Source organism: Hakea prostrata, chromosome 10 (genome assembly GCF_041222555.1).
Source record: "Hakea prostrata isolate BN-2017 chromosome 10, UWA_Hpros_2, whole genome shotgun sequence".
Taxonomy (NCBI): Eukaryota; Viridiplantae; Streptophyta; class Magnoliopsida; order Proteales; family Proteaceae; genus Hakea; species Hakea prostrata.
In genome coordinates this window covers 50,243,470-50,348,086 of record NC_142609.1, presented here as the reverse complement: position 1 = coordinate 50,348,086, position 104,617 = coordinate 50,243,470, and the positions used below count along the sequence as shown (strand labels likewise).

Here is a 104,617-nt window from a genome sequence, read left to right as displayed (position 1 = left end):
ATGGCACAATCCTATGAAGGAATTACAGAGGATGTGAATCCATCACAATCCTCACTCCCTTTCCTGTAATTCACACAACCTCTACAATTCTGGGTTCACATCCTCTACAATTCCCACTCCCCCCCATTTCTATCCGGTTGCCCTCCTATTTTTAGGGTCAAGAATAGAACCCAATTAAGAATTGAATCTAATAAATCCCTAATTTATTCCCTAATTTTATCTCTTTTCTTTTCTTGGGGTTTAATTTTAAGGATCTATTAGATTCATTCTTAATTGGGTTCTACTTCTGACCATTGGATAATTAACTGCCACGTGTCGCAATCCTAGATAGGAATTACAGGGAATTGCAGGGGGTGTGAATTGTAGAGGATGTGAACCCTACAATTCTCACTCCCTTTCTTGTAATTCACATATAGAATTGTGAGACAATTGTCCAACGGCTACAATTTAAATCCAACTAAGAATTACCAAAAATAAAAAATAAAAATTAAACGAGGTTGCTTATGTGTTAATTATGCATGGTTGGACAATTTTGGGAATACACTAGTCCCCAAGACTCCCAACATTGTCCAGTGTCTCCGGTCGCTGCGTTTAAAGTGCTAAGCTTGATGTACACATTCACAGGGTTGCAGAAACCAATGTTGAGTGGATCTCCCAACTCTTCCCGTAAACCAAAGATGATGTTAACATTTTGGTAAGGACAGGGAATGAGGGAAAAGCAACAATAAAGATTTGTTGTTAACATTTTGGTATGGACAGGGAAAAGCAACAATAAAGGTTTTTAGTGTTTTTGGAATCATCTCTTAGCTAAAGTATCCTTTTCTGCTGTGTATATGACATATTTTATTGTTTTCATTTCAGTTGGTAACTCAGACAATCTGGATGTCTATATGTATCTGCAGCCACAACTGCTAGCTGCTCGATCCCGATACACCGAATCGTAAAACCGTTTTTCCTTTCCTCTAAAAATCTCTTTGCCCTTTTGTTTTGAGTGTGCCTAGCTGAGCTGAGCTCTATGTGGGAACGGAACGGAACGGAACGGAAGGAAGGACTAAGGAGATTAGAAGACACTACATGCATTTCCGCCTGAATGTTTGTTTCCATTGACGTATGCCGTATGCGTCCCTTGTTCCTTATTCCTTTTCTCCGGTCTTTCCATCCATCTGTATCTCAGGTTTTGTTCCTAAACCATCAATGCACTCTGTTTTCAATGCTTCAATACCATGATGATCTTGGTTAGGAGAGGCTGAGAGCTTTGCTTTTTACACATGAGATTCGACATGACATTGGGGACTGGATTCTCTGCATCGATCGTGTTTTCTCGTGTGAAAATCTGTTGGTGGGTCAGGATGCCTACATATTACATTAGGGTACCTCGTGGTTGTAAACTTATAATGATCGAGTTTTTATAATTTTATACGGATTGGGAGTATTGGATCGTGTCTTCTCTCTCTGCTGCTTTAAGAGCTATTACTAACTTAACTTAAATCTACCAGGTGTCCCAGGCAGTTGACCAAGACACTCATGCTATGCTGCTTACTGTGCTGGGTTGTCCTTTGAAACACTCAGTGCCACATTTGTGCATTCCTCGGCCCTCGCAAGTTAATTTCAGCTGTTTCAAGTCTTCAGACCAATAGAAATATATGGACGGAGAAAAATAACTACTGATAAGAAGAACGACCGTCAGTCAACCGTCAAGAATATTAATCAGTTGGACCCAAATCTTCCACATGACCGAACCTTGATGACATCTTCATTTGCAGAATTAGGCTTCGAATTCGATGGAGTCCCATTAAAAAAAGGAAACTCCCACGTCTTCAGAATGTTCGCTATAAAAAGGTAGGGCCTGTGTGGTTGGTTATCTGTAATTCATTCATACGGTTGTAAAGTATTCTTGGATTCAAGAAATTTAGGGATTTAAAATTTCTTTTGTTTTTTGTTTTTTTTTTGTATAGATTCTACTTAAAAGTATAAAATGGATGAAATTTGCAAATTCACATGGACAATCCGACAAAACTCTACTAACTTTGATCGAACTTTGATCGAACTTTGATAGATTTGAGGCTCGCCAAACAGTTAGAAGTTTTTGAACTTTGAATTTATAGATTTGAAATCAATATATTTGAAATTTCATTTCATTCCAAATCTTTGGATATCTGTAGCCATACAGGCCTTCAGAGAAACCTCTTTTGAGCTTGGATTGTAGGATTAGTAGCAGCTTCTCATCTCTCGTCTCCCACTACACTAGATGGAATGAATCTGGTGAGTGCCACATCAAATGGAGTCAACAAGTTAGGCATTCAGATGACTGACCAGGGAAGCTCAAAGGTTCTAAAACTCAGTGTTCAGGAACTAGAGAAAAAGAAATCTGGTGCTTGCCAGCCACTTGAGAATTTATCGGGTGATCATAGGGAGCAATTACTGAGCCTTCCAGTGTACTCTGCAGCTATGCCGTTCAACTCATGGGATCCATGCCCTTCAGGTCCTGTCAAGTCCTGATCTGGAGTTGAATTCCCAGTGATGCTGTGTCAGCAGTATTTCGTGGATTTACAATCCCCTGTTCCTTACTTGCGGCCACAGCAAATAGTCGCTCTCCTCTCAGTTGGCGGCGAGTGAAAGAAGAGCAATATCATATGATAGCATCAACAATATCTCTTTATGCAACAGCTTCGCAATCACGGATCAGAGGCTGACATTTCAAATTTTCAATGCAGGCAAATGTAAATACAGTATTTGGTCCAATAACTGGGAACGAGAGACAACCTTATTTTGAGAAACCTGTCTCCTAGTCCTATCCACTTGAACGATCTAATCAAGATGCCTTTTGGAACAATGCTGCAACTCAAGAGGAGATTTAATTCATCAGATCCATCTCTTATTAGCAATGGAATGGTTTATGCTGTCAGTGCACTCAGGGGTTTTGTGGGAAGGGTGATAGGTGTCCATTTGCTCATGGCCAAAAACAGTCACCCGCAAGCAGTTTGGGACGTTATTCTCCTGCTCTTGCGGACAAAGATATTGAAGCAGTCTCAGTCATGGACAAAGCGGTGAAACATAGTTTTCCTGAGAAGATTCTAACAAGATCGCATGGCTTAAATTCAATAAGAGAAATCAAGCCAGGGTCTGATGGAAGACATAAATCTCTGAACTATAGCGCCTCTGGGAGGAACACCTCAAATGGTCGTTTCCAGCATCACCACCACCCATCCATTCTAAGTATGGGATCCTTCCTGCTTGATGGCCAAAACGCACGAGGTTCATGCTCTGAACCCACAGATATCAGTAATAATAATCTGAGATTACCTTCCTACTGATGATGCTACCGGTAGAGTTTTCCTTACGGCTAAGGATCAGCATGGTTGCTGTCTCTTGCAAAGGAAATTTGCTGACGGCACTGGAGAAGATGTTTGAGATGATTGGCCACATTGTTGAACTAATGCCAGGTCCTTTCGGAAATACCTAGTCCAGAAGCTGCTTGAAGTGTGGGATGAAGATAAGAGAACACAGATCATTCACACAATTACGAAAACACCAGGTGACCTTGTTAGAATTCATGTGACACGCTCGGGTATGCATTTTTCTTCATCTTCTTGTGCTTTCTGTTCTTGGTATCCAGAATTTTAATTCTTACTATATATAGTTTGTATTAAGTTTCACTTCTTATTCCGAGTTATGCCCTGTGACACAGATCTCAGGCTGTACAGAAGGTTATGGAGACCCTCAAGATTCCTGAGCAGTATTCAATGGTTGTTTCCTCTATGAAGTCTGGTATCATGCCTTTGATAAAACATATGAATGGTAATCATGTTGCACAGCGTTGCTTGCGGTGCTTCATGCCTGAATATAGTGAGGCAAGAACAACTTCTTCCACCCCCCCACCCCCTGGTCCAGTCTTTCATTTATATTTTACCAATCTAATAAAGAGTTATTTGCATGAATGCATTTGTGGTGGTTTTTGCTCAGGTTTGTGGTTGGAATTGTATTTATAAAGGTGATTTAAGTGTGATTTATATATGATTGAGAAACTGCTCGTATTAGGTATAACTTGCTTAATGTTATTTTCTGCTCCATCATGTCTTGTTAAGACAGCATATACTTTGTTAAAAGATATCAATATCTTTTAGAAACTTTTTCCATCTTCATTCTTTGGTTTAGGCGTGAAAATTTATTAAAAAGAGAGATCCCTGTATTGAATCCTTGAAGAGCGAGGTTGTACAACATTATAACTCAAACTATAACCTACAGAGGAATTCAGTTTCAAGTCTCTTCTATTTTTCATTAGAATTCTTTACAGGTCAGTACTGAAGAACATCTTTTCCTAAGCCTTAAAGAGCCACTGTATACATAGGGTCAGCATGATTGCAGAGGCCATTAGATTCCTTGGGATCAAAGTCCTCTCCCCTTCAAAAACCTTTGCTTCCACACCTCACCTTTGAACACAAAACTAACTCAAAAAATGTGATGCTATTAACCATGCAACTTGCCACCCCCCATGCATCAAAAGCAAATGACAGTGCATTAGCAGGAGGTAAAGATTCAGCGGTATTCAGACATGATAGCCAAATATTTAGTTGGCAAATTGATGTAGAACCGGGACACATTGGAACCAGCCAAGGAATGAACCATCTAGGCCCAATTTGAACCAGCATTGGAGGCCAACTCAAACCGTCCAGCTGCTCCAACTATAAGGTCCCCTTACTTCGTACTTTTGACCATTTGTCCTGGACAGCTACAATAGGACTTAATTGGAATATTTCATTAAGGTTTGTGGGGCCCAAGATCTTTTTACATAAAGATTTTTTTTTCTTACGAGATCTAGGAGAAGTGGTGAAAAAGGATATGTATTGAAGGAACTAGAAGAGCTAGGGGTAGACCTAAGATAATCTTAGGAGAAGTGGTGAAAAAGGATATGTATAGCTTAGGCCTTGTATCTAGCATGGCCTCGAACAGAATTGATTGGAGGGCAAGAATCCATGTAGCTGACCCCTTTTAGTAGGGACAAGGCTTATTGTTGTTGTTGTATTTAGGATCTTAGTTTAGTTTCTATTTCAGTTATTTGTGCATGTGGCTGAATTATAAAGTCTAGTAGTTTCTAAACTTAATTAGTTTCTGTTTTCCATTAGATTCTATCGTCACTAGTTAGTAGGTTATTAGTTTCTAGTTTCAGTCTACTAAGTTTTTATTTATTGTAAAGCTTTAGCCAAGCTATAAATAGGCCCTTACATTGCAATACCAAAGGAGATTTCTGGAGATATTTTTTTGTGGCCTTCTAGCCTCAGTTATGGAGCAATATCCATGTTCAACAGCTGAGATAGCTGTGGGTCAGAGATCTAGGGCTGAGAAATCCCATCCCCCTAAGGCCCTAACCCCCTTCTTCTTTTATCTTTATCCTTTTATACTCTTCTTTTTTATTATGTTAAAAAAAAGTTTGAATTACTAAATTTTGTCTTCATTATTGTATTAGTCATGGTTGCAGTTGATCTCCTATTGGTTTATTCAGTTTGAGGTTGACTCTTGCATTACAAATCTCTGAAGATTACTTGATAGGACACCAATATTGAGGGGCACAAACCGTAGTGGTAGAATGTAAGGGGTTATAGGAGATCAAGTCCAGTAATTGAAAGTAGTTTGTTAGGATTGTTTGGGGGCTATATAAAGGGGGAAGAGTGTGATTATCAGTAGGAGGACTGAAATAGTGTTTGTGAAGGGCAAGCCTGCTTGCGGTTGCGGGGATGGGAAGACCCTTGGTTGAGATATGTCGAGTGGTATTTTAGATTTGGGAGAGTTCTGTAACAGAGTTCTATTGTTGAGTTTATAATATTGACGATTACATTTACTTTTCAGATCTTGTTTATGCCATTTGAATGCTCTATGTGTTGTTTGAGAGAATTAATTTAAGGCATGATTCAAGGGTCCTCACAACTGGTATCAAAGCACACCTACGACCCACGGGAGGAGATATGGAGGCGAGATTATCCATGTTTTTTTGGTGAAGGGAGTGCTTAGGATGTTAGCCTCCAAGTAACAACAATGTGCCTGTTCCTTGGGAATTCTACAAGGTGTTTAGGGAGAATAGAAGCTAGCATAAGACGGATGCCCTTATAGATGGCCTTCCAAATCGCATCAATAGAGCGATATTTGGAGTCTTATATGAAAGTTAAACTCTAACCAGCAATGCGAGATACAGGCAGTGAAGACGAGCATGCTGTTAGTGTCAACGATCATAGAGCCACCAAATCTAAAAATAATCCAGCCCACTTAAGGTCAAAAGGTTGAGGCCATATGCTGTGACATCAAATGGAGGACATGGGAGGGAGCCAGATGGGTCTGGTAAGGGTTAAGAGAAGAAGAGGTCGGGGATGGTTATAGGATTGAAATTGCAAAGCATGCAGAGGTTGAGCCTGAGATATGGCGATGGATGAGGAACTAGGTGGGGACACAATAGGTCAGAGCACTCCAGACAGTAAAGGATTTTCTGGGAATATAATTTTTGAACCAGATAAGTTTATCCAAAGTAAACTTAGGGGAGGGGCTCTAGTGAAATGCTAGGCAGGGGAGGTGGAGAAGATTCCATTCCAAGATGGAGAGGGTATCAGGATAGGAAGGTTATGAAGGGTGGGGAGGGAGGAGAAGTTGGAAAAAAGCCTAGGGAGGAATAATGCGGACCAAATTCTAGGGTTTAGCTTTTAGGGATGTTATCCTAGAATTGGGCTTACTCTAGGATCCTCTCTCAGGGAACCAGCAGTCTTCTAGTACTATAGCCTGTAGGTACCTTTAATTGAAGAATTCTTGACAGAACTAGGGTTTGCAAAGTTTAGGGTTAAGCCTACAAGGTTTCTGCTAGGCCTAGAATTGAAGGAAATTGGGTTTTAGGGGTTACTAATATGCTGTAACTGTAGTTCCAGACCTGGGAATGAACTTAGGCTTGGGTTTCAGAGGTTTTGGAGGTTAGGATGAAGGGTATTAGGGTTCAGCTACTGCTATTAGTTAGTTTCATGTCAATCCTAATTGGTTTAGGTTTTTATTTGAAGTATCCTACAGGAATTAGGACTGCTAAATAAATCAACTAGAGTTAGTGGGAGGTAGAATGGGAGTGGGAGATGGTAACCCTAAATGGGTTTGATGTTTCATTGAGGTTTAGGAGGGTTAGAGGCTTTGTAAAATTAGGGTTTGGAGGTTGAAGATGAATTGCAATATTTTTCAATGAAGAAGATGAAGTGCAGAATTTCTAGATCCTAATGAATGAAGGTCTTGTCATGAAACTAATGGTAGGATGGAAAGAGGTGTGTTATGTGATCCTCCTACTAGGAGGAAAAGGAAAGGTAGGGGAGTGGGAAAAACTAGGCTCAAAGGGACCCAAACATAGACACCATGAAATGGGAAAAATTACCAAATACTGGACGAATTTACTAGGGTTGCTGGTAAACCCCTGGGGCCCTCATTTGGTGGTCCTAGACTTGATTTACATCAATTGTCCCCTCTTTAAAGCATTCATCTCCTAATGAATGTGCCTATCATATGATTCTAGACCAACTCTTTGGAGATGTTTAGTGTGAACTTATCCTTATATCTTGTAGTGGGGGGGGGGGGGGAGTAGCATATTTGTTGTTGCTAGCACCATACTAGGCAAAACTCTATCAAAGTTGGGATAGTAGGAATAAAATCTTCAAGCCTGGGGACCTTCCTTTCAATGAACCAAGGGGGCATGATGAAGTCAACGCGTTTAATCTCAAAGTCATTATCTTTGCCCATATAGTCTTCTTCTTCCACCATTTTTGTATATACTATTGTCTTGTCTATGCCTTTGTGAACTCTTGTAGTGCCTTCTCCATATGTGAGTCCTTCTAGAGTAACTTGCACTTCAAAGGGTTAGGTGAGTGCTCTCAATTACTTCTTTTATTGTGATGGCCTTGCTTGCATGGTCTTACCTACTGTGGGTCCTCCAAGAAACCCTTTGATAGTAAGTTGAAGGTAAATCTTTGAGACAACGAGAAGAAATGAGATTCAGTACATTGTTATAGCGAGAGATGGGCCGGAAATGAGAGAGGGTGGAGGCTTTTGACAACCTTAGGAAAAAAGTAAAGGAAATTTTGGCTGATATGGTGGAGTTAGCTAGTGTTGAGGAAGAATCTTTAGAGGACATGAACGAGATCCTCCTGGATGAGGTTTCAATAGGATGAGAAAAAGCTCATGTTAAAGCCATTTGGCCCAGGAGCTTTGTTGGCTTAATGGGGAGCGGATGGCCAGAATCTCTTGGTGGTGGAGATGGCTAAGGGAACAAGGAGAGGGAGGAATGAATTTGTCTAGGAGGTTAAAGGAAGTCCATAGGTGGGAGAAGTGGAATCTGGAAGGGAATGGAGGTAGGAGAGGGCTTCATCTTTTATACCGGTGGAGGAGTGGGGGCCATCGGGGCCGCCGGGGGGGGGATTGAGTTTTTGATTTCTTTGGGGTGTGGTGGAGACCCTTTTGGTTGCCGTTGCCTTTCCTTGGCTTTTGGTGGGTGTTCTCTTGGGGCGGGGGGTGGTGGCGCTTCTCCTCCGCGGGATGTGGGGGTTGGGGCTGTTTGGATTAGGGAGGCTCAAATCAAAAGGATTCAATGTTATAGAAGCGGAGGTGTTCCAGCCTTAAGGGAAGGCTTGATGTTACATAGTTTACTTGTGAAAGCCACGAGGGGGGATGGGAGAAATAGTGCACCAGCTTGATCCAAGTAGCATGGACCTCGGGATGGAAGAGAGGTTGGGAGGTCCACATATTAAAGAACTTGAAAGGTTTAGGATTAAAGGAGGAGTAGGGTTGAATAGTGAGATGGCTTGGACAATGGTTGGATATCTCATGGGGAGGAACGAGGCCTGAGAAGATGGGAAGGAAGAGAACTAGGCGTCATTGGTCATCAACTGGTTGAGGTTGGACATAGCACAATTAGGGCCCACTTGGCTATTGTGCCAAGTAAGAGGAGATCCACCACCAAAGATCGTTGACCCCAATGGAGTCCAAGAGGTCGTTGAAGGAGTTTAGAGCTTGGAGATTGATGGAATTGTAGACTTGTTTTTAGTGGGAAAAATGGAGGAAAAATGGAGCATGTCGAACTCACCAACAAGGCCCCAAGGGAGAGGGCCAATGGAGGAGGAGATGGAGCCGAGGGACACCTAGAGGGGCATGCGATCAAGGGCCCTACTAAAGGCACAAACAAAGGTAAGGAAGAAGGGGGAATTTTAATTGGAAAAGGTAATTTTGATGTGCAAGAGTTGAGGGGAGGGTTAAAAATTGTTGGATTCTATTAGGAGTCTAATAAGAGTTTGTATAGGAGTTAAGTTAGAGTTTGTATTCATATAGAATTCTATTCCTTGTAATATTCTACTTTCCACTTAATTATAAATAAGGGCTTGAGATCTGGATCATGCCATTCTACTCATCGTTTCTTTCCTGGCTCGAAACTCTGAAGTACATCCTGGATCTGGTTTTCTTGGGGGGTGTCTTTGTCCCTTTCGGTGCGTCCCCTATGCGCGTGGCTGCGGGCTTCTCTGGTGTGATTCGGCTCCCGCTCCACCTTTGGGGATCAGGGGCTCCTTGGATCTTTTGGACATTTAAACCGTTCCTCGGGCATCCTTTCTGGTGCGTGGTGCTCCTCCGTTGGTCGGTCTTCTTCATCTTCGGGCTATCTCAGAGTGCCGATTCTTCCTTTCGGCCACCCCTTTTGGGCGCCGTTCCGCACTAGTCGTGTTTTGCTGGAGTCGGAGTTCTTTGAAATTCACCATCTTCTCGTGCCTTGTCTGCGGGATCTTCCGGTGGCTTGGCGGTTTTATCTATTTGTCCACATCGGCTTCATTTTTTGTTTTAAGATAAATCCATGTACGGTGACATCATGTACGTACCTGGCGTGTAGCCCTCGGGGCCCCCCTCGGTTGTTAACATGGTATTTTTTCTATTTGGGGGTATGTGGCAGTCGCTTTGCGGGCTTCCTCATCCTCTTCGGCTTCGGTATTTTCTTGGTTCCGGGGGGGTGCCTAGCCTCGGTGCCAGTGGGTCGTTTCCGATGGCTGATTGGATGTGTCGCGGGTAGATCCTTCTTGGCTCGGCTGTCCATTGTCTGTTTACCCGTCCATCTCCTTCCCCGTTACCGGATCCTGGCCTGTGGGTGTCCTTTACATTTGTCTGTGTAGGCTGCGATGAGGCGTTGTGAGGGGCTGTCTTTGCGCGGGGATGGGTGTTGATGGTCCCTTTTCCGTGGAGTAGGAGCCATCGGCATTCGAACTTTATCCTTTCCGGGTTGGGAATATTGTAGGAGGATAACCGTCTATGATCTGTGGCTCCGGTATCGTAATCCAGGGTGCTGGCTTGGAGCTTGTGTTTTACCAGGTGGAGTTGGTTTAATTAGTAGAGGCGGTGGTAGGGCTGTCCGGCGTGGTTGCGATCGTCGCGGTTCTCCTCTGTGAGAGCCAACATCTCGAGGGGTCTGTGGACTGTCTCGAGATATGGCTTTCGTTTTCCTTTTTTGTGCTCTTTTTTCTCAATCGCGGGCTTTCCATGGTTTCCAACAATTTTCCTTAGTATGATAGGGTTTGTGCGGTGCTCACCTTGACAATCTCCTTGCCGGATCGTTTGTGCGGCCTGCTGTTTCTCCATAGAGTATGGCTGGCTTCGCGACTTTCCTCACCCGAACAAGAGCATAGTTGTTCGTGTAGGGGGACGGCTTAGACTTGTACTGATCGTCGTCTCCCGTTCACCGGTCTATCTCGAATCTTATCTGTGCTTCTTATAGTCGCCACATCCTCTGGTTGTGGGGTGTAATCCCCTTGATCCAACTCTTGCCAAGAGATCGCACTCGGCATATGTGGGCCCGTCGGTTCCTTTTGGGTAGTCTCGTGGCTTCTTTCGTGCTCGTCTCGTGCATCTTCCCCAGCTGTCCATATGTTTCGGTAGTAGCCTTCCGTTTGGGCGCGGTGTCGAGTAATGATATCCCGGGCTTTTGGAATCTGGAATTCAGAGAATGACATAATAAGAGAGTCTTCGAGATCCATTTTTCCGGGAGCCTGTGGTGGGTTTGGTGTGGTGCCGTTGTATCCAACGTCCTCTTCCGGCATAGTTGTAGCGGATCGTGACCAAATCTATTTGTCCCATCAATCTTCCGAAGAGGATGAAAATTTGGGTAATGTTCGGTCCGGTGGGGCGGTGTACCATCGATGTTGCCATGTTGAATTGTCTGGTTCTTGGTCACCTTGTGCTACGTCGCCATGCAATGCCAACATGATATGATCAAATCTCCTTTTCCCTCTTCTTCTTTTTTTTTTTTTGACCAAGAAAATTCTGGTCTGGTCTAATAGAACCAAGACAAAACGATATGGTTCGGTCTGTCTATTTTGGACAATGAACCAAGAATTGACCAACATGAACTAAAGAACCAAATCGGAAGTTCTATTCCTTGTAATATTCTACTTTCCACTTAATTATAAATAAAGGGCTTGAGTCATGGTCTAGCCATTCTACTCTCGTTTCTTTCCTGGAGGGTTGAGAGCTTTACAGCCCCAGAGAAACCAAATGTGACCATTACTTCAATGGTCGTAATTGGTGAAGAGGGACCAAGCAGGACTATTGATCGTGTCTCTAACCAATCAAAAATAAAATCCTATACTAATCTAGCAAGCAGAAAGTACGGGGTCGAACTATGGGGAGCTAAAAGGCTAAGTTACTAAGATTGAATTCAACAAAACTGAATTTAAACTAAATCTATTACTTAATTCAAAAACTTAAACTATGAATATGTGAATATCTTTGGGATTTCGAATCCCCAATGCTTTTCCCTAACCGATATAACTCTACACTTCAAAGCAAATTAAGGATGGTCTTCCTAGGTATGCCCTATCTTCGCAAGACTATCGTCCATTCTTAGAAGCTTGGCACGCTTAGTTTGCTGAGTTATAAAACATCTTTGGCCAGACTCAAACACAATCAACTAGAAGAGATAGAACAATCAAATTAATGAAATAAGCATGGTTCATCTACATTCCAAAGAAAAGGAACTAGCTACTCATTATCACAAAGTTCATAAGAAAAATAAAGATGAAACATAGGGAGAGAGAGATGTGGTCTTCTTCTTCAGCAATGAGAGAGATGAGAGCCGCGTTCGCCGTCCTGTTCTCTTCTCTGTGGCTGGCTTCTCTTTTATGTCTCCCGCACACAATGAATCCCCTCTCTTTACCCGTCGATTTGACCTTTATTCTTTCGGATTTTGGAAAAACTCAAAACTGGAAAGTTGTAGATATTTTCAATATCATTCCATAGCATCTTGAATCACCGAAATTCAAGCTCATACGAGAGAGATATGCCCAAAATACTGAAGGTAGTCTATTTACCCGATTTTCAGATTTATTACCAATTTTGTTCCTTAGACCTCCACCTGTTTCCAATTTGACTAAGATCTCACTTTTCATGATTTATTGGGCAGCAAGATTGAATGGCATGATTTAAAATCCACCAATATCTAATATATTTGCCAACTTTACTCCATATTATCTCTAATATCCAAAATCACCTTATTCCTGAAAAATACACAAAAATACTCAATTGGCTCTCTTCAATTAAATAAGTATGGGGAATTAAATCAAAAAATAATGGTAAATGCATGCTTATCAAATACCCCCACACTTAAGTGTTTCCTAGTCCTCGAGCAAAACGAAACAATAAATGCAATACGTGAAATAAATAAAGAAAAACCTAACTCACTTTCGTAGGAATCACGGTTGCACTTAGCATGTGCAACAAGCCTTTGAACCCCTAGGTTACCCTAGTGGACAAGTTGTGTCTCGTGAGTGTTTGCAGAGAATATACACACAAAATTCTTAAGTGCTCTTCTAATTATTCTGGCAATAGTAAGAGTAAAAAGATAGATTTCCAAGACAAAGACACTCCACTAAAGATTGAAGGGAATATAGGCACCCCCACACTTAAGCTCTTTACACCCTCTCTTGAGTCTAGCTCTAGGCAAACAATTCAATCGAGAAGTCTCTTCTTATCTTCAGTCTACTAGTTCACCCTCAGATAAGACTAAACTAGGTACCAAATAATACCAAGAACTCAAGATCTAAGCAATATTGACCTTCTTAGACATTTCACCTTTATAAGCACATTAATTCACTTCTTTCTTTAATGGTCACAATTCTAGTCCGTGCAATGTCTTGCCTCTTAAGCTTTCTAGATGGCCTATGTAACGAGTGTTGGGTCAGCCGCTCTCAAGCCAGATGGCCTTAAGGGACTAGGTGTAGAATACCCCTCGAACTTACTTACTCAAGCCAACTAGGCTACAGGCCAAGACTGGACCAAAGACACCCCAACTGTTTGATGCGAAGCACGATGTTGGTGACACTGAGACCCGGTTACTAAAAAGGAGGTCTAACCTTTAAACTTCAGCATTTTTTTTATTTTTTTTTCTCTTCTCATTATACTTCAATTCGCTTCATATTTAAATAGTCTAAAATTGGTCTCAACTTGTCACCATAAGCACAAGGCAATACAAGACAACTAGATGGTCAAACCTTTTGGACTACCTGGAGTTCCTATTTTCCGATTCAACCTCAGTCTCAAAATGTAAAACCCATTACTATTCTCTTAAGAGGGTGTTCATTACATCAGATAGGATTTCTAAAACACTTAAACTCTCATTTTGTATCTAAGCAAGGAATTAAAACATTTATCTTACCAAAGCCAGAAAAAATTGGACACTTTTTATCTTTGTGACAATGCTCTACCAACTATCAACAAGTCTTACTCGAGTTGACACCCCCCCACACTTAAATTATGCAATGACCTCAGTGCATGCAAGATATATAAAAAAAACATGATTGAATCAAATAGAGGAAAGAGTGTACCCGATGTTTGAAATCATGATAGAGCACGCAACAGTAAAACCTAACAACAAACAAAGAAAAGAGAAGAAAAAGAACAAGAAATAACATCTAAATAAATGGGTTGCCTCCCATAAGGCGCTAAGTTTAGAGTCTTTAGCCAGACTTAGCGAGATGCAACCAATGGAGGTGGAGGCTCAAATCTAAATGTGAATGGTGACTGCTCCAAAGAAGTGGAAGAGTCCAACAATGTGTTGACTTCCTCAATATTTAGGTTAGATTCCCCAAATGGCAAGTAATACTGCAGGGGATCATCAATAAACATGTTTGGAGTATAATCAGCCACTACCTCATCAATAAAGTTAATCGCAAAGCACTCTTCATCCCTATTTGAGCTTAAGGATGCATTGAAGATGTTGACTCTAAGTTTCTTATTGCCAAATGATATGTCCATGACACCCGATTTACAATTGATGCAAGCATTCGCAGTGGCTAAAAAGGACCGTCCAAGAATGACTAGTGGTAACTTATTGGTAGTTGTATTGTCCATATCTAGGATAAAAAAATCAACAGGAAAATATAGATCCTCAACCTTTACCAAAACGTTTTCAAGTAGCCCACGAGGTCGTTTGATTGAGCGGTCTGCCAATTGTAGACTCACATTAGTGGATTTCAAATCTCCTAGACCAAACCTATCATAAATTGAACCGGGTAAAATATTCACACTGGCTCCCAAATCAAACAATGCTTTACTTGTGGATAAATCTCCAATGACACATAAAATTAAAGGTGTATCAGGATCTTTAAGTTTAGGGGGTAGTTGGTTGGAAATTACCGAGCTGACTTGTTCAATTAGGTGCACAGTTTTAGGTGTTTGAGTTTTCAACTTACGCTTTTGGGTGCACAAATCTTTTAGAAACTTAGCATAAGCTGGGACTTGCTTGATTGCATCTAATAGTGGGAGATTGATACGAACTTGTTGGAATAAATCAATCATCTCTTGCATCTTAGCATTCTTTCTAGAATCTGGAATTGAGGACTCAAGAGCTTCGGGGAAGGGGGCTTTGGGAGTGTAAGATTTAGGAGTAGGACCCTCTACAATCGGAATGTGCAACCCCTTACGAGGAAATTGATGGGAAATACTCACATGTGGTGTTTCTTTACTAGGCTTGTGTGCATCATCGCCAGTCTTATGGGTCAAATCAACCTCCTCTCGACTCTCAAGATCAATGGGCAATGGCTTGGGAGTAGGCAAAGGTGCATAATATTCCTTCCCACTATGTGTCACAATAGAGACTGCTTGGACTTGTTCTTTCCTAGACCCAATTTGATGATTAGGGTTACCTATTTGGTTGACTAGGTAACTGACCAACCTCCCTCCTACTGATAGCATCAGCTAGTTGACCAAGTTGGGTTTCCAATTTGTTAATGAACTGAGAATGAGAATGCAACACTTGAGTGTTTTGCTCTAATCCACTAAGTGCTTTTAGTACCTTATCCTCAAATGATGAATTATGTGAGGGTTGTGGAGATGATGGTTACTCATTTCTATAGGCATTTTGGTGCATATTAAATGGAGGTGGCCTATAAGGTATTTGATTAGAGGGATTGGGCATTGAGTTTCGCCATGAAAAATTGGGGTGGTTTCGCCATCCTAGGTTGTAGGTATTGGAATATGGATCATTGCCCAATTTAGAGACTCCTTGGGCCAAATGTGCATGCTCCTTAACAAACTCAGGGTATTGTGTAGCCAAACAGCAATCAGTGGCATGATGGGATAGGCTAGAACATAAAACACATGCTTCAATTTGACTAGGTGGAGAGAAACTTGTAGGAAGTGGAGATGCGGTTTGTTGTCCTAATGACAAGAGATGGTCCAATTTCTTTGATAGCAAGTCAACCTTAGTGCTTATCTCAATGGTAGGATTGATCTCATAGAGACCGCTCCTCTTTGGTTGCCCAATGGATGGAATCTCAGTCCTAGTTGCTGAAGCATGGTGTTGGGAGTTTTCACTAAGGGTCTCAAAAAGTTCCCATGCTTCATTCTCTTTCTTGTGCATGAAAGTCCCACCACAAGAAGAATCAACCATTTGCCTATGTCGGTCTCTAAGGCCATCATAAAAGCATTGAACCAATTGCCATTTAGGAATAACATGATGGGGCACTTTCTAAGTAATTCTTTTAGTCTTTCCCAAGCCTCATGAAATTGTTCTCCTTCTTGTTGGGAGAAACTCGTTATCGCTTTCCTAATGCTATTGGTACGGCCAATGGGGAAGAACTTTTTAAGGAACTCCTGTTGCATGTTTACCCAAGTGGAAATTTTAACATTGTCCAAAAAATGAAGCCAATGCTTAGCTTTATCTTTAAGGGAGAATGGGAAAAGAAGTAACCTTAAAGCATCAACTGAGAGGTTTTGAATTTTAACCGTGGATGACACCTCTAAAAACTCATCTAAGTGATTATAAGGCTCTTCATTGGCAAGTCCATAAAAAGATGGTAGCATTTGAATCACACTAGATTTGATCTCATATTGAGCCGCCTCTATGTCAGGCAACTTAATACAAGAAACCGGAGTATATATCGTAGGAATGAAGTGCTCACTCAAGGGCCTCATTGGAGGCTCATAGTTTGCCATGGTTCTTTGCCTTCTAAGGTTGGCCAAAGTCTCTTCTAACTCTAAGTCAAGTGAAGTCAACTAAGGGTTTAGGGACCAACGACCATGCATACACACAGAAGAATGAAAAAAAGAATAAGCTAAATAAGTAAAATTAAAAGAAAATAACTATGGCAAAAGGGAGAGTTTAGGACGGACCTGAAGTGCAATCCACGTGATCTTTCGAACAAAAGTTACACATGTGGGATCTGAGGGATGGGGATTTTTAAAAATTAACCTAAACAACCCAATCTAATGCAAATATTACAATTGAAAAGTCCTAAATACAATTATATCTAAGAAATAAAAGATAACAACCTAAACTAATTATCGAATCGCTACTCTTGCAGTTACCTACAAAACAAAAGAAAAAGAGATTAGTTAAATAAGCAAAGAAAAATTAAAAATTAAAAACACTAAAATTATTCTAAAAATTATGCCTAATTGACAAAAATCAATCCTAGCAACCGTGCTTTGGTTCCCCGGCAACGGCGCCAAAATTTGATCGTGTCGCTAACCAATCAAAAATAAAATCCTATACTAATCTAGCAAGCAGAAAGTAAGGGGTCGAACTATGGGGAACTAAAAGGCTAAGTTACTAAGATTGAATTCAACAAAACTAAATTTAAACTAAATCTATTACTTAATGCAAAAACTTAAACTATGAGTATGTGAAGATCTTTGGGATTTTGAATCCCCAATGCTTTTCCCTAACCGATATAACTTTACACTTCAAAGCAAATTAAGGATGGTCTTCCTAGGTATGCCCTATCTTCGCAAGACTATCGTCCTTCGCAGAAGCTTGGCACGCTTAGTTTGCTGAGTTATAAAACATCTTTGGCCAGACTCAAACACAATCAACTAGAAGAGATAGAACAATCAAATTAATGAAATAAGCATGGTTCATCAACATCTCAAAGAAAAGGAACTAGCTACTCATTATCACAAAGTTCATAAGAAAAATAAAGATGAAACATAGGGGGAGAGAGAGAGAGAGAGATGTGGTCTTCTTCTTCAGCAATAAGAGAGATGAGAGCCGCGTTCGCCGTCCTGTTCTCTTCTCTGTGGCTAGCTTCTCTTTTATGTCTCCCGCACATAATGAATCCCCTCTCTTTACCCGTCGATTTGACCTTTATTCTTTCGGATTTTGGAAAAACTCAAAACTGGAAAGTTGTAGATATTTTCAATATCGTTCCATAGCATCTTGAATCACTGAAATTCAAGCTCATACGAGAGAGATATGCCCAAAATACTGAAGGTAGGTCTGTTTACCAGATTTTCAGATTTATTACCAATTTTGTTCCTTAGACCTCCACCTGTTTCCAATTTGACTAAGATCTCACTTTTCATGATTTCTTGGGCAGCAAGATTGAATGCCATGATTTAAAATCCACCAATATCTAATATATTTGCCAACTTTACTCCATATTATCTCTAATATCCAAAATCACCTTATTCCTGAAAAATACACAAAAATACTCAATTAGCTCTCTTCAATTAAATAAGTATGGGGAATTAAATCAAATAAATAATGGTAAATGCATGCTTATCAACTATGGAGGTGGCAATGCAGTGGACAAGGTCCTTGGTGACATGGTCTCAAGGATGGCACAAAAGGAGGACTTGGAAGATCTGATGAGAGCTTTTACTTCCGCCTGTTTGGCAGTGGAATTGAGCCCTCGGATGTTTCAGATTAGTCCTGCTAATCATGGGTATCCTGGAGTGGATACAACAAGGGAGAGATACTAGGAGGGCAAGAGCGGGAGTAGGCAATCAGATCCCAATGGCGTTGAGGAGGTTGGGACTGGGGTATTTGCAATAATAATTAAATAAGTTATACTTTGTTGATTAATCCATTTAATGGTTACAACTTTGAGAAATCAAACTAAATTTTATGTTTACTTAGGTGCTGGGAGAAAGTTGATTATCTTTTTTATCCCTTCCATGACTTCAGAACCTGTGCTTACTATTTGTTTAGATTGAACACCTTGCACATCCTGAAGGGATCTCATTGCTTAGCTGGATTTCTGGATGGCAGTCCCTCATAAATCCAAAACAGCATACTACTACATGGAATCCTTTCTTTCCTGTGAGGCGTAGCATCAGGAAACAGAATTTGTTGTTTACCGAACGGATATGCAAAATTTTTTATTTCTTAGTAATTGAATGAGGTCCAAGGTATAAATGGTTCATGTGGTACTTTTGGAGAGGAGTTTTCTTGCCAAATAATTCAATGGAGAATAGAATTTCTTGACGCCTATGGTGTTGGATGGTCATAATATATGTAGCCTTATCCTGCTTCGCAGAGAGTTTGTCTCCCAGCTCGAAGCCATAACCAATGGAGCAATCTTACCATTTTGCTGAGGTTTGCCCTCTGATTAATCCTGGAGAACTCGTAAAGCAATACTTAGAAGGTCAAGTTCCACACGGTGTGATGAAATAACTTATGGAACTAGGACTACTAGGATACAACACATAAACTGTGTCAGAGAATAAACTTTAATGAATTAAATCAGTGCTGGAAGAAGGAGAAGAAGAGGAAGAAGATGAGAGAGGCCTGTGATTCTATCAAAGTAAAACTAGAATTGCAGGCTTCCTTTATTTATTTATTTATAGATATTAAGAGCTAAGCATACAACTTGAGAGACAAGTAAGTTGTCCTCTAAAAAGGAAATAAAAAGGTACAACTTGTGGACGGAAACTTCTAGTCTTCTAACTCCTAAAATCTGGCCAAAATAGAAACTACAGAATATAAAAGTTCTGAAATTTGTAACTAACAGAAAAATAGAAAGTATGCTCCCTAAAACTCCCAAACCTTGTGCACCAAGGTTCCTCCACCAAAGATAGAAAGTAATGCAATCACATCAAAAAATAAAATCACCACCAAAGCAAGCTTGTGCACCAAGGCAGCAGCCTTGGTGCTTCTGCGCATTCTTCAACAAACTGTTTAGTTCAGTTGTATATATGGACTTTATCCCCTGATGTGTGCTGACATGCCACTAATAAAAACTGTCAATATGTGTGCAGGAGTTGGTCGTAATCAGCCTTGAGTATTGCTTTACAAGTTCTCCACTATGATCGATGTGCAAAATTGGGAAATTTTCATGCCCCTATTGTATACTAAAAGCTGAATGTACAACTTCAGGCAATCAGTATTTAGTTTTGAATCCATATCATTCAATAGGGAAGGGTACCTGTATCAAAATTATGCAACATTACATGAAGGTCCTTATAAGTAAAATTCTAAAATCTCAAATGCATTAGGTTAAAGAGATGCTGCTTCCTAGTGAAATGTTGCAAATATTTAAATTAATTTACAAATTGCTCATTTTGTTTGAATACCTGTCTATTATCTTTTTTTTCTTGTGAATACTCCAATTGCTAATATAATTGATTGAATTTACACCTGGGCTAGTAATTGAAAGTGGTTGGTCCTAGCTTTATAGATGTGATATTAATCATATACACAAGGTTCAATATCTCGCCCTCAAGAGCAATCTCTCCCTTGAGAAAAGCCCATATCGTGCTCGACTTTGTGAGATATTGTAAATCTCGAGAGGCCATCTTGGGGGGTTTTAAGGGTAAGTTATGGGCTCAAAGTTGGTATCTAGCCTATCTTAGGCCTTAGATTTGTGAGAAAACAACCCTATGTAAGTTCTAATTTGACGCTTAATTTGAAACCAAAATGCTGATGGAATGAACATGCTAGGTTTTAAAACATGAATATAGAACCATTGGGACCATGGTGCAAATTTTGGTAGAAAGCTAAGTTTCGACCTAGGCAACAATCCAAAAAATAAGTTTAATAACACACAATCATAGATCATAGTCCTAGACTAAACATATATTAATTTCAAAGCAATACAAGATCATTTAAGGCATGAACAAAAAACTAAAAAAATGGGAAGTTTGGAACTGTTGGCTATGGCTCATGCTTCACATTTTGTTGCCAACAAAGTTTCCTTTGTAGCTGTTTGGCTTAAGAAGTGTTTGAAGGCAAAAGAGGAGCAAAAGAGATGTTTGAAGGCAAAGGGGTTGTGGAAATTAGGTGAAAATGGGATAAAAATCAACAAAAACCAAAGAAAAACAAGTTGGAGTATTGAAACCTATGAAATTTCAGTTGAAACCTATGAAATGGTTGAAATTTGTGAAATTTCAGTCAAAACTTGGTAACGATACCAAATATTGGGAGTTTCATTTCAATTTGAGATTTTGGTCAAAATTTTGCATTTTTGACTGAAAATTATTCCATGATTAGGACATATAAATGAAAATCAAGTGATAAGCATCAAATTACTTAAATTATTTAGAATTCTATCTATATAAGTACAATAAAACATCAACATTCTTGACTCTCAAGAATACAGTTAGTACTACCTTCATAAGTGTTGTAATGTGAGGAATTGCTCCTCTAAAAGTATATTATTCACAAGACCCCAATAGGGTATTTATAGTTACAACCTAGTTAAGTCCTATACTAAGTAGGAAAAGGAAATATAGAAATAAAACTCTAAACTTATGAGGAAACATAATCCTATTCTAATTAGGAAACCTCAGTCCATGTTTTTAACACTCCCCCTCAAGTTTGAGTATAGATATTTATTATGCCTAACTTGCTCATAATGTAATTGAATATCTTCGTGCTCAAGCTCTTTGTGAGCACATCAGCCCGTTGCTCGTTTGAAGTAACAAAGGTGATATGGATCAGCCCAGCCTCAAGCTTCTCTTTGATGAAATGTCTGTCAATCTCCACATGCTTAGTCCTATCATGCTGTACTGGGTTATGAGCTATGCTGATTACTGACTTACTATCTGAGTATAACTGTATAGGAACTTCCAAATCTGTCCCAACCTCTTGAAGCAGCCCTTTAAGCCATAGTACCTCACAAATGCCTTAAGCAATCGCCCTAAACTCGACCTCGGCATTGGACCGCGCAACTACAGCCTGTTTCTTACTTCTCCAAGTCACAAGGTTACCTCCCACATATACACAATACCCAGAGGTAGACCTCCTATCATTTGGACATCCTGCCCAATCTGCATCTGTATATGCCTCAATCTTCAAATGTCCATGAGCTGAAATTAAAATTCCTTTTCCTGGAGTAGTCTTCAAGTATCTAAAGATCCGATATATTGCATCCAAATGTGAGGAATATGGATCATGCATATACTGGCTAACAAGACTAACTGCGAATGTGATGTCAGGTCTAGTGTGAGATAGATAGATCAACTTTCCCACTAATTTTTTATACCTTATCTTGTCAACTGGTTCTTCTTCCTTTGCCTTCAAGTGTGGGTTAGGCTCAATAGGAGTCTCAGCAGGCTTACATCCTAGCATTCCAGTTTCCTCAAGAAGATCCAATGTATACTTCCTCTGGGATAGAGATACACTACTAGTAGAATATGCCAACTCTAAACCTAGGAAATATCTTGGTTTTCCCATATCTTTGATCTCAAATTCAGTTCCCAAAAAAGTCTTTAATGCTGAAATCTCATCCTCACTACTGCTTGTGATCACAATATCATCCACATATCTAAAAGTATAGTAGTGTGGCAACCATCTCTTTTAATAAACAAAGTGTGGTCTGTATTGCTCTGCTTATAGCCATTAGATATCATTGCCTTATAGAACCTTCCAAACTACACTCTTGGAGATTGCTTCAACCCATATAAAGCCCTCTTTAACTTGCACACTTTCCTATAAGCCTCTATAGTAGAATAACCAGCTGGTATATCCATATATACCTCTTATTGGAGTTCTCCATGCAAAAAGGCATTCTTCACATCTAATTGTTGTAAACTCCACCCTTTATTAATTGCACATGAAATAATAGTACGAATTGTGTTCATCTTGGCAACAGGGGCAAATGTCTCCTGGTAGTCAACGCCATAAGTCTGAGTGAAACCTTTGGCCACCAATCTTGCCTTGTACCTTTCAACAGTCCCATCTACCTTGTACTTGATCACAAACACCTATTTGCACCCAACAATCTGCTTTCCTATGGGCAAAGTCACCAAGTCCCACGTTTTGTTTTTTTCCAGATCTTGCATTTCCTCATCCATAGCTTCTTTCCAGTTTGAGTGAGATAATGCCTCCTGCCAAGTGTTAGGAATAGAAGTAGAGGACAAAGAGGAAATAAAACTTTGAAATTCTGGAGATAGAGACTGATATGAAACATAATTGGATATAGGATGTTTGGTGCAAGTTTGAGGCTGCTTTCTTAATGCAATTGGTAAGTTTAAAGTAGGATTAGAAGAAAGGTCAAAGACAGACTCACCTGGAGGAACGGATTGTTCAGGGCCAGGAACCAAAGCTTTTAACTGGCTTGGTTAAGATGGGGTCACTTGTTGCTTTTTTTGGTAGGTCTTCAGAGGTATAGTCTCCCCCTGTATATCATCCACCAGCTGTTCTTGTCCGGTCATTTCATCTTCCAAAGGAGGATCATCTATAGGAATCTTATGAGAAATATCGAAAGGAGGAATCAACATTGGAACCTCTTCACTAAAACTCTCCTCCTGAAGAGGTGTAGGGGAAAAAAAGGGAATTTCTTCCTGGAACACAACATCCATAGAGACGAAAAAACGACGAGAACTAGGGTGATAACACTTATACCCTTTCTGTGTAGGAGGATAACCCAAGAAAATGCACTTTAACCCACGAGGATCTAACTTTCCATGAACATGGTGGTTCCGGACAAAGGCAACACATCCAAAAACCTTAGGCGAGACTGTAAAGACTGTTGTACCTAAAAGAACCTCAAGGGGACAGTGTTGGTTTAAGACTCGGGAAGGCATTCGGTTAATTACATATGCCGCAGTAAGAACGGCTTCACCCCAAAACCGAAGATGCACATGCATAGAAAACATGAGGGAACGTGCTACCTCAAGTAGATGTCTATTCTTGCGTTTGGCAACCCCATTTTGAGGTGGAGTGTCGATGCAACTAGTTTGGTGTATGATGCCATAGTTTGCTAAGTAGGAAGGGAATGCGCCACCCAAGTACTCAGTTCCGTTATCCATACGAAGGATTTTGACTGTCACCCCAAACTGAGTCCTAATCATATTATGAAAATTTTGGAAGCACGAGAAAACGTCACTTTTTTTGTGAAGTAAGTAAACCCATGTGGTCCTAGTACAACAGTCGATAAAGGTAACAAACCATCTATGACCAGATACAGACACGGTCCAAGAAGGACCCCACACATCAGAGTGAATGACTAAAAAAGGAATTTTACTACGATTATCTGAAATAGGGTAAACATGCCTGGTCTATTTGGCCAAAATACATGCCTCACAATAAAAACATTTAAATTGCACCTTTTAATTAGATCAGAAAATAATTTGGACAAAATAGGTAAAGGAACGTGGCCAAGACGATTATGCCATTGTAATAAGGTAAAAAGTGCAGGGGAGGTGGAACTAGAGACCGTAGAAAGAGTTGATGGGGACCCATCCATTAAGTAGAGCCCCCCTTTCTATCTACCACTGCCAATCGTAAGCCCTGTTTCCAGGTCCTGAAACACACAATGAGAAGGAAAGAAAGTTATTTTGCAGTTCATATCACGAGTAAGGCTACTAATAGATAAAATATTAGCCGAAAACTTAGGAACATGCATGACATTAGATAAGGTAAGAGAAGGTGAACAGATAATAGATCCTTTTCCAGAGATAGGGGAAAGAGACCCATTAGCCGTTTGAACATCTTGAGCAATAGGGACAGATGAATAAGTATGAAACAAAGTAGATGAGCCTGTCATATGGTCGGTTGCCCCAGAGTCGATTACCCAGGAGGGATAAGTCAAATTGACATTGTGACAACCAAAAATACCTGTGGGGATTTGTGAATCAACAGAGGGATCAATGACAGAGGCTATACTCATACTGGAAGTTTGTACTGGAGAAGATGAGTCAAGTCTGGACATTAATTGGCGAAGGTGTTGGAGCTCATCTGAGGAAAGAGGTGTTGGAGTACTCAGGGTGTCAAAACTGGCTTGATTTGCAGTTCCATTTCTACCTCCTCCACGGGAATTTGCTGGACATCCATGCAACTTCCAACACTTGTCCTTTGTATGACGCTCTTTTCCACAATACTCGCACTTTACTGGAGGGCAAAAATTACCAGAACTAGATTTATTATTGCCATAACCAGCCACCAATGCAGATTTATCAGATGTTTGAGTGTGTACCATAGCTGTCCTTCGACTGTCCTCGGTATCTACCATGGCATAGGCTTGAGCCAGAGAAGGGAAAGTCTCTCTCGAAAGGATTTGTACGCGAATTTGATCAAATTCTATATTCAATCCTGCCAAAAAATCATAAACTCTCTGTTTATCTTCCTATTGTTGATAAGCGATAGCATCTTCAGCATTCTTCGGTGTAAACTTCCCATAGAAATCTAAAGTCTGGTAATATCCCCGAAGAGTGTTATAGTACTGAGAAAAAGGAAGGTCCTTCTGCTATAATTGATTGATTTTCCGTCTAATTTCAAAGCACTGTGCATCATTGTCAACTCTGGAGTATGTATCTTTAGTAACTTTCCAAATAGTTGCCGCATCAGGAAGGAGGAGATAACTCTCTACTATGCTAGATTCAATGGAGTTTATGAGAAAACTCATGACCAAGCATTCATCTGTATACCACTTGGAAAGTTGCAGACCAGGTGTGGAAGGTTTTGTAAAAGTTCCATCAAGATGGCAAGTAAGACCACGAGCACCAAAAGCTAGGGAAACTGAACGAGACCATCTAAAATAATTTGTCCCATTTAAGTTTCACAGTGGTTATCTGAAGCGGAGAAAACTCACGATCCTTATGAATGGAAGACATGGGAGACTCTTCAGATGTACCAAATAAAGGAGATACGGGATCAACCATAATTGCAAGGAGAAATTTAAAAAGTCCCTAAACTTTTTCAAAATTTACGAAAAAGTCCCCTAAACTTGTTGCAAATTGCAAAAAAATCCCTAAACATTTTCAGAATTACGAAAAAGTCCTTGAAATATTTTCAAAATTACTCCCACTAATTCACGTGAAAAGTCTCCTCAAGTTACCTCCAATTGATATATTGTTGAATCAAAGTACACCAAGAAATTTTCAAGAAAGACTGGAAGGACACAACCGGTCCGCTTAAATACCAGGCTCCTTAGACAAAATTTTCCTAGACATGCACTTAATCACCCAATATACAGTTCCAGGATACCCGAAAAGAAAACAAACACGTGAATAACGACTTCAAAATTTTTTTTTACAGCACCTCTGTAGGATGAAAACAAAACCTTGCTCTAATACCATGTTGTAATGTGAGGAATTGCTCCTCTAAAAGTATATTATTCACAAGACCCCAATATGGTATTTATAGTTACAACCTAGTTAAATCCTATACTAAGTAGGAAAAGGAAATATAGAAATAAAACTCTAGACTTATGAGGAAACATAATCCTATTCTAATTAGGAAACCTCAGTCCATGTTTTCAACAATAAGTTCATAAATCATAATTTTATAAGTTTATGACAGAAGAAGGTGAGATCAAAATAATCAAGGCCCAGCTTCACCAGCACCACGCCCACGTATTGCAGGTCCTTCACCATGTCATTCAGCCAACTTGATGAAGTGGTCAAGAACATCATCCCTCTCAAAATTAGGGACAATAGGGGACCCAAGTGTATACCTATAGGTTCCAACAAGTATTGCTAACCTCATTTTGCCTGCGATGAGGACTTTACCACAGTAGATATAACTGATGGTCTATTGTCGTGGATCCATTACAACTGATGTTCTATCACCGTGGATCCATGGGGACTCTGTGTTGCCAAGCAATATCATTATTCTTTATGGTTTAACAACCTACAATCAAGAGTGTTGCAAGTGAAGATCTTGCAAAAATTAGGTGAAAAATGCGGCCAAAATCACCCTATGGAGCTTGCTGTAGAGATAGGAGGCAAGAGGAGAGAGAGTTGAGACAAGACTGTATCTCGCCTTGACTCGATAGAGTTGGTACAAAAATGCCTAGGTTGGACCAAGATCTCAACTCAATCAAGATCTCGCTCGAGTTTAAGGACTTTTCTGGTATCAACCTATATTTCGTCTCACCAGACCAAAATAGTGAGATCTTGAGATCTTGGAGAGATCTCGGGTGAGATTTCGGCAAGATCTCTTATCATGCCTATGCCTTCATGTTGTGTCATATTTTCATGTTCAAAAGGGTACCATAGGTGAAATGAAGAAAATTGGTAGTGTATCATGCATTTTGTTCGAAGCACAAGTGCCTCTATGTGTCAAATGCATGAACTTATGTAGACATGAAACTTTTGTCATCAAAATGCTACTATTTACCCTTTTAAATGAAAGAATTTTGTTAGGGTGGTTATACCAAATGATGCCCTCAAGGAAGTAATATGAAACATCAAATATAGAAGGTGCTACCATAACATTAATACATTTTACTATTTGGAGGTGTTATTTTGAGAAAGAATAAGGTGAGGAATGAGGGAGAGGATGGAAGCCACGATTTAGTTGTGGAGGCTCATCTTTCTTGTGAGCACTCCTCAAAGTAACTTTTCTATTTATAGGCTAATTTACAAGTCTATTCTATATAGGAAAGCATAAACCTATTTCACTTGGTATAAAACTCTTAATTCCTACCACTCTTTCCTATCGAGAGTTAGCGCAAAGTACTAACTCTCGATGGATCAATCCCTTCCTAAATTGCCCTTTTCTTACACTCCCCCTCAAGCTGGAGGATATATATTACTCATGCCCAGCTTGTTACAAATATAGGTAACCCTTGTATTCCCTAGAGCTTTGGTGAACAAATCTGCAAGTTGTTCTCCAGTCCTCACATGCTTGGGGGATATTATGCCTTGCAGTAACTTCTCACGAACAAAGTGGCAATCTACTTCAATATGCTTGGTATGTTCATGAAAGACTGGATTTGATGCTATATGAACCGCAACTTGATTATCACACCATAACTTCATTGGTGTGTCATCAATAATTCCTAATTCCTGGAGTAATTGTTTTATCCATACCATCTCGCATGTTACCTATGCCATAACACGATACTCAGATTCTGCACTTGATCTTTGCTACCACAGTTTGTTTCTTACTCTTCCATGATACAAGATTTCCTTCAATGAATGTGCAGTAGCCTGTAGTCGATCTTCTATCAATAGGTGATCCAGCCTAATCAGCATCAGAGAATCCTTCTACATTTCTATGTCCATGATTAGTGTAAAGAAGCCCGTGTCTTGGTGCTTTCTTAAGATACCTCAAAATTCGTATAACTGCATCCCAGTGTGATGTTCGTGGGGCAGACAAAAATTGACTCACAACACTGACAGGAAAGGCAATGTCAGGTCTAGTCACAGTCAGATAATTCAGCTTCCCAACAAGCCTTCTGTACTTCTCTGGATCATCAAGAATGGTTCCATCTTCTGGCATTAACTTTAAGTTATATTCCATGGGAGTGTCTATGGGTTTCGATCCCAACATTCCTATTTCAGAAAGCAAATCCAATACATACTTTCGTTGAGATAAGAAGATGCCCTTTATTGATTGGGCAACTTCAACTCCTAGAAAATACTTTAACTTGCCCAAGTCTTTGGTCTGAAATTTCTCTTGTAAGTAGGTCTTTAACCTATCAATTCCTGAAGTGTCATCTCTTGTAATGACAATATCATCAACATAAACTACAAGAAAGATTTTGCCTACATCAGAGTTTTTAAAGAATACAGAGTGATCACTTTCACAACGAGTCATCCCAAATTCTATTACAATAGTAGTGAATCGTCCAAACCATGCTCAAGGTGACTGCTTGAGACCATATAATGATTTGCGGAGGCGACAAACCTTATTCTTCTCCCCCTGAGCAACAAACCCAGGTGGTTGCTCCATATACACTTCTTCATGTAGATCTCCATAAAGGAAGGCATTCTTCACATCCAACTGAAACAAGGGCCACTTGTATGTAGCAGCAAGAGAGATTAAAATACGGATGGAAGTAAGCTTGGCAACAGGTGAAAAAGTATCAACATAATCTATGCCATAAACTTGAGCATTGCCCTTGGCAACGAGACGAGCTTTCAGGCGAGCTAACGAACCATCAGGATTAACTTTCACAGTGAATATCCACCTACAACCAATAGCTGTCTTTCCTGAGGGTAAAGGCATAAGATCCCAAGTTTGATTGTCTTCTAAGGCTTGTAATTCTTCGTTCATTGCACTGACCCACTCAGGATTAGACAAGGCTTCAAGAACATTCTTAGGAATAGGATAATTCTCGATAGTAGATAAAGCAGTAGAGAACCCAGGTGATAAATTAGAATATGAAATAAAGTTAGAGATGGGATACTGAACACAAGAACGAGTACCCTTCCGAAGAGCAATGGGAATATCAAGGTCAGATTCGGCAGGAACGTCCGCAGGATCAACAGACGAAGTCGGCACAGAGGTAGAGACCGTAGGTGTAGAGTGGGAAGCTGATGGTTTTTGCCAACGCATGTACACTTTGGTGATGTCTAGCACAGGTAGAGGGGATGGTATTGTACCCTGTGGAGACACACCTTGAAAAATACATAGTTCATCATTTAGGTTAGTTAAACTATGAGATTCAGTGGAAAAAGGAGTTGACTCCCAAAATGACACATCTGCAGTAACAAAATATCTTCGTAAGTCAGAAGAATAACAACGATATCCCTTTTGAGTGCGAGAGTACCCCATAAAAATACACTTAAGTGCACGAGGATCAAGTTTAGAAATCCCTGGGCGATGATTACGAATGTAACACACACAACCAAATACGCGAGGAGGCAAAGTAAATAAGGGAGATGAAGGAAATAAGAGAGAATGAGGAATGCCACCTTTTACGACAGATGAAGGCATCCTGTTAATAAGATAACAAGCAGTTGAAACTGCATCAGCCCAAAAGGATTTAGGAACCTTCATCTCAAATAAGAGAGAACGGGTGACCTCCAATAAGTGTCTATTTTTTCTTTCTGCAACCCCATTTTGTTGAGGAGTATCGACACAGGAGGATTGGTGAAGAGTCCCATTAGAAGCCATAAATTTACAAAACGGATTAGAGAAATATTCTTTGGCATTATCACTACGAAAAGTACAAATAGGAACACCAAATTGAGTACGAATTTCAATAACAAAATTGCAAAATATGTCAAATAATTCTGAACGATTTTTCATTAAATAAAGCCAAGTGACTCTTGAAAAATCATCCACAAATGTAACAAAGTATCTGTAACATGAAGTAGAACTAATAGGACAGGGTCCCCACACATCAGAATGAACTAGAGAGAAAGGGTGGTCTGATCTGGTGTTTATACGAGGAGGAAAACTCACACAATGAAGTTTTCCAAATTGACAAGACTCACAATCCAACTTTGAAAGAGAATGAAAACTTTTATCTACCAATTTTAGGGTTTCCAGAGAGGGATGCCCCAACCTACAATGTATTTGATGGGGGATGGAAATACTAAAACAAGCAGTAGAGGATATCTCCTCGAATAGATACAACCCCCGAGACATACGGCCTCTACCAAGCATCTTCTTCGTCGTAAGATCCTGAAATAAACAATATCCAGGAAAGAATTTCACTAAATAGTTATTAGTGGAAGTAAATTTATGAACAAATAATAGGTTAAATAGCAAATTAGGTACGTAAAGAACTGAGGGTAGGGTAATGGATGGAGTGAGTTGAATTGTACCCACTCCTTTAACATTGATATGAGAGCCATCAGCAAGTGTAACCAAAGAGGATGATGGAACAAAAGAGGAAAATATACCTGTAGCCCCGGTCATATGATCAGAAGCTCCTGAATCAATAATCCATGGGCGAGATGTGGTTGAAAGGCAAGCAGTAGCATTACCTGTCTGAACAAGGGTGGCAGTGGTTGATTGTGGTGAGTGGCCTGAAACTGAGTGAAACGAATATAATCTTCCTCAGTCATCTTTACAGTCTTACCCTCAGGATGAACTTTAGTAGTTGTAGACGCTAATTCAGAAGTGATAATTGCATTCGCCATGTGTGGGGGCTTTCCATGAAGCTTCCAACAATATCATTGAATATGTCCTGGACGACCACAATGATGACGAGTCTTAACTTGTCCTGGACTGTCAGTAGAGTTGTGTGACCCTGGATATTTGCCAGTATTATTTCCTCGAGTTCGTCCTATATTCTGTCCACCATAAGTGCCTCAAGAAACTGTTGCCAAAGCTGAATTTCTGTAGAGTTATTGGTACTCTCCCTTGCAACACGAAGAACTCTTGAAAATGTGTCAGCTAACGTGGGTACATGATCACTACCAAGAATCTGTGCTATAACTGCCTCAAACTCCTTTCCAAGACCTCCCAATAAACCCATAACAACTAATTGCTCTCTTTGATTTTGCATAGTTTTGACATCAGAGGAGATAGGCAGAATAGAGTTAAGTTCTTCATACATTCTTTTAAAATCTGCAAAATATTGGGTAATATCTCTACCTTTTCTATCTACTCGATAAAATTCCTGGGACAATTCGTAGATTCTAGCCAGATTATTTTTGACCAGAATACAACACATTCAAATACTCCCATAATTCCTTCACAATTTGTAAGTGAGTCACCAAATCTATAATATTAACGGCCAAAGAATTAAACATCTGCCCAAGTATTCGTGCATCAACAATTGCCCAAGTATCATCATCTATGGGTACAGTCTTAGTCAAATGATCTATCTGTCCCCGTCCAGTAAGAACAATTTTAACTATAGCCCTCCATTGGTGGAAATTTGATCCACCCTCCAATTTCTTCTCAGTTAACCGATGAGAGGATGAAGAAATAATTTCAGTCATAGTATTTTTACTTGAAGTTTCTCCCATATCAAACAATTTTAAAATCAAATCCCAGAAATCAAATCAGAAATCAAAATCAGAATTATTCCCAGATTAATCCCAAATTCAGATTAATCTTATAAACATAAATAAACCAACTTGGACCACTTTAACCAACTTAAAACCAAACCAAAGCAGAAAACTTATCTCAGGTCTTTCAACACGATCGATCTCTCCTTAAAACCACCGAAACTCAAGACCAAACCTGAAAGCTAATCGCAGGTCTTCTCCTAAGAAGCAGAACTGAAAGGAACCACGATCGATCTCTCTCACTCTTTCTCGAAGTCTCGAAGTCTCAACACAATCAAAAAAAACCAGAAACGATTGCTGCTTCTTCACAATCGATTGCTTCTTCTCCTATGAAGCAGAACCGATAGCAGCCACACAGACAGATTCAAAACTGAATAAATAAATAAAAAACCAGAAACGATTGCTGCTTCTCGATTGCTTCTTCTCCAGGTATAGTTTCTTTCCTTTCTATAGAATCGAAAGGAATAAGAGGACCTACAGCCCTGATACCATGTTATTTTGAGAAAGAATAAGGTGAGGAATGAGGGAGAGGATGGAAGCCACGATTTAGTTGTGGAGGCTCATCTTTCTTGTGAGCACTCCTCAAAGTAACTTTTCTATTTATAGGCTAATTTACAAGTCTATTCTATATAGGAAAGCATAAACTTATTTCAATTGGTATAAAACTCTTAATTCCTACCACTCTTTCCTATCGAGAGTTAGCGCAAAGTACTAACTCTCGATGGATCAATCCCTTCCTAAATTGCCCTTTTCTAACAGGAGGAATTAGTACCTACATGCCTAGACTATTCACATCTAGTAGCTTAGGAAAATAAAGGTGTTTGACATTTCAACCCATGAGGCACTATGCTGGTTTTGTATTGCCTATTAGTTGCACTTTTTTCTAATGGTCCTGTCTTCTCCTGTCAGAAATGTTTGTTTTGGATCTCTTTGATTCCTCCTACCCCTTCCCTTTTCTCATATGTTCCTTCAGAGAACTCTTTTCATTTATCTATCAAAAGAAGTTTTGAAAAGGAACATTTGAAAAGTATGAAGTGTGAAATTAGACTAAAAAAAAAAAAAAAAAAAAAACAAAGTTTTTTTTACAAAAAACCCCCCCCCCCCTTAAAAAAAAAAAAAACAATACACTTTTCAAACAAAACTTTTTTCCCTAAAAATAAGCTTAGGGCTGTCATAGGTATTGAGTCTTTATCCCATGGCTGTAGCTTCAATTGGTGAGTACAAAAGGAGTGAGGAGGCCCTTAGGACCCCCCTGTTTCTTTCTCTTATGTGATTTTCTCCTTCTTGTTACATGAATTTCTAACGAGATCAAATCCTCCTATTAGCAATTTAACCTATTTCTTCTCTAAAACTAGAACTTGAATCATCCACATCCCTAATTCTTCTTTTGACCTTCTAAATTCGACAGCCCTAAATTTCTGTCTTTTTATTTTTAAGGACAAGAAGGTGATCTCTCAGAGGAATCGAGATACCTTTAGTCTAGTGAGTTTGAATAAACCTAGGACACTATGGTATACTTATACTTATTTGATATGTTTCTTTGAGTGATGTGCCATTCTGGCCTTCTGGGAAGGTTTCTAGGTTGGGGCTCACGCGTGCAGGTATATCACCGGTCGCACAACCCATTTTGCCAGTATGACTTGTGGATGTTAGTGTTTGGGACACAGGTGGTCTATGTATCTGAGATACATAGCGAAGAGATCAATATATATGTATATCTGGGATATACATGTGTGTTTGGGACACATTGAGAGATTAACACTTGCCCTTGTGCAAGTGGGAGATGTGGGAATTTATTAATATAATTAATAAATTAAACTCCCAAGGGCAATTCTGGAAACTCACAATTAGGGCGGTTACAGAATATAGGTTATATATTTGTAACCACCGCATCACTTGAAAGTACACGATAGAAGTGAGTGATTTTCATTCGTACGAGATTTCTTCCAGAAAAGAGGCGGCTCCATCTCTCTCTCCCTTTCTCTAAGAAACGAAGGAAGGAGAAACTCATTGGAGGTTTCCTTTGCTTTAGATCACTCATCCATCCTTTTTCCACACGGCATTTGGGTTGTGGAAATTATTCCCTTTCCTAGTGATTGTGGAATCACCCCGGTAGAGTTTTGGTGGTGGAACGAGAACGTGGATTTAGATTTACTTCCGCTGCAAATACTTCATATTTGGGAAAGCGAATCCAGGTAAGGATCTTTCCCCTATCATATAGATTTGAATATATATGGAGTATTACCAACACAAGGGATAAGCTTGGTGTTGGAAAATTTTGATCCCAGTTCTGAGACAGCTCAAGATGCAGAATTAGTTTCACTTCTTTTTAGAGCACTCACTAGAAATGATGACACGATTCCTACTTTGGTACAGTTCATTATAGAAGCATGGTCTTGGCTAGCCAATATATTTCCATGTGGACTGTATCCTTTAAAGTCACCTCTCTTTAGGCATGTGAAAAATTAAATAGATTTGTCAGGGAGGTCGAATAATTGAATACCATACCCCTCCACTGACTGCTGAAGCCGAGAACCATGTCAACAACTCTGTAGAGATGATGGATCATTAGAAAATATAATTATGAACCTCTGAATTTAAATAAATAAAATAAAATAAAATAAAAAGAAGAAAGAAAGAAAAGAATCGTGCACGAATTTCTGAGGACAAACATAAATTATGATATACTATACCTCATTTTACCTAGTTTAGAAATTAAAATGGATATATAGGATACGATTAGGGTCAGAACTTTATTCTTTCAGGATATAGTTCTTAAGAAAGGTCCCATTTTGCAGATCTGTTGGCCCTCTTACAATGACTGAATAAAATTTCTAGGAAATTTGTGGAACAGAATGCGGATTCACTGATCCCCATTTTGTCTTATGACTTAATTAATATAAATAAATAAAAAGAAAGAAAGAAAAGGCTAGACGGAGAAGGAACTTTAAATACATAGAAGAGTTGGAAGCAGAAAAGCTCAACACAAGCTTATCAACAATCAGTTATGGATTTGTCAAGTTAAGCCAACTTGCCAAGCTTGAAGTTAAACTTTATGCATGAAGGAGTTTTATACATTGATTAAGCTTTAGTATTGAGTTCAGAAGTTGAAAAACATTTGCTGGTATGTATTTTGGTGGTTTTAATTTTTAAATTTTTTCCTTTGGATGTCATAGAATGTGTTGATATTTTGGATCGAGTGTGAATTTCTATATTTTCAATATGGTTCAGGATGAGAACATCTTCTGATCAATTATTTTGCTAAACTGTTCTGATGGTTGGACATGTGTATGTCCATTTTCAAGTTTTTCCTCATGATTTGCTCCACAGTAACAAATTGATGTTCAGCTTGTGTTCTCAGCTTGCTATTCTCTTATTTAAATCATATTTTGAGTTTTGTTTCCCAGTTTCTCTGTAAAGCTGCAATCTCTCACTGTGTTGAGCTAGCCACAGACCACCATGGGTGCTGTGTGCTTCAAAAGTACCTTGGCCTTTCTGATGGTGAACATATACGGCATTTGATCTGCGAGATCACTTCTAATGCTCTTCTTCTTGCCCAAGATCAAATCTTGCCAGACCCTTATGGGAATTATGTTATTCAAGAAGCACTCAATGAGTCTAAGGTAGGACTTCCCTGGACTCTCTTCTCTCTCTCTCTCCCTCGCTCGCTCGATATATATATACACATGTAGCAACTAGCAACTCATATGGTTCCTAATTTTCCTTTGGAGTAGGAAGCTCTTCATGATGCACTGCCTAGAGGCTATCAAGCCCTTTCTTCCAGCATTACGGACAAGTCCATACGGAAAGAAAGTCCTCTCAAGCAACAGCCTGAAGAAGTAACTAATATATATATTTATTTAAGTCTTCAATCAAGTCATTGCATCTTGTACTATTGCTTGAATTTGGCGATTTCTTGGAGCGGTGCTGCCAAATGCTTAGTTCAGGGTTCCAGATGACTGTAAAATTGTGTGTTAAGGATTAAAGAAGAAATCTTTGAGCTAGCTTTTTGGAATTGGTTCCACAGCTGGGAGAGAAACTCAATAAAAAAGAATGGTTGAGATGCCTTGTACAGCCCATCTGAACAGATCAAGATGAATTTTGCGTTCTTTTGTTTGCCTTCAATCAAAGAAGTGTTGCTGTGAATGCAATTTTGCAACATAGGTCTTCATGTTTGTGACAAGAAGTTATTTGTCAAAGTATGTTGATTGATGTAGTATCTTCTAGATTCTACTTGTAATGCTCATGCTGTATTTATGATTAACATGCCAGATTGTATCAGAACAATTTTTGTAGTTGGAGTTAACATTGGATGAAGCTTGGTATGAGCCTGCCTTTAAGATGTAATGTGTGCTAGGTAGAATTTAATGAGGTATTCTCATCTAGGGATCTCCAATCGAGAATTTTGATTTGGGAAAGACAATGATCAGATTAGCTTCTTCCATGTCGGACACAAGGCTTGCAAAACTTGAGGTGCTATTATAGTGATTAAGGATTATATTCATAACTTTCATTCTGGCATCGTTCATGGAGTTTCTGACGTGAGACGGCTACTTGTGGTTACTCTCTTCAGCCCCCCTTTTTTTTGTTAAGAGTGGAAGAGGAGTGCTGCTAACCAATTTTCCTTGGAGCATGCATTTGATAGAAAGGAGAAGTGTCTTCTGCAGTTACGTAGAATGTTGAAAGGAGCAGCTGAGAGTTTCTTGTTTATAATTTAGGCCCCGAGTTAGGGCAGATCAGGAGTGGGCTTAACTAAGAGGCGTTCAGGGCTGAGATTGCGTTCTTAAATGCCTGATTCAGCTCGTCTCTGTTGCAGCCCTAGATGGATGACTGGTGGTTTTATCATGGCAGTGCAGGTTACCCTGCACTGTTTGGGAATCTGATGCTTGCTTTGGCATTGACCTAGTTTCAAAATTTAAATCTGCAACTAGTTAATCACAATAAAGCAACTTGTACTGTTGTACCATAGCGTGCCTTTCCAATTGTATCCCAAAAGGATCCCAGCCTCTCAGGAGCCTCACATGTGGGGGTTTGGCTCCTTCCCTTGGAGGGACTCTCCCAATGAGTCCTAATGAATTATAAGATTTAATTATATGAAATATCAAAATTCAATGGACAACGTTGGATTAGAATACTTCTGCATGACAATCTCTCCTCACTCATTGAGTATTTTGTTGTGAGATATCCTCCAAAGAAATGATCCAAACCTCCAAAAAAAGTTGTTCTTATCCACAAAGATCAGTGGTCAACATTTCTCTAATTTATTGGGGGAGCTGAGCCTGACCATTTAGTGGAGTAATAAATTCCCTCCCGATGGATAAATTCCCCATATCTCCTCCAATATTTCTATAGTTGTAAAAACTCTGGTCTCTTCTCCTTGAGACCTTTTGTTGTAAACTCATTTTGAAGTTTGAACATTTAGAAAATTAAGCTTTTCATTTATTATTATTATTTTTTTTTTTTAATTAAGATTTGGTCGGACCAATTTTCATGCACTTTTTCGTTATTATTATTATTATTATTTTTTTGGTACTGGTGCTTTTTTAATACTGAAAATTGCCGTCCACAGGTCGAACCCATGACCTCTCCACTAAGAAGTATGGATCTTTATCACCCAACTAACCCTGCATTGGCCTTTTTATTATTATTATAGAGTAGAAACTGACAGTGTCTCACCCTTCCACGGACCCATAATGCCCATCTAACTTCAACTGTGCATTTATATATACTAAGAAACGTAAAAAATTAAAGGAAAAAAAAGGGGGTAATTTTCATTTGGGAGGTTTGGTCATTGTCATTTTTAATCCAAAAAAACTAAGACTTTACATCTGCCTCCCCTGTGCTATAGAAAAAATCAATTTAAGGAAAATTATCATTTCAATGACCAATTTGCCCTTATTCATTTTTTTTGAGTAATTTTCATCTGCATCCCTGCGGTTTGGTTTATGTCATTTTTAGTCCAAAAAAATTGAGACTTCGCATATCTGCTTCTCCTGTGCCATAGAAAAAGTTAATTTAATGACAAATTATCACTTTTATGACCAATTTGCCTTTTTTTTTTTTAATTAAATTTTTTTACATATACACCTTACTTGCCATGAAACTCGACTCTCCTTTTAGTCCTAAATGATAGAAAAGTCTTAAAATTCAAATAAATTTTAAAATATGACAAAAATACATGTATATGTTAAAATCATTCAAGTACCCCATAGCTTAAACCCTATTTGCAAAGTAAAATTTTATCCGAGATGGATGAAGAGATTCCCCCTTCACCCATTTTCTTCATTTTCCATTGACTCAACTCAACCAAGGAGAAAACACTTGTCTCCATTTTAGGTTAATTTTTGCAAATAGGGTTTAAGCTAAGGGGTAATTGAGTCATTTTAACATATAAATGTATTTTGGTCATATTTTAAAATTTATTTAAATTCTTGGACTTTTCTATAATTTTTAGACTAAAAGGGAGAGTCATGAGTTTCATAGCAGGTGGGGAGTGTGTACGTAAAAAAATTAAATAAAAAAAAAAAAAAGAAGGGCAAATTGGTTATAAAAGTGATAATTTATCTTTAAATTGATATTTTCTATAATAAATGAGAAGCAAATGCAAAGTCTTAGATTTTTTGGACTAAAAATGACATAAACCAAATCTCAGGGGATCCAAATGAAATTTGCCAAAAAAAAAAAAGAATAAGAACAAATTGGTCATAAAAATGATAATTTTTCATTAAATTGACTTTTTCTATAGTACAGGGAAGTATATGCAAAGTCTCAATTTTTTGGGACTAAAAATGACCAAACTTCAGGATCTACATGAAACTCCTGCATTATACATAATATACTACCATGTCTGACGCAGCATGTCTGTGAAATTATGCCCCATATGTAAATAACTGGTACCCACTACCCATTAGTCAGTTTCACTTTCACAGTTCATCGAGGAACGGCCAAAGAACAGGGTTCGCCATCACGGAGAGAGAACTTTCAAATTGAAACACGATATCAAGTTGGTGGGGCCCTTGATGATTTAACACATTGCATCGAACGATCAATGGGGATCGCTGCCATATGGATTAGTGAGTATCGTAACACAGGATTGCACTGATTTCTCGCGATGACGTAGAATTCGAAAAGACCAATTAGCGGTGAAATCTAAACAAATTCGAAACCAACATAAGGTTACGATAGTCATTTTTGTGCGTACATGATTTAAAATCGTATATCCGTAGCCATTTACAAGGCCACATTTGCATGCAAAATTTTTGGTTTTCTTTAAAAATGGTTTATTTTCCCCTCAATTTACTGATTTTTTTTTTTAAAGAAAAAGAAGAGAAAACTGAGGATCTCCGACACCAGATAAAGAGAAGTGCGCAGAGGACATAGCCATTTTAACTCCCAAATCTTCACCTAAATCCATCTTCTCACCATCTCACCTCCCAAGAAAACCTAAACATGTTTCCAATCTCCACCAAATCCAGCTAAGCTTTCTGATATCCTTGGACGGAGTTTCAGTTCTACAAAGTCGAATCTAATAGGACCGTAAATCGTTGGAGACTAGCATTGTTGATCTAGAAACGATGGTCCTGCAGAAAGTTTCAATTTAAAAGATTCCATCGTCGATTTTCTTCGATTGGGCTGCGGCTCTTGGATGATCTGTGAGTGTTTTCTTTTCTTTTCTTTACTGATTACTTGATCGTTAGACTTCGCTTCTTGATGATCGGTCTTCAAATGTCTCCTGCTGCTGAGGATCATTTAATAAAAACTTAAAACTTTGATTTTGATTTGGTCTTACTGTTAAAGGTGTTTGATGGTGATGGATTCTGTTTCAAATGATGTTGAAATTGGAAAGACAGACGTTTCTCTGGATTCTATTCGATTATCTTGGTAAAGAAGAAAGTTGGAATCTACACACATGGATTTCAATTTATTTTTACTTGGTTTCACGATTTAAATTGCTTCGGCTTGTCGTCTAAGACACTTTTTAATCTGAAATTTATTTTCTGGATTAGTGAGAAATTCTCGGCATGGCAAAATGTTTTTATGGTTTCGGTCATCTTATCCGTTTTTAAAGTTTTTTTTCTTTCCACCCCACCCAATTCCCTCTTTAAGACTAATCAAATATTAAAAAAAAAGAAAGAAACTTGATATAAGCAAATGCCTGCAGATGGATACATCTTCTTTTAACCTGCATTCGATTCCTCTAAGATCGTGCTAGAAAAGTGGATATTGAAGCTTCTACATTGGGATATTTGATTTCTGCAAAAATGCTGGTCTCTATGGTTGAATTGCTTGCTTAGTAAGCTGTTTTCGTATTTTAACTTTTCCTTTTCCCTTATTTTTGCAATTATTGAACCTTTGGTTATTTTAGTCCAATTTATATTTTTCATTGGGTTGCAATCTGATTCTTTACTAGTATTGTCAGCAATTTCTGCTTCTAGGACGGAGCACCATGCAAAAATAAGGAGCCGACCATCTTCAGAGAATTTTTTCATGCCCTAATAATTCTTTGAAGTAGTTGGGAGTGTTCTGCTTCGTTTTATGTTTTTTCTTGTCATGGATCATGATTTGCTTTCCTGCTATTGCTTTGTGCTTTCAGAAGTTCTGCAGGGATTCATTGAATTGATGTGGATGTGAGTTGCATGGAGAAAGGATGCCAGAGCTGCGAAGTGGAGCCCGACAAGCTCGATTGAGGTCTAAGCGGCTTGATGATCTTCAGCCTTCTCCCCAACTTCTTAATCAAGCACAAAATTTGGTCCTGCCTACTCAAAATAGAACTGGAAGGAGAGTTGGTGGTGGAAGAGGAAGGGGTTGCAATGCCACAGCAGTAGCAAAAGGACCATCAGCAGCAACACCAGCAAGACCAGCAGCTGCTGGTCGAGGGAGAGGTATCAAGCTGATAGAGTTGGACCCAGAGATTCCTAGTGAGGTTTTCCCAGAAGGCGCAGCTGTTGGAGCAGCTGAACCAGCTTTCAAGAGGGCAGAGGGTGTTGCAGACAAAGAATTAATTATGGAGGGTGGAAGTGCGGAGAAACTGATGGGAGTTGAGGAGGATGCCAGCACAGCTCCAGTCCCTGAAAGGGTATGCACCCGTTTACCCTTTATTCCAGTTCAAATTAGTTGATCCTGAAGAATGACTGGCTATTTGAATAAACCTGATGTCAGCAGCTGGCCATTTAGTAGTGTGTTTTACTGCCCTTAGTTCTTGTAATTCTACTCTCTTACCTTTATCTCATCTTAGTACGTCTTTGGTATAGTACTACACATTTTCCATTATCTACTCCTCTGCCACATTTTTATCACTTAGCGGAGTTTTCTGTATATTCAAATGGGTCTTCCCTTTTCTCTCTCTCTCGGCCCCTCTCCCCCACCCCAAAAAAAAAACCTTTTCTTTGCTTAGTATTTTCTGTTTACAGTTTTTAAGTGCATATGGGCTGTGGTGCTGGAAATAGACAGACTGCTCAGACTTGTTTCTTTCCATCTACTGCTTCATTAATTGCAATGCAGAAGCTCCTTTTTCTGTCCAAATGGTTATGTTCCTGGCCAATATTGACTCCCATAGCATTCCTTCTGTTGATTCTGTAATCCCTTGGTTGCTCAGGTATTTTTTCCCCTAAAATAATAAGACCACTCTATCCCTTACTGCCTGCAGGTACAAGTAGGTAATTCCCCAGTGTATAAAATAGAAAGGAAATTGGGTAAAGGTGGTTTTGGTCAAGTTTATGTCGGAAGAAGAATGAATGGTGGCATAGAACGAACGGGAGCAGATGCGTTGGAGGTACACTCATCACCATAAGCTCATCTTCAAAGCTTTCCAGTTTACAATGCCTTAATTTATTTCTTAATAGGTGGCGTTGAAATTTGAGCACCGTAGCAGTAAAGGTTGTAATTATGGCCCACCCTATGAGTGGCAAGTTTACAGGTAACTGTCTTATTGTTCTCTAAATCTATCTGTTATGTTGTCCCAAGCTTGATCACTGATTTTGCTTTCTGGTCAAGTAGCACCCTGAATGGGTGTTATGGAATACCCTCAGTTCACTACAAGGGTCGCCAGGGAGACTACTACATTCTGGTGAGTTTTGACTTTGGATTCCTTTATGTAAGGGTTCTAAATTCTTTGTTTTGTTTCTGACTGAAATTAAACAAATCATTCAGGTGATGGATATGCTCGGGCCAAGTCTTTGGGATGTTTGGAACTCTGTAGGACAGTCGTAAGAAACAGAGCCTCTCTTTGTTTGTGCGTGTGTGTGTGTGTGTGTGTGTGTTCTTGCACTGTTGCTTATGGGTTGCTGGCTGGGTGTAATCTCTTACAGTATTTTCCATATTCAATATTTACAACAGGATGTCACCTAATATGGTGGCTTGCATTGCTGTGGAATCAATATCAATTCTTGAAAAACTTCACTTGAAGGGGTACTTCCTGATTTCTTTTTACTTCTTATTTTTTAGTTTTATCTCTTAAGTATTGTCAGTTGATTGCGTTCTTCCATTTCATGAACTTATCAATTAGTTGTACATTGCTTAAATAAGGTACGTGCATGGGGATGTAAAGCCAGAAAATTTCTTACTTGGTCAACCAGGGTCTGCCGATGAAAAGAAGCTCTTTCTTATTGATCTTGGCTTGGGTATGTTCTTCCTGCTCTGCAACCATCTGTCACTTGGATATTAATCCTAGAATACTTCGAAGCTAAAACAATGTCCATTAAATTTTGAAATCTTTTATGTCAACTTGGTATAGATGTTTTAGTTAATTTGGAATTGTTATTTTGAGAAAGAATAAGGTGAGGAATGGGGGAGAGGAGAGGAGAGGATGGAAGCCACGATTTAGTTGTGGAGGCTCTTCTGTCATGTGAGCACTCCTCAAAGTAACTTTTCTATATATAGGCTAATTTACAAGTCTATCCTATATAGGAAAGCATAAACCTATTTCAATTGGTATAAAACTCTTAATTCCTACCACTCTTTCCTATCGAGAGTTAGTGCAAAGTACTAACTCTCGATGGATCAATCCCTTCCTAAATTGCCCTTTTCTAACAAGAATAAATTCCATTTTATTGCTAAGTTTTGCTAGTGTCATTAATTTGTACATGGTATCAGCATCAAGATGGAAGGACGCATCATCAGGTCAACACGTTGACTATGACCAGAGGCCTGACATCTTCAGGTTTGTAATTTTCTGACCTTCGACGAACATATGTATCCTCAGGGGCTGTTTCCAGACTTAAGCCCTTGACCATTTGGTCACAATGGAGCCAGCTTACCATAGCACCAAGGCCCATCCACTTTGCTTTCATATTCTAATTAATAATATTCTTCTTTGACAGGGGAACAATTAGATATGCTAGTGTACATGCACATTTAGGTCGGACAGGGAGTCGAAGGGATGACCTGGAGTCACTTGCTTACACATTGATATTTCTAATAAAAGGAAGGTTACCATGGCAGGGTTATCAGGTAATCCAGCTCTTTATTGTCCATTACAACTAGCAATTATTCTTTACATATTTAGTATATGCTTCATCTAATATTCATCTGTTGTCCGGCTTCTTAACCTGTAGGGAGACAATAAGAGTTTCCTTGTTTGCAAAAAAAAGATGGCTACTTCTCCTGAGCTTCTCTGTTGCTTTTGTCCTGCTCCATTCAAACAGTTCCTTGAGGTTGTGACAAATATGAAGTTTGATGAGGAACCAAATTATGCTAAGCTTATTTCTCTCTTTGAAAGCCTGATAGAACCATCCAGCCTGAGACCAATTAGAATTGATGGAGCATTAAAGGTTATGAGGTTTCTGAAGCATTTTAGAGATGATTCAAGTGCTTAATCATCAGTAGTACAAATACTCATCCCTTCCCCCCTTTTCTTTTTATGACTTGTCCTCTAATTCATTCGCATAAATAGGTTGGCCAGAAGCGTGGAAGATTGCTTGTAAATCTGGAAGATGAGCAACCTAAGAAGAAAGTGCGGTTAGGAAGCCCTGCTACCCAGTGGATTTCAGTTTATAATGCACGGCGACCCATGAAACAAAGGTAAACTAATACGTAACTTGGCATAATTGATGTGGTGTACCTGTTTTCATGGCATCCGTTTTGCAGCTTTGTTGTGCAGTGTATCATTTAATCTTTGATGACAGTTCTCAAGGCTGTCTTTGGAATGTTGACTGGCCCTCACCGATTTTGTTTGGCTAAAACACTGAAGCCACTGCGATGCAAGGCAACTAACTTAAAAGTTGTTATTTGGTGTAGAAATAGTTTCTTTGTGGTTGCTATGGTTGAGTTATGAGGCAATCAAAGCAATTATCTGTCCTTTTCAAGAAACTATTCACCTTGTCTCCTGAGTTATCTTACCTTACTTGATTCATGAAATTCTGTTGCCTGACTTATACTTGGTCGCTTGGAAATTCTATATACACTGTCATTTGGCATAAATGAGCAAAGGCAAGAATTTAGTGGAGCATCATTCTATGAAAGCAACCATGCATCTCCACCACATCATGGTTAGAAGCAGGCACTGGTTCCACATGCAGACTAGCGGTGTATTTAGGTTGGGCTATGAAGTAGTTTGAAAGATAGGAAACTGACAATCAATAACTTGTGTAGTAGAAAGAGAAGTTTAAACAATACATACTAGTATGAAAATTCTATGCTGCATACTATAAGAGTCCAAACAGAAAGAGGGGGAAAAAGAAGGTGAAATAATGGTTAAAAGCAGAGATGTGGAGGAAAAGGCAATTATATAGAATAGTAAAGGAGTCGATCAATATCTTTTAGACAAAATAGATACCATATAGCTAGCTTTGAAATGATACTCGCTGAACTAGATTTAAGAAAAGAGCTACATGTTATTATTAATCCATTTGGATTGGATACGTGCAGTTGGATTAACGCGGGAGGGGAGGAGAAATTTCTTCTTGTGCTATTTTGAAATAGCACATATGCTGATAGTGAACTCTTGAGGAGAATAGAAATCCATACAACAATTTGAGTTATGAGCTCTTGGTGAGGTTATGTTAAAGTATTTGTTGAGAAGAAATTTGGGGAAGAAGATAGAAATAAAGGTTAAGATTGAAGCTAGAAGAATAGTGAGTGAGGGGCACTATACTGTTGTCATATTTTAAATTGTACAGGGTGGTGAGAAGAGTTGTATATGGGACTTAGAATGGGGGAGATTGATTGTAGACTGGAAACAGTGTTAAATGCATGGAGAGTCCAGATCTAAGACCGATGTACAGTTAAATGAAATAGTGATGGGGCATTTTAGAAATGATCAAATGGGTTTCTATATTGAGTGAAGGGCTTGGGAAAGCCCTAAACGTTCATGAGATCACAGAAACAATAGGTGTTTGTTGAATTAAATCATTTAAAGCCTCTCTAATATTCATTAGCAGCATGACACCATTAAGCTATATGGTTGCAGGAATGAAGTGAATATTCTTCCTGATTGCTGCAGGTATCACTACAATGTGGCAGATACAAGGCTTCGTCAACATGTGGAGAAGGGTAATGAGGATGGATTATACATCAGTTGTGTGGCATCTGCAGCAAATCTTTGGGCCCTTATCATGGATGCTGGAACAGGTTTCTGTTCTCAGGTTTATGAATTGTCTGCTGTCTTCTTACATAAGGTTGGTTGACAAAGGTGGTAGTTATTATGTTTTTATTTGAGTTGTGCATGTTCATGATCTGCTGCTGATCACTTTGGTTTGAATATGGATACTTTCCAGGATTGGATAATGGAACAGTGGGAAAAGAATTATTATATCAGTTCAATAGCTGGTGCAGCAAATGGGAGCTCATTGGTTGTTATGTCTAAAGGTCAGTAGCTAATCCCGGCATGCAGGCTTTTATTTTTTTCTTTCCTATGTGAAAAAAGTCACAACAATGTCACATGGTCATTCTTGCTGTAGGACTAGCATTCACTTGTGTGAAAGCTATTTAAGTAGTCTAGCTTCAAAGCTTATGTAGTTTTCTGGAAGAAATACACGTAGGTGGCTAAAGGAGAAAAGACAAAAACAATAATGCAGATAACTGATAAAGGACTTGGATAGTCTAGCTTTAGAGCTCATGTTATCTTGTTTATGAAATACCCAAAGGTAGCTAAAAGAGAAAAACCAAGCATAATAATGAGGATAACATGAATGTGTTATGATACTCATCATCACCTTTATATTAACAGTTCAGCAGCGAAGAGGCTGAGTGTGATATAACATTCACATGTCATTATAAAATATAAATGCTGCCTATTTTGTTACTTTTTAATTTTTCGTATTGTGAATTGTCATAACTGAATGCTGTGTCTGCATATGAAACATGGAATATTTAGCTTCATTTTAGCTATCCTGCATAGTTTTGTTGAGTGCGGGAAATTTAGAAATACATTGGTACATCAGGAGATGAACAGTGTTCCTAATTTAATCATAGTTGATAAACCCAGACACAATGTCAACTTGCCATGTTTGATTTGAAGCCCAGGTTCTTTACGGAAAAAGGGTCAGTCTGTGTAGGAGGGTCCAGTTTGTGGAGCAAAAGTATGGTGGGAAATATTTCTTAATCTTAACAACCTTTAGATCTGGAAATGGCCATTGGGTAGCTATTTTATAGGGGAGGATAAGAATTGAGATACCTGATATAAGAAGCAAACCCGTAGAATGTGGTCAGAAAACATTCTCTGACCCTGAGGTTCCTCTGCTACCTGTCAGCAATAGTATTCTTCTCTAACCCCTGTCCATCCGGCATGGGCTTTGATTAGAGTCTGTACATAGGTCACACTGCATGGGCTCGTGATCCTGGTTGTGCCTTCTGTTCATGTGGTAGTTCCTGGGAGTGTGATGGACTGGAAAGATAAAGTCATTGCAGTTTGGGAATATTGTTTTTTTCCTTTTAAGTCAGCTAGCCATCTAGAAAGTCAGTTTCCACTTCAAAATTTTGACTTCTGGAAGTGAGATACTTATATGTCAGCAGTTACTCGATGGTCTGCTCTGCTAATTTTTGCTAATTTTCCATCCATAAAATCATTTGTCACATCAGATTTGGTATTACGTTTATGGTCATTCATTTCTTGAAGGTTTTATGGTCTCTCTTGAGCAAAATTTTTGTTGGAAGCTGCAAGGAAATACATATCCATAACTATTTCATTTAGTCAATGACTCATTCATCCTAATCGATCATAGATTCCATTCTTCATTTTCCTTTTCTTAATAGAATTAAATGGCAAAGGTATTATTCCGTTGCTTACAAGGTGTTCTGTAAATGTTATAGGGACACCTTACACCCAACAGTCCTATAAAGTGAGTGAATCTTTCCCCTTCAAGTGGATTAATAAGAAATGGAAAGAAGGTTTCCATGTAACCTCCATGACTACTGCTGGCAGTCGCTGGGGTGTAGTAATGTCAAGGAATGCTGGTTACTCAGACCAGGTATGTTGGCCTTACTGATTGGTTGCTAATTTTATCTTGGGAACTCCTTACTTGGTTCAGGGTTCAAAAACTTCATTGACCGCCCTTTTATAACTAACTGCTTTTTGTTCTCTGTTTCTGGGCTTTATGTACAAGGTTGTGGAGCTTGATTTTTTGTACCCAAGCGAAGGAATACACCGGAGATGGGAGAGTGGTTACAGGATTACCTCCACTGCTGCCACTCCTGATCAAGCTGCCTTCATCTTAAGCATACCAAAACGTAAAGTGGTGGACGAGACACAAGAAACTTTGCGTACCTCAGCCTTTCCAAGCACCCATGTAAAGGTTAGTGTCTACATGTTATATAGCTTCAGGTTTAACACTAAATTATTGGTTCTTCATCGACTAATGAGTTGAAATGCAGGTGAGAAAAGGCATGGTTTCATGAATTTGATATCTTGGCAATTTTGCAGATCTATGTGCGATTATTGTTACTAATATTTGGCTATTTGTTTTTTTCATTAAAAACAGGAAAAATGGTCCAAGAATCTCTATATTGCATCAATTTGTAATGGTCGTACGGTTTGTTAATGTCAGCGGGGGTTTATAGTCGCTAATTTTCCGGAGAAATGTAGAAGGTAACAAATCTTAAAAGTTGAGAGAGCTAGTTGCCCGATGTGAATGATAATCGCTTGTGTCTAGTACCACCAAACTCTACTACGCCCTTGTAAAAATGGGAAAAGGAAAACAAAAACAACCAAAAATGGAATTCCCGAGCATGTGGCCTGAATCAACTAGAGCCACCGAAGACAGAGTTATTTGTTGGGAAAACACGAGTATATGCTATGCTATATAGTAATTTGATGATCGAACGAAAGTGATTCCACGGAATTGGCAGGGTACTAAATTTATTTTCTTAGTAAACTAGCCGTGATCTAAGTTGTGCTTGTTGCTACTAGTGTGATATCATGCAAAGGGCTGTTCTGTTGCATTGCTCTCGAATAAGTTTGGGATTTCACGGTTCACACCTGAATTATTGTTGTAGTTCATAGGTAGTCATATTCGCACGTATGTAATTAATAATGACCTTTCGGCATTGTATGGTTGTTGTCTTTGTCATCGTTTCCCATTTTCCTTTTTATATGATACTCTTAAATCAGTACTGGATCCTGATTCCTGACCAAATAATAACAACCACCACCCCTGGATATGACGCGTTGTGTTATCTGCATGCTTGGTAACTCGGCTGCGTTCAAACTTGTCGGTTTCTCAACCCAATCCAGGCCTTCTTGCACAATTATTTCCAGATGGGTAGAACTTTCTTGGTTGCTTTCAGTTCAGGTGTATGCACTTCCCCGATCCTCTTTGCAACCGGTTTCTCACTCTTCTTATTTCATCACAATTTGCTCCGTCACCTTCAAGCTACAGGCTTTCTTTCCTGATGAATTGAGGGAATTCTGCTTTAGGCGAGTGTCAATTTGCTTTGCATCTTCTTGGACGTTCAGATTGCGCGCAATGGTCTTTATATCCTGTTACAGCCTTGGATCGAACATATTCCTCAATTTAGTTGACCGGCACTATTCTGAATGTTCGAACTGAAGGGGAAAAAAATGAGAAAAAAGGGGGTGGGAAAGTCCTATGATAGACGCGTTGGATCTCATTTCCTAATACTATCCTTAAAACTTTTTTTGGTCAAAAATGTTAAATGGTTTGATAACTTTTGTTCAAAATAAATTATGAATGAAAAATGAGTAAGTTTGGTATGTCAAAAAAATTGAAAATTAATAATGAATTTAGAGAACAGATGATATTAGTGTTCCGGAGTAAGTAAGAAAAATGTGAAAGTTTTTGTAAAAAGAATATATGTTTATTATTGAACTTAATTTGTATTTGAATTTTAAGTGGATTGTACAAAATTAAATAAGATGATTTATCTTTTAATTTTTTAAATAAATATAGGATTTAAAATAGATACTAAATGCATTAAAAAAATGTTAAAAAATGCGAATGAAAACAAGACTGATATGAAAGGTTTGAGATAAATCATTCTGTTAAAATTGAGACCGAACAATTGTTGCCCATTACATTAGCTAGACCCGGATGTGATTTCAGTTAAAATTTCTTCTGAAAATCAAACAAATGGACCACATTGAACATGGTAGGTTGGTAGTCTACTATAGGATTTTATATGGATCCCCACTATTCATAGTAAGTTGAGCATGTAGGGTAGGGTTTCTGCAGAATGGCTATGTAAGATCCCTGCCCCCCCCCCCCCACCACCACAAAATAACATATTTCATGTCACATATTTTTTTAAATTGGAATTCCGTAGAAATTTGTTTTTTGGGAGAAAGATTCCTAAGAATTTTAGTACAATACCACATACTAACTTCTAGTCATGTAGTTCCAAGTTCCAACATGTTGCCACTGGTATATATATTATTAAGTAGGAAATAGCACTTATGCTTGAGAAATTGCCTATTTCTTGCACTATCTTTAGGAGTATCTCACATACAAGTGAACTCTGATTGCCTACCAGTCGTTTTGGCTCTCCAAGGATTTAGTTCTTCTTTAAATTGGTTTAGTTTTAGCTTAGTTTCTAAAATTTTTAAGATTATCATAGACTTTAATATGGTTCTGTCTAATTTTGTTCATAGGACTAGCAATATTTTTACTGATTTTCTTGCTGGGGGGCACGTTGTCTTTCCCTCTCTCGATCTTGGTGGAATATCCCACCTTTATTCATGGTTGATGTATCTTTGTTGGCGTCCAGATTTTCTGGCTTACATTCTTTTTCTTAATGTTATGACTTTTATTTGTTGACAAAAAAAAAAAAGAGTGGGAAATAGCAATGCAGTGCATCTTCAAGGGTAAATTGGATTAGACAAGGGATTATAGCTGAAATTTTTCCTAATAAATGAAATTTCTCACTGTTAAGTCTGTTAGATTTAGATACCCCCGTGAACGGCTCTAGTTAATCCCGCAGGCGGCGATCAGACAGATACCTGGACCCCAGAGACAGACAAAAATCCCCACAAAGTGAAAGGAGGGACTGGGAGGTAGAGGCTTTTCATTTGGTTGGATTGGACTTGGGACTTGGGAGTGTGAAGAGGGAGAGGAATGCCTGAAGAATGCAGGTATACCTCTCGTTTTGCCCCCCGAGCTTCAGCGTCATCAAGGCAAAAAGGCAAAGGCAAAGGCAAAGGCAAAGGCAAAGGCAACCCTCCTGGTGACCGCGGTGGGCCTACTCCCACTGGGGTGCTTCAACTTCGTCTCCCGAGCGAGGAGGAGCCATTTTCATTTTCTTGGTGTTCGACCTCGGTCTCCATCTCCAGTGGTGGCTTCTTCTTCTTCTGCTGCTTCTGCTGCACTCAATGGCCGTCAGGACCACTACCAAGTGCTTGGCGTTCCTGCCACTGCTTCTTCCGCCGATATCAAGAAGGCTTACCGTCTTCTCGCTCGAAAGGTTTGTTAAGTATTTGAAAAATTCGTCTCCGTCCCAGTTCCTTCCATATGTCAATCTCTCGATTGATATACTTAAAATATGTATAGATAGATCAAAATTTGAATTCTATATATGCCTTAAGGGTTTCGATGAGTTTCGCCTGAGTGTTGTTATCACGGTTTTATTATCTGTTGATTATCTCTGTCTAATTTATACGATTGCTTTGTTGCTCTCTGAACTAAATATTGACATTCGTTGTAGTGTTTTGTGTTGTCGGAACTTCGATTATGCACCTTAGAAATATGTTGCTGAAGATGATGTGTTATTGAAAAGTTGTTAGGTTCCTCACTGAGGACTTGACCTTATTGGCTCGAATTTTATTTGGCGTGAGCGAGTTGTGTCCTCTGATAGAGTCCTAGAATAATTTCTGCATTGCTTTTTTCTTTTGTTTCCTTGACATCTTCTGTGACTTTCCGCAGACTTGATTTCAGATTAATGGACTAATCAGCATACCTTCTTTTCTGTTCCCTTCTCTTCTTTTGGATGTCTGTAGTGCAAATTCTGTTGCAAGTTTTGCCTTTTCTGTGTTAGAGGATAAAGTCCCATGAAAGTGATGTTTGAATCAATTAGTAGAAAACTTTGTAAAGCTTACAAAACTTTTGCAATATTTATTTGGTTTAGCGTATTTTTCAGAGAAAATATTGAAAAGCCTTGAAATATTTTTAGTTGTAATAATGATGACTAATACAGCTAGCACAACTCCTGTAGAAATCTGTGATCATGCAGTACTATGCTTTTTCTTCATGAACAACTCATTCCTTTGGAAAGCAATGCCTTTTAGATGGATTTTTTAAGCGGGGAGTAAGTCAGATATCATTTTGTTACAGAAGTTCTATACTGTTGTAACTTTTAAGGCAGGTTTAGATTTTAGTTTCCATATTGAGGGCTTCCATATTGGGAGTAGATTTAGAATCTTTTATTTTCTCTTGTAATGTTTCCACGCTTGGAGATTTGATTTATTCCAACTTTCAAAGGTTGTTAGTATAAATAAAGCTCTTGCTATGTCCTTCAGACAAGCCAGAAATTCCGTAAGTCTTTCAACATGGTGTTAAAGCCAACTCTGATCCAAGAACCCTAAAAAAATTTTGAGCATCACCACCACTTGACCCACTTTCTCTCCTCTGTTCCGCCACATTCCAAACTAGAAAAACACATCGCCTCCTTGCCTTAAGGTGGCTTAAAACAAGTGACACATCTTCCTCTTGGTTTTAGGACCCCCCGCCACCTGGCTCTTCTCCCTCGCCTATTGTAAGTTGTAACATTACCTAGCAACATTGCTAGCATTTTGCATCTCCGTTAGAGTTACTGCCAACTTAAAAAAATCCTTGCGATATGCCTAGTAGGTTTGCTTATCACACTTGTCTAGGCCCATCGTGTCTCACCTCCAGCATCCATAAGCACCATCGATCCTTGTTTTTGGCCCTTCTCTAACCTACTACTTCCCTAGAAGAGTCACACCAACCAGGCAACCCATCTAGGGTCATCGATCACCCTTACTGGCAAGTCCACATCTTAGCAGTATAGCACTAGCCTTTATGCCCATAGTTGATCCTTATGATGGCCATTAGAGGTGTGCCCCTCCTTGTTCGACTCCTCTAGAGCCATCACTCCCTACCCTTTGTGTTCTAAAATTGTTTTTTTGGTTCCAAAAATTTTCTTATGCCTTGTCTGTGGTGGTGATCTTTTTTTCCTACCAATCCTAATTTTCCCTTAATATAATATATGACCTTTTTTTGTTTCCTATGATGGCTGATCCAGTTACCCCTGCCTCTTCTAATACATCTAGTTTTGAGGATCTTCGTGATTTTTCTCCCTTTTAGATGACTATTGTGAAACTTAATGAGATCAATTATCTTCGCTGGTCTCGATTTGTTTCTCTTACAATTGGTGCTCGTGACCTAACTGACCATCTCTATGGAACTTCAATTAAATCGTCTTCCCCTGATATTACTCAAGATTAGTGGGAGACAAATGAGTGTTAGGTTATGAGATTTCTCCTTCATTCCATTGAACCAAGTATTACAAAGAGTTACTTCTCTTTTTTATGCTGCTCCAATATGGAAGGTTGCCAAAGAGACATACTCAAAAGTTGGTAATGAGGTACAATGCTTTGAGATCTGAAGAAAAATTCATCAGTTGCAACAGAAGGTGTTTACCCTGTCTTAGTACTACAGCACTCTTTGGAGCAATTATTATATTCTTGACTTCTATGGCCGTTCTACTCCATCCTATGCCATGGATGTAGTTGCCAATCAGAAGTGGGAAGACAAGCTTAGAGTGTATGATTTCTTGGCAGGGCTGCATATGGATTATGATCAAGTTCGTGCAGGTTCTTTCACAAGAACCCTTCCTTTGGAGCAAGCCTATGTTATGGTTGACACTAGGGCTGCAACAAAGTCGGGCTGGGCCAGGTTTTTCCAATCCCATTCCCAGCCTTATGTGCTTTTGGCTAAGCCCATTCCCGCCCTGACCTTAATTCATGGCCTAGAATTCTTGTTCTTGACCCTAAGCCCTACAAGCCCAAGTCAAGCCCATTCCGCCGTAATTATTCCTGATTAGGCCAAGTTGAGACAGTGGGCCCTGATCCTGATTGGCCCTAACCCCTATCCCTAATTGGCCCCAACCCCGATTGGCCCTGACTTGTGTCCTTGATTAACCCTAACCCATGTCCATGATTGGCCCTAACCTGTGGCCCTGACCCTCTCCTTGATTGGGCTGCGACAGTTAGCCCTAGCCCTGATTGGCCCTAATCCCTATCCTTAATAGGGTCGGGCAAGGGCCCAGAAATTGAAATTAAAACCCAAGCCCCAACCCCACTCGGCCCGCCCTGACTAATATTTAAGAAACAAAATGAAAAATTTGCCATGTATTGGAATTGAACCCAAGGCCTCTTAGATGAGAAATAATGTTCTTACCAACCTTGCATTGATGTTATAATTATATTTTCAGTAAAACTTAGTCAAACTAGACTAACATAAGGGTGATCATTTTTGTGACTCAAGCCTGTCCTTCAGGTTGAAAACATCAGGTTGATATCAGGCCAGGCTGGGGCCAAGCTGGGTCTACAAGGTTTTATTGACACCCCTACTGTTTGTTATCAAATTTGAATCATATAATAATTGATTTGCATAATCCAACTACTCTTAATTTTGAATCTAACTTCTTGTTCACTTTGAACGATCTAATATATAAAAATATTGGTCTATTATAAACATATTATATAAAAAGCGACTAACAAATACAATATGATGTTAATGTTTGGAGTTCTACATTTTTCATTATTCCAACTTTAAAATATGCCTAATCAATATATAAGATATTAAAGAAGAAGGGAAAAAAAACCCTTAAATTTCTACCCAAAAAAATCTTAAAGGAGTGCAAAAAGGAGTTTTCTATATATACATACATTGTTTAGATAAATTATTAGTGGCATTTGGTGATTTGTCTTTCTATATCACTTTCACCACAAAACAAATCAAAATAGAGTTTTTTGCAAGGCACTCACTTAAGTGGGCTAAATTGCACAGCGTCCACTTTGCACTTTTTATAAAATTGCAAGTTACCCACAGTTTAACTTTTCGTTAGTTTGAAACTAAAATGACCATTTTGCCCATAATGTGTTGGTAAATATGATTTTTGTCTTTTATATTTAAGGATTTTAAGTTTTTAAATTTACAAAAAGAAGCCTCTGACTCCTCTCACTTAATACCCAACCCCTAGTTGGGTCCCTTCACCCATCTTCTTCCTATGTCTCACTGGAAACCCCACCACCGCCCGCCACTACCGTTATCGGAAAGCATTGACTGGCAAGAAATTTACAACCTCCTTGGTCGAAAATCCCTCTGTATTGCTAGGAATCTCCCCCGAGAGATGGAAATCCATAAATTTCTCGCTTATTTACTCTTCTGTCTATGGGTGTCGATAGTTCTTAGTTCTTATATTTCCTTTCTTTCTTTAGGTATTTGGGTTAGGGTTGTTGAATCAACAACAATAAGCCTTTTTTCCAACTAAATGGAGTCGGCTACATGGATTATTGCCCTCCAATCAATTCTGTGAGGCCATGCTAGATACAAGGTTTAAGTTATGCATATCTTTTCTCACCACTTCTCTAAGGTTATTTTAGGTTTGCCTCTAGCTTTCCTAGTTCATTCAATTTGGATTATATCACTTCTCCGTACAGGGGCATTTATAGGCCTCCATTGAATGTGGTCATGCCACCTCAAACGACTTTCTCGTATCTTATCAATTATGGAAGCGACTCCTAGACCACCTCTAATATAATCATCCATTATCTTATCCTTCCTTGTTTTGCCACTTATCCATCTTAGCATCTTCATTTCTGTTACACTGAGTTTATCTACATCATAGTTGGTCAAACAATGGTTTTATAGAATTTTCCTTTAAGCTTCAAAGGAATACGTCGATCACACAAGACCCCGACGCATCTCTCTACTTCATCAACCCTATTTTGATTATTTGGGAAACATCATCATCTATGACCTCTTTATTTATGATTGAACCAACGTACATGAAACAATCACTCTAAGGAATTTTCTTGTCGTCAAGTTTCACCACCTCATTGTTTGCCCAATCATGACTAAAGTTACAAACTAGATATTATGTTTTCTTCTACTTAGTTAAAGCCTCTTGATTTCAAAGTTGTTCTCTATGATTCTAACTTAGTATTAATTCATACTTGAGTCTCATCTATCAACACAATATCATCAGCAAAAAACATACACCAAAGAACCTCGTCTTGAATGTCTTTAGTTAATTCATCTATTATAAGTGCCAATAGATATGGGCTTAAAGTTTATCCTTGATGTAGCCCAACTATAATTGAGAATTCACTACTTTGTCCCCCGATTATTATTATACTTGTCACTAAACCATCATTCATATCCTTAACCATTTCCATATATTTACGTGCGACCCTTATTTTCTTTATTACTTGCCAAATGAACGTTCTATGAACTCAATCATAAGGTTTTCTAGGTCAATAAATACCATATGAAGGTCTTTCATACACTTTTTACAAATCTCCTAATTAGTTAAATAGTCTTTGTCGCAGATCTTCTCGGCATAAACCCAAATTGGTTCTCCGTAATTGAGGTTAAGTGTCTCAAATAGATTTCAATTATTTTCTCCCATAAGTTCATGATATGACTCATCAATTTAATGCTTTTATAGTTATTACCGCTTTAAGTATCTTCTTTATTTTTGTTAATTGGAACCATGATGTTTCTTCTCCATTCATCTGGCATTTTTCCTATGTTAATAATTTTATTAAATAATTTAGTCAACAAAGCTAGCTTATGGGTTCCTCAGTTCTTCCATACTTTTATTGGGATTTCATCAGGGCCTTGTGTCTTTTCTAGTTTCATTCTCCTTAGTGCTTCTTTTATTTCAGCATCATGCACCATACTAATTGTGTTGGCGCTCCACCTCAAAATGGGGTTGCCGAACGCAAAAATAGACATCTTCTTAAGGTAGCACGTTCCCTAAGGTTTACTATCCATGTGCTTCCTTGATTTTAGGGTGATGCGGTCCTTACAACAATTTATTTTGATTTTAGGGTGATGCGGTCCCCCTTGAAGTTTTTTAGGGAAAACAACCTATATTGTACCACTAAAGTCTTTTGGTTGTGTTGCCTTTGCCCGAAACCACCATCTTTGTGGTTGGTTGGATCTACGTAGGTTAAGGTGCATCTTCTTGGGTTATCCTCCGACCAAGAAAGGGTATAAGTGTTATCATCCTGGTTCTGGCCGTTTCTTTGTGTTTATGGATGTTGTGTTCTAGTAACAGGTTCCTTTCTTTGTTCTTACACCTGTTCAAAGGGGTCTTAGTGAAGAGGTTCTAGTATTGATTCTTCCTTTGGATATTTTTCCAGAGATTCCTGTTGATGATCCTCCTTTAGGAGTGACCGGACAAGAACAGCTGGTGGATGATGTCCTAAAGACTTGTCAAAGAAAGCCACGAGAACCCCTTCGATGCCAAGACAGTTGAAAGCTTTGGCTCCTAGTCCTAAAGTGCCAATTCCTCGAGGTGAGTTCATTTCTTACCCTTCTTCTAATCCTACTTTGGACTTACCGATTGCATTAGGAAAACAACCACAAACTTGTACGTGGAAATTGGTATCTTTGCCTCGAGGAAAGCGAATTGTTTTGTGCAAATGAGTGTTTGTAATAAAGCATAAACCCAATGGATCTGTGGAGAGGTACACGGGAAGGTTGGTTGCCAATAGCTTCATGCAAAGTTATAGGATTGACAACTAGGAGACATTTGCCCCAATTGCCAAGATGAACACAGTTCAAGCTGCCCTTTTATGTGGTGTAAATAAGGGATGGAGCCTGTAACAGTTAGATGTGAAAAATGTTTTCCTATATGGAGAACTTAAGGAGAAGGTGTATATGGATGTGTCACCTGGATATTCTACTACTAAAACTGGTGGAAAAGTGCGCAAGTTGAAGAGAGCATTATATGAGCTGAATAAATCTCTGAGAGCATGGTTGAGAGATTCCATCATTCCATAGAGCCAAGATTTCTAATGGCTACAAGCAAAGTAACGCGGACCACACTTTGTTCATTAAAAGAGATGATCTCACGCTATTGTACTTCTAGTATATGTGAATGATATTGTGATCAACAACAACAGTGAAGATGAAATTTCAGCTTTAAAGACTTTTTGGGAAACTGAATTTGAGATTAAAGATTTGGGAAGACTCAAATATTTCCTAGGGCTGGATTGGGATATTTGGCCAATGGTGTGTCTCTCGAAGGAAGTGTACCTAGATCTACTTAAGGAAACTGGGATGTTAGGATGTAAGCCTACTAAAACTCTTATTACCTACCCTTGAAGGCAAAAGGAAGAGAACTAGTTAACAAGATGAGTTATCAGATGGTAGGGAAGTTGATATGTCTGTCTCATACCAGACCAGACATCGCATTTGCTATCAATCTTGTTAAGCCATTCTATGCATGATCCTTACTCCTCACACTTGAATGCAGTGTATCATATCTTAAGGCACTTGAAGGCCATTGCAGGAAAAGGAATGTTAATTTCAGCTCATGGACACTTAAAGATTGAGGCATATACAGATGCAAACCTGGCAAGGTGTCTGGATGATAGGAGATCTACGTTTAGATATTGTATGTATGTAGGAGGTAATTTGATGGCTTGGCAAAGCAAGAAGTTGGTTGTGGTTGCAAGGTCTAGTGTCGAGGCTGAATTTAGGGTAATTGCTCAAGGCATTTGTGAGGTACTATGGCTAAGAGGGTTGCTTTAGGTTATTAGGTCTGAGTCAGAGATTCCTATACAATTGTACTCAAATAGTAAGTCAACGAACAACATGGCTCACAATCCAATGCAGTATGGCAAGACAAAGCATGTGGAAATTCACTGATATTTTATCAAAAGAGAAGATTTGAGGCTGGATTGATTCATATCACCTTTGTTTCCTCAAATAATCAACTGGCTGATGTGCTTTCAAAGAGTTTAAGCACTAAGTTGTTCAATAGTATCATTAGCAAGTTGCGCTTGATAAATACTTATGCTCCAACTTGAGGGGGAGTGTTGAAGGGCAAATCTAGATTTACTTTCCATATTGGGGGTAGATTTGTTAGGATCTTTTAGAATATTTATTTTCTCTTATAATATTCCCACATCGTAAGATTTTATTTGTTCTACTTTTGGAAAGTTATTAGTATAAATAAAGCTCCAACTATGTCCTCTACAAGTCTTTCAACATTTACCTTGTGTCTTTTCATTTTCTAACCACCATAGTTGTCAAAGCGTCCGCCTAGGCAGCAAGGCAGTTTTTTAACCGCCTTGTTTTGAACCGCTTTGTTAACATGCAGTTTTTTCCCGCTTTTTCACCCAATACTACCACTGTCGCCTTGTGCACCTTATTGCCGCCTAGATGCCAAAATGATCGCCTTTTTGACATTTTGTACATAATAATAGTTTTCCAAATTTTATTCTACAAAGCCATATACAAATTTAATAATTAGTCATTTCGGAATCGAGAATCAATGAATCATTAAATGGATAAGGCACTTATTTGGCATCACACTATCATATAGGTAAGCAAAAATGGAAAATTACTACTTTCAATTTCACACTTATAATTTATAGTCATATGTTACATAATAGAAATTTTAACAGAAATGCCTACATTTTTTAAAACCGAAACAAAATTTCAATTATTTCATAAAAGTTATAGGCTTCTAGGCTTCTACCAAAATTTCGACCATTTGGAAGTTTTGACCGAAATTTCAACCATTTCAACATTCAAACTTTTTTTCCTCAGTTTTTGTTGATTTCTATCCCATTTTCACCTAATTTCTACAACTCTTTTGCCTTCAAGCACCGCTTTTGCACATCTTTTGCCTCCAAACACCTCCTAAGCCACAACAACTGGAATCTCTGGCAAAAATAGAATGTGAGGCATGAGTCATCCCTAACAGCACCAAACTTCCCTTTTTTTATTTTTGTTTTGTTTATGCCTTAACTAATCTTGTATTGCCTTGAAATTAATATATGTTTAGCCTAAGACTATGATTTATGATTGTGTTTTGTTAAACTTATTTTTTTATTATTTGCTACCTTTTTTTTCATTTTCTGATTTTAATAATTATTTCTAAATTATGTATTTTTTTATATATGGGCGTCAACTGAATATATGTTGGACACCCTCACTTAATCTAGTTGGTTTGGTCATTTTATTTTGTTGACTTGATTTATATGTGATACGGGAAAAATATCGTTGAACTGGGTCCATTCTTGGTTCAACCCTTGACCCCGATCGGGGACGAACCGACCGACTTAGGTTCGTACGAACCGGGTTGGAAGATGGCGTGCTAAGGAAGAAACCTTACACGATCAGCAGGCAAACACGAGTCCGAGATTCTCGGGATGGATAACCCGTCAGGCGACGGTTATCAGCACTTACGGGAGCAGACAATCGTGCAAATTTGGATAACTGCCACACCCGCAACAAACAATCATGTGATCAAGGGAAGTTGTCCATCTCCCCACTAACAGGTTTAACCGTCAAGATCTGATAGTCACCAGAATAAGACTCGATCAAGTTCAACGATGAGATTAGAAGGTACACACCATATAAATCATAACCTACATACAAAGAAGGTAACTAAATCGTATTCCCAGTAATCGTATTCATACTTTAGCTCTGCAACTAGCCAGAGCCTTTGTGATCAGTTCATTAACTGACTTAGCCATCGGAGTTGGCTCCCAACTCCCACGGTCGGGCCACATCTGACAATTGTTTTGCAGTTCATCCATCAGTGATCTAAGGGCTAAGCAGATTTTGGACGCATCATTTGGCGCCATCTGTGGGAATCGCTTCAGAAAGTCATGATTATCAGGTCAGCAGCAGCAGCTATGGCCGCACAGCGAGAGCCTGGCATTCGACTTCCAGAAGGGAACACTCCAGAAGATATCCCTAAAGGAAGTCGTGCTCGTGAAGTACGTGAAGATGAGGGATTGGGCGGTAACGAACGCTTGAACCCCCCAAATCCTTTCCAACAGCAGTTGGATCAAAACACCAGTTTTTGGAGATGAACCAGACGCTTCGTATGCTGGTCAGGCAAGTGGTGGCTCCCCAGGCTCCTGACCAACAGGAGGCTAGAAGGCGTGCGGGAGAAGCAGAGACTCTTGTACCACCACTACTGAAGGCATTCCCCACAAGGGGGATAGGCAACCGCCAGGTGGCCAAAATTATGGCCTGAACATGCCAGGGGATTCCCGAGAGCGGAGAACTGGGGAACTACCCAAAAGGAACAATCGGCGTGAACAACCACAAACGTTGGGGATGAGAAAGCTATCGAACTGGTGGGGGACGTTTGGTCCACATCGGTCAAGAGCTTGTTGATATCAATCAGAGGGTTGGTACTGCTCTCCCGAGAGAGGATGGCCGATGACATCTATTTGGTTATCAGAACCCTTTTGTTGAGGCAATAGCTGGATTTGTGTTTCCTCACAATTTTTTGCTCCCAACTTTCTATTCATTCGACGGTTCGGGAGATCCCATCGCCCATATTAGTTATTACCAGCAGACTATGGCTGTAGTGGGTAATTCTAACGAAATCCTTTGCAGGGTGTTAGGTTCCTCTTTGATCGGAGTGGCACAAAAATGGTTTTCGAATCTTCCTTCGGGAAGAATTGTCGATTTCGAGGAATTAGAGCAGAAGTTTATCGGTTGTTTCCAAAGTGGAATCCAGATAAAAAAAAACAGAGGAGACTCTGTTCACCATAAAGCAAGGGAAGAATGAGTCAATTCGGAGAACGCTGCCTCCAAAGGTCATATCCAAACCTGGAGAGTGTAACATGGAGAAGTGCTGCCGTTTTCATAAGGATTATGGGCATTGCACCAATGATTATAGGCACCTGAAGGCCGACATCGAAAGATTGATCTCTCAGGGGCATCTTCCTAGTTTCATCAAAGGGCGACAAATGGAGCCAAGAGTTGCTGTCGAAAAGAGGGATCGTTCGGAAAGTCGAGAAAGACGGGTTGAGGTTCCCAAGTCAAAAAAGGGATAAGAAGTGATCAATGCTAGTCAATCTCTTATTCTGATTATATTTGGGGGTCCCGAACCGGAGTCCCTCCAAAAGCTGAAGGCCAAATCCAAGTTCGTTGGAACTGGAGAGGCGCAAAAACGGAAGAGACCGAATGGTGAAAGTTCGATCACCTTCGATGATGAGGACGAAAGAGGTATTTGTACACCACATGATGATGCCATAGTAATCAAGGTGGAGATTGTACGACGCGAGATGCATAGAGTACTGGTTGATACCGGCTCTTCCGCGGATCTGTTGTCTTACGAAGCTTATCAGAAACTAAAGATCGAGAAGGACTTGATGGAGCCATCATCCACGCACTTATATGGATTTGCTAGGTCGTTGGCCATAGCTGAAGGATCAGTTCAACTGGACCTTTCGGTTTGAAATTTCCCCAAGGAAACTACCATTCCAGTGAATTTCCTGGTGGTTTGGGAGCTTCCGGCTTATAATGTCGGCAAGCCGTCCCTAACAAAGCTAGGTGCGGTAGTCTCAACGAAGCATATGAAGATCAAATTCCCAACTGATAAGGGAATCAGTCAGGTATCTTTTGATCAATGAGTCTCCTGGCAATGCTATGTGGCCTATCTAAAGGACAAGGATGGCCCAAAGAAGGCCACAGCATTACCGATTGAGATATGTGACAATTGGGATGAGGAAGAGATGCAAAGACTTGAGCCAATAGAGAAATTGGAACGAATCCAGTTGGATCCCAATGATGAAAAAAGAATGACTCATATTGGATCCGAACAACTGAAGGAGTTCAAGTCAGAATTGAAGTTTTTCCTTCGGGAAAACAAAGATGTATTCGCATGGTCTGCTGAAGACATACCTGGAATAGATCGACAAGTAGCAGAGCACAAGCTTTGGATAGATCCGAAGGCCAAACCAACGATCCAGAGGAGAAGAAACTTTTCAATAGAAAAGCACAAGGCTATCAAAAGTGAAGTTGAGAAGTTAAAGAATTCAGGGTTCATTTAGCCTATTGAATGCTGGACCTGGTTGGCCAACGGAAAATGGAGGATGTGTACTGATTACACGGACCTCAATAAATCTTGTCCAAAAGACTGCTATCCATTGCCTCGGATAGATCTTTTGATAGATGCCACAGCAGGATATGAAACTCCTAGTTTCATGGATGCTTATTCGGTGTACAACCAAATTCTCATGATTCGTGAAGATGAAAAGTTCACCACTTTCATGACCGATCGTGAAAGTTTCTACTACAAGGTCATGCCGTTCGGCCTAAAGAATGCAGGAGCAACTTATCAGCGGGCAGTGAACAAGATTTTCAAGGATTTGATCAGGAAGAATATGGAGGCATACGTGGATGACATGTTGGTCAAGAGCGTGGCGCTTTTGGGGCATATTGCTGATCTAGCAGAGGTATTTTCGGTGCTATGGAAATACCAAATGAAGCTGAACTCGGAGAAGTGCACATTCGGCGTATCCTCGGGAAAGCTCTTGGGTTGCATGGTATCTCAAAGAGGTATAGAGGCTAACCTAGCCAAAATACAAGCTTTGGTTAACATGGAACCTCCAAAGACCGTTTGGGATGTACAATGCTTAACCAAGAGAGTAGCTGCATTAAACCGCTTTATCTCACAATCGGGAGAGAAGTGTCTCCCTTTCTTCAAAGCTTTGAAGGACCTGAGGGGAAGTAAAGAAGCCCGATGGACTGACGAATGCCAAAAGGCGTTCGAGAACTTGAAAGAGACTCTCGCTAAGCCACGTCTCTTATCCCGACCAGAGAAGGGAGAAACCTTACAAATCTATCTAGCGACGTCTTGCTCAGCCGACAGTGCAGTCCTCGTTCAAGAGAGGGAAAGAAAGCAATGGCCAATCTATTAAGTAAGCCATGTGCTCCTTGACACAGAAATGTTGTACTCCCAGATCGAGAAACAAGCTTTGGCCCTTATGATGGCAGTCAGGAAGCTAAGGCCATATTTCTAGGCACATCCGATAGAGGTATTAACTACTTTTCCTTTAAAAAAAGTTCTTAAGTCTGATTTGTATGGAAGAATGGTGGCATGGTCGGTTGAGCTTGGTGAACTCCAAGTAAATTTCAAGTCCCGTACGGCAATTAAGGCTCAGGCACTGGCGGATTTTGTCGTGGAAACCACGACTCCAATGGAAGGAGAAACCGAACCGAGTATCCCAACCATGTGGGAGGTATACGTTGGCGGTTCGAGCAATAAGCATGGGGCTGGAGCGGGAGTATTACTCAGGAGCCCAGCAGGTTTTATCATTCGATATGCCTTGAGGTTCGCCTTTGAAGCAAGCAAAAACGAAGCAGAATATGAGGCTTTGATAGTTGGACTCCGTTTGGCTAAGGCCCTGGCAATAGCTGATGTCACTATCTTCAATGACTCACAGCTGATTGTAAATCAAGTACAAGGGGAGTACGGCGTTAAAGGACCTCGATTGCAGAAATACCAAGAAATTGTGCGAACATTGCAAAAAGAATTCAAAGATCTGAAAGTATGCCAAATCCCGAGGAAGGAGAATACAATGGCGGACAAACTCTCAAGATTGGCTAACGCCAAGGAAAAGACGCTCGAGCCTTCAGTCTATATAGAAGAACTAAAACTCCCGAGCAATCAGGAGAAAGAAATATCCTACATCAAAACTAAGTGTTGCTGGATGGACTCGATTGTGGAATACCTTCGGAACGACAAATTGCCTGAAGACGCAAAAGAGGCCAGGATGGTTCAGGTACGAGCATCAGGATTCATTATGAAAATGGAAGGTTATACCGAAGGTCTTATGCTGGACCACTACTCAGATGTCTGGGGACAGAAGGATCAAGAATCGCTTTGGCGGAAATTCATAAGGGGATTTGTGGAGCGCACATGGGCAGTCAAGCCCTGGCTCACAAAATCCTAATGCTTGGGCTATGCTTGCCAAAAATTCAAAAAGCCGCAATAGATTATGTTCGCCGCTGTAGCAATTGTCAAATCCATACAACAGTATCAAAAAGGCCCGTAGAAACCCTAACTTCTATTCTTGATCCTATACCATTTGCGATGTGGGGAATTGACATTATGGGTAAATTCACTAAGGCATTTGGCGGACAGGAATATCTTATTGTGGCAATCAACTATTTCACAAAGTGGGTAAAGGCACACCCTCTGGCGGCAATCACTGAGAAGAAGGTGGAGAGGTTCGTGCTAGAATCTATAATTTATAGGTTCAGGATCCCAAAATCATTGTTACCGATCACGGTACACAATTCGACAATCCACAGTTCGAGCAGTTCTGCAACACATACCAGATCGAACACCGAATGTCGTCATTGGCGTATCCACTGAGCAATGGCTAAGTGGAAGTCACGAACCGAATGCTGCTGGACGGAATAAAGAAAAGACTCGAGTCTAACAAAGCTTTGTGGGTCGAAGAATTGCAAAACGTTCTTTGGGCGTACCGAACCATGGTTCGAACTCCCACTGGAGAAACTCCCTTCAAATTGGCGTATGGATCTGAAGCATTAGCACCCATGGAAATAATGGCAGGAACACTACGAGAAAGAGAGTTCAAGGAAAAGGTGAATGAACAGGGACTGCTAGACAACCTTGATTTGTTAAACGAAGTTCAGACAAGAGCAATTGCCCGAACTCAACAATATCAACGGAGGATAGCATCGCCCTATAACTCTCGAGTAAATCATTGCCAATATCGATCGGGAGATCTAGTTTTAAGGAACACTTTGGCTTCGGATCCGCGCCACAAAAAAGTTAGATCCTTCATGGGAAGGACTGTATATGATAGTCAAGCCAGTCGGTTCGGGTGCATACAAGTTAAAGCATATAGCCACAGAGTGTGAACTAGATCGGTCGTGGAACGCAAGGCACTTGAAGAAGTACTATCCGTAAGGATTTAACTTTTTCGTTTCTGATGTAGAGTCTTCTGCTTAATCAATGCAATTTACAGTTTCAACAACAAATCTTTTGATTGGGGGCTACATATCAGTAATTGAACGTTGAATCAAAAGGCTTCAGTTTAAAACCCGAGTGAGACCTTCGAGCGCTTAAAACAATTCTCTGGAATCTTTAAGTAAAGGCTTCGGTTTAAAACCCGAGTGAGACCTTCGAACGCCTATAAAAATTCTATGGAATTTAAAAAGGTAAAAGGCTTCGATTTAAAACTCGAGTGAGACCTTCGAACGCCTACAAAAATTCTACAGAATTTTTAAAGGTAAAAGGCATCGGCTTAAAACCCGAGTGGGACCTTTTGAAAGCTTAAAGAATTTTCAAGGAAATTCTTAAGTATGCTAATTACAGGGCATTGCCCGAATCAGACCTCAGAAAGCTTAGAAGAATTCTCAGGAATCTCTATGTAAAGGCATTGGCTTAAAACCCGAGTGGGACCTTCTAAAGCTTAGAAGAATTCTCAGGAATCTCTAAGTGAAGGCATCGGCTTAAAACCCAACTGGGAACTTCAAAAGCTTAGAAGAATTCTCCGGAATCTCTAAGTAAAGGCATCAGATTAAAACCTAAGTGGGACCTTCGAAAGCTTAGAGGAATTCTTAGGAATCCTTGAGTAGAGGCTTCGGTTACGACCGAATAAAATTTCTTACAACGACAGTTCCGACCAACTCAAAGGAAAAATTCTAAGGAATTTTACAAAAGAAGGCTCCGGTGAGAAACCCGAACTAGATCTCCAAGCACCGAGAAAATGGAAGGATAAAGTTAATTCTTTATTTCTGTAGTGACCAAAAGGGGCCAACCTTTACAGTATCAAAAAGCTTTCCTTAGAAAAGATACATATGAGATAGCAGATGTCAAGGCCAGTTTCTTCATTCGGTAAAAAACGGTAAATTCTGAGTATCATCATCAATGATTGCGAAGAGTTCCGTAAGCTTCCATTTGTCGAAGTAGAGTTGGGAAGAAAAATCGAAGCAGCTTCCTTTTGTCGAAGGAGAGTCAGGAAGAAAAACCAAAGCAAGATCCCTCGTCCTCGTTGATTGCGAAGAGTTTCGTAAGCTCCCACCTATAAAAGGTCAGGAACTCCACAATTCCATACCCTTCGTCTAGCTTTTCCGGGAAGATTGCGAAGAGTTCCGTAAGCTTCCCCCAAGTAAAAGCAAGAAGAACGAAGAACGAGAGGAATGACGAACTCTATGCTTCGTCCTCTTTGCCCTTTTCGACCGATGCGGAAGCTTGATCCGTAGCCAGGTTGACATTCGGGGCAGGCTCTTCATAGAACACATCTCTAAAGGGGGTAGAGGAGGAGAGTCATCAAGATATAGCATTATATCCGGATCCGGAGTAGGCAGGTCCACCAAGTCTTCAACCCAGTCGGGAGGAGGGAGTTGCAGCTCTTCAAATACTTCGGGATGGCAGTGCATCTGGTGAGCCGTATCAATGTTCAGATTCCTCTTCAGGATTGACTTCCAAACTTCATTTTGGCCCTCTCGGTAAGCCTGCAAATGATAGTTATCCAACATAGCATCAAAAGGCTTACTATGCAAATATTTGAAGACGCAAGCCCTCCGGACTTCGACGGGAATATGTTCGGGTTTAGAAGGAGCTGCCTGCCTTTGGAGTTCGATGTTCTTCGCTCCAGATTCCTTAAGCTTTCCCGAGAGCCTCTTAACTTCTCGCTCTAGGCTACGGATGCTCCCCTTAGCAACGTCCCAAAGCCTGTCCCGAAGGCGTTCAATCTCAGCGTCTTGGGCTTTGGCTTCCTCCCAAAGCTTGGAAAGATCGGAATGCAATCGCCCGATCCAAAAAGCTGACTCCACTTGTTTGTGGAAGTTATCAGCAGTACTCCTACAACATTACGAGAATTATTCAAAGAATATATTCCAGAAAGAAAGAAGACGAAAAGACAAGACTCACATTACTAATGAGTTCATGAAGGCTTCGTCGAGAATAGCGTTGAAGGCTCTGCTATTGGCAAGCATCTGGGCGAAGGTGCACCATTCCAATGCCTTTTCAAAGTTGTTGGTCACAAAGTCAGACCTCTTCAATGACCAAGAGGGCTTGTACCCTTCATCATCGGAACGAGGGCATTTTTTCTTAGAAGCAACACCCTCGGCTTCTTGGAAAACTTCCCAATCCTCCATCAGCGGGGTAGGGACCTCCATGACCAAGGGAGACTTGGAGGAAGATGCCAACGAGGCGGCAGCTGGTGCTTTTGGGATCTAAACATTGGAAGAGGGAACCACGTCTACCTCTTCGGTCCGAACGACCTTTTTCTCTGCCAAAGTAGTCTTCTTGGCAGCCCTTGCTCGAATGGCTTCCAGGTTGAACCTTGGAGGCACTGAAAAGAAAGAACAAGCACTCTTTTCAAAATACAGGATTAAAAACCCTAAGAGTCTACAAGGCAGTCAAAAAGGAAACCAAAATAAAGTGTTGATCTTCTCCTAAGAACACTCAGAAAGACTCTTCAGCGTCAGAAGAAGAGATTCCGATGAACTTTCAAGGATTCTAGAGCCTGTTACCTCAAGTAACGAAGCGACGGAACCAATGCTTTGGAGTTTCTCAAAGAGAAGAAATCAGAAATCAAAACAAAAGAATGAGAAGGAGAAACTTACTTGTTCGAAGTTCTTCGGCAAATCTTCAGCCAGAAATACGGAAGCTAAGAGAATGGCAAGGAAGGAACTTTCAGACTTCAAGCACTGTTGCATTCACAAAGGACGAAAATAAAGTTCGAAGTGTGTCGAAGGGGTTTAAATAACCTCAGGAAGTGATGCGAAGAGGTATGACTCAGACAAATCAAGGGCCAAGGAAGAGCAACGGTTAGAGTACCGATCATCGGATCCAAGATCAACGGCTACGATCAATGACTTCTTAGGATTTGACATAAAGGAGTCAGAGCCGTCGCAAGCTTCCACGTGGAACATTAAACCCCAATTACAAAGGAGCGCAGCTCGAGGAACAAACCGTCGCCCAAGTGCAATAAATATGAAGGAACGTTATAATTTCTTGGGAAGGTTAACCCATAAATAAATACGGAAAACGTTTGGTCTTTTCCGGAAGGATTGAGCCGAACGCAGTACTTGGGAAGGGCAACTCAAGTGGGGCTTCGGGTGATACCAAATAAGACCCTTAGATGAAGCATCGGTTTTCACCGAATGAGACTTCCAAAAGATGAGGCATTGGTTTTCATCAAATGAGACTTCCTTTAGACAAAGCATCAGTTTTCACCGAGTGAGACTTCCGAAGGACAAAGCCTAGGCTTGTCCCGAACGCCAGTTTCAGTCAAGATTCGGCAAAGCTCCAAAGGAAACATAGGCAATATCCGAATGAGTCATCGATGGATAAAGCTTTTGCATTCTGGACACCGAAAGGGAATGCCATGAATCAACTATGGCTAGAAGTATGAAATTCTCAAGACAAGGTCCTTTCATTGATTCAGGAAGTGGCAATAAGGGGCCAACCCATACCAAAAAAAAAGAAGAGAAGATATAACTTTCATTCTGGAGTTGATTTGACAGGCATGGTTGAGGGACTCGTGGCTGAGGCTTGTCCGATCGGCTGAGGCTCCCGAAGCTTCTGATTTTCGTCGACCGCTTCAGTATCGGGAAGAGGCGGAGAATCACTAAGATATAAATTAAGATCCGGATCTTCCTGAGCCCACTTGGGAAGAGGCATTTCAAGCTTCTCAAAAACTTCAGAATGACAAACCTCCTTGAAGGTAGTAGTGTCAAAAAAAGGATCAGCCGGAAGAATGGCCTTCCACACATCATTCTGCCCCTCCCGATAGGCTTGAGTGTTGTAGGGGACAATCAAGTCGCTGAAAGGAACATTGTTCAGATATTTACGACCACAGGCTTTCCGAAGATCTTGAGAAAGATGTTCGGGCTTGGAGGGGATGACCATCTTCTGAAAATCCTTTTCTTTGGCCAGGACATCGACCCTCCAGCCATATTCAGCAGAGATCTCTTCATGCTTCTTCAGCTCACGGGTTAAGGCTCCAATCCAGCTATTGGCCAAGTCAAGATCCTTCTTGAGGCGACCAACAGTGGTGTTCTCCTCTTCCAGCGCAGCAGCTTCCTTCTTCAATCGGACAATGTCTAAGTGTGCCAACCTCAACTGTTCATCATAATATTGAAGTTGGGAACCGCTGCAACCCACTCGGTTTAGAGCCTCAATTTGTTGGTGAAAATTCTCCACGGCAGTCCTAAGAAGATTGAGAATTGTCAAAAAATTCTGAAGGACGCCATAATCGAGAAATCATTAAACCAGGAAAGGCAATTAGCTGGTAGAAATGCGGACGAGTGCATTGTCACTGAGGGACTCGAAGGTTTGACGATCGGCCGGCATAAGGCAAAGTGAACTCCATTCGAAGGCCTTCTCAGGATCTTGCGTGACCCGATCGGATACGTTCAGAGTCCATTGGGGAACGAAGATCTCCTCCAATCCTTGGGTCTTCCGCTGCTTCTTCGGGACAGCGGCATCGGTCGAGTCATGTTTCCTTTTGGATCGGATAAGAGGAGGGACAACTTCTTCTTCATCGATCAGCTTTTTGCCTCTCCCCGAGCCTTCACCCGTAGGTCTCAATAATCTTCGCCTGTGGACTTCAGGGAAGGGGCGGCAGAGGCAGCTTTTTCGAAGGCAACTTTTTCAGCCTGAGTTATTGGGCGAGGCGGCCTCTTTTTCGCAGCCTCAACTCCCTTGATTGCATTTGCCCGGATGGCTTCTGGATTAACCCTTGGAGGCACTGCAAAAAAGCTAGATTTAGATAACTCGATAAATAAACATAATGATCAGGAGAAGCACAAAGTTTAGAAAGCTCACGATTAGCCAACCTCCAATACTGAAGGACAGCTGTATATTCCATCTCCAAACCGTGAATCTCTTGGTTCCACGGAATTGACTTGATCTTTTTGGCAGCAGCTTGTTCGGCGTCGTTCAACGGAAAAACGCGATTAGCTTCGGTATAAGATTCAAGCTGGTTCCAACCAATCAGGAAGTTAAAATCTTTTTGGGGCGCTCGGCAGAAAAATACCGATTGCACCACCTTTTGTGGTTAGAAGGACAAGTACCCCTGGCTAGGATACTGCCTGACCATCCAAGCTCAGTCTTGTTACGCTTGGAGAGGAAAACCCATCCCGGAGGGTTGGATTGAGACAGAGCATTAAAATGTACAAAAAGAACAAGAGAAGGTTCAATGCTAAGTTCGAAGCATAAACCAAGAAAGTTGACGATATGACACTAGCTGTTGGGGAGGAGCATTCCGGGACAAATCTCCCAATGGTTCAAAACTGCAGAAAACAAAGGATTGAATAAGAGAAACCAAACTCCACTTACCAGAGTATCCAGATACAGCGAAAATTCATTAGGGGGATTCGAATTGGCCCTTTCGTCGGAATTGGGAATTCAAAGAAAATACTCGGGAAGAAAATCGAAGTGTTCAGTTGCCGAAGCCAATTCAGCGTTGGTATATTCAGAGACAAAAGAACTTGGGCCTTCTTTAGGTCTGTTGGGTTCCCGAGGGGCCTTGGCGGCCGCTTTTGAAGTCTTAAATGGTCTGGAATTGGGGGCAAGGTTGGAACCTCCATTTCCTTCTTTTGGCTCACTTCTTCAAACTCACGCCAAACCTCAGTTAATTTCTGCTCTTCATTACCCAATTGTTCAACGGAGACGGAGACAGTGGCCTCGTCACCAGAATCGCCCTAACCGGCGTTACGTTCAGAGGAACCCTTGTTAGGGCGCAGAGAAGACGACGAGGAGTGTCAAGTTGCAGACGAGAATGAAATTTGGAAAAGGCAACGAATGGTTTTTAAATAAGCCAGTCAGTAAGTACGTGTACTATCATGATCAGTTCAAATCAACGATCGTGATCAAAAGACGTTTTGAAAAAGCGTAAATGAATCGAATCAGAGTTGACGTTTTGAGGAACCGTCATTTCAAGTTAAAAATAATGATGGTTTCGGCTGTAACAAACACGTGGTGACTCCTGCGCATAAAAGCTGGACGTTTGAGTAACTCGAGAAAAACAATGACGCAGCAGCAATAAATGCGACTTGACATTCAAGAGAACAAGCAGTCGTTTGGATTCCTTGTTCGATGTTCATGTTCAGTTTAAATCAAACCAAGCCCTCGGCGTTTCCGAACGCTTGTTCTTGGCTTCTCGTGATATGGGAAAAATATCATTGAACCGGGTCCATTCTTGGTTCAATCCTTGACCCCGATCGGGGACGAACCGACCGACTTAGGTTCGTACGAACCGGGTCGGAAGATGGCGTGCTAAGGAAGAAACCTTACACGATCAGTAGGCAAGCACGAGTCCAAGATTCTCGGGATGGATAACCCGTCAGGCGACGATTATCAGCACTCAGGAGAGCAGACAATCGTGCAAATTTGGATAACTGCCACACCCGCAGCAAACGATCGTGTGATCAAGGGAAGTTGTCCATCACCCCACTAACAGGTCTAACCGTCAAGATCTGACGGTCGCCAGAAGAAGACTCGATCGAGTTCAACGGACGAGATTAGAAGGTACACACTATATAAATCATAACCTACGTACGAAGAAGGTAACTGAATCATATTCCCAATAATCGTATTCATACTTTAGTACTGCAATTAGCCAGAGCCTTTGTGATCAGTTCATTAACTGACTTAGCCATCAGAGGTGGACTCCCGACTCCCACGGTCGGGCCTCATCTGACGATTGTTTTCCAGGTCATCCATCAGTGATCTAAAGGCTGAGCAGATTTTGGACGCATCAATATATAACCATTCTATCAAGCAATTCATGTATGTTGACGATTCTATGCATGTATACAATACAATTTGTACTTGTTAGAATCAGTCATTTGTTAGTGATGCGTCCAAAATCTGCTCAGCCCTTGGATCTTCTCGTGATGACCTGCAAAACGAAAACGTCAGATGTGGCCCGACTGCGGGGGTCAGGAGTCCACCTCCGAAGGCTAAGTCAGTTGATGAACTTAATCACAAACGGCTCTGCTAAAAGCACAGAGCTAAGGAATGAAGAACTGGGAAAGATGATCTAGATCGTGAGCCCCTGATAGTTTACGTCTACCAGTGTGTATATGAATCTGAGTCCCTCACCTCGTATGGCAGTGAGGTTTATATAGAGTGTACCTTCGAATCTCCTTCGTTGGATGCACTTGAGCCTTCTTCGGATAGTCGTTGGATCTTAACAGTTAGATCCGTTGAGCAATAGACTTCTACTAGTAGAGGACTCCTGAGATAACCTCTAGGTTATATGAAGATTATTCCTTCGATAATGATTAGCCGCAGCCGTCAATTTGAGTCTGCCATCATTAGTGTAATTAACCTAATCCATAAGTTGGATTAGGGCGTGCTTGTGGCTGAATAAGTTTTCTTCCTCAGCAAGCTATCTTCTGGATCCGGTTCGCTCGAGAGCGAGTCGATTCCCTCTGTCTCGACCAGGGTCGAGGGTCGAACCAAGTATGAACCCGGTTCGATCATATTTTCTCCATATCACGAGCCCCCCAGACCAAACGTTCGGTCGATCCCGAGGGTTTGGTTTTTAACTGGGTTCTTCGTGAGGCAATAGTCTCTGCGTGCTCCATTAAATGTCATATCACATTTAATGCGGTGGTCACTTTTCCTCGAGCGTTGTGAGGGTAATGCCACGTGTCTCCTTGTAGTCGATCTGTCGTGGCTCACGTAACCCAAGCGACGGTTTCCGAACGCCTGTTCCGGATTCGTGAGTTCAAACTTTCGAAACGTCTTATAATCTCGATCGTTCGGATTCCCGAACACTCGTGCTGGTGTTTTAAAAGCGGTTCGTTGTCTTCGTAGGTTTCATTCTTCTTGTCTGGAATTTGAACCTTTGTCGTCTGCTTCGCGCCTTCCTGCTCTCAAGCTTTTGCCTCACTGAATTAGTAAGGTTACTGGTCTTTTTTCTTTTTGTACCTTACTGCAACAAGTAATGGCGGAAGATAGGGTTTCTCTGGTACCCAGTGTTAGTAATAGTAGTGGTAATGAAGCTTTTGCTTCCCCTTCTTCCGAACAGTCGGATAGTGATAACAAAACCCTAACTATCCTCTGGCGCGAATTTGCTGAAGTTTCTCAAAAAAGTTTAGAGAGAAAAACCAAAACTCCTTCCGTCCTTCCTGAGTCTAGATCTTCCAAGACTTCCAGGGTAACTGCCGAGTCTTTTAGGCAGCCTCGAACTTCCAGGTCCGATGGCGGACCTGGCTCTGTTCCCTCCATTTTTAAGGAGGAAACCCTTCTTTCAGCAATCCAAGATTTTGATTTTCCTTCCTCTTATCAGATTAGGGCTCCCCATCCTGATGAGAGGGTCGATTCAACCCTTTCGGGTGAGTTTTCTCTGTACATAGATGCACTGGAAAGCGGGGTTCGCTTTCCCTTTTTTAATCCTTTGTTCTCAGCCGTTCTGAATCACTGGGACATTTGTCCCGGAATGCTCCTTCCCAATAGCTGGCGTCTCATCGTCGGCTTCTTGGGTTTGTGTTTTGAACTTGGCATTACGCCATCTCTTTCTCTCTTTGTGCATTTTCATGTTCTTTCTATCTCCCATCCTCCCGGCTTGGTTTTTCTGTCCAACGCAATAAGGCTGAACTTGATTGGAGGGGCAGCATCCTCGTCAAAGGAACTTGCCCTTCTAACCACAAAAGATGGCGCGAACGATATTTTTTCTGTCGAGCGCCTCCATCAGATCTTAACTTCCCGACCGTCTGGAGGCGGTGTACTTCTTCTTCTGACAATAACCGGGGCCTTCCCTTATCCAAAGAAGACGAGGCGGCCATCAGGAAGATCAAATCCATTCCATGGTATCAAGAGATACATGGACTTGAGGTGGAGTATAACTCCATTCTTCAGTACTAGGGCTTGGCTCATTGTGAGCTTCTAACCATCATCCTTTAATTTTACTGAAGTGATACGTCTTTAATTCTGACTCTTGCTCTTCTTTGCAGTGCCTCCAAGAATGAACCTCGAGAACCTGCGAGTGAAGGCCGCTAGGGCCTTTGTGACAGCCGAGCAACGATCGCCTAGAGCCTCGACCGTTGATCAAGAGGCTTCTGTTCCCACTCCTGACCCCTCTTATAGGGGTATCAGGAATATCAGGCCCGTGGCTGATGCTTCGGGTAAAGGGAAGAAGCCGATGGTGGAGAGGACTAATGTCTCCTCCTCCGCCCGAACCAAAAGGAGGCATGATACAATTGATGCTTCCTCCCATAAAAAATCCAAAAATTCTACGGATTGTGAGGAGGTCTTCACCCCCGAGTGGACCCTAAAGTTGACCGACAGGGTGACACAGGATCCTAAGAAAGTTGCAGAATGGAGCTCCCTCAGTCTTGTTCCTTCCAATCGTCAGGAATTTGAAACCCCGGACGACGTTGCCCTTGTTAGTCAATCCACAAGGTACCGGTCTTCTTGCTTAATTTTTCATAATTTCTTATCACTTCTTCTGATAATTTCTGCCTTCCCAGGAATGTTGTGTTGAGCTTTTATCAACACATGGAAGCATTGAGTCGGGTTGGCCGCAACAGCTCCTTGCTGCAAACCTGTGAAGAGAATTTGGCCAAAGCCAATTTTGAGATAGACCGGTTTACTGTAGCTGCCGAGGAGCTGCAAAGAAAGCACGAGGAAGAAGTGAACTCCCTCAAGGAGGCCCTTAATTCTTCAAAGGCTCGTGCCATTGCTGCCCAGCGCGAAGCCAAGAAGCAAAAAGAAGCTGCCACGTTGTTCGGTGACAGACTTGAAATTCAATGTGCGGAGAACGAGAGATATCTGAAGTGGGCGGTCCCTAGCAAGCCCGAGCACATCAAGCCAGAGCTTCGGAAAGATTGTGTTCGGAAGTACTTGAACAGCGTACCTTTTCTCCGAACTGCTAGGTGCCTACAACATCCAAGCTTATCGTTTGGGGCAGAATGACGTTTGGGAAAGAATTCTCGCATCAATCCCCTCCTTCGATACTGCTCCCTTTCGTGAGGTGTGCCACAAAGAGGTCTTCGGAAAATTAGGCATAGATCTCCCAGACTAGGCTCAGGAAGAAAATGATCATTTTCCAGCTGACCCACAATATGAGGCATATCTTGCTGACGAGCCGGCGCTTCCAGAGGAAAAATCACAAGCCGAGTCACAAGCTGCTGCTGAAGGGGGTTCTGTCAACGTCAATCTAGAGGAAGGCTCTTCTCAGGATCCTAAGAAAAGTCCCCCTGCCCAGGGCTCCTCGGGCAACAATGAAGAAGAGGCTTAGGGAGTTATGTTTTTTTTTTGTAAAGATTGACCTCCTTGCTAATGAATAGACACTTCTTTTTCATGTTGGCCTTACTATTTCCTCGCTTCCTATCGAAATCTTGTCTTGAATATCAAAATATAAATGATAAAACTTATCACTTAACTTCACATTCTTCGACGAATAATAATCTTGTAAAGATATTATGAAGATACGTTTTGGAAAGATGCATTAATCTTCCCCACTCCTTCATTTACTGCAAAGTCCACACGTTTCCCTTCTGGTATTCGCGAAGTCCAAACGTTTCCTTGCCTTGGTATACCATTCACTGTTTCCAATGAATCGGTAATACATCCATTATCACAATGGCGGTGCGACGGTTGGAGGTATTCTTGCATCGGGTGCTTGCTTCCACATGTTTCCATGTGGCCTCCCTCTGACTGTTGATCTTGCTTGTTGTGGATTTCGAAGCGTCATTTCGATCTGGGTCATTGGTTGTCTTTAGCTCTCAACCGTCGTCTTAATACCTGAGGCTATTTAAAGCCTTCGTGGGTACTCTCCATCTATCCTGCTATCTGCAAGTTAGATTTGCTAAAGCGACATTCCGTCCTACTGCTTGCTTCCGTATTCCTCGTATTCCAACAATAACTCTATCAACTTCTGAACAAGTGAGTTTTTTGAGTACTCATCTCTTTCCCCTTTCCCCCTGAGTAAACTGCACAGTAGTAGTACTTGGGGTTTAGTTAATCGGGTTTTTTATAGCTGATAGAGAACTAGGGTTTTCCCTCTTTTCTTTCGTTGTTGGGCTTTTGTACTGATACGGCTTTTTCTGTGTATACAGTGGCTCCCAGGATTGACCCGAATTTTATCAGAGCGAAAATCTTGTAAGAAAAGTGTTCCATCGGCGGTGGTTGGGGCCAGTAAGGTGGTTTCAGCTAGTGAATCCTCCAAGCATAAGGCGACTGCTGTTGGTGAATCTTCAAGTCAGATTCCCACAGTTTCTATTGATGCCGCCCCTACGCCTCTTCTACCTGAAGTGATCGCTCGTTCTTCCCAGGAAGATCTTGATCACTCCGTTGTTGATGGCGCTGCTGACGCCCCTGCTGCAGAGACTGTTCATGCACCCCCGAAGGAGATTCTTCGGGCATCTGAGGCAACTATGTTGGCGTCTGATGAAGGTGTGGTCCCAGCAGGTGCTGCTCCTATTTCCAATTCCAGTGCTTGTTTGGCATCCTCCTCCTCTCCTTTGGAGTTGGAGGATTTTGCCACCAGGAGGCGCCGTCGGGTGACCAGTGATGCAGCTCATCCTTCTCTTGATGTAGCTCATCCTTCTCATCCTTCGCCCGAATTAGTGTCAAACGAGTTTGACAGAGCGTTGGAATGGTGTGCTGCTACTCGAATGACTTCTGAGAGCGCAATTCTTTCCAAACTTCCAGATGAAGTCTTTATAAAGTCAATGATGATGTAAGTCTTTCTTCATTATCTTTTGATTCTGAATATTACTCTTCTGCTCCTTTTAACTCGGACGTTGTTTGCAGGAGTCTTACTGGTAACTTCCAAAACCAAGTGGAATCAGTCTCTAGGCTTAATAGGTTGAGCAATAAAGTTTCCAGGCTTCGGGAAATCTCTGAAGCTAAAGATGCTGAGATTGCTCGCCTTAGGAAACTAGCTTGGGAGGTTGTAGGAGAAAAGAATTCGGTGATCGATCGTCTTCGGTCAGACTTGGATGATGTCAGGGAGAAGATTCGGCAACTGGAGCGAGGAGTTGGAAAGTCAGGAGCCAAAGGATCTGAAACGTTACCTCAAAGGCAAGCTGTTGTTCCTTTGCCCGAATCCCTTCCAACTGATGTTCGCAGAGCCTGCGTTTTCAAGTATTTACACAGTAAGCCCTTTGTTGATATGCTGAATGCTTATAACTTGCAGGGCGTATCGGGATGGTGAGAACGAAGTATGGGAATCAATATTAAGGAAGGATCTTCATTTTGATACGACTCCCTACAGTGTTGTTTGCCATCCTGAAGTATTTACCAACCTGGGCCTTCCTCCTCCTGACTGGACCAAAAATAAGATTGATCCTCCGCCTTCCGATTCAGATATTATGCATTATCTGGAAGATTCTCCTGTTTATTCTCCCCTGGAAGGAGTCAATTATGACGAGCTTGCCTTGAATGCAAGTTTGGTCGAGGACCATACTTCTCCTGGACAAGCTGGACAAAGAGTATGAAATTGCGGAGGATTTTATACATGCTGAAATGTTTTTGTAATCCTCATTTCTCCTCTTCTTTTCCTTGAATCCATACCAATGGTTGACTCATGTGTTTGTTCTAGCAAAGTTGTGCCGATCTTGTATGACTTCTTAATAATCATCAACGATGACGTTCTTTTTTGACCGAAGGTTGTATCCAGCTCTGTAATCTTATGTTTTGATATTGAGTCTGGCCTCTTTTGGTCTTTTGAAGAAATAAGAAGTTAACTTCATCTTGAACTTTGCTAGTCATTTGAATCGTTGTTGCACTAGGTCTTAGTTGTTTAGAACAATGCCTTTACTTAAAGATTTCCGGAGAAATACAATAAGTCTGAGAAGGAACTCACTCGGGTTTTAAACCGATGCCTTGTAGAAGGAACTCACTCGGGTTTTAAACCGATGCCTTTACTTAAGGATTTCCGGAGAAATACAATAAGTCTGATAAGGAACTCACTCGGGTTTTAAACCGATGCCTTGTAGAAGGAACTCACTCGGGTTTTAAACCGATGCCTTGTAGTTGGATCTTGTTCTTGAATGTGGTGTATGATGCCCCCCAATCAAAAGATAATTTGTTGAAAGCCAATAATTGCATTGATTGAGTTGAAAATGTTTACATCACGAACAAAATTGAAATCATCATCAAGGATAAAAAATTTTGAGATGCCTAGCATTCCACGAATGATTCAACTCTCTTTGGGTGTTGATGTTCTTCAGCCTGTAAGCTCCTGACCGACCGGTTTTACAACCATATAAGGTCCTTCCCATGAAGGGTCCAATTTTCTTTGGTGACGTGGGTCGAAAGCTAAGGTGTTTCTCAACACCAAATCTCCGGCTAAGTATCGAAGATTCTTCACTCGAGTATTATAATGAGACGCTATCCTTCTTTGATAATGTTGAGTTCGTGCTATTGCCTTTGCCCGAACTTCGTCCAACAGATCAAGACTATCAAGCAGTCCTTGCTCGTTTGCTTTTTCCTCGAACTCTCGATCCCGTAATGTCCCCGCCATTATCTCCACCGGTGCCAATGCTTCGGACCCATATGCTAACCTGAATGGGGTTTCTCCTGTGGGTGTTCGAACCGTAGTTCCATAGGCCCACAGTACATTATGAAGTTCTTCGACCCAAGAAGCCTTGTCAGCTTCAAGTCTTCTCTTTATTCCTTCAAGTAGCATTCGGTTAGTAACCTCTACTTGTCCATTGCTCTGCGGGTATGCCACTGAGGACATACGATGCTCGATCATATAAGTTCCACAAAATTGCTCAAATTGCGGACAGTTGAACTGAGTACCATGGTCAGTGACGATAATCTTTGGAATTCCAAAGCGATATATGATTGACTCAAGCTCAAATTTCTCCACTTTTTTCTCAGTAATTGTTGCCAGGGCGCTGGCTTCAACCCATTTTGTGAAGTAATCAATTGCTACTATCAGATATTCCCGTCTGCCTGATGCCTTGGTGAATTTGCCCATGATATCAATTCCCCATATCGCAAAGGGAATGGGATCTAAAATTGAAGTCATGGTTTCCGCTGGGCGCTTCAATACTGTAGCATGAATTTGACAGTTGCCACATCGACGAACATACTCCATAGCAGCCTCTTGGATCTTAGGCCAATATAACCCAAGTCTTAGAATTTTGTGGGCCAGGGCTCGTCCACCCATGTGAGCCCCACAAATTCCTTCATGAACCTCAGCCAAAGCTGATTTTGCTCCTTCGGAACCTATACATCTCATAAGGGGTCCAGAATAAGATCTTTTGTATAGTCTCCCATTCTGAATGACAAATCTCGCCGATCGTATCTTGATCAACCTTGCCTCTTTAGGATCCTCAGGTAATTTGTCATCTCTCAGATACTCGATTATCGGATCCATCCAGCAACGCTCTGCTTCAATATAAGAAATTTCTTTCTCATAATAACTTGAAAATGTTATCTCTTCAATGTAGACCGAAGGGTCTAGATTTTTTTCTTTGGCATTGGCTAATCGGGATAGCTCATCTGCCATTGTATTTTCAGTCCTCGGAATCTGAGATATTTTCAAATTCCGAAATTGCTTTTGAAATGCCTGCACTATCTCTTGATATTTCTGCAAGCGTGGTTTTTTAATACCATACTCCCCCTAGACTTGGTTGACTATAAGTTGAGAGTCACTATAAATAGTAACATCTACAATAGACAATGCTTTTGACAACCGAAGTCCAGCTATCAAAGCCTCATATTCTGCTTCGTTATTACTTGCTTCAAATGCAAATCTTAAAGCATATCGAATAATAAATCCTGTTGGACTTTTCAATAGAATTCCAGCTCCTGCTCCATCTTTATTACTCGAACCATCCACATATACCTCCCAAGTGGTTGGTATAATGGGATCCTCCATAGTGGACTCCACTGGTGCAGTAGTTTCTACTACAAAATCGGCTAGCGCCTGAGCCTTGATTGTCATTATGGGCTTAAAGCTCACTTGGAACTTGCTGAGTTCAACCGACCAGGACACCATCCTTCCAGATAAATCAGGTTTATTAAGAACTTTACTGAGAGGAAAAGTTGTAAATACCTCAATTGGATGAGCCTGAAAGTATGGCCTTAGCTTCCTGGCGGCCATCATGAGAGCCAGAGCCTGCTTCTCAATCTGCGAATATCGTGTCTCCGCATCTAGCAATACTTGGCTCACATAGTAAATCGGCCACTGCTTTTTATCTTTCTCACAAACAAGCACTGCACTAACCGCTGAAAAGGACATCGCTAGATATAGCTGTAATATTTCCCCCTTCCCTGGTCCGGACAAGATCGGTGGTTGTCCCAGTGCTACTTTTAACTCCTCGAAAGCTTTCTGGCATTCTTCGGTCCATTTTGCTTCCTTGCTGCCCCTTAAATCTTTGAGTGCCTTGAAGAATGGCAAACACTTTTCTCCAGACTTGGAGATGAAATGATTCAAAGCGGCAACTCTCCCTGTTAAACATTGCACATCACGAACAGTTTTGGGAGTCTCCATATCAACCAGAGCCTGTATTTTGGCAGGATTAGCCTCAATACCTCTCTGTGACACCATGAAGCCCAAAAATTTGCCTGAGGAAACTCCAAAGGCGCACTTTTCTGGATTCAGCATCATTTGATATTTTTGCAGTACGGAGAATACCTCAGTCAAATCTGCAATATGATTTGCTTTTGTAAAGCTCTTCACAAGCATGTCGTCAACATAAGCCTCAACATTCTTCCCTATCAAATCTTTGAAAATCTTGTTGACGGCCTGATATGTTGCTCCTGCATCTTCAGGCCAAATGGCATGACTTATAATAGTAGCTTTCACGATCAGTCATGAAAGCCGTAAACTTCTCATCTTCCTTATTCATAAGGATCTGATTATACCCTGAGTAGGCATCCATGAAACTTTATATCCATGAAACTTAAAGTTTCATATCCTGCAGTCACATCTATCAAGAGGTCAATCCGAGGTAATGGATAACAATCTTTAGGGCAAGCCTTGTTGAGATCTGTGTAGTCTGTACACATCCTCCACTTCCCATTCGCCTTTTTTACCATTACCACGTTAGCTAACCAAGTTGGGCATTCAATTGGTTCTATGAAACCAGAATTCTTCAGTTTTTCAACCTTGCCTCGAACGGCTTCATACTTTTCAATGGAGAAATTTCTCCTTTTCTGTATCACTGGTTTCACCTTCGGATCTATCCAGAGTTTATGCTCTGCGACAGCCCGATCGATTCCTAGCATGTCTTTAGCAGACCATGCAAATATGTCATTATTCTGTTGAAGAAATAACTTCAACTCATCTTTGAATTCCTTCAGCTGCTCAGACCCAATATAAGTAATCTTCTTCTTATCCTCGGTACACAGTTGGATTTGCTCCGGCTTCTCCACTCGTTCGGGCCTTTGCATTTCTGCTTCTTCCCGATCGTCTCGAACTTCTATAGATAGGGCAGTCACCTTCCTCGGGCCCTCCTTGTCTTTTAAATAGGCAACGTAACATTGCCGAGAGATACCTCTGGTCAGAGGAAACTTGACCGATTCCCATATCAGTCGGGAATTTTATCTTCAGATGTTTTGTTGAAACAATAGCACCTATCTTGAATAAAGATGGTCGCCCGAGGATAACATTATAAGCTGGCAGTTCCCGAACCACCAAAAAATTGATTCGGACGGTTGTTTCCTTAGGAAACTTCCAATAGATAAGTCCAACTGGACAGATCCTTCCGCCACCGCAGATGACCCTATAAAACCATATAGATGCGTGGATGAAGGCTCCATCAAGTCCTCATCCACCTTCAGTTTTTGATACACTTCATAAGAAATTAGGTCAGCTGCAGACCCTGTATCAACCAAAACTCTATGCACTTCCCGGCGTGCAATCTCTACCTTGATGACTATGGCATCATCATAAGGTAAACAAACGCCTCTTTCATCCTCCTCGCCAAAGGTGATAGAATCTTCACCATTCGGCCTCTTCCGCTTCTGCATCTCTCCGGTTCCGACAAATTTGGATTTTGTCTTCAAACTTCGGAGTGATTCGGGCTCTGGTCCTCCGAAAATGGTAAGGATCGGTGACCGAGTAGCTTCAATCACCTCCTTGCCCCTTTTAGACTTCGGAGCCTCCCTTGATCGTTCTGAACTAACCGAACGATTCCTTTTAGGGGCAGCCGCGCGTGGCTCACGTGGCTCCTCCCTTCTTCTGCTAACAAAATTGGACAAGTGTCCCTGAGATATTAATCTCTCAATATCTGCTTTCAGATGACGACAATCATTTGTATAATGACCATAGTCCTTGTGGAATCGGCAATACTTTTCTCGATCCTGCTGCTCTCCAGGCTTCAAAGGAATTTTAGGTGGCCACTTCAAAATATTTCGCCTCTTGATGATATTTAAAATATCAGCCCGAGGAGCATTCAATGGAGTGTACTCACTTTTACCGAGAGACCTCTGGCGCCAAGCTTGAGATTTTCCAACCCGATCGCGAACATTCTTCTTTGGCTTCTGCTTCTGCTCAGGAGCCTTCTGTTCCTTATTGGAGACTTTGTTATCTCCTTGGCACGCATCTAGGATCTCCATGACTTCGGCCTGCTTCTGGCATCTATGTACCAACTCAGCATAAGTTGCAGGCATATCCTATAGTAATAACTCCAGGAGTTTCCGGTTAGTGAGTCCAGTGAATAGAGCAGTTTTGGCTACTTGCTCATCCAAATTTTCTATCTCCATCGTTACTTTGTTGAATCTTTTCAGAAACTCTCTGATCGATTCGGTTTTTCCTTGTCTGACAGTAAACAAGGTTTCTTCTGTTTTCTTAACCTGTATTCCACTCTGGAATCGTCCTATGAATTTGCGCGCCAATTCATCAAAGTTTACGATCCTTCCAGATGGGAGGTTCGAAAACCACTTTTGTGCTGCTCCGGTTAAAGATGAACCAAAAACCCTGCATAAAATTTCGTCAGAATTACCTGAAACCGCCATGGTCTGCTGATAATAGTCAATGTGGGCCGTTGGATCTCCGGAGCCATCGAATGTAGAAAAGGTATGTAGAAAAGGTAGGCAAACGGAAGTTATGGGGAAACTGATATCCCACAATTGGCTCGGCAAAGAGGGTCTTCCGAATGACTGAGTAAATTTCCTCAGTTATCCTTCCTTTAGCCAACTGCCCTAACTTCTGATTGATGTTGGCCAATTCCTGACCAATCTGGGTCAAGTGATCTTCAGCGATATGATCACGACCTCGATTAACACGATCTTCACGAGCTATTCGATCATCACGAACAGCCCGTCCATCCCAAACATTCCGCTCGTCGCGAACTGCTCGATCATCACGACCGGTTCTTCTAACAGTTGGTGAGTGAGTTCTCACCCCTGTGTCCAACCTTGTATTTGAATCGGTTGTACTTTCTTGTGGTCTGTCAAACCGTTCGTCTCACCTAGGTTGATCGTCAACTCGTCTAGGTCCTCGGTCGCCTTCATGAAAGTTCTGACCGATATTCCGGTCTTCAGCCAATCTTTGATCACGCGGTTGATCACGTGGTAACGCGCGCCTCCCTGGATCGCGATGGTCAGGTTCTTGTGGTAACACCACTCGTCTGGTGAGCATGCGGAGTGCTTGGCTCACCTCCAAGAGTTGAATCTTTACCTGATTCAATTGATCTTGGAATGTATCAAGAGGATTATGTCCTCCCTGACCACCATCTACTTCGATAGGATTTTGGCTTCCCTGGGGAACGTCTGGATTATTCACTCCAGGGATTTGAATACCGGAATTGCGTTGTGCAGCGGCTGCTGCCGATCTAGTCACCATGGCTTTACAAGTCTTTCCCACAGACGGCGCCAAATGATGCGTCCAAAATCTGCTAAACCCTTAGATCTTCTCGTGATGACTGCGCAAAATGAAAACATCAGATGTGGCCCGACCGCGGGGGTCGGGAGTCCACCTCCAAAGGCTAAGTCAGTTGATGAACTTAATCACAAACGGCTCTGCTAGAAGCACAGAGCTAAGGAATGAAGAACTGGGAAAGGTGATCTAGATCGTGAGCCCCTGATAGTTTACGTCTACCAGTGTGTATATGAATCTGAGTCCCTCACCTCGTATGGCAATGAGGTTTATATAGAGTGTACCTTCGAATCTCCTTCGTTGGATGCACTTGAGCCTTCTTCGGGTAGTCGTTGGATCTTAACAGTTAGATCCGTTGAGCAATAGACTTCTACTAGTTTGGACTAGTAGAGGACTCCTGAGATAACCTCTAGGTTATGTGATGATTATTCCTTCGATAATGATTAGCCGCAGCCATCAATTTGAGTCTGCCATTATTAGGGTAATTAACCTAATCCATAAGTTGGATTAGGGCGTGCTTGTGGCTGAATAAGTTTTCTTCCTCAGCAAGCTATCTTTTGGATCCGGTTCGCTCGGGAGCGAGTCGATTCCCTCTGTCTCGACCGGGGTCGAGGGTCGAACCAAGTATGAACCCGGGTCGATCATATTTTCTCCATATCAGTTAGTATACTTGAATGATAAAGTTTCATTAGTTTTTTTAGTACAATAATAGTTACATTGTGTTTATTATGCTTTAAATAGGTAGGAGGCAAGAAATTAGATGAAATTGACGTCATACAAGACCTGAAATCTAGGGTTGAAATTTAAAATAAAATTATATGTTTCGACTTAAATTTCATCCTGCCTAATTTTCGCTTTGTCGCCTAATTACCTGGACAAATCCCCAACTGCTTTGGTCGCCTTGACAACCTTGCTAACCACCAATTTATATTGTTAGTGGGAAAGTGACACTTCATCTGTTTGACAACCCTCTCTCAGTCTCTCTTCTCCCTACGCAAAATGGAATTCTTTTCTCTGCCCCCCCCCCCCCCCCCCACCCCCGGTGCATGTGCCAGAATCAGGGTTTACAGCTTCATTTTATGCTGACTATTGAAAATCTTCATGCAGTGCTTACCTGGAAATAGAAGATCCTCAAGGAAAAGTTTGTGAGAAAAGGGGGAAAATTCCTGCATATTTTCCCTAGAAACCCTTTCCAGCACACCCAGTTTAACAGCCATAGCTGCCAACTAGGAACCTTAAAAGTACCTACATTTGCATTTTTTTTCTCCACATCATCCCTTTGTTTTCTCATTAATTTTGGTCCAATCTGATTTATCTATATATTGCTATATTCAGAGTTATTTTAATTCTCTTCTCTGGAACTGTTTGAGCAAAGTCCTAGTTATGGTGGTGCACTATTGGTTCAAATAGGCCAGTATATGTTTACATGTTGCCTATCTAAGAATTTCCTCAGCCATCCAATGTGGTGAAAAAGCAATGGACTTGCTGGGATTATTTTTTCAATGAGCAGGTAGAGTAATATCTGAGGAAAAGAAAATAAATAAATAAATCTAAAAGGCAAGAGAAGCACAAGAACACCATGACTGAGATGTTCTCAGTATCTTTTTGGTAGCTGTATTACTTTGGCCTTAGCACCTAATCTTAGACTCAAGCAAGTTGTGTGCTTCTCGAGGCTAATTTCGACTTTCTTTTTGCCGTTTCCCCTTTAGATATTACATTGTCATTCAGAATTTCATGTCAGCTGGGATTCACAGGCTGAACTTAATAAATTTTTTTTGTTTTAATGCTAATGAATCTGCCTTGGCATCTCATTGTTCCGGAGACTCCAGTTACTGAGAGGAATCAGAGTCACTTAATCTGGGGCCTAGTAATGTAAATTTCTCCAGGCTTGGTGTTAATGATCATTTCCACCTTATATTTCATCGTGATGATTACAGTATCATCCGGATGTCAGCAAGGACTCACAAGCTAGCGAGGTATTCAAGAGTATCCGACATGCATATGATGTGAGTAAATGCTTTAACATGAACCTGTTATCGTGTTCGGTCAAGGATGGAATATATAAGAACCTATGCTGAGTTTTCGCACCTTGTGCCTCCTCTCCTCTTACCCTTGTCAATTTCTTCTCTTATCCCTACCCTGGTCATATTTCTTGAACAGGTACTATCAAATGATGCAACAAGGGCTCGGTATGATGGTGCACTTAGATTTCAGGAAGTTACTGGCAGCCCATGGCACAGAAGCTGGACTAATGACCCAGATGTTGAGGAAGAGGAAAAGGTTCATAGATGGGCCGAAGTTAGGCAGCAGATGTGGCGTGAGAGGTATAAGCAACAATTTTATGAAAGTGAGAGTTCTTTCAATGGTGAAACAGATGATGAAGGTGGTGAAGAGATCTCAGAGGATGATAGAGGACCATTCAGCGAGGTGCTGAAATCAGTCTTTTTCGCTCTTTTCTTTATGCAGACGCTTGGATGTCGAATTTCACTGACACTGTGCTGCCTGTCTGCGTTGATTGACAAAAAACTGGATGGAGGATATAAGGTGGGTTATGTGATTGCATGGATCTTAGGCGGTAGAGGGGGAATTCTTCTCACCTTATGCCTGTCATTTGCAAGTTGGCTTTGCGGTAAAACCAGCAGCAGCCTTGTGGCTGTGGTTGTTGTGGCCATGTGGGTTGGTGCGAACCTAGGACGATATGCCCCACTACCACAAGGTGCGCTCATCACACTACTGTACATGTCTGTCAAGCTACAAGTTGATTTAAGCTAAGTCCGTGTATTTCTTTCCTAAGAAGTTGTATATATCTTGCTCCCAAAAGCATTTTGTGTCTTAAGAAGATTCTGGCGTCCCTGATTATTTGGTTTCTGAATATTAACTGCACCAGGAGATGTTAGGTGACGTCCTGACAACCCTCCCCCTTCCCCTGGCGCCCCTACCTTATTCTTTTTGGGGAATAGCGAGTTCGAAAGGGAGGTAAAGTGTCTTTAAGCGATGTGAAAACATGGGGCATGTGGAATTCTTTCTATATGAACAACTTGCAAGAAGCGTAAGTTGACAATATTAGTAAGTCTGTTGTTATCTTATCTTATCGGCTGTGCTTCATTGATTATTTATCGAATATCTTGTGTTGCTCGAAACTCAAAATGTTTGACTACATTGGATTCCGTTTATTTTTGTTTCTGGAAGAGTAGAAGACAGACAGGGAGTGTGCCTACTGCCTACTGCCCTGCATGTTTCTTCCTGTTACCCGTTGACTTATCAAAAGCCGGTCGACGCCAAGCATTGATCCTGGGGCCTGTCTTATCTTTTGTTTAAGAACATAAGAAGATTATGATTCATCTAGATTAGATTATACTCAGACCTCAATGGGAAACCATATGCACTTTCTCCTCTTGAAAATTTAGTTGACCCTCTAACCAATACATATAAACAAATCTAAAAATTACGTTTAAAGAAAAATAGAGGTTCACGCAAATGTTTCCTTGTGCTGTTGAGAAGGGCAAGGGCGGGCACACTATATCCAATTATCCATCTTCCTCTCTCTTATTCTCATGCATAAATTAAATGCCGTTAGGCATCTTCCTCTCCCTCTTTGAGGTATCCGATTTGGACGTGCATACACCGAATGGCGATGTCAATGCCCACGCTGGCTTCTTGTGAATCTCTCTCTTTTTTTCTCTCCCCAGGTCCTGACCCCGAGTCCTCACTCAGTCACTCGTTGGACGACGCATGGAGGACATCCTAGTTGTTGTGAAGCATGTTCTGAAGTTTCCCCGGCTCCTGAGACTCCTTTCAAATCGTCTTTCAAGTCGGAAGTCTTTTCTACTACCTTACTAAGCCCATCGTGGAAATTCCACATTTTTTGTTGAAACTCCATGGGTGCAGCAACACTTGGAAGAAGCAAATTGAACTTCCAAATGATAACTAGAACGTAGGACATCATGGCTGCAATTTGGAGATATACGCTCACGTTCTGGTTGTCTAGAGTGAAATGGTGCTGGAGTGATCAGGAGTAAAAGAAATGGATGAAAACGGATAAAAAAAAACTCCATTTGGGGCACCATGCTGCATACGGTGGAGATGGAGATTGGAAATGAGGAATCTCCGTCACTCATTTCACACAAGTAGTTTAAAGCAACTTTTACAAACGAGTCGGTCGAGATTGAAATCTCAACCCTCATTTCCATCTCCTCAAAAAAAGTGTTGAAATCATCAAAAAACCCACCCAAGCAATTTCAAATAAAAATCATCAAAAAACCCCGCACTAGCTATCTGCGAATCTTTCTGAAACAAAATTTTGCAGTTACGGGCCTACTGAATCAAACTTTTACCCGCATTACCAGTATCAAGATGTTGAGCAAACAGGTGAAAACATTTGTTGTCAGCAACTAACAAACAAAATTGTTAGGAATGAAATTTCATAGAATATGAATTCCTTTTTATTGGCTACTATTTATATATATTACAAGAATGGATGATTATTGTTTATATAATACAAAGATGGATTATCTATCGGATGTTTTTTTGGTATACTTATCTATGGGATGTTCAATCCATACAATTTATTATATATGAAATATACAATAAATTTATTATCTATGATATGAAAAATAAATAAAAAATTTATCAATAATCAATAAAGACGACAATGTTGAATGATGAGAATGACAGTTGGTAAAATTCAAATTTGAATAACATGGTGATATTTTTTATCCATAAATAAATTTCACTAGGGATGATATTCTCGTGAAAATAACACATTGCCTAACGCAAAGAACATTTGCAGTGAATAGGATTGCTATTGCGAAAAACCATAATGGCAATAAGTAATAAAGACTACTAGATTTCAATTAACCACTAATACTTGGTCCTCAAATCACAATATTCTCTGTTGCATTCCAATGCCTATAAAGTCACTTTCAAATGGCAGGTGAAAAAACAAAACTCAAAATGATCTCCCTCGGCCTCTAAAACCACCACCCCGGCCACCACCTCTAAAAGGGCCACCTCTGCCTCCTCCCCGTGGGCCACCCCTTCCACGAAAACCACCACCTCGGCCACCACCTCTAAAAGAGCCACCTCGGCCTCCACGACCCCCACCTCCACCTCTTCCACCTTGTGCCTGTCCCCTGAAGCAAAATTTGAAACATAAAACTTCTATTCAAGCATGATAAGTATGATGGAAATATCTAGGTTCTATTTCCATACATGGTTCATTCAAGTGAAGCAAAACATGAATAAGTTCAAAACACTGGCAAGAAATGCATATTCTTGAAATAAGTGTTTTCCCAAAACATAAATGACTAGGATACTTAAATCTAGGATTTTTCAGATCAGCAGCAAAAATTAAGTATTAAATGTAGAGGAAAAAAATATGTGCGCGTGCACGTGTATATATATACAAGTATTAGAAGCAGAGGGGAAAAAATTGTGTATATATATATATGTGTGTGTGTGTATATGTATGTATGTGTGTGTGTGTATAGAGAGAGAGAGAGAGAGCATTGAGGTATATCATATCAATATCATTGATGAAAAATCTATATCATATTTAAAAAATATTTACTTAGGCAACATTAAATATATCCAACACTTCTTTCAAAATGTATAAACAAAAACGGCAAAACAATCATCATGCATACTCTTATCAATGTGAAGGCTTGACCAATGGTCCCATTGTGACCAATCTATCTAAACAGACATTGGCTTGATGGGTGAGAATAACCATTTGAAAAGAAAAACACATATTCTCTACAACTGCTGGATGTAATCATGAAAAATATAAAAACAAAAAAATCTTACTAGATAAGTACCACAAAACACACTATTCAATCATGCAGCATTGCATCTTAACTTATACTTGCACTGTCACAGAATGAGTGCTACTTGTCCCTACACTATCAGGACAAGGAAAAACCCAGAAAGTAGAAGAAGCATTATAGATGATGGAAGAGCTTAAGAATATATTGTTTATCCTGGCTCATGTAACTGTTTGATAAGATTATGAGCACAAGGCTAATGCTAAACTGAGGCTCTGGTTTGCCAAAAAGAAGCACTAATTATAAATGCGGGATAGAATGATATTATGGGAGAAGAGAGTTATTGAAACCTACCTGAGACAGAAAACTACTATGATGGCTAACTAAATGTGCTTCATACAGCGAAGATCCACAAAAGAAGCTATTTACTTGTTTAGGAGACTCAAAACACATCCATATGGTCCTTATTGACTGACAAAAAGCTTATGAGAGAGTAACAAGAGTATTCACCAGCTTACTAAAGAAGTGTTTCTAGCAATATGTAGATAAAACTAGACATATGTGTGATGGTCTGGTGACTTAACTTAATTGTAATGGTGGGAGCGGGGACAGTATCCTAGTAGCAAATTCCCTGGGTTATATCAGGGATCTGCTTTCAAGTACTATTTTATTTATTTAACCAAAGGTCTCGAAGTTCCCTGGAGAGTGCTTCTGCAAGATGATACTATTCAGGGGATAATATAAAAGCAAAGATTAAGCCAACCTGAAGTGATGGACATTAACCTTGGAATCAAAATTTGTATTGGTGGAAGGAGGGGATGGTATCATAGTAGCAGAATCCCAGAGATCCGTTTTCAAGTCCCTTATTTTATCTATTTAACCAAAGGCATTCAAGATGAAGTCCCTTGGCGTGTGCTTTGCAAGATGATATTATTTAGAGGAAAATACAAAAGCAAAGCTTCAAGCCAACCTGAAGTGATGGACATTAACCTTGGAATCAAAACCATTTGAAAATAACTAGAACAAAAAGTGAGTCTACAGTGACACAGTCGGTTACTTTAGCTACACTAACACATACGATGATCTGAAAATTGACAAAAGAGGAGTTCTGCAAAGTGATTATTTTAGGTATCCAGGCTCAATCTTGAATAAAGATGGTATCGAAGAAGATGTTTCAAAGAGATAAAATAGAAAGGTTGAAGCAAATTGGTGCACCCAAAGTATAGTTATATATATGAGGGTGGTGGGGGTGCTGATATACAGATTCTGTATAATTTAAACTCATATCTCTCCTGACATCCATTTCCATTTCTCAAGAACCTTCAGTTTGGTTATTCAAAGACAGCAGCCCATCAATCCCAATGAATTAAAGTGATACTTCTTACTAGCTAGGAATCAAGTCCCTTGCCATACCTAACACTTGTGACTTGACCACCAGTGAAAATGTCTTCATGGCCATCTTTAGAGCCTTACCTCCAAAAGATGCAAAGCACAACCTAAAGATGCTGAAAAAGAACTTATGCTTCAAAAAAAGTGACAAATTATACTAAGTCTACATTCACAAAGAACGTCCAACATCTGGAAATAAATTGTCTAGTTACTGATCTTTGCTGCCAGGTTCTACACGTTAAGGATATTACATGGTTTTTTCGCTATGTTCTACACATTAAGGATATTACAAATCCCCAGATTTCCTTAATAAGAAGGTTAAGTGTCTTGGTCTCAACAGCAGATGTATAGCAATTAGTAACAAACATACCAAACATCAAAGAGATAACTCAATATCATCTATAAAGTGATAAACCACCCATTACGAAGCCTAGCATAAGTACATACTCAAAGTTGCTCTCCTACAACAGACTTGAGCAAATGGAGCCGACCCAATAAATAAAAGACAGGTTTATTAAATTCTCTAGCTTGGGTAGGTAATCACTGCCATCGAAAACAGTAATAGTAAAATGAACAACAACTAACAACAGTTCTATTTCTGAAGTATGAAACATCTGACAAGGGGGCAAATGCTTACTTTGGCTGTGGGAGAAATCTTGACAACGGCAAAAGCTTTGCAGGGTCAATGTAAAACTTGTCATCCATAGAATATGAAGTTGCCACGATGCCTTCCATCATCTTGATCGAAAAATACTGAAACAGAACAACACAACAATATGAGTGGCGTTTCGGAAAAAAGGGGAAAAAACCCAGACATTTCTTATAAATGGGGTCGGGTCTCAGCTCGAGAAATGACAAGAAGGGGCAATCGAAAGAATAGTGCACTCACAGATTCATTGATAGGACCAAATATTTCATCAACCTTCCCAATCTGGGTCTTGTTCTGCAGATAGATAGGTGCATTGAAGTAAGGTATTTTCTCATTCGTGAGCTTGGTTACAGCATCACCTTCACATGCGTGAAGAAAGGAAGACACCTCTGCAAATATAAGGCCCAGAAGAAAAATGAGTTAAGAAATAACTCTTTTCTTTTTATTACCATTGCGTTTGTGTACCTCTGCAGAAATTCGTCTCCATATGCAATCGGAGGGGAAGGAAGAGGTAGAGATATCAACGTTAAATACTCAATGAACTCTCATCAGTCGAAAATTTATAAGTTTTCCTTTCATGAACGTAAGAGACCAAAAACAGTAAAAAGGAGCAAATAATTGAGATATGATGGTTCAGGAGGATCTTAGAAACCAGAGCAAGACCGAAAAAGTAACCCACCTACAACTTCAGCAGGAGGTCCTTCGTCCCGAAATCCGCCGCCGCCACGGCCACCAAAACGTCCTCCTCCTCTGCTGCCACCGCGACCACCGTCTCTACCTCCCCTAAACCCACCGTCTCTACCTCCCCTAAACCCACCCCGTCCACCCCTCGGAGGTCGCATTCTTCCCAATCCCACGCGCTCAGAGACACCGATAAAGGTTTCCGAGAATGATGGCTACTTCAAGTGTTTCTCAAGCGGAGCGAAACTCTGTACTCAAAGGGTTTAGGGTTTAACTTTAAAACCCTTAGTAGCACAATGACCGAAATCTCCCTACCTAAAAAGCAGAAAAATGGTTAAGGCCTTTTCTTTTGAGTTGTGTTTGGTTTTTTTGGAAAGAAAAAGAAAAAAGAAAATCGAGTGTGAGATGGATGAATGCACGCATTTAATTTTAAGGTTTCTACTATATCTCTTTTTTTTTTTTTCCTTTTTTTTTTTTCTTTTTTTTCAAGTAATCAAACTTTTGTTTGACAAAGGTTCGGCTTTTACTATCACTCTGACTCACTCGATTATTTTAATAAAATAAAAAATTATATATACACCTCTTGAATTTTTAAAACAATTAAGTTGACACTTCTTATAATTTACACCTGAATTTGTAGAACAATTAATTTGACACTTCTTATACATGTTTCTCCCAGTGTCTCCTTAGAAGCAAGGTATGACTAAGTATAAGCAACTTTCGACCCAATCTCTTAAAAGAAAATCTTCTAAATGAGTGTCCAACGAGTTATTGGAATCAATTTTATATAATATTCTAATCCAACAACTAGGGTGAAATCTTGTTTAAGTTTTAACTAAAGCTCACTACCTACGAGAAATCCGAATGGAGCTACATTCAAGCCTAATTTAGAATCCCTTCTTCCCCTTTCTACCTATTTCCTATATCCAAGTAAAGAAAATATAGATTATTTAAATTTATTGGGAAGTCATAATCCAACTTGTGTTATGAAATTAAAAACAGTTCATGATAATTCTTTTATATTGATTAGTATTTAGACAGTCCTCCCTTTTATGACTCTCTAAGCGAGTCTATAGGTTACTTTTGCTTTGACACTCCAAGTGGATTAGGTTTTGGTCTTGGAAATCAAACATACTTGTGTTCAAGAAAATAAACAATGAGAACGGACCAACTGTGTTGGTCAAGTAGCTGCCCTCGATGATCAAGACAATATGTGATGCAACACATTCCTCTAGTAGATGGGGTGCTAAGGGCCTTGATCTAGAAAGTTGTAGAGTCAAATAAATAAGAAGATAAAACTCCATGCAATTGGAGTGAGTATAATATATTCACCTAGCTACCTCAATCTCGTTAATATTAAGCTGCATATTTTTATATAGATTAACTTGTCAAGGGTTGTCCGTTAGATCCCCTATGATTCATTCCGTGCTTGACACACGTCAAAGTCCCATTACAAGATGGATTGAGTCTTGGCCTAGTATTCAATTCCTTGAACTGACTTGCACTCTCCAACATGTGCCCGTCATCCACGTTGGCTTTCTCAACTGGGTTGGTACTCTTCTTAATGGGTGCACTATCCATATTGGTCAAATAGCCGCATCCGACAATCAAGACAATATGTAGAGCAACACATTAATTACCATAGCAGATGGGGTGCTAGCTAAAGGCTTTGAAGAAGAAATTTGTAGAGTCAAAGAAGAAGATAAAACTCCATGCAATTAAAGTGAGTGGAATTCAATTACCTCTCATTGATATTAAGCTATAGTACTTTATATAGATATAGATTAATTTGTCAAGTATTGTCCGTTAGATCTCCTATGATTCATTCCTTGCTTGACACCTCAAGAGTCCCTATAAGGATTAAGTCTAGGCTTAGTATTCAATTCATTTAAATAACTTGCACTCTCCATCATCCATGTTGGCCTTATCTCCAATTTCCCAATTGGCCGGGCATGTACTATTATTAATAATAGTGCACTATCATATTCATATTCATATCCATATGGGTAGTGGGTAGTGGGTACTAAACTACTAATACTATACAGAGAATCTCGATCCCATGGGCGCGACCGCGCGATTTCGCTTTGCCCTTATTCATTCCTTATTACAGCAATGTCGCTCCGAGGCTCCAACATCTCGTATGCAGTACATGAGCCGATGGAATTGAGGATCCCCAGATTGGCTCGATCGATTCGATTGGTTGAACCACTCATTTGGGACAGGACAAACATTCATACAATAGCTAACTTGGCGAAATTCCCGGAAGGTCTTGCGGTAATACTCAAATGTCTAGAGACAAAACTATAGGCCTATTATTAAATTAAATGTAATGATCGATACCTCTTAGTAACGAGCTCATAGGTTTGACCCTCCCTTATGGTGTATGTGTCTCCACCCCCTAATATAATATAATGCTACCAGTTCCAAAAGAATAAATTTAATTTGATTATCTCTTTCACACTTGGTAGGTGGGTTGTTGGGCCACGTATAAGATCAGTCGGGGACCGACATGTGTTATCTGCATCCCCATCATTGATTTAAGTGACATTTTATTCCAGGGAGTGGGAGTGGGAGTGGGAGTGGGAGTGGGAGTGTGGTTGTCACACCCCCATCCAACCAATATCAAACTTACCCAAATACTCGTGGAGATGATCCATAACTACAAGGTCTAAGTTAGCAACCAACAACCCATTGGTCTAGGCTTATCCTGACACGCGTTCGTACTCATACCGATGGTGTGATGAGAGAGTCGTGACTTAACCCCCAATCATGGTGTGATATGACCATACTTCTATACCACGGGATCTCAATAGAGGCAACCAGTTCATGAAGGATCAAAGTGACAAACGCTTTCCAGAGGAGGCTGATGTTACAACTTACTTAATGCGTGTCTACTATAGAGACTAGCACTAATTAGAGTACAACGGCATACTTGCACATATGCATTACTTAATTTCATTTATATTTACATCTCATGTTTAGTACATGTGTTGAATGCGTGACATGTAATTTTGTTGATCTTATTGAATTTGGTGGAACTCAACCCTTGAGAAAACTTTTTTTTTTTTTTTCTTTAGATTCTTTGACATGTCATGAGAACTCCATCATTTTGGAGTATGTGGCACCATTGGAGCCATATGGCATCCCGACAGATGAGGATATATATGGAGGCCTATGGTGACTCATGTCCATGCATGGATTGGTCTTACTGTGTTATGCCATTTTGATCACCATTTGGTTATTTTTAGGAACATGGTAGAATTTGATTGGAATTGCATAAATCTGATCCAGGAGATTGAACAATTTGACTAAACGCATTTTATACATTTCTTGATGATATTTTTAGATTTCCGTTGATTTAACTCTTACTTGTATTTGGGATAATTGTATTAACATTATATTTGACACATTTACTATTTCTTGCTCTTTTGATTGTGCTATTGTGTGTGGTTATGAATTGGCCGTAAATCAAGATCTTATGGATGTGAATCACCAACACGAGTACTCAGGTAAATTCGATACCGGCTGGTGGGGTGTGACAAATTTGTCTGAAAGATATAGAATTATCGAAAACATATGACCCTTGGCTGTTCCTAGATGTTTGATAACTTCTTCGAGTATTTATGCTACTGGCTCTCTTATTGGTATGAGGCGGGAATTGACACCCAACCAAACAAACAAAAGGATAACCTGTCCGAGATGGGTTTTTAATGTTGAATTTGCCTATTGCATTTTCTTGGATGTAAAATGGGTTGCTTCCAGATAGCTTATCGATCCTTGAGAAAATTTAATGTGGATTTTGTTTGGCAAACTCCATTGTCCTTCCTTCATTTGCTTTTGCAAACCTTAATTCTACTCATATACCATCTCATTCCCTCCCATTGAAACTACAGTACAGCTCATATGCTCCTTCTCCCTTATCTTCAGTTCCTGATGCTTTGGGCAGTTAATTATCTAGCGAGACGATTGAGGTAAACAATGAAAGCTCTAATGGGTATCAAGTTGAGAATTTCCTGAAAAGCAGTCTTAATTCTTAAGAAGCCGTCCTCAGGATTACCAAAAAAAAAAAAGCCGTCCTCAGAACCAGGTATTGAGACGGCAAGAGTCAAGTGTACGTATATATTTCATGGGGAAAGAACTTGTTTTTTTGGTAGAAAGGAGAAAGAACTTGTTGAGATCAAGGAATATGAACTCAGGATTTTTTTATTTTTTTTTTTCTAACCATTTAATTCTTCTTTCCTTATCTGGTTTGATTTTGCTTTGGTACATCCTCGGAATATTCCTGCACTGAATTGCTATTTCAATAAAACTAGTTATTTAAGCATATACATTGTTTTTACGAAATTGCTTGAGTAATGCATGCGCAGTGACGGTCAAGCTAGCAAAATTTATTTGTACACTTGTAGGTTACTAGATCGATTAGAAAAAAGAATTAGAGAAGTTACATTCAAAGATCCTGATTGAGAAGATTCATGGTGGAAAGAGTAATACCAGCTGGCAACTGTATTCTAGCTAGTTCTTAATTTCAATTAAACAAGATGGAAGGAAGGGCCGATCGATGATATATTGAAATCATACAGATACAATTAACTTGTAATGGTCCATAAAACCACAGTTTAACCCAGCCAGCTCACTTCATAGTCTGTTGCTCATAAGCATAATTTATTTGGTTATAATTGACCCACATTAGATGATCTGGTGTTTTGGTAAGCATATTAAATGACTAGGTGTTGACCAAAAATTAAAAAAAAAATGACTAGGTGGGCTTTTTGTTTTTGTAGCCTAGGCTATCCAACACTATAGCAGCAGCACCACCACCACTTATTTTAGATCAATAGATCAAACGATTCAAACGCATGGGCTGGTCAGGTGGGATGCCTGCCTATAAATAAATAAAGCGTGAAAAAATTGAATTCCTCTCTCTCTCTCCGTAGTATAGTCGCGTTTGGATTATTCACGACGGACCACATAGAACGATAGAAAAACCAACCAAACACGCCACCTTGGTTTTTTCTCTCCAAAAAAAGAGAGGAAAGGAAAGGAAAGGAAAGGAAAGTATGCGACAATAACCCTACATACGCTAGCTGGTTTTCCAAGAGATGATTGCATGTCTCTAGACTCTCTACTCTCTACACCTAAACCAGCCTGGTCTTTGGACGGTGACCTAACCAACCAGATTATCATTCTGTTTGGGTGGGGCCGTGGGGGTAGGGGTAGGGCTACGTCAACAGGTGCTCAAGTCAGGTGAAAGCAAACCGGTCAGACCAGTAGGTAAGTAGCGTGTGAAACTGTGAATGTCAACATCTTAATTCTTAACCATGTCAAGGTTGGTTTGGGCCGGTTCTGATTGGGCTTAAACTTGTCTTGATTTATATGGTTTCGATTTCTAACCGATAATGTCCATCCCAATCCCCAAAGCTCAAACTATCATATCATACTATCATACTATTACTATTATAAAAATATGAACTCATGGGTCATGGCTATATTTCTTTTCCCTCCAATACTATTCTCTATTCAATAAATTAGATATTTGTATTAGTAATAAATGAAGTCTATAATGATCAATTAAAAATCTTAAAATTATTTGAATCAATTTAATTCTCAATTTCTCCCTTTCTCATTTTTCAAAAAAAACTATAAACAGTCAAAAGAATATGAAGAGTTATTCTTGAAAATTAAGAAATGCTAATTGAAAGAAGAAAGAAAGAAAAAAAAAAACTTTATTAAAAAGATAAATTTATTCTAAATTCTAACCTTAGCTGTTATTAATAAGCTCATTTATGCATAGGCTATTCAACTTCTATGACAATATATGGCAATTGATAAATAGCTAGCTATTGAATTTGCACGTGACTCATATATTAGTTAAACCAAAAAGTCTAAACAGAGAATAGAGTATTAGACAGACCGATTCGATCGACGTTAACTTACTTTGGTCCTAAATTGGAAGCGGAAGCAAAAGCAAAAGCAAAAGCAAAAGCAAAAGCAAGCTAGACGCATGAAACAGGGCAACGCCGCGCCGAAGCAGATCCCACCTCTTGCCTATTGGCCCTTGGTGTTGAAGGAGGAGAAAGAGAATGCCGCAACGCAAGCCACCCGAGTGGCAAACACACGCATACGCCGCCCTTGGTTGCCCAAAACTTGCAGCTTTGACATGATATCGTATCCAGTCGTCCATCTTCATCTTCTACCGGAAAGAAAACAAATAAATAAATATATAATACATCAAGAAAGGAAATAAATACCCTTCCTTTGCATTCCATATTTTGGATTTGCTTTCATTTTTTATTTTATTTTTTTGGTTAATCTCTTCTACTCTTTCTTCCTTCCATCGCCAATTGATCACCATGGTTATCTTGTCTTGTATCCATTAGAAGAAGAAGAAGAAGAAGAAGAAGAAGAACTTTTCCAGTTTGATTGAGAAATTAAGACAGATTGAAATCGTTATCGTCCGGAGGGAAACAGTGAAACAGAAGAAGAAGAAGAAGAAGAAGCGGATAATCAATCCGAGAAGAGAAATCATTGAAATGGTTTTCAGTAGCGTGGTATTGTTAGCTGCGGCGAATCTGTCGGCGGATGTGAGCCAATATTTGGCTTGCTATCCAGAGAGAGTGAGCAACCAACAATTATTGGAGCTCCTCTTTTGCCTCCCTTTGCAGCGTTTGGGCCGTCTCGCTCTCTGTTTGTGGTCCTTCTTCTGTTTCCCGCCGTCCACTACTTCTTACTATATGCACTCTTCCGACGATTCCGATTCCGATTCCGATTCCTCTGCTTCCGATTATGACGTTGACGACTCTCGATCGGATTGATTCCGAGTTTTCTGTATAGTATGTATTCTATCTTAACTATCTTAACTTTGTTCAAATTTCTGTTATCGTTACCATTATCATCATCATATCTTTGATTTGATCTTAATCTAAACCTAAACCTAGTGTATTTCATTTTATCTTAATCTAACCCATTGTCGACCTTGTCCAGATGTAAATTGGGAGGGGACTATGAATTCCAAGTTTGACTGATCTTCTTAGTTAATTTCATTTACTTAGTTGTTGCATTTGTTTCGTTTTATTTTTATTTTTATTGATTCTTCCTGGAAATCAGTAGAGCTGATGAGTGAGTTCGTACTGGCTATTTCTATAGGTTTTCTGCCAGATTATCTTTATAATCCAATGGGTTCTTTTCTTTTCTTTTCTTTTCTTTTCAAGTCCTCAAGTAGCTGTAAAATTTCCTTTCCATGTGTCATTGGATGACAGTAAGCAGTTGTCCCGGTTGTGATGCATAACATCAAGTGTAGAAAACCTATGTTTCTTTTTGTTGTGCTGTTATTTTTGTAGAAATATGTTTCCCGCAGACTCAGTGAATAGAACTGTTGTGTTATTCCTCTAGCTGTTGCTGTTGTTGTCTACAGTAATGACGAGAAAAAGCAAGCTTGCTGTTGAAACTCCCTCTCACTTTCATGTGATAGAACACAATAAGGAAAAGCAGAGAAAAAGAAGAACAGCAGATTTAATGTGGTTTGGTCTCCTATAGTGAGAACCTACATCCACGGAGCTTATGCCCTCATCTCAACTTCTTACTGATCGATCAGGGTGCTTTATTATCTTTATATAACTCATAGGAGTTTATATCAGAGTTAAGAATCAAATACAACCATGTGTGTTATGTTCTTTTTTGAATTAGAAAGTTGAGTTCTAATAGGACTCTCTTGAAGGACGATTTCTCCAACACTAGCAATCGTGATTGGTAAGTAAATTGATCAAACGATAGCCAGGATATGTAGAATCGTAAATGTGAATGACTGACAATATTTAATCATGGGTTGAAGGATGGAGCAAAGAAGTATTACAGGTAGGTTATTGTCCTTTTTAAAGAATATTAACTACCACCTTTGGGCGTGGGATCCAAATTGAAGACACTGTAGAATTGATTATCAAGGTGTAGCTGTGACAGATGGCCAAATCTGGGGTTATTAGCTTGAAGAATTACCAACGATGCATCATGAAGGCTCATTTGTGCAGGTTTCAAGATTTCCAGGACATTTAGATTCCAAAACAAGCCGAGTGATATAGGTAGAATGGTCTAGTTTACTGAAGAAGATTAATATTCTGATAGGGCTCAAAACTAGTTTAGGTGGGGAGAAGGTTGGAGTTTGATTTCTTAAAAGTTCCTGTGGAGGCTTTGGAGTTCTTGCGATGTATGTTCTTTTCTGCACGTGTAAAATGGATCACTTCCATGGCCTGTGATTTATGGAATTGCAAACCCACAATGGGATAAGGACGGTTTTTCATTCGAGTTCTGAGCTAATGTCTGAAAGTTCGCAGAAGTAGAAACTCATGTCAGATTAGCCAAGAAATGATTATCTAGAGAAAATAACCTAATGCTGGAGGAAACTGAGCAATTAACAAATATGTACAGTGGTGATGAAATCATCATAGTGTTGCAGGTGAACTTAGAAAAGAAACAGCAGACAAACTGTTAGAAAGAAGAAAACATGATTTATGCTTCCTCAGCATTTCACGTTGCCTGTTGTTGCATACAGAGTTCTATATGAAGACTGTTGACTAGGTCAAATAGCTCTGCCTTTGGCTAGATGCTGTAACTTATCTAACAGCTAGCCTTTGCATGAACTTCCCTACTTAAAACAACATATTCTGTTGGATTGGGAGGATGACTATGAGTTCCATCATTGACTGTTTTTGCTTGTAAGCAATTGCAGCAAGTCGATCTATAGCTGATGCAATTATCATCTCAAGGTCGTGATGCTTGAAAGATTAAGTTTTCTTCTGGCCTTGGTGTTATACACAGTCAACCAAATAGACCATGATATGCTTTCATGGCTTGTGTTGAATTTTGTCAACTGTTAACTGAGCCACAAATGAAATAAACAAGAAACTTGGATTTTGATACCGTTGTTGTTTATGAATGTTACTTTAGAGGGAGTGGGACGTGACTTTGACATCAACCCTATACTTTGTGTGAGACCGCTTCAGTTCAATTGCAGCTCCCAGACACCATTGTAAATTGGTGACCACTGTGCTGCAGACATGCCTGAGATTGTGGATGCCTTCCATCAGCATGACTCTCTTGTCTGCAAGACTGTCTGTTAACAAGATTCACCTTTACAGCCCGGCCCCAACAGCATGGTCTGATTTTTTTTATTCAAGTCAATAGATGCACATGAATAACCTCATAAGCAAACTGTCACGTACCCCAAACTGTTAGGTCACCGAGCTGAGAAGTGTTTGAAGTGTCTTCATGCAAATGTATCCTGTTTGTGTTCTCCCTTTAGAGCTGGAATTTTCAGTTCCCTTGCTATTAATGTCAACTATATATGAAGGACTAGTTAGGATTTTTGTTAGGTGGATCAGCTACGAATTTCTACTATAAGAAGAAGTGCTAACTGCTAATACCAAATTATAGTTATCTTTTTAGAGGACAGGTTTCAAATTAAGAAGCCTTCTCTGACAGCTCTTCTTTCTAATAACCTTGAGCGTCAATCCCTAGCTTCCATAGATTCTGTAACTAGGCAAGAAAGAGGTGCAGTTAATTTTTTTCCTTCTCTCATGGTCGCATGTACCTCTCACTGTGTCTCTTTTATCCGTGCCATGTGGAAGGGAATCTTCTTGGTGCCCGCCATATATTGGCAATTTAATGGCAACAAGTGATTCGATCGGGTGCAAGAAATTGTTTGTAGAATAAGATACTATACATTTGTGATTATGCTTGCTTCCCAGTCATGCAATCTCATGCATGTTTTACTTGGGTGGTTTTCCTTTATATTGGAATGATAGCTAGGAAAGGGCTGTATGTAGTCAGTACTCCTTCGCAATGGACTGATTGGCTGCTCAATTAATTGGAGTTAGCATCCATGCTGGCCTGGTTCCTTGCAAGTACTACAGTTAGTTATCCAGAACATTTGGGATTCAAAGGCATGCATCGATCTTGAGAACCTTTGTTTTCTTATTGAAAGATATAAAATTTAGCAAGCTCTTCAGAATGAGTGAAGCGATATAATAATGCATATATATATGCGTTGTAAATTGTAATCAAGGAAGGAAGCCAGATAGAATTAATGCTTCTTAAAAATAGGTATTTCATCTGTTCATGATGTGTCAAAAGAGACACTTGGATGCTGATACTTGAAGAGATGGAAAAAGGGTAAAACAGAATAATAATAAAACTCGGTAAGTAGTAGGAAGAAATCAGAGAGAAGTATATATCCAACCCAATGAATCATGCACGGATACCTTGCTACAAGCCTAGCTGGCTAGCTATAAATGTGGGAGATCGAACCCATCATCTCTTTTCTTTGCAAGTTGATTGGTGTTAGTCTGATTATTGGTTTTTTACGTCTTTTTAGATGTAAGGGTATAGTAGACACTCCACTTCCTCAGTAGGGATGTTTGCAATTAAATGCAGGCTTTTTAGGATTTGAAAGCATTGATTGATAAATCACTGGGAGGGGAGGGGAGGGTGGGTTGATGAGAATTGAGATGGTGGAAAACGATGTGGCGGTTTCCAAGCCCTAAATTGGAGGTCCACTTTTCAGTATGGGTTGGGTTGGGTTGGGTTGGGTTGGGTTGGGCCTGGGATGTGCTCGGTTTTAATTGGGTTCAATTTTATCGATCAATTTCCTAATCCAAGCACCGCGTCATTATCGGCATTAATGCCTGCTGCCTACATACGAATAGGAGGCTCCGACGCTACCATCACTGTATTAGAAGAAGAATATATTATATATCCATAATTCATGCCATTGAATTGAATACAGGGTCATCATCTATCACGTAAAATACTCTATTAATTCTCTCTCTCTCTCTCTCTCTCTCTCTCTCTCTCACATGACAAATGCTGAAGCAATAGAAGCTATAAATTAATGCCCCTTAAATAAATTGTAGACAGACAATAAGACATTTGTCATTTTCTTTTTTCTTCTTTTCTTCTTTTCCTTTCCTGATGCTATTCTATTCTACTCACAACCAACCAACCAACCAACCAACCCTCACGTTCGAGTGAAACAATGTTTGAAAATGTTACAGGATGGCTATCAGAAGTTATTAGTTGAACGTGATAAAGACGATATACCATTAAAGTTAGCAGTTATATTTGAAACATCCGTTTAAGTAATTCCTTTTTTTTTTGGTCTCCCATTACTAGTAATTTTACTTCCTGAAATATTTCAGCAGAATCTCAACGCCTCTTCAGTCTCTTTGTTTCATTTTTTTTTGTTTCCAGTACTAGTTCAATTCCTTCCCTTTGTACTATATCGGGAAACTTAGTATGCGTTTGCTATGTACCGTACGTAATGGAGATACAACTTCTAGTTCAGCAATCGAGGCTGTTATGTACCCTTTGCATGTTGAGTACTGCACTTTGGCATATATATATATATATATATGGAAATCACTCTTTGATTCTAACCGCACAACTACAAACAATATTCTCGCAAATTCGTCATTTGAAAATGGATAAACAAACATTCAGCATGATAATCTAAGGAATCTCACAAGTACGAGTATAGGTGCTAGCTGCTGCTCAATCTTCAATGTTACACACATTGGAAGCCACCATGCATTAATTGCACCCGTTTATTAAGCTCATGTATTGTTGGTAATTCAGCTTTTCTAGCTAGCTAGCTAGCAAGGTACGTACATAGCAAGCTAGCTATATATGGTGGGATTGCCAGGGATTCGAATGGTTGGTTTCTATTTGCCTTCCTTTGGTCATGCATGTTTCAGGACAACAGGACTCTCTCGATCGATGCATAATTATAAACTATGGCTATTAAAAAGGGCTTGCGCTGGAGCATTTCTTTGCATATATCTTCAACAAATACAAATACAAATACAAATTCAAAAGTGATAACCAATTAAACTTTGATAACAATGCTCCAAGCTACTTCAAATATCCCTTGGAAGTTGTTTCATATTATCAATGACACCAGATGCTTGGCTGGATCCCTTCCCTCAGTTCAATTTCAGCATACACTACGGGAATCCAATTTGGTATGTATCAGTTTACCGACTTAGTCTTACTAGATCATACTTCTCATTCAAGGTGGTTCCTAAGGATACTTGTCAAAATCTTTAAAAAAATATACTGAAAAAATGTCTATATATAATATGTATTTAATTGAAAGGTCAACACGTTGCCCCATATAACTGTATCTCATGTGCTTTGGAAGGCCCAACAAAAAAAAAGGTTTTGTTAATGGATGTTGATATCTATGATAGTCTATATCATTTCTTTTCATATTCATAATTTTAGAGATATAGTAGTTAATTTTGATTTTGGATTTTATGAGACTTGTACGGACAACAAAAGCCAATTATATTGACTATAATCACCGATCTCTTTTAGGTCAACAACAATTGATATCAACAGCCAAATATGAATAATGAACAAGAAAGCAAAGAAATAAAATATTATCTTATTAAATTTAGAGTTTTTTTTATATGGTATCTTCTATTTTTAGGGTAAAACTAGTGACCACTAACTATTATATTATAAATTACATGGCATCTACAAGTTATTCACAATTAAGTTTTGTTGTTA

The 104,617-nt window shown here is 40.1% G+C and overlaps 3 protein-coding genes, 1 long non-coding RNA gene and 1 other non-coding gene across 6 annotated transcripts; 4 read left to right on the top strand and 1 right to left on the bottom strand.

Moving 5' to 3' along the window:
• Window positions 1–1,492: 1,492 nt before the first annotated feature.
• On the top strand, window positions 1,493–7,575 carry LOC149003803 (uncharacterized). Its single transcript, XR_016170364.1, has 3 exons — window positions 1,493–1,839; window positions 2,163–3,568; window positions 3,689–7,575. It is a non-coding gene; the product is annotated as an uncharacterized LOC149003803 (long non-coding RNA).
• Window positions 7,576–15,986: 8,411 nt separating this feature from the next.
• LOC149003802 (small nucleolar RNA R71) lies at window positions 15,987–16,092 on the top strand. Its single transcript, XR_016170531.1, has one exon. It is a non-coding gene; the product is annotated as a small nucleolar RNA R71 (small nucleolar RNA).
• Window positions 16,093–38,682: 22,590 nt separating this feature from the next.
• LOC149003801 (casein kinase 1-like protein HD16) lies at window positions 38,683–47,878 on the top strand. Of its 2 annotated transcripts, XM_089136627.1 has the most exons (18): window positions 38,683–39,050; window positions 39,560–39,691; window positions 39,992–40,474; window positions 41,045–41,170; window positions 41,241–41,314; window positions 41,395–41,464; window positions 41,548–41,603; window positions 41,734–41,805; window positions 41,923–42,017; window positions 42,490–42,556; window positions 42,717–42,846; window positions 42,951–43,166; window positions 43,289–43,416; window positions 44,837–45,011; window positions 45,111–45,201; window positions 46,645–46,802; window positions 46,938–47,126; window positions 47,313–47,878. In XM_089136627.1, the coding sequence occupies exons 3-18, from the start codon at window positions 40,046–40,048 to the stop codon at window positions 47,370–47,372; spliced, it is 2,136 nt and encodes a 711-aa protein (XP_088992753.1). In that variant the 5' UTR covers window positions 38,683–39,050; window positions 39,560–39,691; window positions 39,992–40,045; the 3' UTR covers window positions 47,373–47,878. The 2 variants fall into 2 exon arrangements, with proteins under 2 accessions (XP_088992753.1, XP_088992755.1); XM_089136629.1 differs by lacking the exon at window positions 39,560–39,691.
• A 112-nt stretch (window positions 47,879–47,990) lies between these two features.
• LOC149003800 (Chaperone DnaJ-domain superfamily protein) lies at window positions 47,991–86,909 on the top strand. The gene is made up of 5 exons (XM_089138858.1): window positions 47,991–48,299; window positions 49,828–50,247; window positions 85,516–85,584; window positions 85,739–86,294; window positions 86,466–86,909. The coding sequence occupies exons 1-5, from the start codon at window positions 47,991–47,993 to the stop codon at window positions 86,477–86,479; spliced, it is 1,368 nt and encodes a 455-aa protein (XP_088994984.1). The 3' UTR covers window positions 86,480–86,909.
• A 1,329-nt stretch (window positions 86,910–88,238) lies between these two features.
• LOC149003799 (H/ACA ribonucleoprotein complex, subunit Gar1/Naf1 protein) lies at window positions 88,239–92,294 on the bottom strand. The gene is made up of 4 exons (XM_089138875.1): window positions 92,058–92,294; window positions 91,619–91,767; window positions 91,367–91,482; window positions 88,239–88,710 (listed from the first exon to the last, which is right to left on the bottom strand). The coding sequence occupies exons 1-4, from the start codon at window positions 92,218–92,220 to the stop codon at window positions 88,527–88,529; spliced, it is 612 nt and encodes a 203-aa protein (XP_088995001.1). The 5' UTR covers window positions 92,221–92,294; the 3' UTR covers window positions 88,239–88,526.
• Window positions 92,295–104,617: the final 12,323 nt, after the last annotated feature.

Bases quoted from the DNA above. Each gene is read 5' to 3' on its own strand.
- LOC149003800 (XM_089138858.1), top strand. From the start codon at position 47,991: ATGACGCGTTGTGTTATCTGCATGCTTGGTAACTCGGCTGCGTTCAAA. The intron at 48,300-49,827 runs GTCTTTATATCC...ACAAAGTGAAAG, and splicing joins CGTTCAGATTGCGCGCAATG to GAGGGACTGGGAGGTAGAGG. The intron at 50,248-85,515 runs GTTTGTTAAGTA...TGATGATTACAG, and splicing joins ACCGTCTTCTCGCTCGAAAG to TATCATCCGGATGTCAGCAA.
- LOC149003799 (XM_089138875.1), bottom strand. From the start codon at position 92,220: ATGCGACCTCCGAGGGGTGGACGGGGTGGGTTTAGGGGAGGTAGAGAC. The intron at 91,483-91,618 runs GTGAGTGCACTA...GTTCTGTTTCAG, and splicing joins TTGGTCCTATCAATGAATCT to TATTTTTCGATCAAGATGAT. The intron at 88,711-91,366 runs GTAAGCATTTGC...ATTTTGCTTCAG, and splicing joins AGATTTCTCCCACAGCCAAA to GGGACAGGCACAAGGTGGAA.
- LOC149003801 (XM_089136629.1), top strand. From the start codon at position 40,046: ATGCCAGAGCTGCGAAGTGGAGCCCGACAAGCTCGATTGAGGTCTAAG. The intron at 41,604-41,733 runs GTAAGAAACAGA...TATTTACAACAG, and splicing joins TGGAACTCTGTAGGACAGTC to GATGTCACCTAATATGGTGG. The intron at 42,847-42,950 runs GTAATCCAGCTC...CTTAACCTGTAG, and splicing joins TACCATGGCAGGGTTATCAG to GGAGACAATAAGAGTTTCCT.